The sequence below is a fragment of the Podarcis erhardii genome (assembly GCF_964252035.2).
Source record: "Podarcis erhardii genome assembly, chromosome: 5".
NCBI classification, from domain to species: domain Eukaryota; kingdom Metazoa; phylum Chordata; class Lepidosauria; order Squamata; family Lacertidae; genus Podarcis; species Podarcis erhardii.
In genome coordinates this window covers 63,296,762-63,440,940 of record NC_138509.1, presented here as the reverse complement: position 1 = coordinate 63,440,940, position 144,179 = coordinate 63,296,762, and the positions used below count along the sequence as shown (strand labels likewise).

Sequence of the window (144,179 nt, the reverse complement as noted above, 5' to 3'; positions counted from 1 at the left end):
CATCTGGCACCTTCATGCAGGTAACTGCTACCATCAGTATAATATACAACATCTGGATTTTTCAATGGCTCATCTTTCAGATCAGGTCTACTGGAATAAACTTCATCCATTACTTGGAGACAATCATGTGATTCCTCATCATCTACCTCTGGTAGGGGCAGCAAAGTCGCTGGATTGAGCATATTCACTACTCGTAGATGAATCCTGGGATTTTCACACAATAGGCCTTGGTATCTAGCCATCCTCGGGTTCGTTAGCCAATAACTACCCTTATATTCCATGAGTGTCAGAACAGCATGAGGTACATTCACATACATCGTCTGGCCGAAGGTAAATTTATCAGCTTCTTTGACAAGGCTCGCAGTGGCCGCTACTGCCCTTAGGCATGGAGGCCATCCTTTTGCTACTGAGTCCAATTGTTTAGACAAATAAGCTACTGGACGGTTCCAACTTCCTAATCTCTGGGTCAGGACTGCCGCTGCAATCCCATTCTGTTCATGTACATACAGCTGAAAGGGTTTTTCCGAATTAGGCAATCCAAGGGCTGGTGCCTCCATAAGTCGTTGTTTGATAACTAAAAAGGCTTGTTTCTGCTCAGGTCCCCATACGAATGGGTCCTTTTCTGCACCTCGAGTGCTTTCATGTAAGGGCTTGGCCAGACTACTGAAATCAGGTATCCATAGTCTACAAAACCCTGCTGTTCCCAGGAATCCCCTAAGTTGTTTTCTTGTGGTAGGTTCCTTGATAAGGCAAATAGCTTCTTTCCTCTCTGGTCTCAATGCTCGTTGTTGGTGTGAGATGTCAAAGCCCAAATATTTGACCTTTTCTAAACATAACTGTGCCTTTTTCTGGGAAACTCGGTAGCCAGCTTCCCAGAGCAAGTGGAGCAGTTCCTCTGTCCCTTCTTTACAGGTATCAAAATCCTTTGCAGCTAGTATAAGATCATCCACATATTGCAGAACCACCTTTTCTCCCGGTATTGAGGGGTAACTTGTTAGATCCCTCGCCAAGGCAGTGCCAAATAAAGTTGGGGAATTTTTGAATCCTTGGGGCAATCTTGTCCAGGTTAGCTGGCCTTTTGTTCCTGTCAAAGGGTCTTCCCACTGGAAGGCAAATATAGGTTGGCTCTGTGGTGCCAGCCGGCAACAGAAGAATGCATCTTTCAAGTCCAATACAGTAAAAAATGTTGCTTCTGGTGGGATCAAACTCAGCAAGGTATATGGGTTTGGTACATTTGGGTGCAAGGTCTCGATAGCCTGGTTTACGAGCCTCAAGTCCTGCACTGGCCTGTATTCATCTGTCCCAGGTTTTCGAACAGGCAAAAGGGGTGTGTTCCATTCTGATTGGCAAGGTTTAAGCAGACCATATTTTAATAGGCGGTCCAAATGTTTCTGGATGCCCTCCGCTGCTCGCCGGGGTAAGGGATATTGCTTTACAGATACAGGGGTAGCCATAGGTTTTAGGGTTACTACAATTGGAGCTATATTCTTAGCCATTCCTGGTGGGCTATTTTCGGCCCATACTCCTGGTGGCACCTGTAGAGTTCGGAGGAGCTTGTTTAATTCTGTATCCAATGTGGGTTGGACTTGCAAGGCTGACATTAGGCGCCATGATTGTTCCTTAGGTACTGAGAGGGTAATTATTCCTGCTGCTTTTGATGGCAGTTTCATTTCTGGACCTCGAGGAGTGAAAGTGATTTGGGCCTGCAATTTGGACAGCATATCTCTGCCTAAGAGAGGTATTGGACACTCAGGTATATACAAAAACTGATGGGTTAAACGATGTCCCCCAATCTGGCATTCCAAAGGTTGGAGGAAAGACCTCTTAGCTGACTGTCCAGTGGCACTTTTAATGATTACACTTTTGGATGCCTTTTTCTGCAATAGTTCTGGGAGTACTGAGTATTCAGCCCCAGTATCAATCATAAAGTCTATTAAATGGCTCCCTAATTGAATCGTGACCGTGGGCTCCTGGAAGCCTAACTTTATGGAGTCCGGTCTTTCCTAGTCTTGAGTAAAATCCTCTTCTGCCAGTCCAATGAAATTGTCTCTACTCCGTCCCTGTCCTGGTCTCTGATATCTTCCATCTCGGATCATTCCCCGTCCCCGTCCCTGGTTTCTTGGGCCGGAGCCTGGGCCTGGGCCTGGGCCTGGGCCTGGGCCTGGGCCTGGGCCTGGGCGTACTTCTTCCAACCTCAGGGGTTCAGGACACTCCCGCTTCCAGTGACCCTCCTTCTTGCAATTTGCACATTGATTCCTTCCCAGTGGTGGATTCCTTCCTCGCCCTCGCCCTCCATTTAAGGGGCGGTGGTCTTGCTTCACTGCTGTGGCTAGCATTACCATCTTTTCCTTCTGCCACTTCTTCTTCTCTTGCTTCTCAGCCTCATCCCTATTCCGATAAACTCGGCGTGCAATGGCCATAATTTGGCTCATCAGCATCCCTTCCCATCCTTCTGATTTCTGAATTTTCTTACGAATGTCAGAAGCGCACTGGGCCACAAATGTAGCAGTAATCATTCTACTGTTTTCAGGGGCTTCAGGGTCAAAAGGAGTCCATATACGATAGGCTTCTTGCAGCCTCTCTAAAAAGTCTCCCGGACTCTCATTTGGTTTCTGTTCTACTTCTGAGACTTTAGACATATTAGTGGGCTTCTGGCATGCCCTGCGGATACCTTGCACAAGTGTCTGGCGGTAGGTGGTAAGTCTGGCCAGGTGAATTGCATTGTTTGGATCCCAATTAGGATCTTCCAAGGGAAAGTTATCTTGGAGATGACGGTCAATATTATAAATATTTCCCACTCTGGCCTGCTCACGCAAATATATCTGTGCCTTTTCAATTATGTCTCTCCTTTCCTCAGTGGTGAACAGAGTATTCAGGAGCTGGCGGCAATCTGTCCAAGTAGGACTATGAGTATTTACTATTGAAGTCACCAAGTCCATCATAGCCTGAGGTTTTTCTGCAAAAGATGGGGTGTGTGTTTTCCAATTCATCAGATCTGTAGTTGTGAATGGAATATATTGCAGGGTCGAAGTTCGAGGTGGCCGTGGTCCGGGTTGCCCATTAACCAGCGCAGGCTCCTCAAGTGCATCAAATACTCTTCTAAGAGGGGCTACTACGTGACCTTTCTCTTCACTTTGCTCTAGGGGCCTCAAATCATAGGGGATGGTATCTGTCGCAAGGCGTTCTTTTAGCAGCTTTATACGCCTGGCTGTATTGCTTGCTGACCGAGCAAGGTCTCCCTGTAACTTCTGTAATATTTCTCTGGGACTTGGATGTACAGGGGTTTGGGGTGGGCAATCAGTTGTTCCACTAAAGGAGACTGTAGATGGAGGTCTATTAGGAGTCACAGGTGGAATAACCACTTCTGCTTGGGCTTTATTATAGGACTCCAATGCCTCCTGAAGATATTTATCATAATCTATCAAGGAATCAAACTCTGTGACTCCACTCCCATTATTCATTCCAGTTTCTTGCCTTGGGGTTACAACTGGTGGAGTGTTTGGATTAAGCTCCCTTCGATGTGGAGCATAGGGTGGAGGTGGAAGCACCTCTTCCTCTGGCCCCTCAAAAATGGGTTTGAGTTTATTTGGCAAGATTCCTTTCCTAGCTTCGGCTTTTACAGCCAATAATTTGCATCGTTTGACTTTGCATTCCCTTATCCATGGAGGATTTTTATTTAATGTGCTCAGCCAGGAATCTATATATGGAAATTGTTCTGGGCACCCTCCAGTTTCTTTGGCGATATCAGTCCAAAGTTTGCTCACTAAATTTATATCAAAAGTTCCCTGAGATGGCCATCCAGTATTTTGTTTTGGCCATTCTAGTTCACATAACGTTCTCAAGCGCTCTGGCGTCATTTTGACTCCATATGCCCCTGAGAAGGCTTTCTTAAAATTATTTAACATACACTCAAGAGGTGTATTTTCCCCCTTTGAACCCCCAACTCCCATTGTATGGCCCTGTGAAGTATCCACTCAGTCACTCACAGACGCGCTTTGTGGGTTTCCTTGCCTAGTGAAGTCGCCTTACTAGGAACCGAAGTACTGCCCACTCCACACTCAGGTCAGCTACAGATTGCTCTGTACTTTCTCACACATACAATGCGCTGGATACTTCACCACACTCTACCTCCCAATCCTTCCCTTTCCCTACACCAGATCACCATCTGATGTACCCAACCACCTAGTGTACTCAGTTTCCCCTTACTGAGACGCAGAAGTTTGATCAAGACTTCTCTTCCTCCTAATTAATTGGAGGGCCAAAAATCCCTTTGTGCACTTACCCTTGGTTGGTTCCCTGTTTCCCCCGGTCCGTCGCCGCCAGTGAGCAGGGTATCAGACAGACGAGTCTTCTGCGTTCCCCTGGAAAAATTTACCAGTGCGCGCTTTGGGTAAGCAGTTGTCCTCTCTCTTGTACCCTGCCCAGTAGGGCGAAGGGGCTGCGTTCCAGCAGACCACTTATCCGAGTCACGGCACCATAAAATGTAGCACCCTGCTTGTGGTTAACGCTTAGCTGGAATGAAATATTCAACGCAGCAATAGAGAAATTAAAATAGTAATTTATTTGTCAGACAAATAAATAAGAGGCACAGTGGTACATGGTTACCAAGCTCTGGCCTGGCCTCCTGCCATTCTGGCCAGCACTTATATTCCCTTAATCCAGCCCCCTTTGCTCCTCCTGTGGCTGCCTCTGTCCAATCAGCCTGGTTGAAATTCCTATTGGCTGTTTGCTAGAACCAATCACAAAAAATACACCCACAAAAGATACACCCATTTCCTTGCCCTTATAAGGGAGACAAAGAGCTATATATATGACATATAAGTAATAATATATCTTACATGGAATCTTAATTACCAGCTCACCTCTTGCCCTTCTTGCCCTATTGCCTTCTAAAACAAATGTTTAATCTTACATTTTTATGTTCAACAGATGTCAAGGATCTTGAGTTTCACATCAACATTGAAAGATTTCCTTCATTTAATGTTTCTAAACAAATGCCTGACAACTATATATCAAGACTGCTTGGATGGCGTCTTCTGTCTGGCAGGGGGGGGGGGCTAGGCTCATTTGCCCCTCTGGTCTCCTATTGCAATATGACTCTATGAAATAAGAATCTAGCATTCCTTAAATCCTTTGCATAATTACATTTAAGCCAATATATTTAAGCTAATATATTTCATACATTTATCATAGGTAGCCTCTTAAAAGAATAAAGCTTTTCAAAGTAAAAAGGAAGAAACTCAGTAAAACAGCTTTTAAAAGAAGCCTCTTCAGTTTAAGAAAGAATGGCTTTAGAAAAAGACTTCCCCAAAAATGCTCTCTTTCTTCTAGCTAAATGTTTTTTTTTCCATTTGCTCCTGGCCTTTGAACCTTAGAAAGAAGATCTGGCTCATTTTACTGGGAGGCACATTAGTATTATCTTACCCAGTGTTTTTTCAGCCTTGGGGCAGCATATGTAATTCTCCCTTTTTATGACTTTGAGAATTGTTTTTCTACTATAAATCAATGGGGCCCTCTTGTCTTAGGAGAATGGCCAAGGTTTTCTCTGCCTGGCATGAAACATTTGAAAATCCTTTTTTAAGCTCATTTTTAAATACAAGCCTTGATTGAAATATATAGAAGCTTTGATAAAAATGCAGGCTTATGGTTAGGTGCCTCACTTTGAAGTACCAGTCTACCCCCCTTCGTTGTTGTTTCCACATCATCTTCCAGTGATGAGGAAGACTGAGAGCCACCATTGCCACCATTCATGCGAGTCTGGCAAGTGCTGCTGGTTTTCTAAAGGGATTTTCAATATAATAACAATAATAATAATATATTTATACCCCGCCCATCTGGCTGGGTTTCCCCAGCCACTCTGGGCGGCTTCCAACCGAATATTAAAAACAGTACAGCCTCAAACATGAAAAACTTCCCTAAAAACTTTTGAGGGTTCCCAGCGATTTAGAGGGTGCTTACAGGCTTCTTAGATGGTGTTCCCCACTACATGTGATTTCATGTATACGCATGGTATCCAAGCGCATAACCCCTGCATGTGGGGAGACGCCTGTATGGGTTGGTTTCAAGATTTACTTCTGTAGGCCAGAATATAACCTCCAGACTAGGTCCTTATAATGCTCTGCGATGCATACATGTTTTGTTGCCAGAACACCCTGTGGTATGTTCTAAAGCATAAACCCCACATATCTGAGCATGTCTTATTAAACACTTACACCAGAGTAAATAAATTTCATAGTTTGATAATATAGATTCAATTTGTGGCCTTGAATTTTGACATTTAGAATTTCAGGATTTCATGAGTTATAAATTCAAATTTGAGTGGGTTTTGCCCCACCCCCCAAAATATTTTGGTGTATCTTTCAGTTTCTCAGATGTCTTTTCTCTACCTCCTCTCTTGCTTGGTCAATGCTCAACTGCAATTTAAGAGCCCAAAATAATGTCCAACCCTATGTGTATCTACTGAATTGCTGTTCAAGCGACCTCATGCAGAATTGTGTTTTCTGCCATTTGAGTCCCCGTATGCAGGTATCTCTCATATTCATCATGCCACTTTAGCTTGACAAAAAGGGATCCTTTGTGGCATCCATATGAACAAGCTTAGGTTTCTGTCTCAGCATTGAGAAGTTTATCTCAGAGCATCTTTTGACTGATAACACTCTCCCCTTTCTGACGCGCTCTTTTGTCTGTTTTGAAATTTGCTTCCACAGTAATGTAAACAAAAGTGTTGTAGTAGCAATATTACTGTGTAAAGATATTAAGCAACTCAACAAAGAGCCCTTATTTATGCATCAGCCTCACCACCAGCAGCAACAGCCTTGTCTGTTGTGTCACTACAAGGATGGCCTATTTTGCTTTTGTATTCACACAGTTTGTGCTGAGAGTGGCACTTCCATGCAAAAAAAATGACTCATTTTATTCAAAACACGACACCATATGCTTTGCCCTGGGCTCTCCTGAACTTAGTTGTGCCCAAACTCTTTCATTTAGATTTACTTGGATTATTATTAACTATTTTCCCCTTCTTTTAAACACTTTTATGCATGCCAGTGATGCATTGGAGGCTCTTGCACTAGGGCTACTGGGGCAAAGACCTGCCAAGGAAAAGGTCAAGCAATTTTTAAAAACATGACCGCCCCCCAAAAAATACCAAAGCCCACAGTATTTCTTGTCTCACACACATTTTATACTTCCATTTGAACTTAGAGATGCTCCTAGAGACATTTCTATTAATCTCCTATATTCTGGCCAATCATCTGTATGCTATGGTTACCAGACGTCCCCGTTTCCCAGGGACAGTTCCTGGATTTACAAATCTGTCCCCGGACAAAATCCGTCCCCAGAATGTTCCTGGGTTTCATTTAATGTCCCCGGATTTATATTTTAAGTGTTGTAGAATTATTAGTAGGGAATGAATGTTGTGTGATTGGTTCAACGGCACAAGACCCATCATATGGGGACTTCCGGCGAGGCAACATGCAGGACGCCACAGCAGTGAGCAGCTCCTGAAGCTATCAGGCTGGCTTCCGGCTACTGAGTCTGCCGCTGCCACCTCCACTACCGAAGGGGAACTGGGGACACCTGGGGCATCAACAGGAGGAACTGCTGACGCACACACCCTGCGACCCAAACTGAGCCAGGAGCGAGAGCACCCAGCCACCCAACCGACTGCCCAGTGGTGCTCTGGGGCCAGGAAAACCGCCGGAGCTAACACAGGGAGAAGGAGGACAGGAGAAGGAGAAGGAAGAGAGAGAAAGAGGAAGGAGGAAAAAGAAGAGAACCCTAAGCTTGCCGCGCTGCCACCACCACCGCTGAGGAGGAAAGGTAGGAGAGCACCAGGAGGGCAAGGACACATGGCCAAGCCCAGGCCTGACCAGAGCCTACTCCACAGCAGCTAGCGCTCCAAGAGAGCAGGCTGGGGCACAGAAGAAGACAGCACAACAGAGGAGACCACAGAAGAGAAGATATTACTTCTTAATTTTTGAAAAAATATTTTTTAAATAACTTTTTTTCTCTTTTCAAAAAGAAGAAGAAGATGCCTTACTGTATGCACCACTAGCCAATCCCAACCCAAAAATATTGCTATGGCAAAGTGTTCCCACTTATGTTTCTCTGGACAGGAAAAAAAACCCTGAGAATGTTACTAGGACTGCCAGCTACTTAGCTCCAGTTCCCATTCCTTCAACCTGTGGCAGCCCCACAGACTTCTGATAGATAGCCAGTCAGGCTCATAAACTGTTTTGAGCATGCTCAGAGCTGTCTCCTTGAAGCCCACATCTCCTCACAACTTTTAGGTTATTCTAGGAAGTTTTTGAGTAGCTTCACCATTTTTGGTTTGCTTAGTATATGTTTCCTGGCAGACAGAGAGAGCGAGAGAGCACACAACAATGCGTGTGTGATCCTCTTTCTGCAATAAAGGTATCTTTTTTTAAAAAAGTAACCATTTTGGTTTGCTTAGTGGATTGGGGTATATAGTGAACAATGGCTCGTGTATGTGTTGCAGTAAACTTTGTATTAACTATGCCCCTGCAGTCACTCATTAAAAGCTGCAATACCTGCTGGGTAGGGCAGGACAGGTCGATTTGAGCCATGCGCCATTCTGCAGTACTGTACTTTATGTTATTTATTTAATTTTTATACCCTACTCTTGCTCCCAAAGGGCCCAAGTGCAGCAGAGTATTCTCCAGAGTGTTTCCAGAAAAGATGTGTGGATCTGCTTCCAGCCAACCCCTCCTCTAGCTTCCAATCAGAATATCTTGAACGCTGAAAAGAGGGAGATGTTGCCGCTATTGTTTCTTACTTGCTTTCTTGTGAGTTTGTCATTGAATTTCTAAAACGATAAGTCTGGGCTCTGTGCCTGTCTGGATGTCACACTGACTGACACTGCATCCTTCCCCAAACTTGGAAGATACTCTTCCTAATCTCAGACATAACAGGCTGATTATGATTACTCACTGGTGTGATGCACTCTGCGCATGAGTTAGAAGACAAAGTCCATCAAATGGAGGAACGTGTAGCTACGCTCCAAAGAATTAGAGAGCTGGAGTTCTTCTTGGAAGCAACAGAGCACACCGTCTCCACCAAGGAGGAGACAGGGGACTCCCCTGAGAAGGAGGCTAGTTCACCAACACATGAGCCAGATATATGGAGAAACGTGACTCAAAGAAGTAGGAGGCCCAGGGTTCACCCAGATTGTTTAGAAATACACAATCGCTTTGAGGTCCTCTCCCCTAGCATGGAAGACGAAGAGCAGAATCCATTAGAGGATCTCTCCCTCATTACAGTCGATCAGGTATATGAAGACGAGCAGCAAAGTCAGTCCTCAGGGAATGTGCAGGCAACCTTGGAACGGACAGATCACGGAAGAACCCCAACCAAACCTAAGAGGAGGCGTGTAGTGGTGATAGGGGATTCCCTACTGAGGGGAACAGAAGCAGTGATCTGTGGGCCTGACAAGATGTCTCGGGAAGTGTGCTGTCTCCCCGAGGCTAAGATCCAAGATGTAACTGAACGACTGCAAGGAATCATAAAACCCACTGACAAATACCCCTTCCTCTTGGTTCATGTAGGAACCAATGACACTGCAAGCAATAGCCTCCAGAAGATCAAAAGAGACTACGAGGCTCTGGGCAGGAAATTGAAGCAATTAAATGCACAAATTGTCATCTCATCTGTCCTCCCAGTTGAACGACGTGGCCCAGGGAGAGAGGGAAAAATAATGGAAGTGAACAGCTGGCTTCGCAAATAGTGTAAACAGGAACGGTTTGGATTCTTAGATCACGGACTGCAGTTTCTTGAAGATGGAGTTCTGGCAAGCGATGGGCTGCACCTCACAACGGTTGGGAGGAATGTTTTTGCCAAAAATCTCAGAAACCTCATCAGGAGGGCTTTAAACTGACTAATGTGGGGGAGGGAGACAGTGCTCCTGAAGGTAGGAGTCTATCAACTGATGAAGATGATCATCCAAATGTCATTGTGATGGCCTGGGATTCCGATTCAGAGGCTGAACCAGAGGAATCCCAGCCTGCACAGGAGTCCCCGCCTCCAGGGCCGGCTGAACTGGGGCAAGGCCTAGATTCTGAGGAGCCTGCACTTGTGTCAGATCCTCAGGAGCAGGCACCAGGTGAAACCATTCTGGCCCCAGAGGTGCTTGAGGACTCAGTGTCTACAGGTGAGCCTCCTCCGGGGCCCAGTAACCCTTCGGCCTCTCCTGAACTGCAGAGGCTTAGGGCAGAGAGGCGAAGGGAACTGGTTGCTCCCAGGAGGAGTGCTCGCCTTAAGGCCAGAGGAGGCGGGGCTCCTGGGGGCCGGGACCGCCCCTGGCCTTAGAAGAAGATAAAGGTCAGTCAGCCCGGTCCCAGGTTGCGGGAGCAACGTCGTTGTTGGCTTCATATCTTCCGGTGTTCCTGTTCCCTGCCCGGCCTCCTGCTCCTGACCTTCCAGCATTCCTGTTCCCTGCCCGGCCTCCTGCTTCTGACCTTCCAGCGTTCCTGTTCCCGCCCAGCTCCCAGTTTCGGACCTCGCCTCTCATCTTGTGAACTCTGACTACGATCACGGTACCTTCCCCCTGGGACCAGCACAGTCATAGACCAAATGGAGCAAACAGCACGCAGACCTAGTGGTGGGAGGAAAAAATCCTTAAATAAGAGACACGGGGGAATGATTAATGGACTTCAATGTCTGTACACTAATGCGCAAAGCATGGGTAATAAACAAGATGAGCTTGAGCTCTTGGTACAGCAAACTAAATATGACATAATAGGCATCACTGAAACCTGGTGGGATAAGTCCCACGACTGGAATGTAATAATGGAGGGATACAATCTATTTCAGAGAAACAGACCAGACAAGAAAGGAGGAGGAGTGGCGTTATATGTCAGGGATGTGTATACCTGTGAAGAGATCTAAGATTTAGAACCTCAAAGCCAAAGTGAGAGCATTTGGGTCAAAATTAAGGGAGAGAAGAATAACAGGGACCTCATTGTGGGAGTTTACTATAGATCCCCAAGCCAAACGGAGGACATAGATGATGCCTTCCTGGAACAGATGGCCAAGCATGCAAAAGGAAGGGAGATAGTAGTAATGGGGGACTTCAATTACCCGGATATTTGTTGGATGTCAAACTCAGCCAAGAGCATAAGGTCAAACAGATTCCTCACTGGCCTTGCAGACAACTTCATTGTCCAGAAAGTGGGAGAAGCAACAAGAGGAACAGCCATTTTAGATCTGGTCCTAACCAATGTTGATGACCTGGTTAGTGGGGTAGAAGTGGAAGGATCATTAGGCGCGAGTGATCATGCTCTTCTGAAGTTTACTATACAGCGGAAAGGAGCAGCCAAGCATACTAGGACTCAATTTCTTGACTTTAAGAAAGCCGACTTAATAAAACTTAGGGAAGTGTTGAGTGAGATCCCATGGACAGTAATACTAAAAGGAAAGGGAGTTCATGATGGCTGGGAATTTGTTAAGAGGGAGATAGTAAAAGCACAACTTCAGGCAATACCAATGAGACGGAAACATGGAAGGTGCCTAAAGAAGCCAGGGTGGCTATCTAAAGAACTTTTAACTGAGTTAAGATTTAAAAAGGATGTGTACAAAAAATGGAAAAGGGGGGAAACCACCAAAGAGGAATTCAAACAAATAGCCAGCACGTGTAGACACAAAGTCAGAAAAGCTAAAGCACAGAATGAACTCAGGCTTGCTAGAGAGGTTAAAAGCAACAAAAAAGGCTTTTATGGGTATGTTCGTAGCAAAAGGAAGAACAAAGAAACAGTGGGGTCACTCAGAGGAGAAGATGGTGAAATGCAAACAGAAATGGGACACAGAAAGGGCTGAACTCCTCAATGCCTTCTTTGCCTCAGTCTTCTCCGATAAAGAAAACAATGCCCAACCTGAAGAATTTGGAGCAAATGATTCAGCAGAGGAAACACAGCCCAGAATAACAAAGGAGATAGTACAAGAATACTTGGCTAGTTTAGATGTATTCAAGTCTCCAGGGCCAGATGAACTGCATCCAAGAGTATTAAAAGAACTGGCAGATGTGATCTCAGAACCACTGGCAGTCATCTTTGAGAATTCCTGGAGAACAGGCGAAGTCCCGGCAGACTGGAGGAGGGCAAATGTTGTCCATATTTTCAAAAAGGGGGAAAGAGAGGACCCAAATAATTACCGCCCAGTCAGTCTGACATCAATACCAGGGAAGATTCTGGAGCAGATCATTAAGCAAACAGTCTGTGAGCACCTAGAAAGGAATGCTGTGATCACCAATAGTCAGCATGGATTTCTGAAAAATAAGTCATGTCAGACTAACCTGATCTCGTTTTTTGACAGAATTACAAGCCTGGTAGATGAAGGGAACGCAATGGATGTAGCCTACCTTGATTTCAGCAAGGCATTTGACAAGGTGCCCCATGATATTCTTGTAAAGAAGCTGGTAAAGTGCGTTCTTGACTATGCTACCACTCAGTGGATTTGTAACCGGCTGACTGACCGAACCCAAAAGGTCTCATCAATGGTTCCTCTTCATCCTGGAGAAGAGTGACTAGTGGGGTGCCACAGGGTTCTGTCTTGGGCCCGGTCTTATTCAGCATCTTTATCAGCAACTTGGATGATGGACTCAATGGCATCCTGATCAAATTTGCAGATGACACCAAACTGGGAGGGGTGGCTAACACCCCAGAGGACAGGATCACACTTCAAAACGACCTTGACAGATTAGAGAACTGGGCCAAAACAAACAAGATGAATTTTAACAGGGAGAAATGTAAAGTATTGCACTTGGGCAAAAAAAAATGAGAGGCACGAATACAAGATGGGTGACACCTGGCTTGAGAGCAGTACATGTGAAAAGGATCTAGGAGTCTTGGTTGACCACAAACTTGACATGAGCCAACAGTGTGACGCGGCAGCTAAAAAAGCCAATGCAATTCTGGGCTGCATCAATAGGAGTATAGCATCTAGATCAAGGGAAGTAATAGTGCCACTGTATTCTGCTCTGGTCAGACCTCACCTGGAGTACTGTGTCCAGTTCTGGGCACCACAGTTCAAGAAGGACACTGACAAACTGGAACGTGTCCAGAGGAGGGCAACCAAAATGGTCAAAGGCCTGGAAATGATGCCTTATGAGGAACAGCTAAGGGAGCTGGGCATGTTTAGCCTGGAGAAGAGGAGGTTAAGGGGTGATATGATAGCCATGTTCAAATATATAAAAGGATGACACATAAAGGAGGGAGAAAGGTTGTTTTCTGCTGCTCCAGAGAAGCGGACACGGAGCAATGGTTCCAAACTACAAGAAAAAAGATTCCACCTAAACATTAGGAAGAACTTCCTGACAGTGAGAGCTGTTCGACAGTGGAATTTGCTGCCAAGGAGTGTGGTGGAGTCTCCTTCTTTGGAGGTCTTTAAGCAGAGGCTTGACAACCATATGTCAGGAGTGCTCTGATGGTGTTTCCTGCTTGGCAGGGGGTTGGACTCGGCCCTTGTGGTCTCTTCCAACTCTATGATTCTATGAGCAGAAATCATTTGTTCAGATTTTTCAGGACTGAGCCATGCATTGCAAATGTGTTCTGCTGCGCTCTGATGTGCCCTGGCTCAAATTAAGCAATCATTTTTGTCTGTTGGTTGGAATACTTTGTTCTTTCAATTTAGAGAAAAGGTGTTTTGAATAATGAAAAGTTAAACTGATTTTTTGAGAGAGCTGCATACAACAGGAAGCAAGCGTTTCTCACATTTAAAAAGTTGTGTATTTGTTTAGTTTCTTTGGCAATGGATGTGTAAGTCTAATCAATGCATGAATTAAAAAACTTAAGTCATGTGATATGACTTAATTTCTAAGTAGCAGGTATGGAGTTAATCTCATCCGCTACAGGAGAGGGACTGTGAACAATATCATGGGACAGGTATTTCTAGGAACAAAGTGGGATGCTCCATGTTGTTTATGTACAGTAATCTTGTTATATTTAGAGTACCAAAATGTGGTTTTTGGTATGTTAATATGTTTGCTATTGTTTTGCTGTGTTATAATGAAATTGTTATGATATTATAGTTCTGCTATGTTATTATGAAATTGTTATTATGCTATTGCTCTGTTGTGTTATTATGGAGTTGTTTTTGTCGTGTTTGTTTGAAATGCCTTCCTGTTTCCTAGTGTAAGCGACTTTGAGCATGATTTTTGTGTGTGGAAAAGTGGCATACAAATTGAATACATGAATGAATGAATGACTGAATGAAGTTCTCCCCCTGTTCATAGATATGCAGAGAATAATTGGGTTTGTAGTGAGCAGTCAATGGCACTCTGCACATCTGTAATGGCAGACTTTCCTAAAGAAGTGCTGTACAAGTCCTATTGTAGTGGTGTCCAAACTTTTTTCAGAGAGGGCCAGATTTAATGAAGTGAAGGGCTGTGAGGGCCAACCAAAGTTGTTAACCTTTTTTTAAGATTGTAGAAGTTGTAAGTTGTTGAGCTTTTTTATGATTTTACCCCAGGAAATGAACTGCCACAGGAGCCAGATTAAAAAGACGGACAGGCCCCTGAAACGGACTGGACATTCCTGTCCTATTGTGATGAAAAGGGCAAGATTTAAATTGTAGATCCAAATTGCAGACCCAAAATGTTATCAGCCATCACTGCTGTGTGGTGCCAGTGTGGTGTAGTGGTTAAGAGCGGTAGTCTCGTAATCTGGGGAACCGGGTTCGCGTCTCCGCTCCTCCACATGCAGCTGCTGGGTGACCTTGGGCCAGTCACACTTCTGTGAAGTCTCTCAGCCCCACTCACCTCACAGAGTGTTTGTGGTGGGGGAGGAAGGGAAAGGAGAATGTTAGCCGCTTTGAGACTCCTGAAGGGGAGTGAAAGGCGGGATGTCAAATCCAAACTCTTCTTCTTCTTCTTCTGTGAGGTCCCCCACCCCAGAACTACACAAATCCAATCCCATTTTTTAAAACGTGGGGTCTTTGAACCCCTTTTGGCTTCCTCAGGTATTCTTTAGACGTTTTTGGCTGATGAGGAAACCTGTACTTTAGATGAAATCTGGCATTTAAGAACCCCTTCCCACCACAAGCTTAATTAGATTGAAGTCCTTTTACAGCTGGTAGGATAAGCTGTGATAAAATATTATTACAATTGTTGTTTTTGAGTGCAGGGCAGGTCCCATAATGCGCTTGCTGCTCTTGCGTACAAGGGGAGATGAAAAAGAAATATCTTCCTGCTCTGTCCTATATGGCTACCCTCAAAGCCTTGTCAGCCACTCACTGCATTGTTTCCAGAGCTCTGTGCTGCTGTATTGGAGTTGTTCAAGATCAACAACCTACTATTTGGCAACTTTTTAAAGGCATGGACAATAATGGTGGAGAGTAGTAACAAGGGCAAGCTTTTCTGCTTCCCAAGGTAGGTAAAAGCAGCGCAAGAACCAAAGTGTGCCCTCTCCTCCTATCAACAGCTGCTGTTTCCCCCTCAGAATTACCTTGTTATTCTCACAACAATATTGTGCTACTGCAGTTTAGGTGGAGCGATTGTAACAGGTCCAAGGGTCATCCAATGAGCTTCAAACACCAAGTGGGGATTTCAACCTGGTTTTCCCCAGCTCTGTGACCCTCCGGGTGCGGTTGGACTACAACTCCCATCAGTCCCAGCCAGCATGGCCAGTGGCTGAAAATGAGGGGGAAAGCAGTTGAGCAACATCAGTGGGGCCAATGGTTTCCCACCCTTGTCCCAACTACTACAGCACAATGTCTCTCCAATTAATTTTGGATGTTCCTTTAGCAGTTGATTCATGGGGATGTTTTCAGTCAGGAAACACGGCCATGCAGATGCTGCACCTTCCAATTATTGCAGAAAAGATGGATTGCGGGGTTTTTGTCAGTTTTATGCAGTCCTGAATAATTTAGTTGCCCCTCATCATTGTGTACAAAGTGCAAGATCATTCCCTGCCCCTCATTTCTTTAGAAGATGGGATGCATTTTTTAAAAAAACAAGTCTTCCCAAAGCTATTGCACCAATCACCTGAAATATTGGTAGTAAAAACAGTTCCGGAAACATGAATCCTTCTCACTAAGGGTTATGCTCTCTATCAGCCATTTATTTCAGTCCAGAGCTTCTAGTAATTTGTCCCATTCCGCCCCCCAAAAATAAAAAAGTACTATTGTCCTTTGCTTGCTTTTTATTACAAGGGAGATTTTGCTTTCTCCAGTTCTCTAAACCTTCCTAGGCTTTCTCTCACCCGCCTGCCTCCACCCCTCTCTCTGTGTGTCTCTTCTTTCTCTCCCCTCCACACACTCCTTTCTAAGACTGAAAGCAAGGACAGGTCACTTGCCTTTTTAAACATGCATTTGGAAGAAATGTTCTGATACACACACGCGTACGCACGCACGGACAAAAGACAAAAACACAAAGGGACATTTTTAATTAGAAGCATTTTGTTGTGGTGAGGGTTTTCCCCCGCCATTATTATTATTATTCTCCTAGGTTTTTAACTTTAGAGAGAGGCTCACAAATACCTCCTCTGGATTCATGCTGCCGGGCTGCTTTATTCTGCAGCAGGAAGATTTTCAACATGCCACACAATAGCTTTTGTTTCAGAAGTATAGGGCAACAAGAACCTTGTATGTCAGAGGTCTGTATTATATCCATAACGATAGATTCGGATGGTGGAACGGAGGTTGGGAGAAAAGTGTGAATGAGCGATTTCTCTATTGTACAGTTGGAGGCCTACCAGCAAACACCGGCACAAAAGAAAGCACATCCTTAAGAGCTGAAGCAGACTCAGGATAAATACCCATTTTGCACATAATGGTCCCTATGATTTAACCTTGCACAGCTGCTATGACACCTGCTTTTCAGAACCATTGTTGAAGAACAAGCTGTGCATTGTCTGCTGTATACATACCGAGCCATGCAAGTTAACATTTCTCTCTTTTTAGTTACTTTTGTTCCTACTCTCTCTCTTTTTTAAAGGCAGAAGCTTTATATGAATGAATAGATTCAAACAAACCTGCAGCCTTGATTGCTACTGTGTTGGCTCCTCTTTTAGCTGTTCTGACACACCGTTGCTGGTGGCACAGGAGACACAGAAGACATGTGCGAAGGGTGAAGGGAAATGGACTGCTCCGTGGGCTGTTGTCAGGAGAGGTTGTGGAGGCAGGGGGTCAAAGTCAGCTGTAGGCCACTCACAAAGGTAAGCAGTGTAAGGTGAGTTACTTCTACAAAGTGAGGCACTTCCACAGCTGTTGTTCAGGGCAGTGTCCTGTGGACTGTTCACATGCCTTTGCTAACAATAAAACACGCTGCTCTTTCGCCCCACAAAAATGGCAAGATATTTTACTGAAGTCCTGGGATGGGATTCCAGAGTTCTCAGTTGCTCAGTTTCCTAGAGAGGAATTTGAGGTGCCGGTAATCAAGGCTTTTGATCCCTGTCATTCATTTTAAGTCTACTAAGTCTACAAGTCTATGACATCAGCAGCCCACACTGGAGGCTTCTAAACAATTGCCAACTGCCTGTTTGCATGCAACTGAGTGTGATGCCCTCTCCCCCCACTACCTCCAGTCCCCCACTTCTGGGGGAAAGTACAAAAATACACCTCCTTAGTAAACTTGGTTCTAAACCTGGGAACGTTGTTGTTGTTGTTTAGTCGTTTAGTCGTGTCTGACTCTTTGTGACCCCATGGACCAGAGCAAGCCAGGCACTCCTGTCTTCCTGGGAACATTAGATTGCTTTTAAAGAGTGCATTTTAGGAGAGATGCGTGCTAAAATGCTGATTAATTTTCACAATGACTTTTCTTTTTAAAAAATCACAAACTGATGTGGAAAACCGAATTTAACACTGGAAAACTGAGAAATCGAAGCTGGCATGTTGTCCGTCTTTGGCCAGTCAGCCAGAGGCAGATTTAGGGCAGCACAACCAGTTCCTCTGCACTGTGTGCAGCCTAGGAGGTGCCTCAACTATGACATAGTGAAATAATAATAATAATAATAATAATAATAATAATAATAATAATAATAATAATTTATTATTTGTACCCCGCCCATCTGGCTGGGTTTCCCCAGCCACTCTGGGTGGCTTCCAACAGAGATAAAAAATACACTAAAATGTCACATATTAAAAACTTCCCTGAACAGGGCTGCCTTCAGGTGTCTTCTGAATGTCAGGTAGTTGTCCATCGCCTTGACATCCGATGGGAGGGCATTCCACAGGGCGGGCGCCACCACCGAGAAGGCCCTCTGCCTGGTTCCCTGCAACTTGGCCTCTCGCAGTGAGGGAACCGCCAGAAGGCCCTCGGAGCTGGACCTCAGTGTCCGGGCAGAACGATAGGGGAGGAGACGCTCCTTCAGATATACTGGACCGAGGCCATTTAGGGCTTTAAAGGTCAGCACCAACACTTTGAATTGTGCTCGGAAACGTACTGGGAGCCAATGACGGGTGTTTCAAGACCGGTGTTATATGGTCTCGGCGGCCGCTCCCAGTCACCAGTCTAGCTGCCGCATTCTGTATTAGTTGTAGTTTCCGGGTCACCTTCAAAGGTAGCCCCACGTAGAGCGCATTGCAGTAGTCCAAGCGGGAGATAACCAGAGCATGTACCACTCTGGCGAGACAGTCCGCAGGCAGATAGGGTCTCAGCCTACGTACCAGATGGAGCTGGTAAACAGCTGCCCTGGATACAGATTTGACCTGTGCCTCCATGGACAGCTGTGAGTCCAAAATGACTCCCAGGCTGCGCACCTGGTCCTTCAGGGGCACAGTTACCCCATTCAGGACCAGGGAATCCTCCACACCTGCCCGCCTCCTGTCCCCCAAAAACAGTACTTCTGTCTTGTCAGGATTCAACCTCAATCTGTTAGCCGCCATCCATCCTCCAACCGCTTCCAGACACTCACACAGGACCTTTACCGCCTTCACTGGTTCTGATTTAAAAGAGAGGTAGAGCTGGGTATCATCTGCATACTGATGAACACCCAGCCCAAACCTCCTGATGATCCCTCCCAGCGGCTGCATGTAGATGTTGAAAAGCATGGGGGAGAGGACAGAACCCTGAGGCACCCCACAAGTGAGCGGCCAGGGGTCTGAACACTCATCCCCCACCACCACTTTCTGAACACGGCCCAGGAGGAAGGAGCGGAACCACTGTAAGACAGTGCCCCCAGCTCCCAGCCCCTCAAGACGGTCCAGAAGGATGTCATGGTCGATGGTATCAAACGCCGCTGAGAGATCCAGCAGAGAGATCCAGCAAATGAGCAGCACAAAATGTGAGAGGCGGATGGGGGCTCTTCCCCATAATCTCCACTGTCCCCTTCTAGTTCTTTCCCCCCAAATCAATTTGTTCTTTCTGTGCTCCTTCCCCTAAATTTCTTTTTCTGGTGCCACCGCTGCATGTTCACTATGTTCTCTCTATGAACACGTCTTCAGATTAAGCTCCAGTGACTTCTAGGATCTCACAGGACCATAAGAAGCCACCTTCTTCCAATGTATTGTCTACATTGACTGGCATTGGTTCTGTCCCAGCCCTACCCAGAGGGGCCATGGGCTGAACATCCAAAGCATGTCCTCTACCATTGGGCTACGGCCCTTCCTTCCTACTCTCAAAACCCCAAATGTTTTTTCATTCGTATCTATCCTGTGAAACAGTAATTGTTTATTCCTTCAGTAATGTCAGCAGTAAAGTACTTCACTTTTGCATTATCTCTGTACTGCCAATTCAGTTTTCTTCCCCGCTGGGTTAGAAATGAAGACCGAACACACAAGTACAGTACTTTATTGTTATTTGAAATGATTGCTGTTATAAGACAAAGGTGCATAAGAAGAAAGATTCTGGGTTTTTGTCCCATATGGTATTTTGAAAGGCGGTCAAGGAAAGAGTAGCTTATATTCTGGAGGCTGTAAGTAGGTGTATCAAGGAGCTAGCCTCTTGCATATGACCTTGGGGCTTTTGGAAGGCATTGTTAAGAGCCAGAATGCTGGGGTGCAGCTGAAGTTAGAGGTAGGTTTGCCATACATCAGAAAATTTCTGACATGTTCTGGTTTTCAGGTGCAAAACCGGTGTCAGGGTGGGGGGAATCGGCAAAATGTCAGGCAACGTGATGGAAAAAGCAGTGGAAACAGCTCCAAAAGCTTAAAATCACTATTTGGGAGCTCAACAATTTTGGGGTCTTCCTAAAAAAAAACTCAACAACTTTGTGAGTGTCAGGAATTTCAATTTTTTAAAATACTATATGGCAACCCTAGTTAGAGGTGGTGAGGTTATTGAGGTTAGAGATCATAACGTTAAAGCAATTGAGTCTGTGATGCAAACACCATAATGGAGAATGGCATGAGAAGAACATCCCAGTACACCAACCCTAGTCTAGCTACTTGCTAATTTCCACTTTGATGGGTTGAAGTGTCCTACCCACCGGGGGTGGGGGGATCATGCAATTTTGTTCATTTCATGATAATTTTGCAGTTTTCATTGACAAACTCCTAGATGTTATCAAATGTCTCTGGCAGTTAAAACTATGATGGTTTTAATAATCAATGGCTGCAGAGCATTAAAAAAAATCCAAGGGCTTAAGACTTATTGCTTCCATTTTCTCAGCTTTCTTAAGAAAGAAGGGGTGTTGCAGAAAATGGTCAAATTTATCATTTATAGCAAAATATTAATGTAGCAGCAGGAGAGTTGATGTGGCCATCTATCTATAAGCATTCAGGCTTCAAAGAAAGCATAAACATGAAATTAATGGTTTGTCTACTGTAAGGGACAAATAAATGCAAATTCAGCCTCATTAATATCAAGTGGGTGACTTCTTGGTTTATGGGGTTTGGATTGATTTTGTCAAAGACCAATAGATTTATTAAAAAATGTCTTTTAAATTTAGCATCCATATACCCATTAGTTGAAAGAAATAAAATTCTCAGCAATTGCTCCCACTTCTCCTCCTCTGCTCCCCCCCTTCCTTAGATGTTGTTTTACTTAAATAAAGTTCATGCATTAGAGCTCACTTTCATGCTGAAATATGTCTCTTATAGGAGCTGCTATAAACGTCAGCATTTTCCACAGCATTAGTTTATGGGCCAAGTGAATTTTAATGGCATCGTAATCTCACTGCAATCAATTGTGGTGCAAGGGGGGAGAGCACTGGGAGTGTCCATTAAACAGAGCTTTGCATCACTTTTAATGTTCAGAGTTCTCACCAGTTTGGGAGGCAGTGAGATGGCAGGAAGGTCTCTCTCTCTCTCTCTCTCTCTCTCCTTTCAGATCCATTGCCCTGATTTGCAATTGGCTAAACAACCCAGTTTAAGTTTATCCTCCCAACTTTTAAAAAAGGGTTTTAAACAAATTTGTAAATGAAATAGCCTTGCCAAGTTATCACGTTTCAGAAGAAGAGCGGCGATGGATTCCTTACTACTGTGTTTTCAGCCAGGTGCCATAATCATTCCACAGGTTTTCAGCCTGGAGGTTGGACCAATCAAGATTGTAGGGTGGCTACTGGCCAGATGAAGAAAGAAGGACATGGTTTCTGCACCTAAATAGTTGTGTAGAAAAGGGGATTTCAGTAGATGTAGCTTGCATGACCAACTACACCTGCTGAAAGTTCCTCTTGTACATAACTGTTAAAAGTGTTTTCCTTTTTTCCTGAGCACCCTAATCAAAGAACTGTTACCAGAAAAGCTAGTCACTATGGCAAGGTGCAATACTACTGCTTGGTTTTCTAACTTGCTTAAGGCTATTTGTTATGCTGTTATCTTCTAAAACTTGTTCCAGCCAGGCAGTATTAGAGTGCTGTTAGCTGGCTGTTCCTCTCATCTATGGTAACACTAAATAGAAAGTGGTGGGAATACTCTCCTTGAAAAGCTGGATAGGGTTTGAAACTGGCCACGCTAAGTGTGCACTTGTACTAGCATGAAATGCTCAGAAGACGTCAAGAATTAATGCCCATCACTTGCAAGCTTCAAAATGCAGATATTTGTTACTGATGGACCTTTGCATTTGGGCTGATTGTCATTTGGGTTTCAACCACCCTTTCTGCAACAAATCTGAGGGAGGTGCCAAAGGGTCTAGCCATGCTGGACATGGAATATCTACCTGATATTATGGTCCTGCTGGAAAGAGAGGAAGATGATGGAGAAGAATAGGGAGCCATTCCCAATACCACCTGGGAAACTCACAGAAGATCAAGCAAAGCCCAGAAACACTAGATGGGTGCTAATAAACCTGATATTTCCTTGGCTCCTGGTTGCTCTCTGTTTAACTTTGCATTGCTAAAATTATTTTGTATCTTACTTTATGTTTGTTTATTACTGAAAATATAATAAAAAGAAATTACAAAAAAGAGAATTATCATATTTTAAAGTTCAAGCATTCTATATAAAAAAAAAATTGAACATTTGCTTGATCTTCATTTTGTAATAAATTCTACTTTGTGAGTACCCTCCAAGCTCTACAGTCTCATTATCAAATAGCAAAGGGGAAAACTGCTAGTATTTCAGCGTTAAGTCTGTGACCTTGGAAAGCTTAGATTTTCCTTCTAAAAGAAGTTCAGCATTGCTGACAAAGGATCTACCTTTGTCCCTATTCTACCTCATGTAGCCTGAAAACCCATTTTTCACCAGGAAGAAAGACCACAGATAAAACACAATAAAAGTTATTGTGATGAATTTATACATCTGTTGAGAGTTCCCCACAATACAGCAATGTGAAAAATCTATCCCCTCATATTTCTTATTACCTAAATGTTCAAACTACTAAAATGCCTTTTTATCCATGGAATCATAGAATTGTAGAGTTGGGTCACCCAGTCCTGCAATGCAAGAATCCCTACACATTGTCCAACCCTCAGGAATTTCTCTCCATACAACCTCAACCACATCAAAAAGACAGCAGGGCCACACATACAACCTGTACACACCATCATGCCCTGCACCAGTCCCACGCCCAGCACTGCCCATATGTCATCATCTGAATGGAAGAGGCCTACTGAAAACAAGAAGGCCATCTCCATAAACCTGAACTCTATTTCAACTCCCCTGGGCAACCTATATGCATGTCCCCGCTACAGTTCTTTTCCCAACAGGTTGACAGCCTTGGAGAAGGAGCTGTGTTGTGTGGGGCAGTGGGGCAGGGTGAGTGTCTGTGGCCCCACTGTCTCTCTCCACATGACTGGAGAGAAATCCCTCAATAGGGCTTTTATTACTAGCTATTCTGTCAGAACTAGAGAGAGCTGTGGACACTTAATCCAGCCTACATAGACTTCAGGTCTTCAGCCTGTTCATAACAAGACAAACCTCAAATAAATAACAAAAGAACTATGAGAAGAGTGTTACCACCCAGATTGTTAATTTGACACCGGTGCTTTTGATCTGCTCTTTGAATGACAAACAAGGGGTAAATGTGCTTCCTTTTCATCTTCACTCCTACATTTTAAAGGCCCTCAATAATGTTCCCACCAACCAGATAATTTTCATTTGCAACTCTAATTAATCTGTGAATAAATATGCTTTGAGAGGAGGATAGATTTAAATGAGGGCTGTCTTTCCACCTTTAATCTACACACTCTATTCCTCTTGAGAGAAAATAGCTCTCTGCTTGTTCTGTCTTTCCTGAAGTTCACACATTTCTCTCTCTCTCTCTCTCTCTCTCTCTCTCTCTCTCTCTCTCGCTCTTGTCTCTGTCTCCCTCCCTCCCTCTCCCTTTCTTATTATCATAAAATAATGGCTTTAGTAGGTGAATAAAAGGTTAGGCAAGTTTTACAAAAATGGGCGCCTATTCACCCTTGCTACCTTTAATCTACTGCATTCTCCTTCTAATGAGTGCAAATTACCTCAGCTATTTGACAGAGTCTTTATACTGTACAATACTGCCTAGCAAGCCATTCCCAGAAGAGCGTTTTTATATTATTAGTATGAGTATTATCTTTAATCTTTTGTCGTGTGAAAAATGAGGACAACATGAAGCTCGACACAAAGCAGAAAGCAGCAGAGATGAACCATGTTGGCCTCAGGATATATATATAATGGAATGATTTGCCCTCAAGGACCAATCCAGCAGAAAGTTTGACATGTAAGCCCAGCACATGCAAGTGAGGTAAACTTGAATAAATTATAAAATGGCAAGAGGGGTCAAGTTGGAAATCTGCCCTGGTTCAAAACCAGGCTATTCCTGAAGCAGTGGATTTGGGTAAACTGAAGATGAATAGAATATATATAATATAAAAGTGACCCAGTTCTGTATTTGGTAATAGTGCTCTGCTTCCATGGGCTTTTTTTGTGTAAAATTTGTGTTTTGTGATGGTACTTACTGGTACAGAGTACAATCACCTTTGTTTGGTTGCTCATGAGATCCATTTTGTGCTGCCACCCACATCAGCATCAAGATATCAGAACCAGCACCTCACTTTTTTAACCGCAACAACAAAACAACAACAACAACAACAACAAAGCAATGTGGAAGAGTCAAGGCAAAGCAGATTCACACATGCATGTTCATCACTTGAGGATGTGGGACAGCCTTTGAAGACGGTTCGGAAACATCAGCTGGTACAGAATTTGGCAGCCAGGTTGCTCACCAGGGCAAGCCAGTTTAAGCAGATAGCCCCAATCCTGGCCCATCTGCACTGGCTGCCAATTAGTTTCCAGACCTAATCCAAGGTGCTGGTTTTGACCTATAAAGCCTTAAACAGCTTAGGAACACAATACCACCTCTCCCCATATGAACTGACCCGGACCTTGTCATCATCATCTGAGGTCCTTCTTCATATGCCTCCTCTGTGAGAGGTCGGAAGCGCAGCAACACCAGAACAGGCCTTTTTCAGTGGCTGCCCATTTGTGGAATGCTCTTCCCAGAGAGGCTAGCCTAGAGCCTTTGTTGCATATCTAGGGCTTAAACTGGTGTGTGTGTGTGTGTGTGTGGGTGTGTGTGTGTGTGTGTGATTATTGTATGCATTTTTGCATTTTTATATTGTAAACCACCCTGCGATCTTTGAAGGAAGGGTGGTATAGAAATTTTTATTAATGAATTAATAATTTCTCACAAAGTCCCAATCTGTGGAAGATTTAAAATGGCATCTTAAAGCCTCCTGCAGGTAAATTTGTGAGTAGTGCGGCCCACTGAGACACTGCTCAATGCTCACTTTGCTGAGGGCTCCAGAAAACCTGGAGCTTGCCCTTTGTCTGAATATAAAAATAAGAGAGAGAGTTGTGACAGTTATGCCCTCACACTGTGTCCATGGGGAACCTCTGGCCTGCAGGTTTAACTAGGCCTGCCAGACCTCTTGATTTGGCCCACATGGCCATTTTGGACAAGCTATGATCACCCAGCACATCTTAAACATCAGGCACAGGAAGTTTAAGCTGTGACTGCAAGGGAAGAATTAGGGATGGACTCCAAGGTTTAGATTCTTCCTTTGCAGCCACACCTTGAATTTGGCAGTTTTGGTACTTTTTCTGTTATCCGGCCTTTGACTGGAATTGGATCCACTTGGGAATGATCAGGAGCTCGCAAGTGGATCTGATCCATGTCAAAGGCAGGGCAACAGAAAAGGTGCCAAATTCACAAAGCGGTGAATTCAGGACGCAGTTCCAAAGGCAAAATCAGGAATGGACTCAAATACTTAAGTGTGCACTCCTCATTCTTCCTTTGCAACCATGGCTTGAGGTTTCTCATGCCTAGTGTCATATGACATTAGGTGAGCGACAGGTGAGCAGCCCTGCCTCCCTGTCAATGTGGCCGGCAGAAGGTTGGACACCTTTGGGTGCAGCCCCAACCCTCAGCTGGAAAACATTCCCTGTCCCTGTCATATACTTTATGAGCAACAAACCCAGGTACAATGGTGTCTAGGTGATACATTTATTTATCACTGCCCATATGCAACTTGTGTTCGTATTTGCATATGACACAATCCAACTTTCTCCTTTTGGCTAAATGAGGCTATATGCCAAGCCACTCCGATCATTCTTCTCTAATAACAAGTTGCTTCGGGCCCTTGCTTTATCCATTATATTATACACCTTCCATTTTCAAAATTTGCCACTTATTATTCTTTGCTCCAAGAATGTCTCATATTCAGAGCTGGCTTTGTTTCATTCTTATTATACACAACATCTATGTTCAAGGTTCCCAGTTATTTCATTATTCAGGCAGGCACTTCCCCCCCCCCCCCATCCTTTTATCTTTTCAAAATAGCCTCAGTTCAAGGTCTTATATTCTTTGTTTCCCCCCCCCCCCAAGTTTTGCCATTTCTTTTTCTTAGAAAAACATTTTCCCTTGCTTCACATTCATGTAGAATTGCCATTCAATTCTCTTCCTCAGAGCACCTATCCACAAGGAATGCAGGTCAGCCTCAACGTCCATCCTTTGCTTCTGGTATTTGAAAAGAAACAAAGCTCTTTTTTTTCACCCTTTTTGGAGTTGTTAGCAATTTACTGAGTTACAAAACAGATGACAAAACAGTCTTCCAATTAGTGAATTCTTTGTGAAGAATTTAGTCGATGTTAAGAGCAAAGCTCTGCCCGACAGCATGGAAGGTAACAAAAGGAACTGAGAATTTGGACCCCGTATATAGCACTGAAAAGTCCCAATGAATGCAACAATCTTGTTGGGTGGGCAGAATATGCCACTCTAGCTTCTCAACAGGCAGGTTACTGTTGCATACTGGAAGCTAGAGGGTGAGGCACCAGGGAGGTCAGTGCAGTGCAAATGTAGAAGCCTTCCTGCCAGTGTGTTTGCACTGTGCTGACTTCCCCACAGCCTTACCCCTCCTAGTAAGCAAAGGAATCCCACCTGCTAGGGAGGCAAGGGAGTGGCTCTGCCCCACCCAGTGAGCCTCATCTGGCAACATGGCTTACTCCTAGGTAAGTGGGAATTTCATCCTGATTGGATTTTTATATATCAATTTCTTTGCTCATGCGACCCTAACTGACATTTAAGATTTGCATGATCAGAGACCCTGCTCCTGCACAGAGAATGATAATAGTTATAGAATACTTTCCCCAGAGATATTCAGCTGGTACCTTCCTAACTACCTTTGGGAAGCCAGGCTAAGATAATTTTATTCTCTTAAACTTCTAATGGATAACTGACTAATCTGACTGTTTTTGTGTTCTGTGATTTTTAATATATATATTTTATAGTTGCAATGTAAATATTAATTTTTGAATTTTCTCTTCTATGTGTTAACCATCTTCCAAGCATTAAATCTTGTGTGAAGCTGTATTAATTATAGATGTAAAAAGAAGTAGTAGAGGAAATAATCTATTATGTATCTTCTCAAACAAGGCAAAACCTTTAAAATCTTGTATGGCAAATTAGATGAGTATATGCAGACACATCCCTTCCTAATTTCAAATCAGTTGAATACAGGCATAGGCAAACTCGGCCCTCTAGATGCTTTAGGACTACAACTCCCATGATCCCCAGCTAACAGGACCAGCAGTCAGGGATGATGGGAATTGTAGTCCCAAAACATCTGGAGGGCTGAGTTTGCCTATGCCTGGTCTAATATCTGCCTAACATTTCTATATTTTGTTTATTTAGCTTTATGTTATTGGAGACATGCAGTATTTGGATCACAATAAATTTGGATAAATAGAATTTTCTATTGACAAGAGTTTACTGACATAGAACTACACAAGTGTCACTTTAAACTCGGGTGACTAAGGGCTTCACTCTCCCCAACAGCAAAGGACTTGAATTTTGTTTGTGTGCCTCCACCTCCCTAGGAGATGGAAGACTTGGAGTGGAAAGTATAGGACACTGCAAGTCCCACCAGCTCCATCCTTGTCACCTGTATGTTCAGGAGAACATCTGCAAAGAGATTGAGCTAGCAGACCACACAACAATAGAAGTGGAGACAATGTGTGTGATACCAGCCTCCCATTGATAAGTTGGTTTTATTCATGAAAAGCACCCTGGGAAACATACTTATTCTGGCTCTGGAAGGGAGCCATATTCAACTAAGTTAGGCTCAGAGTAGACCCACTGAAATTAATTGCACCTAAGCTAATCACGCCCATTAATTTCATTGGGTTGTATCCCATGCTGCACCAGTGGGGTTCTGCTGACACAAGGGGACTTCCATTTCTTCTCCTCTAAATATGCCCCTCCAAATCTTCTCTGGAGGATCCCACAACCTCCCACACCTGATTTTGAGGGTGTGCAAGGGGCTGGGGAGGACAGGAAAGGAAGTTCTGTTGCACACATGGATGTCTATTGTGCCAGCGGAGCTGCAGTGTTGGTTATGGCCCAAGGGATCTGCTCTGAGTAGGACTAGTGTTGTGTTTGAATGCTCCACTTTTTAACTTACTGTTAAAACATCCCTGCATGTAGAATATTAGATGTGAGGGAGAAGGGCTCTAGGCTTCTGCCTCTGACAGGTTAGTTTTCTATGTTCAGGGATCTTTTGGGAGAGGGCAGCGTGCTGCCTTTGCATTGTGGGGGCCTCATCTACAAGTGGTGCATATGGTTCTCTACTGCTTGTGAGAACTTTGGCCTTTGGGTATCAAATAGGTGAAGCAGCTAATGAGGATTCTGTTGCATATGGTGAAATCTTGTTGAAACATCACAGAAAATCATACCAATTTTCAGCGTAAGCCTAGCATAAGCCCTATGGTAGTAAGGGCAAAAAATGACACAAAATTCACAATTGTGCTCTGTATATATCTCTACCCATACATTGTTTTATATGACCAAGAAGAGAATATAGCCAATAACTCTTTCAGGCTGAGACGGCATGTTAGAACCTTGTTCTTTGTTTGAATTTAAGTCCAATATTGTGGAGATTATGCTTCATCCACTTGTTTATGATGGCCCTCATTGCTCTTGCACCCGAATTGGAGTGGTGCCACAGGGAATGTGGCTTGTTTTATTTTTAATCTTTTCTTCCTTTCTCCACCCACCCCCACCCCTTTTAATTTCTGTTTGCCAGGTTTGGTCGTAGCACAAGGACATAGGGAAAGACATTCTTTCAATTCTTTGGGCATTGTGGCCGACTGAAATGGAAAGCAAGACAAAGCCGCAGAAGAAAAGCTTATTATGGGCAGCCTAGTTGGAAGAAAATGAATCACCTAAGCAGATAGATTTCAATGATCTCGGGCAAGCTATGTTCTTTCTTCTGCATCTAATTGTTCAAGAAAATGTTTAGCTACTGCATAATGTGATCCATAATGGAAGTTATATGAAATAACTAAAAAACGTTTATTCAAGGGTCTGCTTCTGAAAGTATAGCCATAATGCACTTCTTCCAGGGGTTTAATAGAATTTCCTCTGATGGAAATTGGATGGATAATAAATTCTCCTAACATGCATTTAAAAAAATGAAATGTATGTTACCTAGAAGGGTTCCATACTCATTCAGCAGAGGCACAGCTGTAGAGTAAGCAGAAATAGGAAGAAGCTAGCAATTTTTAAGCTAGGCTCATGGTTAGATTTCTTTCCATAATTTTCAATGTATTATTCGTTATACTAGTTTTTCTAAAATGCAAATCATGTCCCTGGGATCCAGAAATAATACACTGTGGTCTAGACTCAACTAACAGATACTGTCCATGACTTAACTGCACCACTGTCAATCCTATCAATGGTGTAATGGCAAATTCTATGCATGGAATAAGCAGATTATCACTGATGATATCAAAGTCATCCTTGTGTCAAACTTTTAACCATCTATAAAAGATCAAAACATAAGCATTATGCTCTGCTATTACAAATGCTTTAAGTAGTGAGAACTAGAGTACTTAAGCATCGTAATCTACATAATAGTCAACAGAAATCAACAATAACACTCGTTTTGATATGCAGGTTTGCTTGCATTTTGTGTGTGTGTGAAAAACTATTCATAGTAAAATAAAGGCTGGTTGTGAAAATATATTTTAATGACAAAAGGAAAGAAAGAATATAAAGCAAGTGAACTCTGCACTGCTTTTCTGTCCTATTACCTCTAGGTTATGTGCTCTCCATTCATAAATGCAGTATCAATGGAGCCAAGCAAGGAAGGAGTGTGATTGTGGAGGTAGAGAAGGCAAATCAGTAGCCCTGTTCAGTTCACAATTTAATCCTCTCTTATAGGTGTTTTGCAAAGTAGAAGGCTTCATTGAAAGAATGTTACACATCACTGCATGGTGTGTCATTGGACCTAACATGGATGCTCCAGGGACACCATCCCTGACTGCTGCATCACAATAAGAATGCCTATGTAGACATCTGTGATTTTTGTTATCTCGTGTTACACTGAAAGAACAAGGAACCTGTGACACTCCAGATGGACTCCAACTCCTATTAGCTCCCACCAGTGTGGTCCAACAACATATGGAGGGCCACAGGTTCCACACCCAACTGAGTTTAGGAATGGATGGATTCCTATCTCTGGGGCACATACATGTTTCCTAAGCACCACTTTATGGAGCGTTTCTGCTCTGACTATTTTTCAGTTCAGTTCTCCCTACAAGTTTTATGGGGTAATTGCTATGCACGCTATCAAGGGCAGATGATTAAACTTGCCCTTTAGAAGCACTTTAGAATAAAGTCCTATTGACCTAGTCACATAAGACGAATGGTTGGCTTGATGTCTGAGGGGCATAGAGACCCCACCAGTGCTGACTTGCATATACATAGTTAATTAAATAAGTGCAAATTTGAAGCCAGATGGGGCGAGCTGATAGAAAGCAAGGGGGAAAGACAAAGAGAGAAACAATAAAAATGTCAATTTAAGGTCTGCCATGTAGAATCTGCACAGCTCCTTAGTTGATCAATCTCCATTAATTTTCAATAACCAGGTACTTGCACATTTGTTCCCACTTGTAGCATTGATCAATGTTTCTCCATCCCTGGGTGCTGTTTACATGTGCCTTTTTTCTTTTTTCTTTTTTTGCATTGTGAACATACGCAACGCACGCTCACCAAAGCAGGTCTCTGCTTGCCATTCAATGGTGCTCTTTTTGTAAGAACTATAGAAACCATTTGAAGGCAAAGTGGTGATTATGGCCTTTGTTTCCCCCCATCTTGTTTCCCTGGAACCTTGGCTTGGCCATTCACTGTCAGCTTCTCCTCAGGTTGCTTCCTCCATTATCTCTTCCCCCGCCTCCCTTCAGAAGGTCAGTTAGAAATGAAGCTTCTATTATCTGCAATCTGCCACCAGCTCTAAGCTGGATCCCCTTCTATGCACTGAGGCCTAGTCAAGCATGAAGGAAAATAATTTTGCCCAATCTCTTTGCTCTAACGCACACCGTCCTTCTTGCTATCTTCCCCACAACTCCCCACCAATCTAAAGGGGGAAAGGCCCATTCCACAATGAAAGCACAACAAGATAAAAATCTGTTAGGTGCTGCTCTAAATGTGATTCCAGCTTTCAATACACCTCCTTTCAAATATCACCATAACCACTGTTTATCCTATTTCTGGGTGTGTGTGTTTTTAAGACTCAAACCTGTTAGTTGATGATTACCCATGTTCAATATAATTGCAATGGGTATAGGAAAGAGGACTTGATTAATTTCTCCCCATGCATTATGCATTGCTTTACTACTCCCCCTTTCTCTGAAGCTTTATTATGTATATTTCTTGAATATTGTCACCTGTCCTCTCATTTCTGGGAAAGCTTTCTCCAATAAGTATCCGTTTTTTAAAAAAAAAACACAACTTGATCCTTAATCCGCTGTGAGCACATGAGGGCTTGTTTGTACCAGGAAATAAATGTTCAGAAGATGGGAGAACAAGTATCTATATATTATGAAATGAATATAGTGGTGGCAGCATTTTTTGAACTAGACCAAACTAAGTTGCATTGCTTGCACACTGGGGGGAAAAAGCAGAAACAGAGCTTAGGAAGTTCATTTTTAAAAGGAAGTGGTTTCAATTTCAACATGTCCCAAAAAAGGGGATCTAATTCCAGTTCATGTTTTGTCCCTTTACAAAATGAGCTAGTTTGGTTCACCTTCCATTCCCAGTTCAAGTTAATCTAAATGAGCCTCAGTAGAAAACAAAAAAAACCTGTAAGCATTCAGAATGCTACAATTTTCAATGTTAAAGTATAAAACACACTGAAGAAAACATAAAAATCCACACAGCTGAATGTGAGGTGTTTGATTCATTTACTCCAACAATTATGATCTTTAAGCTTAAAGGCCCAAGGGTCTAAAGAACAAAAAAAAAAAATGGGGGGAAATGAACTAGAAATCATTAAAACTTCTACCCAAAATCAAACTTGATTCATCTTCAAGGCACCTGGCAATTATAGGAAGCATACCTCAGATATTTCTGAACTACTTCAGTGAATTTAGTTAAACCAAACAAGTTCACTCCAAGCACTGAACAGAAGTGACAAAAAGAATCGCTGTTTAAGTGAAGAGTTGTAATGCAATATGATACCCTTTGGGCTTTTAAACACTCCAGAATTAATACAGAACTACTGTTGATGGGGTGCTCAACAGTGAATGAACTATCTCAGAAGGTGGTGGAGGTTTTTAAACAGAGTTGGGGTGGCCATCTTTAGCTGTAACTCCTGCATTGCAGGGAGTAGGACTAGATAACCCTCAAGATCCCTTCCAGCTCTACAATTCTTTGATTCTATGGGATGAAATGCCAAAGCTGGAAGGCAAAAGCGGTGATCTACTCCGCACTCTTTCCAGCAGAGCTTCCAAACTGAAGAAGCAACTGAGTCTTCATTTTTAGAATGATACACTGTTTCAGGACCTCTTTTGAACAGTTGTAGCACAACAAATATATATATATATATATATATATATATATATATATATATATATATATGGGGGGAGCAGAGATGGAGCAAATGATTTTCTACATGGTTAAGTTGTGCCCCTCATGTTAAGATCTCAAGGGGGGGCGAGGATAACAGCATATGTCAGGCATGTCCAAAATCCAGTATATGTATATGAACATGCCCAGAAGATACGCATAAAATCTGTATTGAATGAGTTGCATCTTCAGCATTTATTAACAGAATTAGAACAGATATCATTTAATCTATGTAGGGTAAGATGCCACTGATTCTCGGGGGGGTTGAATTCTATTCTAAAGTGGTACCGATCAGTCTAATTGGCACTTTATTAATCACACATGACCATGCCTTCTCTGAAATATGTTGGCTAAGATCTATGCCACATTTCTTTTTAAAAGCAAAGGGTGGATTATTTTGCTTATTTAGTCAGGCAGTTTCATACTGCCTAATCAGCCATGCCCTCTGCGTGGTTTACAATACAAATCAAGAAAATACAAATACGATCAACAGTACTAAAACAATTGATGTATACGAACAATGCCAGCATAAAATTCTCCAATAAAACATCTTAAAACCATTAAGCAGCATTTTCAAAGCAAGACAAAATCATTCTGAGAACTAAATGCAGGAGAAGCCAACATGATGCCCTCCAGATGTTGAACTACAACTGCCATCATCTCTGACCACCCATTTTGGCTGGGGCTGATGGGATTTGGAGTCCAGTAACATATGGAGGGCATCAACATGTTAGCTATCTGTAACTTAAAACCATGGAATTTAAGAAGCCCAGAAGAGGAGAAAAAAATCTTCACCTGGGCTATTTTGCATTGGTGCCAGGGAGAACGTTCCATAACTGGTGGTGTGTGACCATAAAAAAGGCTCTCTTCTAAGTAATCAACCATCTCACCTCCTTACATGGGGGAACCTGGAGAATTGCTTCTGGTGGAGATCTCAAAATCCAGGAACGATTCAACAGGAGGATGTACACTTTACTAACACATATGGTAGTTTGTATTTTGATAATTATTGTGTATGTACTGCCTTTATTTTAGTCTGTAAACTGCAGGACGGCTACCTTCATGTGCCACTTGGCCACAAAGCTCACTGGATCACTTTGCGCCAGTTACTGTCTCTCAGCATTGCCTTCCTCACTGGGCTGTTGTAAGGAAAGAGTATGAGGGGGTCATGTGCACTGTCTGAACCACTCTAAGGAAGATCAGGATTAAAATGGAGTAAATAAAGTAAAATATTTAACCCCTAACTAAAGAAGGCTGGGGACACTTTGTCCATTGTGTTCTCCACACTATCTCTGCATAGGATACTTTATATATATTGTAATGTAAAAAGAGATGGTGTAACCAATGGTATCAAATAGTATGGGAAACAGTCTTATTAGAAAAACTAACCAAGAAACTGAAACTGACACGGGGACAAATAGAAGAAGACGCCTTCACCCTGGTATATTTACCCTTTATCACATACACAACCCAACAAGACAACAAGAACTCGCCAACAGCATATAAATCAATCTGGCTACCGTGATCCAAAAACACACACCCACACACCCCACTCACACATAAAAACAAATTTCACTACAGTCAATCAAAGACAACCAGCCACACCCTAGGCCACCCCAACCACTCTCACCACCAAAGAAAAACAACAAACAAATAGTAAAGAGAACCCACACAAGTGACGCTGACACAAAACCCCACACATACACTAAGTAGAAGAATAGAAGCATTGCCACCCAACCCCACTCACCATTCCCCCCTCCACCTCGTTGCCCTGTTTTTTCCTAAACTAGCATTGTGTGTAACACTAATGTCTCACAACAAATGACACTGAACTGTAGAAAACGCAACTTGAAAAAAGAGACAATGCATGTATTTTTGTAAACTAAGAAATATTTAATAAAGAATATACACTGGGAAAAATAAAAAAAGAGATGATGTACGTGCTTCTTAAAAGAAGGTATGATGGTGGTAGTGGTGATGTGAGGTAGTGGGCAGAAAGAAAGTTGTTGTTGTTGTTGTTACTCCCATCAACTTATATACAGTGGTACCTCGGGTTACATACGCTTCAGGTTACAGACTCCGCTAACCCAGAAATAGTGCTTCAAGTTAAGAAATTTGCTTCAGGATGAGAACAAAAATCGTGCTCCAGAGGCACGGCGGCAGCAGGAGGTCCCATTAGCTAAAGTGGTGCTTCAGGTTAAGAACAGTTTCAGGTTAAGAACAGACCTCCGGAACAAATTAAGTACTTAACCCGATGTACCACTGTACCACTTAACTTCATGGTCTCTAAGTTGGACTTGGACCAGTGAGTCCTGGGTTCAGATTCCTGCTCACCTATGGAGTTCATAGTATTTTCCTGGGCAAAGCACCATCTCTTAGCCTGCAGCTCTCTTCTAACACCGCAGTCCTTACGCCAGCCCATTTATTGCCAAGTGTTCAAGGGAGCCTGTTGACCTTGCATCACAGCCAGGTATTATTTAAGCTCTTCTGAAGGAGGAGAGCTCTATAAAGCTAGAAGGAGATTATAATATTCCAGAGGGAGTTTCTGTGCATAAAATGAAAATAAACCTAACGGAAGGATTACAAAACCAAACATGGAACATTACATGAAGCAATAATTACCTCCTATTATTTCTCCGCACTCACCAAAACAGCTATTTAGGCAAACAAAGGCGCAAAGAAAGGAAGAAACCAGCATTGAAAGTTGTTTTATCTCAATTAATCCAGGCTTCTTTGATAAGTCTGTAATAGGATCAAAAATTTGGCATCAAAAAAGGGCAGAATGTCTGTGGAAAAACCTTTTTGCATAAAGGGTTGGGGTGTTTTGCTTTTTTGCATAGGTCTCCAAGATGATGGCTTGGCTACCTATCAAGTGATATCCTAACTTGGTTACAAATATGGGGGGGGGGGAGAGAAGAAGAAGAAGAAGAAGAAGAAGAAGAAGAAGAAGAAGAAGAAGGTGGTGGTGATACAGTGCTTTTTGCAGAGAGCTAATTTAATGGATATTCAAAATACTCATGGTGTTATGGCTACAAAATTTGGACACACAAGCCTTTTTGCAGGTCTGAGGGCACAGACTGACTGCTTACTGCCATTTAAGCCATTCCAGGAGCCATTTTCGGCTAAAAAGCAGAGTGCAAATACTAAAGAAATAAATAAACATTATCAAAAGAAAGAAATATTAGTGGGATTATCTTTCATATGAACCTTTCTGAGCATTGAGGTCTGCAGCCATTGGTGTGGCATGCTCAAAATTATTTCTTTTTTACAATAGGGTGGTGGTACCTCACTCTGCCTCATCTTAGGGCTGGCCCTGTGAGATTTTGACCAGCTTCGGCCCATTTGAAGCTGAAGCTGATACGGGCTCGTCTTATCTTGAGCCCAAGCAGAGCGTCGCCACACAGCAGAAGGATAAGCAGTATGTGCTACATTCTTAATTTTTATTTACACTCTATGCTGAGAGAATACAAACATGCATCTTGCCTCTGTGAGAGCAGAGAAGCAACCCCTCTCGGAAACAAAGAACACCGAGAGAACAGTAAAAAACAGGAAACCAGTGAACGTCACATCCAGTCTCCCATTCCCGTGGGAACCCAACAGTAACTCTGACTGTGGAATGCAAAACAATGTCCCGTGACTGCAGCTGCTGCTCAGTGAGGGAAATAGAAACCAACAGTTAAGGGTACTGAGAGTTGTTAGGAGACCCATATTCTCCTCACAGTTACAATCTGCAGAGATCACAGAGAAAAGGGGTGGATTGTTAAACTGAGCATTAGGGGTATAGGGGTCTTTGGGTCTTCTAACAACTCCCAGCTCCTAACAACTCAAGCACTGTGAACCTGGCTGTTAGAAAATAGGCAACCAGGTGGGACCGATTCGGATGGTCCGCCCCTGCCACTTAATGGATCCAATTGGCTTCCAGAGAGTGGTAGGGGATGCTCTATCCCAAGTTGATGGCCTTTCAGCTGATTCCCTGGTGGCCCGCTGGAATGCGGAGTTAACCAGGGCTATTGACTGTCTGGCTCCGAAGCGCCCTCTCCGATTGCATGGAGCCCGGACAGCCCCGTGGTTTTCCCCGGAGCTGAGGGTGATGAAACAATCGTTGAGACGGCTAGAGCGCCGGTGGCGGAAAACTCATTCTGAATCAGACCGGACACGGGTTAGAGCTCAACGTCGAGCCTACCAAGTGGCAATGGCGACGGCGAAGAGGGCCTTCTTCACCGCCTCCATTGCATCTGCAGAAAACAGCAGCAGGAGACTTTTTCAGGTGGTTCGCAATCTATCAGAACCACCTGTACCAATGGGGCCTGGTAGGGACCCCAAGATCTCCTGCAATGCTTTTGCAAAGTTTTTTGCAGATAAAATCGCTCAGATTCAGAAGGAGGTAGACTCCACCGTGGGAGCAGGGCCAGGGCGGGAGAGTGCTAGAGTTCTGTCTGGTCCTGTTACATGGGATCAATTCCAATCTGTTACCTCCGAGGATGTGGACAGGCTGCTTAGACGAGTGAAACCGACCACCTGTCTCCTTGATCCTTGCCCATCCTGGCTGATAAAAGCGAGCCGGGAAGGGCTGGGCGATGGGCTTTGCGGGGTGGTGAACGCTTCCCTCCATGAGGGAGCCTTCCCAGACCCGCTGAAAGAGGCGGTCATTAAACCGCTTCTTAAAAAAACATCTTTAGACCCGGCCAATTTGGCCAACTATCGCCCAGTCTCAAATCTGCCATTCTTGGGCAAGGTGATTGAGCGGGTGGTTGCTGAACAACTCCAAGCACGCCTGGAGGAAACGGACCATTTGGATCCCTTCCAATCGGGATTCAGGCCTCACCATGGGACTGAAACTGCCTTGGTCGCGCTGGTTGATGATCTCCGGCGGGCTAGGGACAAAGGTGAGAGCTGTTTCCTAGTTCTGCTGGATCTCTCAGCGGCCTTTGACACCATCGACCATAACATCCTTCTGGACCGTCTAGAGGGGCTGGGAGCTGGGGGCACTGTTATACAGTGGTTCCGCTCCTTCCTCCTGGGCCGTGTCCAGAAGGTGGTGGTGGGGGATGAATGTTCAGACCCCTGGGCTCTCACTTGTGGGGTGCCTCAGGGTTCTGTCCTCTCCCCCATGCTTTTTAATATCTATATGAAGCCGCTGGGAGAGATCATCAGGGGGTTTGGACTGGGTGTTCATCAGTATGCAGATGACACCCAGCTCTACCTCTCCTTTAAATCAGAACCAGTGAAGGCGGTGAAGGTCCTGTGTGAGTGCCTGGAGGCGGTTGGAGGTTGGATGGCGGCTAACAGATTGAGGTTGAATCCTGACAAGACAGAAGTACTGTTTTTGGGGGACAGGAGGCGGGCAGGTGTGGAGGATTCCCTGGTCCTGAATGGGGTAACTGTGCCCCTGAAGGACCAGGTGCGCAGCCTGGGAGTCATTTTGGACTCACAGCTGTCCATGGAGGCGCAGATTAACTCTGTGTCCAGGGCAGCTGTCTACCAGCTCCACCTGGTACGCAGGCTAAGACCCTACCTCCCCGCGGACTGTCTCGCCAGAGTGGTGCATGCTCTAGTTATCTCACGCTTGGACTACTGCAATGCGCTCTACGTGGGGCTACCTTTGAAGGTGACCCGGAAACTGCAATTAATCCAGAATGCGGCAGCTAGACTGGTGACTGGGAGTGGCCGCCAGGACCACATAACACCGGTTCTGAGAGATCTGCATTGGCTCCCAGTACGTTTCCGAGCACAATTCAAAGTGTTGGTGCTGACCTTTAAAGCCCTAAACGGCCTCGGTCCTGTATACCTGAAGGAGCGTCTCCACCCCCATCGTTCAGCCCGGACACTGAGATCCAGCGCCGAGGGCCTTCTGGCGGTTCCCTCATTGCGAGAAGTGAGGTTACAGGGAACCAGACAGAGGGCCTTCTCGGTAGTGGCGCCCGCCCTGTGGAATGCCCTCCCATCAGATGTCAAAGAGATAAAGAATTACCTGACGTTCAGAAGACATCTTAAGGCAGCCCTGTTCAGGGATGTTTTTAATATGTAATGCTGTATTGTTTTTAATACTGATTGGGAGCCGCCCAGAGTGGCTGGGGAAACTCAGCCAGATGGGCGGGGTATAAATAATAAATTATTATTATTATTATTATTATTATTTCGCTCAGCAGTGGAGTAACATGCTGCCAATAATCTGCACCTGTGAGCTGAGCTGTCTGGCTGCTGTGTGTTGCAATAGTTGAAGCTTCCACACCAGACACAAGGGCAGCCCCACATTACAGTACTAAAATATTGAGGTTATGGGCCACAGTGGTCAGGCTGTTGCTGTCCAGTAACAGTCACAGCTTGCATACCAGCCAGAGATGGTAAAAAAAATACTCCTGGCCACAGTGGTCACTTGGGCCTCTAGTGACATAGATGGAGCTAGGAGCACCCCCAAATTGCTTGCATGCTCCTTCATTCTGGGATTGAATCAGGAGCTGGGATGGCTTTTGTAATTCTGGGACTGTCTCTGGAAAACTGGGACACTTGGGAGGGTGTGAGGCCTGTATAGAGGAGGGGGTGGCAGGCAGCCACACTTGACCTGGGCCTCGGAGGGCTAAGCCAGCCAGGGGACCTTGCCAGGAACTGGCTGCTTTTTTGTTTGAGTTTATAACTTTATTGGGTGCCAAATGCAGAGGCAGGAAGGGTCATGACCAGCCCATGTGACCCTGCAGACTCCCTCACATGTATGGGGAGGGTCATCTGAATCCTCTGTTGTACTGCAGAGTGTTTTCTGCAGTATTTGCTTCTATACAGTGTACACTAATCAAGTGTCCCTGTTGCTCTCAATATAGCACAGTAACTGTAGTGCAGTAGTGTTATTGTATGTTTATAGCTGGCGGGTGGTCGAACCTCTCTTTCTTTTTCCAGTAGCTGGCTGAGTTGTTCCCAAGAATGTATTCCCTGTGGAGATCTCACAGTTATATGCCAGTGACTCTTCCTATTCTTAGCAATAATATGAATTGAAATGAAATATCGGCAGCCCATCTTATCCGGCGTATCTGTATTTCAGATCTGTATTTTTGAAAAGAATATTGAAAAACATAATACCAAGCCTTCGGTAACCTGCTCCACTTTATTATACAGACTGCACGAGTTTTCCATTTTTTATTGAATTGGCCACTCAGTCATACTAAACATGGCAGGAAAATAAAGAAAATAAAATGAACCAATAAATAAAGTCAGAGTGCCCAGGGCTTTCGTACACTGAAGCTCAGTGGAGTGATCTTCAAAGTTTATCAGAGAGCAGATTAAAATAACACTGTGCAATGAGACAGAAAATAAGATGTTAAAGCAAGCACACTATGGACATTCAGAGCAAAGCCCAGCCTGTCCTCGTGCGAGGAGACTAGGGTCCACCCAACAGCACAACTTTTCCCTAAGAGAGTAATAGCCTATCTACAAGTGATTTGTTATGTTCCCCTAAATGGTCAGCTGGGTCCTGTGGCCAGGTATAAATACAAACTAAATAATGAAATCACCTCAGAGAGGTAGATGAGTCTGTTGCCTTCAGCTCTCACCAGAAGGCTGTTTAGTATGTTGCAAAAGTGGAAGAGTTTAGCTTGCCGTGACATCTTATTTTCTGTTCTACTGCACAGTGTTATTTTAACAAGGACACTGTGCTCTCTGATAAACCTAAAGGGACCTAATACTTACTAATATCTTGCATTTAAACGTGTGTGTGGGTTGAAGAGAAGCAGAGAGGGGAAGGTGCAGTTGCTTATTACTAAACTAACTTTGACTCCTAAGGACTTTCATTTGCAGTTTGTGCTGTTCTTCGACGTTTCAGAACCAGGGACAGCTCCAGGATTAGGGAATGGAAAGGGAGAAAGAGAAAGCCTTGGCAAAGGGCCATTCTGTGTGTCCCTCCTGTACCGTTGGTTCATGGGGGGTTGACCAGGAGGGACTTACTTTGTCAAGACTGTTGAGCATGCTACCTGACACCAAGTGACTTCCGCTGCCATCTTTGTTTCCCACATGAATCAATTCCAATTCCAATTAAACTTTTTATTGCACTAGCCATAGGCTATGGCATCATTCAGAAGGAGAATAAAAGAAAAAAAAGAAACCAACAATAACCATAAAAATTATCTGGCACAGACATACAATAAAACCACGGTAAAGGTAAAGCTAAAGGGACCCCTGACATTTAGGTCCAGTCGTGGCCAACTCTGGGGTTGCAGCGCTCATCTCACTTTATTGGCTGAGGGAGCCGGTGTACAGCTTCCAGGTCATGTGGCCAGCATGACTAAGCCGCTTCTGGCAAACCAGAGCAGCGCACGGAAACACTGTTTACCTTCCCGCCGAAGTGGTACCTATTTATCTACTTGCACTTTGATGTGCTTTCAAACTGCTAGGTGGGCAGGAGCAGGGACCGAGCAACAGGAGCTCACCTCGTCGCAGGGATTCGAACCGCCTACCTTCTGATTGGCAAGTCCTAGGCTCTGTGTTTTAACCCACAGTGCCACCCGCGTCCCTCAAAACCATGGTCACAGCTACTAAAATTATTTGTTGCATTAAATAAAATACCATAGTAGACCTCATTGGTGACCACCATGTTTTTTTGTGGCAGCAGTCATTTTACTTACCTATTGATTGATTTAGCCACAATCTCTACAGAACAACTTGACTTGCAGTGCATTGGGGAGCAATGAAGGTTTTGGTCAGAAACTGCTTGGTGCCAGAGTACTGAAAAAAATGTGTTTTGGGTTTTTTTAAAGATCCCAATCCAAAAGATCGTTTGTGGCTTATAGGCGAGGCAGAGCCTGTAGAAGAGTGGGCAAGCATAGGGTTGCTCCTAAAAGTGATGGCTGGCATATGTGGCCAAGGGCCAGTCGGGGAGCAGATTCTATATTGTATTTGTTTTGGCCTTTAGATCAGGCATATCCAACGTGGTGCCCTCTATATGCTGTTGGGCTACATCTCCCATCAACTCTGACCATTGGACATGCTGGCTGGGGCTGGTGGGAACTGAATTCCAACAGCATCTGAAGGGCACCAGATTTGCTACCCCTATCTTAAGCAATAACTGGTAAGATCTAATGGATAGCCTGAGTGAAGAAAAAGAAGGGGGGAAGCACCCACCCTCTTTCATAATATTTTTATTTAATTTCATGGTACAGGAGATAAATTTGAGAAAACAATTATTACAACAGTAAACAACAAATAACTTGTCCTGATAAAATTGCAGACTATTATCATGCCATGGACCTCTTTCATGATGCTTGGATTTCTGTCATGTGAAGCAAAGGTGTGTCGTTCACTGGGTCATACAGAGATGTGACAAGAAGATTTCACACCAGTCTACAGTCATCTCATCCTGCAGTTCTGTCTGACCACACATTCTGCCAAGAATGTTTGCTTCCCATTTTCCAGCTCATTCTGGAATAACTTCCATTTTCCACTTTGAAATGCTTATGCAAAGGAGTATGTTGAAATGTTGGTGGTAATTTGGAAGCTGAATGCAACAGTTTGGCATGTCAAAATGCAAGAGGGTTTGTCTGTCAGTAAAAATACCTTCAACCCTCTGTTGTAGATGGTTTACAAAGGACAGGTAGATTATCAGAAGCATAACTGAGGGGGTCTATGCTGTGTCACATGGTTTCACTCTGTGCCTCTGTAAGATGAATCTATCCGTAAGAGAAAGGAAGGAGTAGGTCTCCCCAGGTTCACTCCAATACAGCATGCCTGTGGAACTTCTTCACCCATCACCTTAGTGAGGAATACGGGATGCTATTGCATTTATTATAATAACCCTACAGGAAACATGTTTGTGTGTTTTTCCCTCAAAAGCTAAATGCTAGCCAGTCACAGACTGATAGTATATGGCAATCTCTTTAAGTGTCCATCAAAGAAAAAAAATTAATATTAATGACAAATCAAATACCATCAGTGAGAATCACTCTGGTGTGACAAGCTCAATTTCTAGCCTATGGTGTCTTCCAGTTCAACATATTAAAATTGGGCTGACCTTCCTAACCCTATCTGTGAGATCTGCCTGGTAGGATGAATAATAGAAAAGCATTAGGGTCACCCAGATTTTAGGGGTCACCAATCCAGTGTGACTAGCAGCTTTTAAGAGGGGCATTGGTTCCTGTATGCACTGTGCTGACTCACTGGATCCCATCACAAATCTTGAGCTATTTCTAAACCTCAATTTCCCCAATGGATAACCCAAAGGATAGCCAAGGTGCAGGCCTTCTTTGACTTGTCCAAGGAGAACTGCCCTATTTACCTCTCCCATGAGCAGTCCTTCACATGATCAAAAATCCCATGGTCATTCTACACTTTTGTGATACACACGCAAGTTACACAACACCTTTGAGCAAGACAAAATGTTGGCTTTCCCTATCACAAATTCCTAGGTGATAAGATGCTTCTGTGTGACACTTTTCTCACTCATTCCTAATTCCCTAATCATATGATTCTTAATGGCACCCAGTCCATAATAATAATAATAATAATAATAATAATAATAATAATAATAGTAATAATATAATAATAGGTTGAATAATAATAATAATAATAATAATAATAATAATTTACTTTGGAGAAGTTACAGATAGGTAGCCGTGTTGGTCTGCCATAGTCAAAACAAAACAAATTCCTTCCAGTAGCACCTTAAAGACCAACTAAGTCAGTTCTTGGTATGAGCTTTCGTGTGCATGCACACTTCTTCAGATACACTGAAACAGAAGTTTCCAGACTCTTCTATATAGTGAGAAGGTGGGGAGGGGTATTACTCAGAAGGGTGGTGGGAATGGGTGATTGGCAGATAGCTGTGATGAGCCTGTTGACGACTCTTAACGACTGCAATAGGTCTTACAGGAAAAAGCAAGGGGTGAAAAGGTGAAAAATGGCTTTGTCATGTATAATGAGATAAGAATCTTAACCTCTTAAGAATCTTAACATCTTAAGATTCTTATCTCATTATACATGACAAAGCCATTTTTCACCTTTTCACCTCTTGCTTTTTCCTGTAAGACCTATTGCAGTCGTTAAGAGTCGTCAACAGGCTCATCACAGCTATCTGCCAATCACCCATTCCCACCACCCTTCTGAGTAATACCCCTCCCCACCTTCTCACTATATAGAAGGGTCTGGAAACTTCTGTTTCAGTGTATCTGAAGAAGTGTGCATGCACACGAAAGCTCATACCAAGAACTGACTTAGTTGGTCTTTAAGGTGCTACTGGAAGGAATTTGTTTTGTTTTTACTTTGGAGAAGTCACATAGAGCATCTCTGTAACAGCTTCAGGGTAGCTAATTTATGGATGACAGCCATGATTTTGCATTAATATCCTGTTCACTTTTATTCAGGAGCAGAGCCATCTTTCCCATAGGGTTTACTGGTACATTGTGCCAGGGCACCGGTCTCTCAGGGGCACCCCAGTGAGTGGGGGAGCTGCACGGCTTTGCCGGACACCTCCCCTTTCCCTCCTGCATGCCTGCCAGCTGCACCAACCATATGGCTGGCAGGCGTGCAGCTTGCCTCCCAAGCCTCTGCAGGAGGAAAGCAATCTCCACAGAGGCTTAGGAAAAGGTTGACAACTCTGGGAAACATACTAGAGGAGTCACCAATGCTTACCAATTCTCTAATGACTAGTGAACCAGTTTGCAAACACCGTATCTTAAAGGTTATAGTCCCTTGGTGCTTTGGGTATAAAAATTATTGAACATAATTTTTCTGCGGCTTTTCTACGTGATTCACATCTGAAGTCTATTCCTTTGAATAAAATCTTCTCAGGGTTCCCTTATCCCTTATTTGAAGCTCCATTTCAAAGCAACAAGAGTTTTGCTGGCGCCCATATCTAGTGGGATGAAAAGCAGTTCAAAGTCATTTCCCCGTCTTTCCTCTGCCACCCCCCTTACGCAACTGGCAGAATCATGTATCATAATAGCACAGCACTAGATTTAAACTGGCCTCTGAGCTATAGCAAAGTCAGGGCACAATCCACCCAACGTTAAGCACTTTTCAGTTTCATGGGTTTCCTTGGGACTTAAAAGCTCTTCAACTTTGGCTCTGTATTTCTTGTTGTAGGCAAAGCCCTAGGCTGTGGCACTTATTTTATTGAGAGCATGTACTGCTAGTGAAAGGCAGCAGTATCTTCATTATGCTGAGGGACCTTACAGAGCATGTTAGGCAAGGAATCCAAATTGCTATTGTGTGTTAAACAGGTAACGTATGTTCCCCTTGTTGCAAATAATGGTCTAAAATGTGGTTATATTCCTGTTTTGAGCAGCTGAAAGGCCTAGATACCCATGTTTCATTCCTTTAGTAAATCTTATGTTCTGTTTTTAAATATAGTTATCAGGATGCATTGTTTCTTCCTATAACTAATGCATTCTTTGTTTCATTAGATGGAGCAACACTTTGTTACTCCATCCTACATTGTACCTCAAACATATGTACATACCCACTGAGTTCAGACCCTCCAAGTGCCCCTATTTTCCAGGGACAGTCCCAGATTTACGGAAGCAGTTTCGGTTTCTGATTTGATCCCAGAATGGCCCACTTTTCCTTAGGACATCCTTATTTTCATCAGAGAACTATTGAAGGGTTATGCAACCCCTGAGCCAAGGAGGTAAGTAACTATACAACCTTTAGAAGACATCTGGAGGCAGCCCTGTATAGGGAAGTTTTTTAATGTTTAATGTTTTATTATGTTTTTATTTATGTTGGAAGCCACCCAGAGTGGCTGGGGAAACCCGGTCAAATGGGTTGAATAATAATAATAATAATAATAATAATAATAATAATAATAATAATAGAAGAAGAAGAACAGGACTCCCAGTTTTCATTGGAGAAATGTTGGAGGGTATGTGAGTCTGTTGCATGCATTTGATGAAGCAGTGTATTGCCGAAGAAAGCTCAACCCACAGTAATCTTTATTTGTCTATTTCAGGGCATGTTTTCTCCAGACCTGGCATTAGCTCCCAACATACTGGGGTGTTTGATACTGGCCCACACACCCTGGCAAGGCCCTACAAGATTCAGGCTATGACTGGCCAACCAGTCTCTGTTATGACATATGCCCCCTGGCTTCTGCCACTGCTCAGTCTCATGAGCAAGTCTCATGAGCAAGCCAGCTTTCCTAGCAGTAGGACTCTGATGGACCAGGAGCTGCTCAGTGCCTCAGTTACCCAGGTGACACTCTAGTCCCTGTCAAGGGACAGGGAAGGGCTGGCCGTCACCCCACTCCTTCACACTCACCAGTGACAGGGCTCCTCAGCCCATTGTAGCCCTAGCACCACCACACCAGGGTAAGTCTGTTTGTACATGTGGGGAGAGGGAGGCTGGTGGTTGTAGTAGTGTCATCACCAATGGGAGACCTAAATGGTTGGTGGGGGGGCTATAGGGTCAGCCTGCTTAGGAGCCTTTTCTCACCCTCTCCTCCTCACCCCATCCACTGACTGAAGATATAGCAAGACTCAGTCAGACCAAAATCTGACTATCTAGACTAGTATCCCCAAGTACATGCCTCCAGGCACCCCACAATCACCGACATCATCAAGCCACAATGGGCAACCTGACAGATCAGGGCCAATTCAGTGAGTCTGGTGCCCTCCCAAAAACAGTTTGTAAGGCCCATTCTGTCTTGAGTGTCAGAAAAAAAATGGTGAAACATCAGCATCATGGTTGTTGTTGTATATTGGCAATAACCGAGCCCTTCAGCTGTAATTTTGACCTCAATTGTAACTTTGCTTGTTTTTTTAAACTATTCATCTCTGTTGATCAATGTCACTCTGTGTTCCCTTTTTAGTGTTTTGTGCCATTTAATAATAATCGAAGGAAATAATGACAACAGTTTTTAATGACTTCAGGCTCTCCAGAGAAGGGTTTTGTTCAGCCATGTAACAGGGTTAAAGTTTCCAAATTAAACAAATAAATACAGCTTTTCAAGTCTGACGATTTGCTCTTAATGCAGGACTTCTGGGGCTCACAATGAACAACAGGGCTCAAAGAAGACGTGTTTGAGAGTTAAGGTCAGCACAGTACTCAGCTCAGTGATAGATGTGGCAGGGTTTTGTTTTGTTTTTTCCCTTCTGGACTTCCACAATTCCTTATTAACACTGGTATGTTCCTGCCAGATTTCACCACCAGCTCCCATGTTTACAAAGAGGACACAAGTAAAATGCATACAGTTCTATACATCTCTTTGTGTGGGGAACAGGGACTCATTTAAAAATTATGATTTCACTATATGATTGGAATCTGCAAGAAAATGTTGTAGCATGGAATGATGGTGTTCAGTATTCCTGCCAGCTAGACAACCATGCCCTTTTCCAGGATACACCATTCCATTCTCCCCAACTCATCCCAACCCATTCCAGGAGTCATTCAGTATTCATAGAGCAGAGGGACCATCAGAAATAGAGGGAATGTTTGTGTTCCCTGGATTTTAGCAATGTTACAAGGCTGTAATTGAGCTAATCTTCTCCCTGTATGCCTGTACACCCAGTGAATGAGCTAATCTTCTATTCTGTTTCTGCACACCTTGCACTGGAGGTAAACTGAAACCTGTAAAGCAAGAGCCAGGATGCAGCATGTCATCCATTTTAGCACAATCTGGGCTGGGCTGAAAGTGAAAAAGCTCTTGTGATGTCATGATTACATTTGCCAGCCTTTCATGCCCATCAGGAAGAAGGCAAAAGCATTGAGGCTGGAACCAGCCCAAATTAACATGGGTATCTTGAGATGAACTAAAAGCCCCTCATCTTTCAATTACAAGGGGCTGTTTATCCTCACTGAATGAAGCAAATAGGATGTAGGTACACTTAGGGCAATGGGTAGTGCAAGCACATACGTCCTTAGGACAATGGACCTCCTTGGCAACAAAGGGGAAGCAGTTGCTAGGGGCACTAAAACATTATAAGTTGATCTCCACTTTCTCTCTTCTCTGTAGTGGTCTCCTCCCAGAGTGTCCCCCTCCTGAGCAACAGTGCATGAGCTACGACTTCCCCCCCAACCCACTGCAAACAGAAGAAACAGAAGACAGATAATGCTCGATAAACCACTAGGAGGGAGTGAGGAGGGAACTTAATGTGAAACGGCCTCCCAAGAGCTGCTTTCCCTGCGTAGGGAAGCACCAGGTGGATTAACCTTTCGTATATGCAGAAATAAGGGATGAATAATTGAGCAGCTCTTCAGAAGCGTCAAGTCCCCCATGCCACCATCCTGTATCATCCCAGTGCATGCAGCTCAGTTTATGAAACCCCTTCAGCGACACCTTTTCATTGGAGCGCATGCAGGGTGGGGAAGGAGTAGGGCAAGCACTGCTCCCTTGACCTGTCGTACCTATCAGTATGCACGACCCGATACTTCGGTTTCACATTGCCATTTTTTAAAAACAGACCAGCACTCTGGGTTAGGCGTGCCACAGCTCATTTCACTACAGCCAGCTATAGAACTGTGGGATTTTTGATCACTCAGCTTTCCTGTAGCTGAGCGATCACATCAAAACTGAGGTAGGGAACTTTTTTTATCCCAACCCAAGGTCCACTTTCTCTCGTAGGGAACATCCCAGGAGCCACATGTCTGTGCTAAAAAAAAAAGGTGGCAAAACTGAATGGAGTAATAGATGTGATTCTTACAGTATAAACTTATATGTTTGTGCACGGCCCTCTCTCCATCTAGGCATGCTAGAGGCATCATCACAGTTCAAGAACACATCTGAGAGGCCAGGCAAAAGCACTCAATAATGGTGTGTAGCAGAGTTGTCCTGGAAAGGGGCATGGCCTAGCAAGAGTTCTGGGGGCCACAGAGAGACTTGGAGGGCCACATTTAACCACTAGACCTGAGGTTCCCCACCCCTGCATTGTGTCATGTGAGGTCTGTATTTGGTATCTTAGAGATCTGCTGGTTTAATCACCGCATGATCTTTCATAGGTAACAGGCTCCTTCATCAAGCCACCTTGGAGTGACATAAATACACATGCATGGATGTTTATGGAAGTATATCTTTATTTATCAAGGTGAAATAAAGAAGATACAGTGGTACCTCGGGTTAAGTACTTAATTCGTTCCGGAGTTCCGTACTTAACCTGAAACTGTTCTTAACCTGAAGCACCACTTTAGCTAATGGGGCCTGCTGCTGCTGCCGCGCCACCGGAGCACAAGTTCTGTTCTCATCCTGAAGCAAAGTTCTTAACTTGAAGCACTATTTCTGGGTTAGCGGAGTCTGTAACCTGAAGCGTATGTAACCTGAAGTGTATGTAACCCGAGGTACCACTGTATATGAAAAGAGTACACATCTAAATGGGAGACAACTGGCTTTTGCTGTGACCATGACCAGTAGTCCTCATTTGAGTGAGCATATTTGTTAAATAATTTCAGAGTTGAAGCCTCTTGCAGCAATTTATTTATTTACTTATATTAAATTCCTATACCTCTTTATGATGAAGTTTGCCATCTGCCGTTTCTAAAACTTTGATTATTATTATTTAAAAAACCTGCTAGCCAATTAACTGGGTGCCCCCTTTTAGTTGATCAAAAGTTTAAAATTTAACCAGTTAAACATTGCAGCTGCTATTGTCCAACTAGACTATTTGGCAGGGGTGGAATTGGGAGGAAGAGTTTTGCTACACTTCTGGTCCTTCCTTGAAGATTGGTTCCACAAGGTTGTGTTGGGGAACTTGTGCTCAAGCACCTTGGCCGTTAGCTTTCTGCTGGTCCGTAGCAATAACTTGTCCCCCATGTTATTAAACATCTGCATGGAACCACTGAAATTGATCATCCAAGGATTTAAAGTGCATTTTCACTAACATGCAAATGGCACACAACTCTCTCTCTTGGTTTTTCTAATACCAAGGAAGGTGCTGATGTTCTGGATCAATGCTTGGAGGTAGTAGTGGGCTAACAAATGAAGGCTTCATCCAGATAAGAAAGAGATGCTCCTGATAAGGAAGGGGGGACTGTAGAACAACATTATTTTAGAAGGGATATTACTCCCCTTACAGAAGGAGGTTCACACTGTGGGATCGCTTCTGGACTTGACTTGGCATGTCTGCAGTGGCCACTGTGTCCAGGAATGCCTTTGTCAACTGTGCCCATTCCGGAGGAGGTTAGATATGGCCATTGTAACACATACCTTCATTACATCCATGTTGGATTATTGCAGCACACACACTTTTGAAAACTCTCCAGACGTTCCAGCCAGTCCAGAATAGATGTTAGTGCATGGGGCCATGTTACACTACTCCTGCAATAGCCACACAATTCAGAGCATTAAAGCCTTGCATGTCTTAAATCCAGAATATTGCCTCCTTTATATAATTTGTCCACTCCCTGAGATAAGAAGTCCCACTTAGAGCAGAAGCACATTTAGAATGGGTTGAGGGCAGGGGTGCTAACTTGCATTAAAAAATTGGGGGGCCCAGCTAAGCCACACCCCGCATAATTGAATAGCAATCACCTTCCACTTTGCAGATCCTTGGCTCCCTGAAATATCTTATTGGGGGGCAAAGGAACCTTGGCCCATAGGAGTTGGCTCCTATGGTTGAGGGGGGGAGCCTTCTTAGTGGCTGCCCCCAGATTATGGAACGCTTAGCCCCATAAAGTATGGTTGACTCCCTGCCTCATTGTTTTTCATTGGATGTCCACTTTATTCTATTAGGCTTTTATGGTAATTGGAGGTATTCAACTAGCTTTATTTAGAACAGACCCACTGAAACTAATGAACATGTTTAAGACTATATATTTCTGTGGGTCTGAGTAAAACCTAATTGAATTCCAGTTTTATGCTGGCTTTTAACCACTGATCCTGTCTCCTTGGTTGACTGTTAAGTAATGCTTTAATTCAATTGTATTTGTAAAATTAAATTTTGAAAGGTGCCTTGAGTGGTACTTTTGAACCATAAGTGGGGTGGGGAATCAAATAAATGTGTTTTTTAAAAAAAAAACAAAAAACACCATTGTATTCTTGTTGTAGTGGTGGTGATGTATATTGGTATAATAATGGGAAGTCATAAAACATCCGAGGCCATTTCCCACCAGCCACAGCACGTTCCATTATGACTCTCACTGCAGACACAGATATGCAAACATGGGCAGCTCCTGTCTGGAAGGCAGGATGGCCTGTTTATAAGGAGTGGGTACATAATGTGATATTTGCTGCTTGACTGAACTCTGCATAACCACATGCCTTTTCATTCAGATTTGAATAAAGCTGCAGCCATTTTTTCAATCCAAAACTTTTTTTAAAAAAATCTCAAAGCTAAAATTTGCCTTGCCTCTATAATCCCAAATCCGCACGAGACTGACTATCCCCACAGTAGTAGGAATTCTCAGAGATAAGGGCAGAGAAAAGCTGTCCCAAGCATGGTGTGGCGCTGGAGAGCTATATTTCATTAACCAGCCCAGAGTTCTGAAACTGATGTCCTGCACTATACTGTATTTGTTTTATTTGCTTCTGGGCAAATAGATGATTGAAAATGTAAAGCGCCATGTGATTTAATGTAGTGTAATCCCCCTTCAGCAACCCCATGGCATGAAGAAAAAAAAACAACAGAAGGCAACAGAAGGTGTGTGGGAGTTCAGAACTCCCACAGTAATGAGGTAGAGGCTTCTAAAGTGCAAACATCCCACCTCTCTATTGGAATATGCATCCATCTTTTCATTTCAAAATCTGTGCATACAAATATTAAAGCAACAGGACATCAATTAATCAGGCAGATGACAAGGTCGCCGGGCTATTGACATCACCTTTGCAAAAACATTAAACTTGTTCATTGTCATGAACATTTCACCAATTGTTCCCCAGCAGATCTTGTTGCTCTTTTGTCAGATTTGGTTTCTCTTCATCAGTCAGAAGTGTGTCCTTTGTGATGCAGCTGCCACATGTTTCAGGCGGACACGTCCAATGTTATGGAAGACAGTTTTAATGTGACTCTCTCAAGCGGCATTGCTGTTAAATGCCCCTACTTGCTATGGCCACGAGATGGCACCATAATACTGTTGTGTCTCCTCCAGTGGAGTAGGGGTTAGGAGCAATAGAGCTTCCCCACCAAGTCAAGCAGAGAGGGAGGGTGTTCCTGTAACAAGAAACATGGTGTTACTGAGGCATAAGGGGCAAAGGAACTAGCCTGTTGTCCTGGTGCAGTACACACTGGTGCAGCCGCACATTTCACATGAGCACCTTGCCATGCGGAGCAATCCCCAGTTGGTAGCATGCAATCCTGTCCACCATTCATTCATCCACATCAGGGGAAGTGTCTCCAATTGGGATAGCCAGATGCAGAAGTCCCTACATTTTCAATATTGTGTAGAAGAGAGAATTGCAGCAAGTGCAGCCTGCAAGTGATACCTACTGGAGTAGGTCTCAAATTTCAGTGGCGTCCCTGTGGGGTGCCAGAATCTGATGCCCACCCTGCCTCTTGTCTTCCATTCTACATCATAGTTGTGGCATCCCCAAAGCTCCACGCCCAGTACAATCAAACTGGTTGTATTACCCCTAAATCCACCTCTGGCTACTGCAAGGAGCTGAGTATGTTTAGTCTGGAAAAGAGGAGACTAAGAGGAGATGTGATAGCCATCTTTAAATATCTAAGGGGCTGTCACATGGAAGAGGTAACAAGCTTGTTTTCTCCTGCTCTGGAGGGTAGGACTCGAACCAATGGCTTCAAGTTACAAGAAAGGAGATTCTGACTGAACATCAGGAAAATCTTTTGAAGAGCTGTTCAACAGTTGAACAGACTCCCACAAGGGGTGGTCGTCTCTCCTTCCTTGGAGGTTTCTAAGCAGAGGTTGGATGGCCACCTGTCATGGATGCTTTAGCTGAGATTCCTGCATTGCAGGGGGTTGGACTAGATGGCCCCTGGAGCTCATTCTATGGTTCTATGACTCCCATCCTCCCTGACCATTGGGCTGTACTGGCTGGGACTGATGGGAGTTGGATCAGCAACAACAGGAGGGCAGCACATTGGGTGCCCTGCCCCTTCATCTGGAGGGCGCCATGTTGGTGAAAGCTGCATCAGGACCTAAGGTTGTGCTGGGTCAAACAATGACCAGCCTTGCCTTTGCAACAGCAGCCAGACATTGCCCACTGGTAAGAATGGTCTTCCATTCTAGTTTGTCCTCACAATCAAGGCTTATTCATAGGTAGCCCACCTCTGAATTTCCATTTAGCTACCATGGCTAATAAGAGGGCCTTCCATGAAAGTGGCTGAGATGCAGCAGATAGGAGGAGCTCATGATGGGTGGAAGCAAGTGAAGATGTGGGAGAAACAGCTTGACAGGGTGGGTGGGACTTGCAGCATCTACACCTTTTGGAACAGCAGTCGGACTAGGGATAGAAACACCTGGCAGTTTTGTTTCTCTCAGTTTCTCATTTCTTCCAGCCTTAAATTCAGTTCTCCACATTTCTGCAGCAATTTATGGATTATTATTTTTATTGTCATGAAAATTATTCAGCATTTAAATGTGAATTTCTCCTAATAAACACAGTTTATTACTGTGTTTTGACTGGTGTGAAGGTTTTTACAAGCAATTTCTCCCAATGCTATGCATACTTCTATGTTAATTTCATACAACCATATCATACATCAATAATACATCAATTTCTATGCTTATTTTCCCAAAAAATACGCAACTTTGTACATGTTGTTTGCATGGAGAACATTGCACTGCACAATTTGGATATACGTACGAATTTGGACGGATGCCTGAAATACGTCTTTCAGAAGGCAATGTGATCCTTGGGCTGAAACAGGCTCCCCACTGCTGCTCTACAGAAATAAAGAAAAGTATTAGCCCATCTCGTGCATACATCCAACCTGAAGAGGATGGATCTGCTCCTTGCATTCACACACGTGCCAGTTGCCAAATTACAGCTTGATAGTGGCTCTCTCCATGCTTGGTGTGGTCATGTTCCTGTGCCTTGTAAATAATGATGTGCAGAAGCAAGAGACTGGAATTACATTCCTCCAGACACCCATTCAACAAGGGAAAGAATAAGGCACACTCGCTGTAATGCTATGCATTAAAAAGCACTTAGGCTGCTCAAACCAGAATTAGAATAGCACATAAACACTGTTGCCAGAGTCTCAATGGGACTCTGGAGTTCAAATGGGAGCTCTAGCATATCCACAGGGACTACATCAGGTGACAAGCGGAGTGGGGAATAGAGACCTTGGTGTGTAATGATGTATTTGATACATGCAGAATCACCCTTCTGCTGTCATAATGGTTACAGGGAGACATGCTCAACTGTCATGGCCGGATGCCAAGAAGCAGTGGGAGGTGCCAGCTGGGGAACACCCCCCCAAGGGAATCCCCAGGGAAGAAGGCTCCAAGTTAGGGGATTGGTGGTGGGATGACTGGTTGGGGGAGAAGAGGGGGCAGACTGGAAGGAGGAGGTGTCGGAAGCTGAAGACGCAACAGGGTATAGTGAGCAGGAAGAGTATGTGCTAGACAGCAGTCCAGAATCAGAGGCAGAAGCGGAGGCTGCAAAGGGGGACCAAGAGGCAGAGATGAGTCAGGCTGATGAAGAAGCCAGAGGGTTCTCCCCCTCCTGCTGTGACCAGCTCCCCTCTCCCCTGGTCTCCCAGAACCAGAAGAGGTATGAAGAGATAGGAGCAGGGACAGGCACAGCGGTGGAGTCTCTGATTACTTGGGAAGAACCTGGGAGAGGAGGAGACTTAAGCAACTGTTGGGAAGGCAGAGATCTTCAGTCTCCACAACTTCCTGATTGGGGCAAGATCTACCAGGACAAATTGCTGTGCTCTCTAGGCTTAGCCTCCTGAGCTGACCATGTTTCCTTCTTTAAAGACACTGACTCTGTGTGATTTATTGCCAGCCTGCTCCTGACTCCCACTCCTGACATCAACTGTATATGTTCTCCATAAACCAGACTCTTTCCCACTGGCCCTGCTCACCCAGGTAAATAGAAGCAGGCATGCAGACGCCCAGAGAGATGGAAAAGGGCTATAGCTCAGCAGCAGAGCATTTCCCTCTCTCCCATTTCACTCCCCAGCCATTGCAGGTAGTACTGGGAATGAAGCTTCTGTCTGAAACTCTCCAGAGAGCCACTGCTAACTGGGGTTGCTAGCCTCTGACCCTCCACATGTTGCTGACCATTGGTCATACTACCTGGGGCTAGAGGGGGCTGTATTCCAACAATGCCTGGAGGGCCACAGGCTGGCAACTTCCGGTATTGATGGTATTGAACTGGATGAACGAGGGGACTGATTCCGCTCACCTTTCCTTTCATCCGATAATCCCACCCCGAGAGTCAACTACAGCATAGGCAGACTGCTAACAAAGCTGCTTGAGTTGAGCAGGTTACTGAGTAGAGCTGCTCCACCTCTTTTGGACAGCAGCCAGTTCTCCTGCAGAATGAACTCTTTCTATGTACATTTATTCTAAGCTGAAGACAAAAACAGAAAAAAACAAACCAAAAGCAGAAAATACTGGAAAATGTACAGGAAAAAATGGAATATGCATTTCTAAACTTGAAGAATCATAGAACTGCAGAGTTGGAAGGGATTCTGAGGGTCATCTTGTCCAACCCCCTGCAATGCAGGAATCTCAGCTAAAGCATCCATGACCAACCAACCTCTGCTTAAAAACCTCCAAGGAAGGCAAGTCCACAACCTCCCAAGGGAGACCATTCCACGGTCCAACAGTTCTTACTAAGAAGAAACTGGAAAGCAGTTGAAAATCCTCCATCACCCTGTTCATTCCTCAGCACCTACATTTTCTGAGATGGTTAGACATTTGTCAGTAAATTTGAAGAATATCGCTTTCAAAAATAGACACTTCTATACTTGGTCCCTACTTTTGCAAGCCCACTCACATGGAGATTCATTTAAAGAGACTGGAGACAAGACTCCATGCAGATGAACAGGACAATGATGGGCATTGATTTGTTTCTCCATGATGACACTGGGTCCTGGCAGTATGGTCGACAAGGTGAAATGTTGCACAAGTTCAAATTTAGGGGAGAGAATCAGGATTCAACTTTGAAATTTTAGAATGCTCCAGTTTTGTTTTTGAAATGCAGATCTTAAGGAAAACCTGAAGGCTTTGTTGATAAGTTTTAAGACCGCAACATTAAATGTCAGCTCCCCAAATTCAGGGCTTGTACTCCAGCCGTCAACTATGATTTCAGAGAATATCAGACATTCGTTGCTGGATGACATGCACAGTGTGTGGTGGGCTATGAACATGCTGCTTGTATCACTAATGAAGTAAGAATCCAGCATGCTAATGCAAAAAAACAACAACAGAGGGCCATCAAAATGTCTGCATCACACACAGGCCTGTAAGAGAGGTGATGAAAAAGCAGGACATGCAGAGTTCTTGAACAAATGCAGCTGGCTGGATGAACACTGCTTTAAACTGGCTGCTGCAAAGCCAAATCCTAAGGATTTGCATACAGAAAATGGATCTAAATAAAGCCATTAAATGAGAGCATTACCCAACAACTAAGGCAGTCATAGCTAGATTCAGCACACTTGGTTTTATTTTTAGAGGAAAAGGAAAAGCTGTGGGGGTCCACCTGGCCACAGAAAGTTAAACTGCAGAAACCATCAATATTAATAAGGCATCTGTTAATGAGATGTTACTACAGGATGTCTTTAGCTCATGAGATGTATGGAAGCAAAAAGGCAGATAATATTACTGATTGCATGTGTACGGTTGAAGTATCCTACAAACTGGGGTACATAAAACTGTTTTCCCCAAAAGTACAGGACAAAAGGGGACTAAATCATGGGCTGATTTTCAAGATCCCCTATTTGACTGATATTACTGCTTTGTTGTCATTGTATTCTACCACATCCCTCACACAAAAAGTTTAACCCTGCTGCACCTTTATATATTGTTTGAAGACTGCTTACACATATAATTTGGTCCATTGGGAATACATAGTGGGTGTAACAACATATGCTCAATGAACAGCTCTTAGCAAGGGGCTCCGTAAGACCCAATGACCAGTGGTTTGTATGCTTGAGTGGTCTGGACTTCCATTAAAAATAAACACAGTAACTGCACTGATCTCTGGTGCTTGGGGAAGGCCTCCCAGGCTTCCAACAAAGCTTGGGGGAAGACATCATTAAGTAACTTCTCCCATGGGGCTTATTCAGATTAGGAAGCCCTGGCAGCCAGGGAGGCTGCAGAGGGCTCGGAAAAATGTTCCATGAATAGAAAAACTCCCATGTGAACCTGCCCTGTGAACATAACTCTGGCCAACAAGATGGTGCCAACACCTTATTAGAGGGAGGAATCCTACTGAATTAAGTCTCCATTCAGCCCTACCTGCCAATCAGATGATGACAGCAGATATGCACATGTACAGATGGATTGGGGTCAACTGATCTTTTCAACTGAACTGTATAGATGCCACAAAATGTTGTATGTCTCAGTAAAGCCCAGATAGGATCAATCCATGGGGTGTGGGTGGGGGGAGAAAAACAGACACACAACCCACAGTCACTTCACAAGAATAAAATAGGCCCAACCCAACACTCACCAAAATCCTAAAAGAATTCTAAAGTGCCCTGTGAAAGAGGCAGGGAAATGGAAGTTTGTTTTTTGCAGTGGAATTTTAAAAACTGAGAAATCGGAGGACAGATTTCAGCACGGCGCTGCTAGTATTCTTGTCTATGAACATCTCTTTAACTTCCCTCCATTTAAGACTGAAAACGTTTTCTAGCAGTTTCCGCAGAAAGTTCCAGCTCCCTGAGGATTTGCATTTGATTCCTGCTTTGTATAAATTTTGATGACACAGAGATGAAAAGACTGCTTAAGCTCTGGGGTTAAGAGAGTGGATGAAGCAGGGTTATGTTATCTGGGGTCAATTTATTAATCTACAGTTAACATGCTCTGATGTCCCAATGCTAAGCGCAGTTAGTTTGAAAGCCTTCCTCATTTTAATTAAACACACTTGAAAAATAAGCATTGGACGAAGCATTATAAACAGTGCCATTTTTCTAGAAAAAGAGGTGCTGGAAATCACCATGAACGTCTCCCTTGTTCTCTTATAATGGCAATGGGGCCCACCTGAGAGGGGTCAGAACTGAGTTCCAGTCAGTTCTGGCTGGGGGGGGGGGAGCCCTGATTATAAATGATCCACAAAGCAATCAGGTGGCCTTCAGCAGTATTGGAATCAGAAGACATTGTAGCTCTTCAGAAGTTGTTAGATTCCAATTCCCATCATCTCTTGACCATTGGCCCTGCTGTCTGAGGCTCATGTGAGCCCCTGCCTCCTTTCTCACACACACGCACATGCGTGTGCGCGCACACACACACACACATATACACACACTTCCCAAACTGCATCCTATCAAGTTCTTATTCTGGAAAGGGAGATGATTCCTTCTATCATCAAGTTAGCACTTGCATCTTTCAGGTATGTGATGGAATGATGTGGAAAGAAGAAATGTGAGACTAAGACAGCTGCCAGTAACATGAAGCAACTGAAGAAAAGGAGATAAAATTATAGAACCATTGCCTAGCTATGCCAATCATTTGCCACCAGGCATTTGGAGTATGGACCAAATATTGTGCCCATTATGATCTGCAGCTGTGAAGCCTATTGGCAACAGGGTTGTGTAGTGGTAAGTGTCAGAATAGGACCTGGGAGACCAGGGTTCAAATTCCCACTTGGCCATGAAGTTCACTGGGTGACCTTGGGCCAGTCGCTGCCTCTCAGCCTAACCCACCTCACAGCCAAGATGCACTGACCACTTAGACCTTCTCATGAGCATGGGCTGCCCCAGTATTTTCTGTGCTGCAGCAGGCTCCACTTGTGCACTGAGGTTGTGTGACTGGAGCATTCCCCAGCAGTGAAGGGAGCAAGGCAGCCTGTACAATTCTTTGTTTGCCCTGAAATAAAATGACTGGGGGAGAATATCTGCTACAACCAATTCAATGAAAGAATATGCTTGCAATTATTTCCAAATTGTGGAAGAGGGAGAGAGGATACATTCCACCCGCTTGGCAAGAAAAAGAGCATTATTACCATCTCCTACCCTGATCCTTTATAACAGAAGAAACAGGCTGAATTGTTATCACTGAAGAAGTCCACATATGTTCACACAAGGGACCAAAAGCCATCCTGAAGATAGATCATGTAGCAAAAAATGAAGGTCAGCAAAATTAGAAATGTCCTCAGCTTGAGGCCATGGTTGTCCTCACTGCTCTCTCAGAATCTGCATCTGATCACTGAGGAAGTTAAAAAGTGAAAGAAATGGGACTCAGTTGTCACAGCCATTTGTCTAGGTTAGGGTCTCTCAGACTGATGAGCCTGCTTTTCAAACTTCCCCAAGGACTTGTCGTATTCCATTTTACATTCATGCAGTTTTGACTCCCAAAGTTAGTTAGTTTATTATTTAATTATTTAATTATTTATTTATATACCGCCCTATACCCAGAGGTCTCAGGGCAGTTCACAGAATAAAATCAATAAATAAAACCACAAAATACATTATCAAAATAAAAACAACAACCCAATAACCATCCCTCTCAGGCAATGGTCTTTCCATCTCTGTGAAATACCACATCTAGGGGGCAGCACACTCCAGTCTACTCCTCCAGCTTTAAGAAGAGCACTTCTGCATCAGACCAAAGGCCTATCTAGCTCAGCAGGCAGTCCAAAGTGGGCCAACCAGATGCCTATGAGAAGCCAGCAGGCAGGACATCAGCTCTCAACTCCCATAACGTGACCAATGGTCAGGGATGCTGGGAGACATAGTCCACCCACATCTGGAGAGCCAAAGGTTCCCCATCTCTGAGATAGAGTTGTGACCAACATTGGGTGAAATCCCATTTAGGCATTCTATTTATTTGGTGGGCTTGGACTTTAATTCATCCACATTCGTAGTTCTGTAAGGGGAGAACATCCAGGCCCTGCAGTGATATCATCTTGAGAGGTTCCCAAAATGTCACAGCTCCCAAACTCTCTGCAAAAGTATTAACAAACCAGGAAATTATCCCCAGCTCTGCAATTAAACTGTATCTCTCCTAATCTGTCCCACCCCAAGAAATCTCAGTTCCCATTTGGTATTCAGAGTGAGAAAAGGAGAGTAACATTGCCTTTCGTTCCCCTCAGAAAGGGTAAATTGGACAAACTAAAGTGTGCTTCCTGACAACCTGTTTGTTGAGCGTTCATCCTGAAAGGACATTATTAGATGACATTGGCAGTTTAGTGAGTATTCCTCCTGATTAGATTGTGAGGAGGTTAGACAATGTTGTGTCGAGCCAGTCTCATCCCACACTTCACAGCAGTTTACTATGGGGGGGGGGGGAGGTTTCTTGGATAAGACCACCAGATCAAGTCTAATTGTGTATCTTGAATTTGCCAGTATGTGACGGAATCCCACAGCAAAACTGCTCTTTTAAAGAGGATTATACAAATTTAATAAATAATAATAAAAGAGAGGTTTGTGGAGGAGAGAGCTGGTAGATGATTGTAGAATGTGACAGCTATGCTGTGCCTTCACAGCTGCAGACAGCATTGTTTCTGAATACCAGTTCCTGGAAACCACAGGAGGAGAGTCCTCTTATGCTCAAATCCTGCTTGCAGGGTTTCCACAGGCATCTGGTGGGCCACTGTGAGAACAGGATAATGATGAAGAAGAAGAAGAGTTTGGATTTGATATCCCGCTTTATCACTACCCAAAGGAGTCTCAAAGCGGCTAACATTCTCCTTTCCCTTCCTCCCCCCCAACAAACACTCTGTGAGGTGAGTGGGGCTGAGAGACTTCAGAGAAGTGTGACTAGCCCAAGGTCACCCAGCAGCTGCATGTGGAGGAGCGGGGAAGCGAACCCGGTTCACCAGATTACGAGTCTACTGCTTTTAAGCACTACACCACACTGGCTCTCAACCTGTTTGTTGAGATGCTGGACTAGATGGGCCATTGGCCTGATCCAGCAGGCTTTTCTGTCCTTGGCAGTGGAAATGTCCTAAATCAATGGTGAATTCCCAGATCAAATCAGTCCAAAGATTTGTAGGGAACAGATGACCATTTCGCCTGGAATGGAAGTACAGAGTAGGTGCTATAAACTGCTGAGGAGGCTGGCCAACTCAAGCCTCTCGCTTTCTTTTCCTCCTTCTTGTTCCTTGTAATTACTTTCCATAATAAAATCATCCTTTGATGTAATATAATTGCCTTAAAGTGTTGCTAGTTAATGGAGTGAGGAATTGAGGGAGACTGGTCAACTGGGGGGGGGGAATTCTCACTCTCTGTAAAAATGGCATTTGTTTGCTTTCTGATTCTTCTTGTGCACCTCAGGTTGGGGGGCAGAACAGCTGTGGAAAGACCAAGCCAGCGAAGGTTCCTGTGTGGGGAGCCACTGTGCCAATATGGGAACAATCAAGTTCAGAGATTGCTTCACAAAACTGCTGCAAGGAAATTGAATTATAAATGTGGGGACTTCTATATATTAAGGCTGGTGTGTAACTGTTGTTTTTTGTTTCGCTTTTTAAGAGAGGGGAAATCATGTAAAGGGGTGGTTAAGATGGTGATAATTTCTTCCTACGCTAGTATTGCTGCTGCTCATGGTGGGGGCGATGGGCAGGATCCAGAGCTGTCCTTCTGCAAATGTCCTTTCTTCCATTCATGGAAGGGACTGGGATCCAGTGAAGGCTGCCACTGGTGGGAGGAGCAGGTGGCCATTTTCATTTGATTTGCTTCCCTCCTGCGCAACCACCTCCACAACTCCTCCCACACGGTTTTTGGAGAATTCTCCAGTTCTCCAGAGGAGATTTTGAGGGAGCTCCAGGGGCTGCAGGAAGAAGGCAGAAGCAGCAAATATTGCTTCTCCCTCCCACAGCAGAGTTCCACACATGGGAAGTTTGGATCCGCCATCACAACAATAGCAGCAACAGAGAGCCATTAACGGGTTCACACTTTACAGATGTGTCTTACAAAAAGACACATCACTGCCCTGAGGAGTTTACACTCTTAAAAAAAATTGCCAGTTCATTTTTATTTGCAATCTAAAATTCAACACAAGTGAGGGAACAGAAGAAGAGGTTGGGGAAACAGGGAAAAAGTGCACGAGCACTTCAGTTACATAAACTTGGGCATTTGCCCCACAGAGATGGTTCTGGGCATTGTGAAAGGGCAGAAATTTGTTAGCAATGTTAGTTATTATCTGTGTAGATTTATTCCCAAGAGGGCAATAAAACCATTAACATCTCAGTGATTTGGAATAGTACATCAAATATCACTCCTTTTTTCTTCCTCTTTGCTAGCGAACCTCAGAGCCAGACATCCCTGACACTGTATTGATTGCTATCAACAAACAAAGAGTCTCTCTAATACATATGAAGTCCAAGGTAATAATCTTCTTTTGATACTTGACAGCATACCTACTCACTGGAAAAGGCACACACACACTGAGGTATGCCATAAGTTTCATTCAAAATTCCCCTTTGGGATTCTCTGCCTTAGTTGCCAGAATAACTTGGAGAACTGCTGCTCCAGTTTCAGCCAGTTTTGATAACCACCAAGTCCCAGTGACAATTTTAACAATCATGGAACTTCAAAATGATTTGCTTAATTTTACCCTCCCTGGCCTTCTCCTCGCCCATCTCTCTTTCACAATCTGACTTAAACATTGAGAGATGCATTAAATGAACAGAAACTACAGAAGAGGAAAGCAGAAAACATATTGTCCTAGTGTATGGTCTGAAGGTACATGAGGCTACCACTGAACCACTCAGTGCCTGTATGGGCAGCCACCCAGGAACCCCCTGAACACTGTCTCAGGTCAGACAGGTCCCATGTTGAAAGAAAGTAGGGGTATAAATAAAATTTAGCTGCCTTAGACTGAGTCAAACCATTGGTTCATTGAGCGCAGTGCAGTCTAATCTGAGTGCAGTAGCTGTCTGGGTCTCAGTAACTCAGTAACTGGGTCTCAGTAACTCAGTCCTGCTACCTGAGATCCAATCTCAAAATACTAGGGATTGAACCTGGAGCTTCCTAATTGCAAGGCACATATTATACCACTAAGTTTTGGCTCCTTCCCTGCAAATGCATGCTTTGACATCCTCAAAGGAAGAATACACCAACAGGCTCTGCCAAAAAACACCACTCCATTGTTCCCTATCTCCATCAGTCAATACAAGTAGAAGGGCAGACATCATCTCCAGTTATATTGATTGGGCTACAGGTAAGAAAAGTCCCTCTCTACTCCATGTTCTAGAGCAGGCGTCACCAACATGGTGCCTGTGAGTACAGATGTTCCCCCAAGAGACCTTCCCTGGTGCTCACAGGGTCCCCTCCCCCTTCCTTCGCCTTGTAGCCAATCAAATAGGTTTGGGGAAATGATTGGTTGTTGAGGATGCCTGTCAACAACAGTTTCTCTGGTTTGCAAATGGGTCCAAGAGCCCAAAAAGGTTGGTGATTTCAGTTCTGGAATAATCAAAGCCTTAGTTAAGAAGGAGATAATTATTATACCTCCTCTAGCAACTACTCACGGGTCTACAGGGAGAGCTGCCTTGCCATTTCAGCGCCCTGACAAAAAGAGGAAAAATATAGCCTACAATTTGTCATGTTTCCCTGTCTAGGCAACCCACAAAAAGGAGATCAAGTATACGTTGGCTGTCGCTGAGCACATCTAGAGAACAAAAACTATCTGACATTCCACACAAAGGCCCCTACTGCTCACTTTGCCAATGTGACCATGCAAATTCAGCTGAGCAAATGGCCATTTATCAAACAAAGCAAAATCTATACCATTGGAAACAGGTTTGTTCAAGAAGCCAGCCCAGAAAATGCACCACTAAAATGTTCCCATTCTACAGGACGTTTGCTCAAAAACATTTGCCTCCTCGCATGTGCCCAATTAATGCTTCAAATTCTCTCCCTGATTTTGAATCTTGTTTCTGTAATTATTTTTGGCTAATTTAGATGTTATTACTGACGATCAGATTAGCTTGGCCAGAGGCTGTTGGATTTAATTGTGGTGAGGTTATTACCAGTTTGGATTATTTTGGAAACCAAATCTGAATAAGAAAAACTTGAATAGCTTCGGGGATAGGCAGGTGCAAAGACAGACACAGTAACATAAATCATGTATTCTTCTGAAGTTGTTCTTCTGCGCTAACACTGCGTTCATTACAATACTTGAAATCTCATTTTTTTTAAAAAAATTAGTTAAAGCTGCAGAAAAAACCTGCCATCAAAACTTCAATAATATTTTAACAATTAATTCCATAATTCTGCTGTAACCCATATAAGTGTCTTAAAGAAACAAGTCTGACTGGATGCAAAGGGGTTTACTTCTGACTAGATACATATAATGATTTCACTGTTAATGAAGCTTTTGTCCAAATGATTGGTCAGTCAGAAGAATAATCCAGTTCCCTCTCACATACTCCCCTCCCTTGCCCATTTGTGGGTGCCCTTCATCACCAACGCATGCTCCCCATCAATGGCCATCCTACATGCAGAGAACTGCACTCAAGGGAAGATTGCATGTACCCGATAGCACAAGTACACAGGGCTAGCCCTAACTATTAGGCAAAGTGAAGCAGCTGCAAATGCTGCATGGTGAGGGGAGTTGAAATCTGTAGAAAGGGTCCCCCTGTTCGATAAAACGTTGACTTAGCACATCTTGTGTTCCCACCACCACCACTCTCCGAGGATGCAAAAATGAGGAATGAGAAAACATTGGCATGGTGAGGCTCTCTATTCATAGTAGACTCCCCTGATGAATAAAAGCAGAGGACAGATTGACCCCCACTGCCCCCCACACCAGTTGCTGTGGAACCAGGCTTGTACTCGTGAGCTATCATTTCAAAATCCCTGTCAACAGAGAGCAGCAATCAGGCACCATCCTCAGTCACCAGAAGTTAAAGATGATATGGCTGAATGGAAGCAAGAGGCCTGTCAAGCACCATAGGATGGATTCTGAAGGCTCAAAAGCTCATCAACATTGTCATGGAGAGGTGTCTTGGATTCAGGGGCTGAATGTTGTTTGCCTTCCACTGTCCCAAGACAAACCCCTGCAATGGCATTGGGACTGGAGAGAAGAGAGTAGAAGCTCGCACCACACCCTCCAGTCCTGAACTTCTCATGGAAGATGAGGGAACACTGAGGAGGCCTTGACACTATACTCCAAGGATCAGGTAAAGGAACTGTATCCTGGCGCCAGATCCTGAGAGCTCTCAGAAGCAGGACCGGCCTCTGCAGGGTCCCCTCGCTCATTGGATGAGGAACTCAGAGGTCGGGAGCTCTGTCCTCTGTTTTCCTTCCTCTTCTCATCCACACACATGTACAAGTTTACTTCATGGGCTAATAACAACTGCTACTGCTGCTATAACCAGGGTGCAAAAATCCAGGTTCTCCATTGCCACTAGTACCTCCTTTATTTAAAATAGTTTTATGCAAGGTCCTTTCAACGTGGCTTACAGTCAAAACCATAACAAAATACAGCAAAACAGCATTATCAATGAAACCAGATTAAAAAGAAAAGAAACAAAACAAAACAAATCAACCTGGCAACTGACAACTGGGATGCTGTAGTGTTTAGGAAGCAAGTTACTCCCCCCTCCCTGGCTCCATGGCAAACAGTCACTAGCTCTTACATTTTGCAAAATAAAAAATTCATTCCTGATATTAAAAACAAACAAGCATCTTGACAGTAAAACCTTCTTATGATCACAAAGTGCTGCCTTCCTTTGCCTCCTATGTATTTTTTGAAACCATTTCAACCTATTCTATCCCTTGTTTGTGAAATGCATACATCTAAGATTTCCCTTAAGAAGTACTTGAATCAATAAGGATACCAATACTGTTTTGATTTTCTGGATGAAACCTCTACTGGTGGGGCAGCCTCAGACTTCATGCCTTTCCCAAATGTCCACCGTTCATGAGAATTTCAGAAGTGGTGGGAGTGATCACAGCAAAGGGTACAGTATGAATTCTGAACAAATACAAAGGGTTGTGATGTGTCATTTGCTCTCCAAAGGTCAATCTTCCCTTGCTGGGTTGGCTCAGGAGAGAAAAGCGATTGTCATTGTCATTCATTTTTGTTCGCTGACCATTTGATGGGCATGTCGCAGACAATCTCTGCCAGATTAGGAATAGTTCTTTGCTCTCTAATATTTTCTATGCCCCTGTGAACTAATTCCTCATTAATCATAGGAGGTATCGGGGTACCAGTCAGACTGCAGGGACACATTTATTTGGGCATGTGTGATGCTATATTATACATTCCTGAATAAATAATGCTTTGTTTGTCCTTGAACAGATCAAAATTCTGGCCAAGCCAAATGCCTTGCCAGGGTGTTCAGTATAACACTGAAGAGAAGAGGTAATGATGAACTGTCCTAAAGTGACCTTTAATAGCAAGAAGGGTGTGCACAGGTCCACATCATATAACCTTCGGGAGGACCCCAAGAAACCCCAGTCACCAAATGATAAAGTTAGGCCCCAGAAGAGCAGCAGGTTGGCCTAGTTTTACTCATGAGTGCTAAAAGGGCAGGGCAGGATGATCTGGAGAGTGAAAAGTAACAGGAAGTCACCCAAAGCACTCTTTAATCTAAAGAGGATGGAAGAGTCAGGGGTGGGAGGGAGAAAGAGAGAGAGAGAGAGCATGAGGAGGGGAAGTTTTTCTCCATTCCACACAATTTCCCTCCTCCAGCTGTTCAGGAAACAGCTGAGCAGTGGTTTCAAATGAGAGCTAGTAGGAAATGCACCAGGGGCCAAATTTGGCCTGCAAACCATCACTTCTGCACCCCTGCTTAGGCAGTGATCTTCTACTGCACAATGTTTCCCCTCACAATAGTGAGAACGAAGACATGAGACTTTAAGGTTTTCTTATCTTGCAAGTATCATTTCCTTGCTCTAAGCCAGCAAGGCATATCAAGACTTTTCAAGGAAGAAGACTAAAAATCAGGATCATTTTCAGATTCTGGAGTGATATACAAGACGAGACAAGGTGTCAAACTGGCCATAATGGGAACAGTCCATAACAACTTACTAAATTAATGATTTCTAGTGCTTACCTTTCCTGGTAAAATTCCAGAGTTCAAGATGGGTTCCCTGGGTTGAAGCTTTAGAGGCTTCAGGACAAGACAAGGAGACGTAAGAAGGTTCTCCAGAAAGGAGGGTCCCAGAGGTTAGTTCCCACGCAGCTAAGACAAGCAGGAATTGACAAGGGATGAGATGCAGAGCTGAGACAGAAAGCAAGGGAACAACAACACAGGTTAATAAGAAAGCATGAACATATGTGTATAACCAGTGAGATGCATGATTCCTACATCCAGCAGACACTTATGACCCATAGCAGCTCACCAGAGAAGGCAACTTGAACTAGCCAGTAAGGAATGTGGTCAAACCCAACAAGAATCAATTGCCATAAACTAGGTCACTAGCATAAAGCAACTGTAAGGGACCAGTAACCTGACAAACAATATGTAGATGGCTTCAAGAACACCCAGTTTATACTAAATTGAAAGAACCCACAAACATTGTGACTGGGATCTTCAACCCACAGAGTCTGCATTTGTAATGTTGAATTTACTTGGATGTCTAAGGCTGCAACTTATGGGAAGAATCTCATGTGTGAAGCATGTGTGCATGTGTGATACAAACACTCTGATTTAAGTATTCATTTGTTTTGTGCTGCCCTCACTTGGATCCTTCAAGTATACAGTATCCATGTACGGGTCTCAATAAGCTGACAGGGCCCTTCTCACATTACCCAGTGGTTGCCACTGGATGTGCATAAAGCTTTGAGCTGTGGCCAAAGCTTTGAGCTGTGGTCTCACTGGTGTGCCTACATACATATTTCTGCATGTTCCCATTTAACTTTCTCGGGAGGAAACAAACATTTCACATGCACATCTGAAGTGTAGGGCTCAATCCAGCCAAATTTAGGTCCCTCTGATTTCAAGGAGAGAGAGATTTAAGCAGGTGCTTAACTCTCTCATCAAACACCATGTACACTCAATACATATAAAGCACATGGCTTCCCCCAAAAGAACCCTGGGAACTTTAGTTTGTTAAGAGTGCTGGGAATTGTAGCTCTGCAAGGGGCATGCAGGTGGCACCACAGAGCCTAGGACTTGCCGATCAGAAGGTCGGCAGTTCAAATCCCCGCGACAGGGTGAGCTCCTGTTTCTTGGTCCCTGCTCCTGCCAACCTAGCAGTTCGAAAGCACATCAAAGTACAAGTAGATAAATAGGTACCGCTCCGGTGGGAAGGTAAACGGCGTTTCCGTGCACTGCTCTGGTTTGCCAGAAGTGGCTTAGTCATACTGGCCACATGACCTGGAAGCTGTCTGCCGGTTCCCTCGGCCAATAAAGCGAGATGAGCGCCACAACCCCAGAATCGGCCACGACTGGACCTAATGTTCAGGGCTCCCTTTACCTTTACCTTTAAGGAGTAAACTACAGTTTCTGGGATTCTTTGGGGGTGCTTTAAGTGTACAGTGTGAACACGGTCTCAGTGTATTATAAAAGTGCTTAATTTGGGCAGGATTGTATCTGTGATGTGTTAAGCAGCTCTGTTACAATACCTTCAGGTGGATTCCCAAGCAAAATTCAGGACAGGCAATCCGATGAAGCTGGTTTTGCAGTGTTTTGTGTGGTTCTGCAAATGGAATAAATGAAGTTATTACATGACCAGTCCAAAGCATTTTGCTGCCTGCACCAAGTTACCAAATGGCTGGCGCACACACGCACATACACCTCATGCTCGGACAAACACTTTGAAAAATCTTGCTGCCCTGTTCAGTTATCGATTCCTGCTTTCAGCTGTGCCCAGTGGCGTAGCGTGGGGGGTGCAGGGGGGGCCGGCCGCACCGGGCGCAACATCTGGGGTTAGGGCAAATCCACGGGTTAGGGGGCGCAAATCCATGGGTTAGGGGGCGCAAATTACTTGCCTTGCTGACAACCCACGCTACGCCACTGGCTGTGCCCCCTCAATTTCACCCCCAAAGCAGCCTGCTTCACCTTGCCACACTGCAAGGCCAGCTCTGTGTGATCATAACGAAAGGGAACACATCAAATAAAGAAGCATATACCCTGCACTGGAGCAACTTCTAGATATTCTGGGACAAATGCAGCAGAGAAACAGCCAGAGGGAAAGCATTTGAAAGATGCTAGAGTGATTTACTCACCAGTCCTGGGAGCGGGCACAGTTCTGCGTGACCAAAGCTTCTTGTGGCAAGGCAGAGAATTCCAAAAGCGTCGGGGGGGGGGGGGAGAACTCAAGACAGAGAGAGGCCGGACTCAGTTTCAGCAAATTGAGCACTTCCACGCAACCCAAGATAATAATAATAATAATAATTAAGAATCAACTCAAATGCGACTGAAACGTGTAATTATGCAAAACTGCTTTAAATGGGCATTTGTTCAAAAGCGGTGGGCTTTAAAAGATTAATAAAATTAAACACTCTGCAGCAGCGTTTCAGTTCCCAACCCAAATGGGTCTCTGGAGCCCCTCTGGGAGCTCATGGAAATGGATGGGCAAACTCCCACTGATTGAAATGAGGCTGGTTAGGAAGGGCAAGGCTTTTGTGTGGCTCATGTGCTTGCTTTAGAAACCCTCTGCCAAAGTCAAGCACAAAACCCACATTTTGATAATACCATTTAAGAAAAAGAACTATAGTTTGCTGGTGCCAATCTTTCTGATTTCTACTATTGCTTGCATTCCAAATGCATTAACTTCCAGCATTTTGGGGTTTCTTCTTTTGCTAACCTTACTATTGTATGAAATGATCGTGCGCAGGGGAGGAGCATGGATGGGCTCAAACCACAACATGCAGCTTCCATTCAGACCCTGATCTCTTTCTGGGTATAAATTTCAACAAGAACAATCTCTGTCACGTTGCTCATGTCATGGTTTTAAGAATATATGGAGCATTTTACAAGTATGTTATTTAGATGTATATTTCTGAAAGACTGAAAAGGAAACATAAGTTGTGAAATAGGCACTCTTGCTGGAAGTAAAAAAAAAATATGGAGACACAAGCTAGGCACAATCACTTAAAATTAATTAAACCTAAAGATTCAATCCTGGGCCTACTTACCTGGGAGTAAGTCACAGTGGATACAGTGGAACTTATTTCTGAGTGTACATCCAAACAGTGGGACTTATTTACAAGTAAAATGGAACTTTGTGTAAATGGGTTTTTAAAAAGTATTTTGTAAACCACCTAGAAGCCTATCCTGGCAGGAAGTCATATATGCATTAATAATGATGGGAGTATTTAGTCTTGTGCCACAATTCTATAAGTGCTTACCTGGGAGTAAGAGTCTCTGATTTTGATAGGGCTTACTTCTGACATATATAGGATTGCACTGTAAATTTCCTTAATTCCATTGAGACACAGAGTCCAAGTCTATACAGGTTGACTCGGAAGTAAATCCAGCTGAGTTGAATGGGACTTAGTCATACTTAAGGGTACACAGGATTGTACACTTAATTATCGCTAGCTTTTTTCTGGGTTTTACCCTGTTTGTTTTTGTCCAATTTAAAACATCTAGTTTTCCTACTCCCCATTCCCCCCCCCAGCTTTTAAAATATATTTATACACATACAAGAACAACCCATTAATTACAAGCAGCCTGAATCTGTAACTCCCCCCATCCCCACCCCTGCTGGTGAATAATCCCACTTCCTTTCCTGAAACCTCTCACCTGAGTAAGCCTTCCAGAGTCAAACACTGGAGAAAAGCCCTTTAAAGCACTCCATATCTTGACCAAATGTGCAGACGCTAAAGATAAGAATGAGCTTTTCTATAATGGTCTTGCTTGACTTTAATGTTAGGGTGTTCCGCTGATGGGAAGAAAGGGGTTGGCCTTGCATTCTTTAATACTGTTTACAAAGAGCAAAGTGTCTCTCTCTTTCTCAATTCCTCCCACCCCAACCCAGCTAAAATCTCTTACCAATTTTAAAACCAGATGGGACTATTCTTATGAGACTCTAATCTGATCTTTTCTTTCTAAATGGAAAAAAGAATACTTTCGTTTCTTTCATTAACGATTAAATGCACACATTTACATTGTGTTGACTGCAGTATAGATGCTTAATGTGTTTAATGATGAAAATAAATACAATATAAATATACTGGGTGATTATTCAGAGTTAGTCACACTCAGAGAGTTGACTCACTGGCATGAATGGACACTCAAGTTCACTGATTTTAATAAGTCAGGATATGCATATCACCCAATGTATATGCGTATCAAATGGGTGTGCAAATATAAACAACACGATCCCATTGTTTGTGTGTATAATACTGTACTGTACTATATATTTGAATACTAATGTTACATTTACAATATAAATGTATGATGCATATTAATCATGTCTATTATCAGCAAAATGAATGTTATGAGGAGGGGTGCTTATACCATACATATTTCTATATTGAGAATGAGTATTGGTAAAGGTGAATCAGTTTCATAAACAGTATATGAATGAATGCAACTGATTCAACTTCAGCCCTGCTCATTCTCTCTAGAGGGGGGAATGTGTGTTTGTGTGTGTTAGCTTCCCCTAGGGTGGAAATGGTCTCATCTTTACCTACTTCAGCCCATGATTTTTATTTTTATTTTAGTGGGAACTTCATTGTATATTCTGGAAAAGTATATTGGTTGGGAAGCTTTAACAGAGCTAAGGAGTATGTGCAAGGAGTGAGAAACTAAATTGATGGATGGATGGTTAAATGAATATAAATGAACTGATACCTTTACAGGAAAATAACATTTCTTTTCTTTTTTTTATTCTATAGATCAGTGGGTTTTGTATCTGTAATTCTTTCATATCAGCAAAGAGGAAATAAACTCCCATGTAAATCATTTCCCCCCACCTGGAAGCATATTAAAACCGTGCCATTTTTTTTTCTTTTAAGCAGTGCCCCCCTCCCCCACCATTTGCTTATCAGTTCATCCACCATTACATTTTAAATGAAATTGCAAGGAACCCCCCTTCCTTTCCCTCCCCTAAATTCTAGGCTGATGTAGGAAAGTCAGAAGCATACTTTTCTTGCTTTAGAATACTGACCTAGATTCAATTACAGATAGACCAGGAAGGGAGGGTGACACCTTACAGTTCCTCTTTTAAAAATTAGAGGTGGGGGTGGGGGAAGGGAAATGCCTCTTCCGCCTATACCACATACGACAATTCCCCACCCCGCAAAACACACCCCAAATGGAGAAGCAATCTGTTTATTTCGTGACAGGGGCTTGGTCCAAACCGGGGTGAAACACACCGCGGTGTTCCTATGCGGGAATCCTGAGGAAGAAGCGATTCTATCATCCTATCGTGCGCTTCGCTCTCCGATTCTCGCGGTGGGTCCTGCCGGAGCGTCGTGGGGAGGGAGAGGCAAGCGGTGCCTACAAGAAAAGAGCCACACTGGCTTGACAGCTACCGCCAAACAAATACCAGCCTCATTACACTAAAAAAAAACACCTCCTTTTTTGAGCAGCCAGAAGGACGCTTTGAAGCCCAGGATTTGGAAACTGCTTTTCCTCTCACTGTCTCCCCACCCGCGCTCCGCCCGAGCCTCGCTTCCTCTGAAATACTTACAAGGAGGGGACAACGCTGTGATCCTTGCTTATTGACTTTTATCACTAAATTAGGCATATAAATGACCTGAAAGCGGTGGCTGCCGTATTAAATTAAAAGGGGAGGGGGGAATAAAGAACAATTACCCCCCTCTCTCTTCTTTTTTTCTTTCCCCCCCCCTCCCCTCCCCACCCCCTCCATCCTCCCTGCTCTGATCTCAGCCTGAAAGGAGGCCTGGGCGAGATAAGGAGAGATTGGATTCCTCTTCCAGAGCAGCTCTGCTGCTTAAATAAAATAGACTAGAGAGAGAGAGAGAGAGGGAGAGGTTTTGCATCTCCGGTCCATCCGGATGAGATACAGCGGCGCGGGGGGTGGGGGGCGGATCTGAATGAAATGTCTGGCGGTTTGTTAGAACGCTTTTTAAACTTCTTTTAAAAATTAATAAAAATAAAAGCAATGAAGTGGGGGGAAGCATTTTGGGCGGTGAAGCCAACGCTTCTCCCGTCGAAATATATCCGCCTTTTTGCACGTTTTTTAAAGAAGCGCATCTCCGTTTGAAGACACACAAATGATCCAGAGCTTCTCAGCATCAGGAGCCGCTCCAGGCAGCCGGGACTTCCTCTTCCACCTTCTCTCCATGGCCAAAGAGAGGTGATGGGAGTCTGTCTGCCATGGGGTACCCCCTGGCTGCTAAGCAAGGTAGGATTGCTGGAAGGGGGATTGAGAGAGAGAGAGAGAATGAGAGAGGCAGGCTTGGTTATTTCAAAGAGCCAGAGATCTGGCCAGCTTTAGGAAGCGATGTTCAGGGGCGCGGGAATTGGGGGTGAGAGAGAATATAATCTTAATATTCAGCTCAATGGAGTATCCTTATAATTTATAGCCACCAAGATAAGGCTGGAGGATATAATAATAATAATAAATCGGAAGGCGTCTCTTCTCTTTCTCCTCCGCTCTCCCCCTCCCCACCAGCCCCACAACCCCACTCCCAACCCTCGGTATTGAATTGCACCTTGGGCAACAGTGCAGAGTCCAGAATCTTAACTTCGCTCAACATATGTTTCCAGCAGATAAGTAAACAATCTGGACGTGAAATGAAAATTTTAATTAATGCAGTAATGCTATTACACCTCAAGTGTGCCAAACCCATTGCATTGCAGTGTGACAATGGGCTGGGCGGGGGGGAGGGGGCGGACCACAAAGCCCAGACAAGGGAGCGCACGCGAGCCCCATCCGGAGACGAGCGCTCGACGCTTTTGCGCCGGAGTGCCAGTTGGGTGCAGACGACGACGCTGGAATCCGGCGTGCACGTTCGCTTCTCTTTCCCTCTCCTTGGCTCCGCCTGATCCCTTCGTTTCTCTCTCTCTCTCTCTCTCTCTCTCTCTCTCTCTCCTTCCACGCCCGTTAGGAGCTCTTCTCTTTCCGTGCGCGGGTTTAAAATTTGGCAGCAGCAGCAGTCTTTCATTCCCGGCCCCTTTTAGTCCCTCAAACTTTTTGGAATGTGATCTTCCCCTCCTCGGAATTTGCACGTTATTTCTTGCTTAGCTGGTTCAAAGGAGGCGTGCTCGGCCCTAATGAAGTATATTGGGTGATTTGTCCTAATAAAAAAAATTAAGAAAAATAAAAAGAAGAAAGCAGGATTGGCTCTTGCCTTTGATGTGCTTATAAAACAGACCGAACCGAAGCCGAGGCGTGTGAAAGAAGAAAGAGAGGAAGATGCTATTAAAACACAAACGTTTTAAAAGGCAGATGAAGACCTAGCAGGGGAAACCGTAAACTCCAGAGAGATCAAACGCCTCTGCAGCTTGCGTGGGGACCGCATCGCTCCCGAATTGAAAAGCAAACGACTGGCCGGCAAGGCTTAACCGATTCCCACGGGATCTGCGGAGAAAGGCCTCCACTCACCCACCCCAGGGCCCCAGTCTGAGAATCTCCTCCATCCCGGCTACGGGGTCGCCTCTGCGTCCCTTTCCCTCATTTTCGCCCCCATCCCCTTCGAAGACTGGAAGCGGTGCCACTAAAACTTTGCTTCTCCATCCTCCACCCGCTTCTCAACCCATCTGTCTCCCTTGCTGTTATTTTTCTCCTCCTCAACCATCTCCTCCGTCCCGACAATCTCCCCTCTCGAGTGGTAGGAAGGCCACGAGTCTGGCCTTCTTGAAACCGACGGCCAGGGACTTAAACCCATTTCAATCTCCTGACCTTTGCGATTAACTAGCCCACTTCCGCTGGTCTAGTCAATTTCACAAACCCAGAATTTCACACCCACACACACACCAACTTTTCCTGCATTTCTTTTTTAAGCAAATCCCAAAGGGAGCCTAACGAAGCCAGCTTGGCGCATCGCCTCGCCAAGGAAAGGCCTTGGAGGAGTTGTGGGCCAGAGTTCCTCCTTGGGCTGAAGGGCCCCTGGTGCGCCTGGGAGGTTGCGTTGCTTTGGCGCAGCTCGTCCACGTCGCCAGGCGTCGCTTTCCACCCCACACATCCTCCTCCACCCCAGCCCTCCCCACGAGACTCCTGCAGGCAGCATGCGAGTTCCCACCTAGCTCGGAGGCAGCAGCTGCCCGGGATCTGCGTCGATCGCGGTCTGGCGATGCGGCGGAGAACGTGTTCTTACCTGCGCAACTTTCCTCCGCCGCTTTGAAGCTCCTCCGCCAGATGTTCCGTACAAGATGCAGCTCGATAAGCGACGGCTCGCTGCGTCTGCCGAGCTGACAGCTCCAAATCGAGAACCCCTTTCGGCAAGGAGGGGCGGCGGCGCGGGTGCATTCGTTTTGGGGTTATTTCTCGGAGTCTCGTTTCCAGAAGAGTCTCCATCTTCTTCTTCCTCCCCCCCCCCACCTTTTTTGTGTTCTAGACATTGACGTTGCTTAAAAAATACTTTCATGGGCTAGAGAATGAAGATGATGTTACTGATTTCCCGGTTCCCTTTTTTAAGAAAAACAACAACAAGCAAAAACCCAGTACAATGAAGGAAATTTAGCCAGAAGGAGACGGAGGGAGAGAGGCAGGGATTAAAAAATGTATTTTAAAAACCGCACTGTCAAATCACAACCTGGGATCTGTTTGATCTCCCAGAGCCCCTTTGAATGGCTTTGATAGTCCTCGGCGGCGAATTTCCGCCCTTATTATCACCAATCAGCAGAAATCAGTAATAGCTCTCCGAGACTTCTTAATGTGTCCTTTCAAAGGAAAGTTTCCAGCACGTCCGTGGCCTCGCTCGTTTAATCCCCTCCGCAGCAAAGTTGGCCAAGAATCCAGCGTTTCCATCTGCAACTAAATGAGGGGGCGCTTCTTTTGCGCGCGCGCACCCCCCACTTTCCCCCTGGCTGGAGTTTGAGAGGGGTGGCCTTTGGAGAGGATTAGGAAAAAGTATAAATAGTGGGAGTCAGTGAAGTTTACAGCTAGCTAGGAATAGCTTCTTTCCTTCCTGAAAGGAGGGAAATGGATTAAGAACTTCCAGCCCCGCCCGCCTTCAAAGGGGAGTTTATTTGAAATCAATGATTTGTGGACGAAGAAGATCAGATCCTCAGTCCACTTCATCAAGGTTGCTTGAATATATAGCGCGATCTTATAACACCGCAATCTATAATCGTTGAGACCTAGAGAGGATTTTGCTGCCGGTTAGAATGGGCTGCGCATTGGACCCTGGCGGTGTAACCCTAAACGTGTTTACTAGGGAGTAAATCCCGCTGCGTTCAAGCAGATTTGCTCCCAGGTTCGCGTCCATTGGCAGCCTATTTCCGCTCAGCCAGATTGCTCTCAAGCAAACAGGTTTGAGGATCGGGTGCCACTCCCCCTGCTGTCAGTCGGGCTGGCCTTTCACTCCTCAACTCTCTTACTGGGAAGGAAGGGCCCGTTTGTTTCAGTGGGACTGCCTTCCAAAGAATCACACTGAGATTTCTTTTGGAAGACAGGGGAGGGTGTACCAATCGTGTCCACTTGTTGAGCGACCGCATTGTTCCCAAACCCCAGAGTTGAGTAGCGGTTCAAAACTCCAGCACCAGCGAGGTGTGCGCACGTTCGCCCAGCAGAATCCTAGGCCGATCATTAAAAATGAAATAAAATCTCTCCGCCTGATTCCCCAATCTCCCTCCTCTCCAGCTGTGTGGGTCCATGTCCATCATCTCTCCAGCTGACCAGTAGGGGCTGGGCACGCTGAGCACCCCAGACAACCCAAACTCAGAGAGGGGGGGGGACTGAGGGCTAAATGGGATCCTCTTGCCTTCCCCTGCTCTTTGGGAAGCGCACGGAAGGCGTGGTGTCTCCTAACCCCCGCAGCCTTTTGTTTAATGATTTTATTGAAAGAAGGAGACAGTTGTGGCGAAACAGGTTTGACAAGGAGTTCGTTCTCTCCCTTTAGGGAATAGTTCTCGCGCGCTCTCTCGCCTTCTTTTGCAATTCTTTTGACATCAAAGTCGGTAATCGGTTCATTTCGGTGTCATGGCGATTATTTAATATTTTTATCTCTGCACGCATAAAAATAGCTACACGCACCTGCAAACGAAGGAGATAGAGGTGGTAATTTGGCGGAGGAATGAGGAAATGTTGTAAGGGGCGGGGCGAGGGGAACAAGCGATGAAGTTTCAAGACAGTCCTAAAGTTTTGCCCTGTTGGCATTCGTCTGGATTTCTGTTGAGAGGAAAGTCATCACACAAACTTCCGCGAGTCAATTTCTGTGGCGTCTAGAACACAAATAAGGATAACAATGCGCAAACTTTTGAATCACACAGGACTCTTCGTAGAGCAGAGTGGAAACTATCCAGCATCAACTCGGCAAAATCGTTAGATTGTAGTAAATATGGGCAGGAGCTGTATATTCCGTGGAGCTCCTGGTGCTGGGTTAACGTTAAAAATACATAATAAAATAGAAGAGGGGTGACCTGGGGTGCTGAAGTATTTAGAAGCTCTAGCTCCTTGTGGACATGACATCCTCACATCTATCGTTGAAATCAAAACAGAATTTCGCAAAATGAATATGTTTAAATGGCGAGTTTGAGCAGTGGAATATGTAACCTTGCTCAATCGGCACCCTTTTCCATTCCCCTTGACGAAGAGTCCTGTGTGACCCAAAAGTTCCAGGAGAAAGATCCTGCGAAAAGAAAAATCAGCCCCTCCCCTCTCCTGCTTTGCATTCCCTTGAGGCGACGTGGCAACAACTAGGTAAATCTCAGCTTCACATATCGACTACACGATGACCACAGTAACTACAGCATTTTACAAAGCTAACCAACCTATTTATTTGAGAGGCCGCGTTGGTGGTGATGGTGCAATATAACCTTTCTTTCTTTCTTTCTTTCTTTCTTTCTTTCTTTCTTTCTTTCTTTCTTTCTTTCTTTCTTTCTTTTCTAGAGAAGCACAAATCCACACACACGCAACTCCATTTTGCCCAACAGCCAAGTTGCCCCTGGGACCATCACCTCCTAATGTCCTCTCCATCTCGCACTTTCAAATCAACGCTGTAACCAAACGGAGGAGTCCAGCCAGCCCGTTGCGTTAGCGCCCAGGAAGGGTACCCAGGAGACCAAGTCTCCAGCGCACCCCCACCCCCCGCCCAGGCCTTTCTCCGTGGGGCTTCTGGCGCTCCTGTCCCAGCCCTCCGGACTCTCTTCCCCAAATCTCCAGAGGAGGAGACAGCTGACGGCAGCCCTCCCGCCTGTACCTGTGAGGGCAGCGTTAAGACTAATCTAGCTAGATGTTAAAGGACGCTGAGCTATGAGTGTTATCACAGGGCCTGACAGCAACTGTCAACTGGGGTTAAATCAGCCCGGGCGCGCAGCTCCTCCGCCTCCGCTGTGGGGTCCATTCATTGCGGCTTGCCTCGGAGTGTCCCCTCGCAACTGTGCCTCTGATTGTCGCCTCCGAGTCAAGCCAGGTCTTAATTGTGCCCATTTGTAAGTGGGCTCTCTCTCTCTCTCTCTTTTTGTCATGCTAAACAAGCGTGGTTCAGCCATTCTAACCTCGCCTTTCAAAGCTTTTCTCCTCGGCTCTTTTGTTTACCTTCGCCTGATCTCTCATTTATTTATCTATCTATTCTTCCTCTGCTTACCCTGCCATTCAGGTCCCGTGTATGTTAATTGTGTTATGCCATTTAATTCTAACAGCGGTCTCCAAAGAGCACTTAATGAGAAAAACATCTACAACATGGATCACGTTGGCTATTCAGCTTAGCCAGATGGACAACTGCTACTTCTTCTCTCTCTCTCTCGCCCTCCCCACCTCACGCCCCCCCCCCATCTTTTCTTTCTATCCTCCCGTCCTTCCCCCTTTAATGAAAAATCCTTTCCTGGACAAAAGGAGAGACCTGATGAATAGGGGCGCCAAACACTGTTAATTGTTTGGGACAAGATGCTAATCTGCCCTGCTCCAGCCTCCCTTCCGAGATGTTTCTTCCTCTTTCCAGGCCTGCGCCCTCTGATTTGGGATATTGGGGAGGGGGAGTGAAATGTGGAAACGTGGGCAAGGAAGGTGGTGGAAATTGGGAGTGGGGGCGCTTTTGAGGCACTCCTGGACCCCCACTCAGCAGAGGGACCAAGAGGGACCCGAGGGCAAGAGAGCTGTCTCGCCACATTTGGAAAGAAGTGAAGTCCTACATTTTGCCATCGAAAGAGCGGAGGTCATTAAATCATCAGGTCTGGAGTCTACATTAAATGATCCTGGGACCTGGGAAACGAGGGCGAAGTGGGCGGTGATTGCAATACGTGCAGAGGGACGAGGAAACGGAATTTCTAGAGGTCGAGAAGCCCCACAAACTGCCGTTAGTTCAGCCGGAAGGGATTCTGCACATTCTCAGAAGCGCTCTTCTCTTCCTACATTTTACTGGGCAGGGAGACGGGGCTAAGGTGAATTTCTTCGGGCTATCCCAGCCCTTCGGAGCTTTTTTTGTGCCGCCTCGCTTTTGGAAATCTAGAGCTCCGCCAAGACATAATCGCTTAGCTGCTTAAGTTTGGGGTCAATATTTGGGTACCTCCAACTGTACCGGAAACATTTCGAGAACTTGATCAGTTCTTTTCAGCCCTGAAGCAAAATATGGACCAGTCCGTCTAACTGAGTTTCACTGTTCCTTTTCCTTCCTGCACCTCCCTTTAAATCTCTTTCCTTCCTAATCCTAAACAAGGTGAGACTTATTCCTTTGCCACTCAACCAGACTGCAAATCCTATGCCTGAGAATGGTCCCCACCGAACACAACGGGACTTAACTGCTGAGTAAACGGTAAACCTGTAACCAATTACCCTGTTTTAAACCGGTTCAGTCTCTTAAAACACTGCTGCAAGGCAGGCTGTGGTTCGACGCGCACTTAATTAGGAGTAAGCCCACTGAATGCACGAGAGATCATTCGCAGTAAATATGCAAACAGAGTGTTATTAAAGACTCCTCTTAGCACAAGCATTTACGAGTTTGCTCAAAAGTCGCCCCCACTCTGTGTTCCATGGAGCTTACACTAGGGTTGCGGCCTCAGAGAGGCCCAGAGGACAGATCGCTAGCTGGGGACCTCGCTGAGTGGCCGAGAGCCAGTCATTGTCTCTGACTCAACCTCAGTTTCCCAATCTGTAAAATAGGAAGAGTTGGTTTTGAGAGAGAAAGAGAGAGAGAGAGAGAGAGAGAGAGAGAGAGAGAGAGAGAGAGAATGTAGCACCATACACGCCCCTGGGCCTTAGAAGCAAAGGAACTCAGAAATCGAAATAAATAAATGGATGGGATGGATGGGTGGGTGGGTGGGTGGGTGGGTGGGTCGAAAGAAAGGAGTTTGACAAGCTATGGGCACGATCTCCCTGGAAGTTCGTCCACGGCAAGAAAGATTGAGCAACTGCTTTCGCTACACACAAAAACCCAGTTCATTTTAATAGAGCGTAAGCAGGATAATTTCCCGGAAGATTGTGCCCAGATCTTTAAAAATCTTCGAGCTTTCAGGACGATATTAGAAATTATTTGTATCCTGACCCTACTTTCTGCAGTATTTGCAGGCCCTACCACACCGCCAAGACGCAGGTAGACTTGGCCAGCTTCCTCGCTGTCTAGAAGGTTTTGTTTTGTGTGGATCGAGACTGGATTCACAAGCACATAACTGACGTGTTCGACGACAGATTGTCTTTATTCAAAATGTCTTTGTTCAGCAAATGAACAGAATTAACGAGGTAAAATCCTTCTGGATACAATTCTTTCCCCAATACATTGTTAAAACATATTTAAATTACCACCGTGTTATTCATTTTTTAAAATTTTATTTTCCATTAAAAAAAACAATTCTACTGCCTGACTTCATATCTGACATTCTGTCTAAAAGTAAACTTAGGTCTACTTGCACTGATTCACACAAATTGAAGGACTATCTGTTTTAAATTAAGCAAACACTATCATACCATGTTTGAAATATAAACGTTTTTCACCCTTTTTTAATATCTCTGAAGAGCTTCTTTTTTAATCTTTTTGACATGAAAAGCAATTTTAGCTATTAGTGCTGGATGGTAAAATATAGATATATAGATATATATAACACAGCTAACTCTTGTTTTTTAATGTGCAAAAAAGGGAAATCGTTAAGTCAGAATACTTCCGGGATTTTAGGAATTCAAGTCCGATTCACATCCGATCATATAAACTCATAGACATTGAGATAATAAATAAAAAAGAAAATCATCATCATCAAAGATGTTTTGGCCTTTCGGCCAAAAAGGGCAATTAAAAGTTTGACACATTTACAATTCTTACAAGTTTCGGGGCCCCTCGGAGCCCCAAGTGCAGAAAGAAAAATACCTTTTGTGTGTTTGTTTTTGGATTCGACTACAAAGTCTCGGAGTCTCCCCATCCCCGCCCTCCCACCCTCGGAAAAAGTCGAGTCTTAAAAGTCTTTCCCCAGGTGAAATCAGGTCTCCGGGACATCTCTCCCGCGCTCAGGTGGCTTTCGCTTAGGCTCTTAAAATATCTTTGTTTCTGAAGTCTCGTCAAATATCACATGCACCACGGAGGGGTTCCGATTCCACCGGCAAGCCAAGGCTATGGCGACGTGGGGGTTTCCAGGCCGCCTGCCCTATGTGGGGCTGTCAATGATGGGAGCTTGCCGGGGGGGGTTACATGGCTGCGGCGTGCGCTGACGAGTAGGGGTCTATTCCAGTCTTGGTCATGCCTGGGAATAATATGTAGGCCACGGGAGGCTGCAAACTGGACGCCGACCAAGCCGTACAGTTACAGGGCACCACGTAGCCGGGGTTGGTGGGCGACGGGTGGGTGTGGGTGTGCTGGCTGGGGCAACTCAAGGTGCCAAAGGCCCCGTTCTGGTATCCCAAGGTGGAGGCGTAGGGCAGGGTGCTGGTGGCCAAGGTGTGGGGCACCTCGGTCATCTTCTGGATGGCGCTGGAGCTGAACTGGCTGGGGTCAAGTAAGGAGTAGGGCGCGGAGGTGGGGGGCAGGAAAGCCCTCGCCTTCTCCGGGGAGCCGAGCAGAGAGTCCGTGGCTGCCACGGGGAGCCCGGCCGCCTTGAGGGGGTCAGTGTCTCCGAGGTAAGGCAAAGGGAAGACATACCTGTCTTTCTTGAGGAGGTTCTTGGGCTTGCGACGGGGCCGGTACTTGTAGTCGGGGTGCTCCTTCATGTGCTGGGCGCGCAGCCTCTTGGCTTCGTCGATGTAAGGGCGCTTCTCGGCTTCCGACAGCAGCTTCCACTCGGCGCCCAGGCGCTTGCTAATCTCCGAGTTGTGCATTTTAGGGTTTTCCTGGGCCATCTTCCGACGCTGGCCCCGGGACCACACCATGAAGGCGTTCATGGGGCGCTTGATGTGGTCGGAAGGTTTGGACATGGTGGTGTGCCGGACGGACGCCTCGTCGAGCAGCCCAACCGCCGCCAGCTGTCCCCAGCCCCGCGCACCTGGCTCCGCTTCGCCTCCTCCTCCTGCCTTCCAGCCAAGGCGACCCCCCACCACGCTCAGCTGATCATACCAGTTCTCCGGGCGATCCAGTCCCTGCCGAGGTACCCCGATGGATGGCTGGGGAGCGGGGAGGGGAGGAGAGGAGAGAAGCGGGGCGAGCGAGCAAGCAGCAGGAAGAGGAGGAGGCAGCCGCAGGGCGAAGGAGCCCGAGGAGCGAGGCCAAAGGCAATCCAGGGGCGCCTAGTCCGCCGGCGAGCGAGCGCTCTCTCTCCCTCTCTCCAGAGGATTGCCAGGGGGGTCCCCTCGACGGCCCTGGAACCGGGGATCGGTGGCGACGCGGAGGGTGTCTGGCTCGGCTGGCAAGGGACTGAGGACAAGGAGCGGACTCGGAGCCAAAAGCGGGGAAGTTCAAAGGCGAGGCTGTTCGGGACGGCGCGCAAGCTTGACGGAGCGGCGAGTAGGGCGTTCACTCCCTTCACCTGATCGCCCAATCAGCGGCCAGAGAAAGAGCGAGCGAGAGAGAACGAATACCTTCGGAAGAGAGAGAGCGGGAGAAAGAGGAAAAAAGAGGAGGGGGAGAGGGAGGGGAGAGGGCAGAAATCACTAAAGACACAGGATTAAAGGGGCCGCTTTTGTTAGACGGCGCGCTAATAGCAGCAGCCAATAAAACTCCGCCCATCCCCTCCTTTTAGGGAGGAGTGGGTGAAAAGAGCTCTTTTGAGCGGGGGGGGGGGAATGGCAGAGTGGTGGCAATCCTCCCCCTAATTTGGGGAGTGGGGTCCAAAAAAACGGAGTAAATTTGTCAATGGGGCAAGAGCACGAGCCAAGGGCAAGGGCGTCCTTGTTAATGTTTTCGACCCACCAGAAAAGCACCAGGTCTGGCTGGAGAGAGAGATGTGGAGGGGGCGCGCGGAGGGAGTGAGAAATGACAGGCGACTGGGGGGCGTCCGATTGTTTGAAAAGCAAAAGTGAGCAGAGCCGCGCGAAGGTCGCCACGCGTCTTTCTCCAGCTTCCTCTCTTGCCCCGCAAGGAGTTGGGCCGAGCCGGGGAGAGCCTGGCAAATGCCAACCTGGAGAAACGGGGCTGAGCTATGAGGCGGGGGGAGTGGAAGGACGAAGCTGGATCCATATGCATTAAGGGGGTCTGGCACTTCGATGGGGTGAACGGGAGTGGAACAGGATAGACCTAAACTTCCAGCGCTATTTGGAGTTCATTTTTATACTAAAAGTCAATACGTACTTTATGGAGGCGAAAATCTACAGAGCCTCAAAGAGCACGAGTTCTGCCCGACTTAAGTGAACTGGGCTAAGAGGGGACGCTGGACGGGGCGCGCGCGGCGAGGAAGACATTTGTCCCCTGCGCTTTGGTGACGATGCCCTTTTGTGATGCGCTCTCTTATTCTTCTCCTCTGCTTTAAATCTAAGCCTTTCTCTGTCCTGGGGTTTTTGTTGTTGCATGGGGGGGGGGTAACTATTAAAAGATTGGCTTCTAAAGAGAACAAAATACCCACAGGAGCTGTCCCTCCCTCCCTCCCTCCCTCCCTCCTCTCTCCCCTCCACGCCTGTTTTCTTTGAATAATTGCTGCCTAACGCAAAATGCCCTTGGGGAAAATATTTATTAAATGGAAACCATTTCCCTTGAATCCCCAAAGAGCCCGGGTTCTTGAAGGGCCTATTGGCTCTGTGCACCTGCCGAGTTTAAAACTGGTCCAACATCAGCCTTCCCTCTCTTCCTCCACACACCCCGCCCCGCCCCTCGACCCTCTTCCATACTTTCCCATCGCCTCCTTTAGCTCTGTAGCTGCTCTCTTTCGAAAGGCTCGTCAGAGTTAACAGGAGTTGGGTTACCTTCCCTTCTTTTGTAGATCCGAATCTTTGATGATGCCTTTTCCGCGTCTCGGGGTGGGGGGTGAGGAGAGAGGGTGTTTTAAAATATAGGAATTCTGGGGCTCATTTAGCCAACTGCATGGTTCATATTTGATTTTGATTTTTACAAAAAAATGGAAAAAGAGCACGCCAGGTAATTTTACACCAGTTATTTTAAAGCTGTCAGGATGTAAATATAGGCGCCTCATCCATTTGTTTTATTCCAATCAAGTAAATAATAATAATAATAATAATAATAATAATAATAATAATAATAATAATAATACTATCCACTATGCCCCGTGGTGTTAAACATTCTTACCAATATAAAACCATATGATCTGCAGCACTGTCTAAGGGGCGGGACGGGAACCTGTCATTTTCTTTCCTCTCCGTTGTTAGGGGGGGCCCTGCAGAATAATGCTTACCAATTAGCCCCCCTTCTCCCAACCTCCACTGACGATCTGATTTTACTCAACTTCCTATTTAAAGCAATGGAAGGCCAGTTTCAGTCCTTACACCTGTACAGAGAGGCGTCTTAAACCGCTCTCCGCAGGCAACACCTGCTGCCGACCTCATCCTGGTTCATTTCAAAAGATCTCGGAAGTACACACACACACACACGGGACACAGAAGCGCGCACACAAATATTCCCCGTGCCGCCGGCTTTCTCTCTCTCGAAATCAGTGCCGTTGCCTGCCGAGAGTCCAAACCATAGTTTTGTTTTGTTGTTGTTGTTGTTTTTCAAGCTTGGGAAGAAACAGCAGCGACCAGCTCTCCCCGCGCTTGGCAACGGCGTAGGTAATATATCGCAAATATTTTCAGAACACCAATCATTTTTCAGCCAGAGACATTCTCCCCCCTCCCTCTGCGCCCGGGGCCCTTTGCGTTTTGCTCCCCAAGGTATATTTAGAGGTTACATGCCCCATACGAGCGGCTGGTTCATGCATATGTAACGCATCGGTGCTGTGCTGCGTGTGTATTGGTATGTCTTTTTCGAACGGAATCCTCCATCCGACCGCCCCCGCTTCTCAGTTCTGCCACACATTTATCCAAAGGAAGGTTTCTAATATATCAGTGTCTAGAGCAAAAAAACCACAACACCCACTGTTGGTGTGTTGTTGTTTTTTAATGCAAGGCAAAGAGTGGCCTTTGATTCCTGAATTGCATGTGCATGTGCGTAATATATATGAAGTGATCTCCTGAATAGAAAACTACACTAACAGTAGAGAGAGAGAAAACGCATGCCATTTCAAATGCTCAGGAGGATATACATGGATTTCGTTAGCTGCCACGATTTAAATAGCTGAAGTCTGGGACTTTGGCTTCTGCCTGTGGCGATGCACGTCCATACGTCCCTTTTTGAGACAACATCAGACATCTTCTCCCACCCTCCCCAACTCCCACCACCGTAAATTGATGGCGCCTGCGAATATGGCTGTATAAAGCTTATTCCTCCCGCACTCGCCGGCGTGCTCCGGTCCTGTGGGCTCAGCTCAAGTAATGGCCGCGCGCGCCTGCTATTTCAGAGCCCGGCGCGGTGCTCAGCAAGCAAACCCTGGCGCAGGCCGGCTCCGCTCGACATGCGCTTTTACGCGGCAAGAATGGCATCATTGCAAGGGTCCGCGTAGACGGCTTGAACGCAATATGTAACTTAAGTAAACGGGCGTGATTAAAGAGGCGTTTTCCTCCGCTGTCGATTTTTATACTTCCAGATTTAAGATGACCAATAGTGATAATCTATGAGCTCGCTCCCCTCCCTCCCTGGCAGAAGTTGAAGGCGGCGGTGGCACCAAAACACCGACGAGAGAGCTGATGGCGCGCGGCACGGCGCTAAACGTACACATAAGCAGTGCTTTTGTGGGGGTACGCGGGGGTACGCACAAAGAAACATTTTGTGAATCAAAGTTTGGCCTCATTGAGGGCAGTATTTCAGTATGAGTCGGAAAATGAGAGTACCCCTAAACATTTTTTTTTAATAAGAAAAAAGTCACTGCACATAAGATACATAATTCACCAGGTCGGAGGAAAGAGCCGCAGTCCCTTGCCCTCACATCCTATCCCCGGGGGAATTGGAATATGATTCAAAGGCGGCAACAGACGTTCCTTAGTAAATTTCGTTGGCTATTTGGAGGCGAGGACCCTGGGAACAGGTGAGCGCTCCCTCTCTCCCATCATGCACCCGCAGTGGCAAGGGCGCGCGCGCAAGTGCGCGCACACTACTTTTTCCTCGGTCAGAAAACTCCTGGAGAAATCACTTGACACCGTTTGCCTGCTTGTATTAGGGCGTTGGGAAGTGGGGACTGGGAAAGAAACTATGGTGCCTATCAGGCCAGGAGGAGACCCCAACCAGGCGGGCAAAGAGAAGCGGGGTGGGGAAGCGCTCGACGTGTTGTTGCTTAGTCAGGGCTACAGATGCTGTTTGTCTCCGGGTGAACAAAAGTCCTCTCCAAAATACTTGTAAAGCGCTCTCTTGAACTGAATTTGCGCCCTGTTTTAGAACATAGCTCACGATCCTGACTGATTTTTTTTCTCGCAACTTCCACATTCTCTCCTCAACTGCGAAAATAATCCCAGGTCTAAATCGGGTCTCTGTAAGGGGCTACCCAAAGCAGCTCCCCTCTTGCCCGTTCGCCCCCTCCGACGTCTTGGGAAAGCTCCGAAACAACTCAGGCGCAGCGCAGTGCGAGGGATCCTCCTGCTTAGCCTAAATGGACAGGGGTCATTCATCAGCTGGGACTTCAAGTCTCAAACTGAAATGATTGTTTAGCCTCGGGGCAGGTTCCCTCTCTGCCTCAATTCCCCACCAGCAACTAAAAAAAAGCTGGGGAGGGTAGAATCGGAGGACCAATAGGAGAGAAACTGCTACCCAGAGCCCTTTGCCAAGGCAAACGTCTCTCCCGCGGCTCATGGCCGTAGTCTGGGATTAGTCAGCAGCCAGATGCGCCTTGCGCGGGGCAGCCAGTTTCCTAATACGATCCCTTCTTCGGGCGCGCGGATTCCTCCCATTCCCAAAGAGCACTGGGATCTTTTTAGCCGGGGTTGCTGCGAGGGTCTGGATGGGAAGCGCTGATTCCCGATTGTAGCTCAAGGTCGGGAGTTCACATGGACCAAGGTGCGCAGAGCCACGAGGCAAAGACCCGCGCTTGATAAAAGGCAGGAAAATCACATTACAGACCTGAACTTGGGTGTGCGGTCCCTTTGACTCAGGCTCGATGACATATCGGTTCTTTCCTCCTCCTTTCCTGCCAAATTATATTTTATCCATTTATTTATTTTATCAAAAACATTGTTATTGGGGATGGGTGGGAGGAGAAGTATGTATTTATTTGAGGCGGGGGGGGGCATGCTATCATTTCCCCCGCTTAGAAACAAGTGAAATTGGGTCTCTGGGTTTACAAAATAATCCAGATAGCAAGACCAATCGTTTGGGAGTTGAAGGCTGCCCTTTGTTGGCTGTCGAAGACCCTTTCAAAAAACACTCCATAATTGTTGGGACTATTGATGGAGCGAGATTGCTCTGCCAATAAACTCCGCGACGCTCGTCTAGGCGCGTTTAAGCAGCCGGGGAGGGAAATGGAAAGCGCGCGCACGCACACTTTCTCTTGCATTGTGTCCACATCGTTCCTTCCCATGGGAGGAACACCCAAATGGGGGATTCTATTGAATAGCCCACTAAGTTCCTCATGGAATTCCAGCGACCTCGTCTTCAGGAAAAGAGAACTCCCACCTGCTGCAAAGACAAATCGCTCGACTTCAGCAAGCTTGCGACGAAGTTTGTGGGGCTGGTTTCCCCTCCCCTCGCTTCTTTCCACCAAAAGGTATACAGGAGAGAAGGGTGGGGACAGGGTTATAATTGCGCGCGGGGGGGGGGTTATCTCCAGCAAAGCAAAAGATATGAGTAAATGCTGCGCCCGAAGGCAGTTCAGCTTCCTTTGGGAATCGCGTTCAAGCCCAATTAGGAGGCGCCCTCTGCACAGGCGAATGCCATCCCGGTTTAGAACTGGGCGCGCTTGCTATTTCGGGGGCAGGAGAAAATAGTAGCGAAGCAACAGGACAAGGACCGACCAGGTTTAAGTATTATTCTCTTCGGCACCCATCTAACTGGACGCGCAGGAGAAGTCATGATTTCTGAGTTAAATTGGAGACGGGGCGGGGGGGGGGCGGGGAGCAAGTTAACCACTTCGTTTCAATGCTAAGAATGAATCAACTTTAAAGTGCGTTGCTTTTCACGCACAAAAGAGCAAAGTCAACGGGGGAGTATAAGGGTCTCAGAGGGTGCGTAAGAAGTTTTCGAGAGACTGTCAGGAACTTCAGCATCTCAAACCATTCCCTGCCCTCACATACTCTACGCATGCAGTTAATTCCCTTGGCGATGTGGTTTTCTGGAGTGGCATTTTGATGAAAATATGTAGACCCGAAGTATTGTGCGATATATATGCAATACATACCCAGACATTTACATGCCACGAGCTCCACTAAAATAAGTGCGGGCGCTCAATCCCTTTCTTCTTCTTTCGGAGAGTCCCCAGAGTAGTTACAAGTAACAGCATTTAAGATTGCGATCCTAAATATGTATTGGCAACTATGGGACTTACACTGATTAAAATTATTAGGATATGGCTAATAGTTTCAGCAGAAAGCAATACAAAACTATTAAAGCAATGGAGAGATCCGACCACTCTTCTTGCTTCTGCTGCTATCATTATCACCATCATCACCAATAACCACGATGACGATGACCACTACCATCTCTTTGGTCCATCTATTCCTGTATCTTTAAGGATGGTTGTAGGTGGCATTGGTATAGCAGTGATGCTCAAAGGATCACTTTGAGCATCACTGCTGATTAGCCTGAATTAGCCTGAGAAAAGATAAGTGAAGTTAATAGCCCTTAGTCATGGATCAAAGCCCTCTTCCTTGTTCAAGAGGCCACCGTCCTAAACATATTAACATGAAGAAAGTCCAGTTGATTCTAGAGGGGGCAACTTGTTAATAACATGCTCAGGCTAAGTTCAAGTCTCTGTTCTTATTTTCCATATAAATTCCAGTGTTATTTTTGGAATTGCAAGCAAACACATTGGCATCTGCTGGCATTTCAGTTTCTTTCACAAACAACCACTTCATTATTGTTATTTATTAAATTTCTATGCTGCCCTTCATCCAAAGACCACAGGATGGTTTGCAACATAAAAAATACAAAATACAAAATGAGAACACAATATACACATGAAAACAAAAGAAAACCACCAACTCCCTTCACCAAACACATTATTATTATTATTATTATTATTATTATTATTATTATTCATTGAATTTGTACATAAATTTATTAAATTTCTAGAGTCACACCTGAATGCTGGCCTGCAGCTTTTAAACATCTTTTAGAATTGTCAGATTTTGTTATCTCTTACTTATTCCCTCATTCAAGGACCACTGCAAGTCAAATGAACACCTGTCTTTCAACTGCCACATGAATGGTGTTAGAATAAAATCTGAGGCGAGGCTAACACAGTCTTCAATTTGGCCCTCCTGTGTCACAGAAAAGCCATTTTCCTGTCACTCATATGTAACGCATGACTGTCTGTGGCTGCAGTCATATAGGAAAGTATCTGGAACTAAAACACCGAATGGGGCTTACTTCTGAGTAAAGACACATTGTATGTACACATACCTGGGAGCAAGCCCCAACAAACACAGTAGAATTTGCTTCTGAAACATTATTATAACTCTCATATATTTGGATATTTTTTCCTAAATTACATGGAAATCTGTATATGCCATCATTTATGTAGCATCACTGCAGAAAGTCTATTTATGTAGCATTACTGCAGTAAAACTTCTCTGGACAATAGTCAAGGGGGAAAGGAGCAGAAAGTACCTTGGAGTAAGTTTCAGCCAGTTGATTTAGTTAACCTTTTAGCACAGTAATCTGAGGATTGTTCTATTGAAATATATGTGCACATATACTAGAATATCCATGAAAATGTGTTTGTGATGATTCTGAAGGAAAGGGATAGTTTTCCTTAAGTGCAAGGCAGCACATTTTATTAAACTGAATAACAGAACAAAACCACCCCTTATTGCGAGAAGGAAGAGTCACCTTCATTTTCTTCTCTATCAAACAAATATGTGATATTTCCTATTATGATAACATCCCCAAATAGCTTCACAAAAAAAGCTCAAGTTCCATCAGTATTGTGGAAAATTCAGATATTTTTCTTGCCGGTGTGTGTGTGATATCGGCAGTGATTTCAGCCAAGCGCTGCCTGCTCCTGTTGCCATAGGTTCTTTTTACTAGAATTAACAGCATAACCATTTCTCCCTAAAATGCAAATATTTGCTACTTTTGGATACAAACTTGAAGGAAAAGGCATTGCTTTTGTCTTTTTCATCAGACCTAATATACAGTGGATAGAGTTGGCTATTTGCACTGCGCACTGGCAGGCCCTTCAGCAGTTCAAATATGTTTGATTTTATCTGTAATTTAAAACAGAAGTTGATTAACTGGGGTACTTAACTGATTAAGTTTAGTTGCATGACAACTAAGGAATCAACCTAACACTAGAAATTCAGGGTTACTTTCAGGCAATAAAACATAAAGAACACAATTTGGAGAAAACTAACAGCATTTATTAAATCAGTAAAACTTACTGGGCTCTTAAATCTTGTTGGCTTCAGAGGATCTCTTAATTCACATTTAACTTTCTAACATTTACACTGAGAATGGGAAGTGCTGGAAATGTGTTAGATGCCAAGAAAAGTTAACTTAAGGAAGTCCCCTCCTCCCCACTGCAGCTCACTACACATGCTCTAGAAAGCCTCTCTGGTGGACCATTATGAACAATGTGGGGTGGGACACAGTAATCTGTTGGGGGAGAGTGGCCCCCTTCTCTTCTGAAAACTCTTATAACTTTTTTCAATAGAACATTTGGCTCTCCAGCATTCAAAATCAAATCAGCCACCATTAAATTGTTTAACTAGGAAGGATTAGACTGCAACAAAAAATGGCCTTCAAGATGTCAACAAAATGACCTAATTTGTCATGTTAAGGGAAAGTTATAATCACGAACTAGGTTGGTTACTCCTTCTTTAATGGGAATAGACCAAAAAAACTGCCTAGAGCCTTGGAGGATATGTCTTAGCTATCCGACTATGTCTATAACTATGTCTTTCCATACTGAAGGCACGCCTCAGCCTTATTGGGGGGGGGGGTGAGTTTGATTAGGAATTGGTCACTTCCCAGTCAACAACCATAAAATAATCCAATCATGGAACTGCTGCGCAGGAAGGAAGCATGTAAATAACGCTCCCCCCTTATGAAGATAGAAAAATATACCGTATTTTTTGCACCATAACACTCACTTTTTTCCTCCTAGAAAGTAAGGGGAAATGCCTGTGCGTGTTATGGAGCGAATGCCTACGGATGGCAGGGGGATCTGCTGCAGTCATGAGCAGAGGATCCATGGTTCCCCTTCCTTCCCTCCTCCATGGCTCGCTTTGAAACAGCAAAGCGGGAGAAGAGCCCCTGCAGTGGTGCAAAAACATGCTTACAAAGCATGGATCCACATGGATCCTCAGGATTTTTGCATTGGGCTACCCCAAACTCACCTTCAGATCACATGTCTGTGGCCACGGCATGAACCACAAAAATCATACATCCACTGTTTCGTTTAGAATATTTTTTTTCCTCCTCTAAAAACCATGTGAGTGTTATGGTCGGGCGCGTGTTATAGAGCGAAAAATACGGTAATGACATTTGCAGTCTCTACCTCCTCTTCCTCAACAAGTGATCAGCTGATGTTTAATTAACAGTTTATAATTGTGTCCCATTCTGGTATTAAAGCCACCAGCAATTATTATATGAGGGCCTGATGTCATGACAGATATAACACATTGTTTAGATTTTCCCATATGCATTTCCTACAGTTCTTAGATTCTGCAGACTATATCTATCTATATCTACCTATTATCTATCTATCTATATCTATCTATCTATCTATCTATCTATCTATCTATCTATCTATATCTATCTATCTATCTATCTATCTATATCTATCATCTATCTATCTATCTATCTATCTATCTATCTATCTATCTAACTATCTATCATCTATCTATCTATCATCTATCTATATCCCTGCACTAAACCTTGGAGCCAGGTAAACCTAAAAAAAAACCATGGAAGGTGGAAGAGATGGGAAAATACAGGGATTAGATAGTGGCTCTCAGTTCGCTAGATGCTAAAATGATCAGCTCACTCTGAGCCTTCCCCTTATTTGTAAATGTAGGCAAAGCTAATATGAGCCTTGTAACAAGGCAACTCATGCAAATAGGGGTTCAATGTGCCATGGGTCATCTATGCTAAAATAGCTCTCTCAGTCTGATAGTTTGTAGTTACAGATAGGTAGCCGTGTTGGTCTGCCATAGTCAAAACAAAACAAATTCCTTCCAGTAGCACCTTAAAGACCAACTAAGTCAGTTCTTGGTATGAGCTTTCGTGTGCATGCACACGAAAGCTCATACCAAGAACTGACTTAGTTGGTCTTTAAGGTGCTACTGGAAGGAATTTGTTTTGTTTTGATAGTTTGTAGTTTTTAGTCAATAAGTTTGACTGACTGACATTACTAAGAAATCCCAGCAGCAGTGATAATTAGCTAGAAGTGAAATATCAGGAAGGGATGGTCCAATTCAGAATACGACCGAATGAAATTAATTATTTGGAAGAATGTGGATTTGATACTTTAAACCAATTATGTTCAATGATTCCATTTGTTTTTGAATTTCGCTAAAGTTTGAAAACAATTATTGTTAATTGGTTTGGTGAATTGTGCCCCTGCCATAGGCGTAGCCAAGATTTATGTTAGGCGGGGCAGGCTTTATGTTGTGGGGGGCAGAACCTCAGTTAGTTAAGTATTTTTATTGATTTACTTGATAGGGGGGCAGCTGCCCCACCTTGGCTATGCCAATGGCCCCTGCTACACTTCCAGAGGTGTCACCAGGATCTTGAAGCACCCTAGAACTCTTACCCTCCATTCAAACCCTTCAAACCCTTCTTGTTGCTGCCTCTCTCAAGGAAACTGGTGTGCTGTGGTGGGGCGTATTGCCTATACATTGCCATGAGCATCCAATCATGGGGACTTCATTTCCCTGTTGTTGATTGTGTCCATGCATGTGCAGCAGTGTCTATGCATAGCAGGAGTCATGGGAACTTACATTCCCCAAACTTCCATGCCTAAATGCTGCTGTGTGCATGCTTACCGGGGGGGGGGGGGGTGTCCAGGCACACAGTTTCAGTGAGCCATCCCCACCAGTCACCTCACAGCAGTAAGTATTGTGGAAAGAAAACAGTGGCGAGGATTTGTGGTACAGAATGGGAAGCAGCAGGACGTTTTAAGTAGGAGGCCAACATGTGAAAATTGGGTGCATGACTTCTGTCTGGCCCCCTGCTATTCTCCTAAAATATACAGTAACTGGTGATATTAGAGAGAGTAGATTACAAATAATTCTATTATTTTGTCATGGGTTGTCTGAGCTTGAAGCTAAGAATACTGGAATATAAGGAATCTCCATTTCATGTTTCAGATAAGTCCATTTCTATCTCTTTTGGGTGAGGCTGCCATTTGTATTCTTAAAGGTGGAGAAACTTGAAGTGTTCTTAAAAACAGTATTATTTTAAAAAAAAACACACACACATGCAGATACTATTTGTGGAGGGTCTATTTATTATATGGAACATTGTGGCAGTACATAAAATGTGGTTATCTGAACTATGTCAGCATATATCCTTCCAGTAGCACCTTAAAGACCAACTAAGTTAGTTCTTGGTATGAGCTTTCGTGTGCATGCACACTTCTTCAGATATCTTCTTCAGATATCTTCAGGGTATCTGAAGAAGTGTGCATGCACACGAAAGCTCATACCAAGAACTAACTTAGTTGGTCTTTAAGGTGCTACTGGAAGGAATTTTTTATTTTGTTTTGACTATGGCAGACCAACACGGCTACCTATCTGTAACAGCATATATCCTAAAATACTTAAAAGTCAGATAAACTTAGTCCAATATTCATCCAGCATTTATTGCTTCACATTTCTAGGCAGCTGTATTATATTTAAATATTATTTATACCAGGCATTAGTATTTTCTATATATGATAAAGATTATATGGCACACAGAACACAACTTAGCATAAATTTGTGTTAACTACCTTTCTCAATTTTAAAAACATCTTTCTGGATTTTTAACCTGTTCCTGGTTAGTAAAATGGAGCCACTTCCAATTACTGGTACCACTAGCTTTTCTGGGGAGGGTGTTTAAATATAATAAAGTTGTCTTGATGTTGTTTCCTAGATTTACTACAGCCCATTGTGATCCTCTTCTTTATGCAGAAGTTCTGTTGTGGTATTTTCAGGAACACTGGATTTTCTGGGTCTCTGTCATTTTGGCTTTTGAGCTGGGTATGACACAGATTACACTTGTGTCCTTGGTTAGTGATCTTTATGTAAAGTATCATAATGAAAATTAGAGCTGGAAGCTTTGACCGGTTTGACAGTTAGATTAATCAGTCAAAGCCTGACTTGATTCATCAGGAGATGACCATTTTAATCAGTAACAGCGAATTCTAAGTGGTGGAGCTGCAAGTTAAGGTCACACTTGTTTGTTTGCTTATTTATTTAGCTAATAGGAGTCTTGTATGTTACTGTGATGGAGAATGAAGGAGAAAATGGTAACATTTATTCAGGATTTAATTGGATGATTATGAAGAGGAAATTGTATTAGATCTCTTACATGTCGTTGCATGCAATGGTTTCAGGCATGTAGATTTTGGTCCCTCAGAGGTGGACCTCAGTGTCCAAGCTGAATGATGGGGCTGGAGATGCTCCTTCAGGTATACTGGTATGAACCTCTTGGGTACCCTTCCAGGGTAGTAGGTACATCTGGGGCTGGTTCAGAGGGCAATCCTTTTTTCTACTCCAAATATCTGAAAACGAGGAATCAGCCCCCGAGGTCATGCCAAAGAGATCACAAAGAGTTGGACTCACAACTAAGAAACACACAATCATTTGCAGGGTACAATGGGAGAATAGTTGTCACTCGTTTCCTGTGGGTGATGCAAACACTGTCACCCAAAATTGCGCTTCCACTGCTCGGGCATTGTCCCCAGCTTTCCAGGCACAATACATTGTTGTTTGAAAACTATATAGATATCTTCTTTCTTGTAAACATGGTCAGGTCACAGCTCCTTTGTCATACAATGTATTTATCTCTATTGTATCATTAAGAAGACAGGGAGAGTAAATGAATACCTCAAAACTATGTAAAACCTATTGCCAATTTCCTTTACCCACTCCAACCCAGTTAGCACTCATCAACTAGGTTCTGAGGATTACACTTGCAGTCTCTACTCTGGCCCTCAACTATTTATCTCTGAAGTCTCTCAGGTTTCTGTTAGGACTTCTGATATAGTTTTCACCTTGGTCCAGCAATCTCTCCTGCCTCAGGAGCTTCACAACTCCACTGACTCTTGAAGGTGGCCTCTCTGGACATTTTCACTCCCTCATATACCTCCTCAGATCCAACCAATGATTTCAGTTCTTGAGTTTTCTCAGTTTTTCCAAGCCATGTTGTTCATTAGAACGTAAGAAATTCTGTCTTCTTCCCATGATGGCCACGGTCTTCCTCTTATCAACAACCAACCCACAGTGACTCTCCTTGAAGATTGACCCCACTCTGGTTCAAGTTTGCCCTATAATTTCCAGCTAGGGCCTCTCTCCAGCCAATCGCTTCAGAGATGCCCCTTTCATCAAGCCACCACTCTGGTCCAATGGAATGAGGCAGAATATCAACTGTCTTTGACCAATCAAAATTTCAATCATTTATCTCTGTGTATAAACAGGACCTCACTCTCAAAACTATTTTGTTTTTCTTGGTGATGTGACAGGCACCTGCAGCTCTCAGCCACTACAGTGGTACCTCGGGTTAAGAACTTAATTCATTCTGGAGGTCCGTTCTTAACCTGAAACTGTTCTTAACCTGAGGTACCAGTTTAGCTAATGGGGCCTCCCACTGCCGCTGCGCTGCCACCGCACAATTTCTGTTCTCATCCTGAAGCAAAGTTCTTAACCTGAGGTACTATTTCTGGGTTAGTGGACTCTGTAACCTGAAGCATCTGTAACCCGAGGTACCACTGTACCAGGCATACACAGCTCATAATCGAAAGCCTGGAGCCCTAGACAGCTCATATACAATTCTTCAAAACAAAACTTTACCTCAGAAGTAATCTTAAATAATGATTTCTACATACGCACACACGTCAAATTTGCATAAATACTAAGGATAGCTTCTAGTTTTCACTTCAGATTTCTTTTTCTGATGAGTCACTCAGTATAATTGCACAGATTTGAGTTCTATCTGCGAAAACAAATATCATAATTCCCCCCAGTCAGATAAGTGCTTTATGAATATTAATTTGGGTTTTTAATCCCATCCTTTCTCATGTTACAACAATTAAAAAACCAACTATATAAAAATAAGTTCTCAACACATAGCATATAAAACATCAAGATATCCTCTCTAATTCTAATAAGATCAAAATCCAAATTCCTCCTACCCTGTGGTACCAGTTTGAGCCTATCAGTGTGGTACCAGTGCAGAAAGGTGAAGGACTTTAAAAGCAAACAAACTCTTAAACCAATGCAGCTGTGTTTTTGAGATAGTTTACAATGATATAATACTAATGAAGCTGGTGAGGTCTTCCACAAGTTTTCCCAGGTGTCAGGGCTGACTGGTGGCGTTCTTGACTCCAACAGCATGTTCAAAGCTCTATGCTTCAAAAGATCTAGTAGCTTAGCATTCCATATTAATGCCCTTTGTTGGGAAGAATCACTACCAATTGGGCAATTTCTCCTGCCACAGTATCAGCAATTAACCAACCATATTCCTAAGAGCGAATTAACAACATGTTAGCAGTTAGGATGATCTTTGATTATCATTGCTTTTAAGTTACTGTTCTCAGTCAGGTTAATAGAAACACATTCCTGTGCTGTTGCATCCTGAATTCATAGCCCCTTTGATAAGATAACTCCTTCTACAATGGCTGTAACCTGGTTCAGAAACCTGCAGCCAGACTAATGATGATATCTACTAACTTTCCCAGTAAATATTCAGGCACTATCCACTATGGGGGATGGAATACCAACTAAGAAGCAGCCAATGAAAACATCACTCATATAATTTGATCATTTTCAGTGGAACTGTTTGGGCCTTATAGTTTTCAGAGAGAAATCTAGTTATATTACTAACAAATTCATAACTGTGCAAGATTATTTGTAGCAGAATGTTCCATTTGGAAACACATCTCAACTTAAGCAAGATGTAAGTGTGGATCTTGCTAGGTCCCAAGTGATCGCATGTTATGGGTCCAGTATACCTGAAGGAGCGTCTCCACCCCCATCGTTCAGCCAGCACTGAGGTCCAGCGCCGAGGGCCTTCTGGCGGTTCCCTCACTGCAAGAAGCCAAGTTACAGGGAACCAGGCAGAGGGCCTTCTCGGTAGTGGTGCCCGCCCTGTGGAACGCCCTCCCACCAGATGTCAAAAAGAAAAACAACTACCAGACTTTTAGAAGACATCTGAAAGCAGCCCTGTTTAGGGAAGCTTTTAATGTTTGACACATTATTGTATTTTAATATTTTGTTGGAAGCCACCCAGAGTGGCTGGGGAAACCCAGCCAGATGGGCGGGGTATAAATAATAAATTATTATTATTATTATTATTATTATTATTATTATTATTATTAGTTATTCATCCATGTTCAGTTCTGACTAAATAGTTTCCACTTGGCTTTCATACCAGTCTAAGGAAGAAGAAGAAGAATAAGAAGAAGCAGCAGCAGCAGCAGCAGCAGCAGCAGCAGCAGCGGCAACGGCAGCAGCTGGATCTTAGTGTCCAGGTTGAACAATGGGGGTGGAGATGCTCCTTCAGTTAACTGGTGTTTCCAGACTGAGAAGAATTCCCGAGGCAACAGCAGATAAACAAAATAAAATTCTGAGAAGTATAGGTCTTAATGTGAAGGAAGGGCCATAGCTCAGTGGAAGAGCATTTGCTTTTTATGCAGAAGGTCCCTGAGATCTCCAGGCTGTGCTGGGAGAGGACTCTGTCTGAAATCCTGGAGAGCCATGGCCAGTCATAGGCTGAGAGCCATAGACAATACTGAGCTAGATGGATTAATCGTCTGACTCAGTGTAAGGCAGCTCCCTATGAGTGTTTATTTCTTAATTAATCATTCAGGAACGAGATCTACAGTCTCACAAAACTTATGACCTGCCAAGCTGAATGAAACCCACAGGCTGTGTTTGGGATGCTATAATTTTTTTTATGTGCTACTTGTCTAGCACCGCAAAAACAGAGACTGCAAATTAGTAGCAGTCAAGCACCAGACAGGCCAAAAATATATGAGCAGTAGACTGACTTCATCTTGGTGGGTCACAAGTCATGCAGGTCACTGAACACAACCTGCAGTATCACCGTAGAGAAGGCAAACAGAATGTTAAAATAACAAATTGTGAAAAGTAAAAAAATATACTGCCAAAATATCATGACCTGAATACAGCGTCACATTTTGGCTGCCCATATTGACCCAAAGGCACTGGAAAATATACCATGAATTACAAATGACGTTGGGAGTGGGATTACAGAATAACCTTTAAAAGGCCTTAAACCCTTAACCTGGGGCTTAATAACCGGGCAAAGGAGTGGGGGGGAGGACAGGAAGGGAGAGAGATAATAAACATGCAGCATCATTCAAGGAATGGGGAAAGTGATTGTGCACAAACGAAGCCACTGTCAGGATGGTTAAATAGTGGATCTTCCCCCCTTTTTGCCCTATCAATGCATGCTAATGGGGGAAAATAACCACACTCTGATTGGTAGCAGCTCAAGATCTAGGTGTTTGCTTTTGCTTATAAGACATTTAGTGCAACGGGAAACAGATGGGTAAACCAGCTCTTTATGGGAACTACTGAATTAATGCTGTGAGTATGGAACAGAAAGATGGGAAGCAGAGACCACAGGCTGCAGAGCTGAGTGGATGCCAAAGTAAAACACAGCCGGCATGATCTTTTTGATGATCTCTTGATCATCAAATTATCAAAACACAGTTGCTACAGTTACAACTGGAGGGGACGTAGGTTTGAAATCACAGTTTGAAATTAGCTTCTTTGACTCCCAGTTGGTTTCTTGGCCCAGTTCAAAGTTTTAATATTGACCTTTAAAATCCTAAGCCCAGTATGAAGAATCTGTAACCCTCCAAACAATGTTGGACTCAAATTCCCATTAGTCTCAGTCAGCCTAGCCAATGGACAGGCATGATGAAAAGTATAGGACAATAACACCTGGAGGACCACAGATTGTCTATTCTTGATCTAAAAGATCTGGGCCCAGGGCATCTAAGGACTGCCTGCTCTCATATGAACCTACCCTTAGCAGGAGATCTTCCTAACAGGTCCTGTTTCAGGTTTTTTTTTGCTGTTCACAGTTTGGCTACTTAAGTCAGGAGCTTTTTGACAAGAGCACTAAAATCATGGAACTCCCTCCCTGAGGAAGTTCACGCCAGTTTGAAGGAATGCTCTGTTCTATTTTTGTTCTAATTCTATTTTGCAATGGCATTCTGCTTTATAAATTTCACAATTTGTGAGCAATAATGGGGAAAGCTTTTGCAGTTTTAAAATAAGTTTATAAATACTGCTAATATAATAACAATAATTGGCCCCAGAGTGTAGATCTACTGAAAGAAAGGATATTGGGTTTAGGTTAGATATAAAACACAGATTCCTATTTACACAGCACAAAACTTACAAGGTTTTAGGGTTTGAAAAGTCCACATGGGAAAGGAATGTACAGTAAGTACTCCTCCTATGACACACTTTTCATTGTGGTTGGGCTATATAGAATCGTCTTAAAATCTTGGCTATATGTAGAAGTGCATCTCTATAATTTGTTTTTTATGTGTACTGAATATCTTTCATGTATGCTCCTGTCATTCTTTGTATGATTATGTGGTTAGTTTGTACATATGTTTATGATAAGCCAAGAAAAATATATTTGTAAATGGAAGAAAGGCAACTTCTCCTCATTGCTGAGTCCAGGGAATCAGAAGGCTTGAGCATCCCACAACATGAAATGGTTTTGAAAAGCCATAGGCTCACTTACATTTACTCCAAGACACAGCAGCCTCACTACTAAATCAGGCATGTGAAAATCCCCACCAGAAAGGCTTTGATTAGCCTCACCCTTCTGAGTAATAAAGATGCTGCTTTCAAAATATCAAGGCGATAGACTTGCCAATGTGATGTCTGTAGGAAATGCAATGCACCTTTATGGATAAATGTGCAGTGGCCCCGGCTGTCTATGTATCCTAGAGCTAAAAAGAAAAAAGGAGACTGAAGCATCATAAATGAGTCAAGTCTTCATTTATTCAATGCACACTATTTGCATGTAGAAGCAATTATAGCCTAGGCAAACAAAGAACCAAATGTTATTAGAATGTTGTGCAAATAATATCACATTTCAAGGGGATGTGTAAAAAAACCACCCTTATTATCTTTGAACATCAATTTGCAAGCAAAAGTGGTCCCCTGCCATTGCACAGAGGAGGGGAGGAGGATGAGATGATAAGAGTTCAGTTTGTCAGACAGAAGCTTTGTGGTGATGGCATTAATAAAATGTCCACATCTGCTTAGGAATTCCTGGTTCCACCAAACAGAAAAGCATCCCAGCAATCCCAGCAAACCTTACCAGCTGCCCATAAAGAAGAAAGAAGAGTGAGCAACAATGATTTTTTAGATCAAAGACAGAAGGACAAAAACATCAAAAGGTGCTAAGGAACATTATTTTATTTGTGCAATGGGGTGGACATTTGTGAAACAGACTAGACAGAGCCTGCAGAGGTCTCAGAAGACCAATGGTCAGGGGATGAGATTTTAATATGGATGGACAACACTGCCTAATTTTTATCTCTGTCATTTCTGCATTATTTTTACCCATAATCCCATTCCATTTCTGCATTAATCTGTGGATTTTGTTCTTTTTAAAGTCCTCTAAAAATAAATATTTAAATGTTGTTTTTGTTATTTATTGATCACCTTTGACATATACTGGTATATATCTCAAGGTGATGTACAGAATACAATAAAAACTACTTTTAAAAAAGAAAACCAGTTAAAAGTAACACACACGAAAAGCCAGATGATTATAAACGATACAAAGTGGACACCCGTGGCAGAGATCTAATCATCTAGCAAGAAAAGCTGCAATTTAACATGTGTCAATATATTTTTAATGTGCTTTTTCTTTTAAATGCATTTAAACTTCTGAGAACTGTATCATAACATTTAAAGAACTGTGAGGTCTGGTAGATATAGCTAAGGGCTCTGGATCTGACCATTTCATGGAGGAAATTTCAAAGTTCAAATTACTCAAAGATCCCTAGGTTTCATTGCTCTGGATAACTTCCTGTTCCTCTCTTCCAGCAGAATTCATTGAAACAACAACAACAACAACAACAACACCTGCCCTCCATTTATTCCCTGGGAACAAAATGCCAGGGAATGGGCTTTGTTAAACTGAGGAATCTGGCACTTGATCCATAAGGTAAATTCCTGTGTAACTCCACAGTTGACTGAGTAAAACCCAGGGAATACACTGAGATGCAAGTAAGTTTTAAAAACAACAAACTATAACTTCCTGTTGCTAGGTTAATCGTGGGGGTACTTGGGGCCAGCGCTGATCATTCGGGAGGATGGAGAGCGTGGCAAAGATATGCTGCAGGTTTCCTTAACTCCAACACAAATATTCCTTTAATTCTCCTTTTAGATCTAATAAAACAGAAGCTTGCTGTCCCTTTCAGTCTCCTAAGGAGAAATGTTCAAAGTGGTGCGTGGGGATTTAGCTGTTTTACTAATACATAAGTCAATGGGAGTTGCATGGCTGAATCTCGGTGCAATGCTTTGAAAAATTTTCCTGTGAGTTTATGACAGCGTGGAACCACAGTTCTGAGCCCCTGGCTTCCTCTGCTTACATGTCAATGATGCTAATACTGCCTCTGCCTACCAATGTGACAAGGCAAGGATGTGCTTCTATTGGCATCTTTTCTTTGAAGTGAAGGGAAATCCTAAAGCTTTCATTCAGATAGTGAAAATCCTTGCTAACAGCTCTCCCCTCTCTGACCTCCACATAGGACTCTGTAATCCAGACTTGATGCTGGAGGCACCACAAGTTCTCTGCCTGTATAGACCTCCTCAGCAAAGGTAAGGCTCAATAGGATGCAACCCCAGTCTTAAGGGGGGTGGGAATGAAGCTCCCTCCCAGTTCTAAATACACAGGAGCATTCTCAGGAATGGTGTCTGTTTCATTTTCACATGCATGGCAGCACCTCTCTAGGTAGCTTTTCCTTGGGACATCCCTATGTGGAAATCAAGAAACCAGCTGAGGACACTGTGTAGACTACACTGGTGCTACAACCACCCTCAGCAACCGCCAGGTTGGTTAATGCCCCTGACCCCTGTTGACTGCACTCTGTGGGCACAGTTGGTACACAGAATAAGCAGCATATGCCCTCTGTGTTACTGGTACTTATGTCCTGCTTCATCAGGGGTTGCCAAACATTTGGGGGGGGGCAGTGGGCACATTTGGGGTTCTGTGGAAGTGTAATGGGTGCCAGTCACAAAATGGCTGCTGTGGGGTGTGCGGTATAGCACAAAATGGCTGCCATATCTAAAATTGCAGAATAAGATACAGGACCACAATGCCCCCCAGACTCCCCACCCCTCATCAACAAGGGGAAAATGCTACTGTCACACTGAATCACAGCACAATGATCTTTGCATCTCTCCTGTGTCCAGAATGGAAGAGAGGGTGTGTGACCAATCCTGGCATCCAATAAAAGGTGGGCATGTGATTCGTACATGAAATAAATAATAATCATGTTTAAAGGGTAGGGACTGGCCCACCCATGAGGTAAGGTGAGGCAACCTGCCTCAGGTGGCAGGATATAAGGGGCGGCAAATCCAGCCTTCAAGGAGAGCATCACCTCTTTGGAAGCCAGATCTATTACCTCCTTGGCAGCCTCCACAGCTGCATCTCAGTAAATAGGGGGCACTGCTGGTCTCCCACCTTGTACCTGATTTGGTCCCCCCTTGTTCCTGTTGTAGAACTTCTCTCCTCACTTCTTTTTTGGAGTGTGTGTCTGCCATTTTGTGGTTTGCCTCAAGTGCCAACCCTGAAGTATGGCTTTCAGTGTAGGAGAGGAACTGAGGTAGGAATAACAAGCAGCCTCTTGTGTGCTGTGGGTTTTTGAGGGGATGTTTATTGAGACCTTTTGCAGATGCCATAAGGGTTTCTCAAACACACACTGGAACCTGAGAGCACCACATCGGTGACCCCTGCACTACATTATTACTCTGCTACCTGCCAAACATGGAACCAACCATTGATCAACAACAGTCACCACCTGTTCTGGACGGAGCATTAATTTCCTAGCTGATGTGTCTTGGCTAAGATGACACTGAAGTGTTTTAAGTAGACAATCACCACAAAACCTGCCGTAAGCTGGAGGGTAGCAAGAAACATGCCCAGTGTGCTGCTTGGAATTCCTGAGTTTTCCATATTTCCTGGGCAGCTGCCAAAGTCCTATGAGCTGCCAAGTCATGGATTTCCCTGCTGTAATCAGGGACTGGAGAGATTATTGCTCAGCTGTCTTTGGGCCTGAGAGAGATAGAAAGAGGCAGTCAAGCACCACTGCACTGATCAGGGCCCCAGTGTTTTCGTCTCCCGCCTTCCAGGCTGGCACTAAATGTGTTATCTCTGCCCATAAGCAGGCCCCCTTAAAGAGAGAGATGCATCACTCAAACCTTGGAAAAGACAGTCTGTACTGCTTCCTGTGCTGCTCCATTGAGTTCCAAGGTAGGAAGCCAAGCATAGGTTACTAAGAAAGGTTCTAGGCAGGCAGTAGTTTCAATGAGAAGGAGGAGAGGCGAAATTTCTTAGAAAGCAATGTAACAGCTTGTTCTTTCATTCATAAGGTTATGAGTTCTGCACATTCTAAGCTATTATTCTTCCCTTCCATCATCACTCCTTAGCGGTTATGCGTCATTGTTGCTTCCCAAAACAATTCACTCTCAAAAACCATAGGAAGGAAGGAAGGAAGGAAGGAAGGAAGGAAGGATCAAGACACTTTAGAAATTGCCCCAAGACCTATTTCATAGAAGTGAACTTAACACAGGGAAAACACACCAGAGAATTACAGTCACAAATAGGACCATCCCTACAATTAGGCAGAGTAAGATGGCTTCCCAAGGTAGCCAGTGTAGAAGGGTTGGCAGCAGGATGGGGAGGATGGAGCTGTGTGTGCCACATGGCCTGCCCTGCACCACCCAAGCTACTCTCCTGCTCTCAGGTGCAATGGAGGATGCTCTCCCATGGCTAGCTTTGAAGCAAGATTTAACTGCCAATCAGGTTTGTTTATGGAATGGGGGTGGGTTGCCATCTTGTCCTTCAACTCAGGCAGCAAAATATATTCAACTGCCCCGGCAGAAGTCCCACTATGTCTGCTGACATTTTTGCCCAAGGTATCATTTGATTCTATTTGCAAATCACTGAACTTTCTACCAATATCACATGACCCCAGAACTTATCTCTCCCCCACTCCCCAATTTGGGAATTTGGGAAACCAAATTCAGTCTGAGATGTAATGCTTCACTGTTGCTATTTGGTTGGAACGGGGGGGAAAGAGCATAAGGATAAGGCAAGGGGGGAAAGGTGGAGATGTTTGAAGGAGCAGGACTTCCTCAGATGGCTGAGGATGGTTGAGGTGGTGAGAAGGTCACAGAAAGGATATCTACTGGGAGGGAGGGAAACCATGGATTACTTCTAAGGCCAGGACAAGCAGTTTGTGCTAGATTTTGAGACTAGGCAGGATGTCAGAAATTAAGGAGTGACATCACATGATCTGGACAATGAGAGAGATTAATTGCTTATACACCTGTGAACTGTGGAGAGGATCAGCCTCTACTTCACAAATATGGCAGTTGCTTCTGTCCTTAGTTCACGCACAAACCAAGACTGCAGGAATCAATCAGTGAAAAAGAAGGGTGATCACCACACCGGTGTCTGCAAATCCTATGGAGTGCATTAGTCCCATGAGAATGCTCCAAAATGTAATTGCATAGGCTGAGACCTTCATGACTCTGGACCATGGAGCCTGGACATGCAATGGATATATAACTGACATGTTGCTAGTAAAACTCTGGCATCCTCTACCCCAACTCAAAAATATGCAGCCCACATAGTTTAGCCATTTGTAAAAGATCATGTGCACTTACTCTTCACATATATCCCATGGTTCTTTGGGGGAGAACAGTGGCTCAGTGGTAGAACATCTGATTTGCATGGAGAAGGTCCCAGGTTCAGTCCCTGACATATCCTGGAATGGCTGGAGGAGAATTCTTGCCTGAAACCCTGGAGAGCCACTACCATAGACAATACAGAACTAGACAGAGCAATGTTCTTAATTGGTGTAAGGCACCTTCCCATAAGAGTCCCATGGACTGCAAGAATTGGTGTAAGGCACCTTCTCTTGAGAGTCCCATGGACTGCAAGAAGATCAAACCTATCCATTCTTAAGGAAATCAGCCCTGAGTGCTCACTGGAAGGACAGATCGTGAAGCTGAGGCTCCAATACTTTGGCCACCTCATGAGAAGAGAAGACTCCTTGGAAAAGACCCTGATGTTGGGAAAGATGGAGGGCACAAGGAGAAGGGGACGACAGAGGACGAGATGGTTGGATAGTGTCTTCGAAGCTACCAGCATGAGTTTGACCAAACTGCGGGAGGCACTGGAAGACAGAGGTGCCTGGCGTTCTCTGGTCCATGGGGTCACAAAGAGTCGGACACGACTAAACGACTAAACAACAACAACAAAACCTTCCCATGTTCTTAGCATTATTATACATAACTAGTATGATCACAGGCCAGGCTATCACATGGCCTCCAAGTGTCTTCCAGCAGCGCTGATAGCATGTAAAAAAGAATACAGTCATACCTTGGGTTACAGACGCTTCAGGTTGCGTTTTTTCAGGTTACGGACACGCCAAAACCCAGAAGTACTGGAACGGGTTACTTCCAGGTTTCGGCAGTTGAGAATGCATAGAAGCGTTAAATCGAGTTTTGCGCATACGCAGAAGCACCGAATCACAACCCACGCATGCACAGACATGCCGCTGCGGGTTGCAAATGCTGCGGGTTGCAAACGTGCATCCCACACAGATCACGTTCGCAACCCGAGCATCCACTGCAGTCAAATTATAGGGCTGGCATGGGTTCTCCATGCTATCAGACACTTTAAAACATATCACAAAAGTAAGTTCCAGAGCACCATCTGCTCCATTGCATCTTTTCTGCATAGACTCAGGGTTCTTCTCAAGAGTACCATGTCTGTAGGACAAGGAGACAAGACAGCTTTCTGAAACAATTAGCCTAGACATGAATAGGGTTGTACTTTTAGTTATGTGAATGAGAATTTCTAATAACCAGCAGGTGAGAAAACAGGCCTATAAACAACAATACATTCAAAACAGACCATAAACCAAGCCTCACATTCTTTAACTTTCATCTGAGTTTCTGTCTGTTTAGCATTTTAGCCAGTTTTCTTTCAAGAATTTTTTTACTGGCTCTTCTAATACTGTGTATTGTTCATGTTTCATTGTATCTCCTTATTTGTGTCCCTCTAATGCCATCCTTCTTTCATCTCTCTAAGGCCTTTTTTCCTCCTCTCCTGATTCTGACTCTTTCTTTAGCTTCTTATGTTTCCCTTTAAGTACTCTTTTGCTTATTTTGTATTGTAGCAAATCAGTGTAGGACTTCATGGTTGTCACTCTGCTGCACACATACAATGGCTGTGAAAAAGAAAGCAACCACAAAGACATAACTTGGTTCTTCCTGCTAAGACCCATCCCTTTCACCAAACAGGAAACTCTCCCTTGCTGCTTCCTGCCCAGAGACCTACATAGTTTGACTCCACCCACCAGAGGGCAGTGTTGCATCTACACATTGGTCTCTTCATTGCAGCTATTGTTTTATAATTTTATATATTGTTTTATCATTTTATCATTTTAAATCATTTTACATCCAGCTTCTTGAAAACTTTAAAAGCTTTTTAAAAAATCATTTTATTGCTCTTTTTTTTAACCTCAGAAATAATAATGGGTCTTTTGAAATGTGCATTCATTCAAATGCATGCACTCTTGCAAATCTGGATTAAATGAATATGCAGCTTGGATCTTCTGACATAGAATGTATCATGTTGCGGTTACATTGAATCTTATCTCCCACACTCAGTTCTGTGAAAACGACTGTCCCCCAAACTCAAGGTGGCAGCATAGGAGCAGAGGTGGAGCTAGCTGTTCTGGCACCCGGAGCGGCGCACATGCTGTGCACTCGGGGGGGGGCAGACATCCTGTGTGGGCGGGGCAAGCATCCCAGGGGGGGTGCCGCCCGTGGTGATTGGTGAGCATCTCAGGGGGGCAATTGGCACAGTGATCAGTGTCCAGGGGGGCGATTGGTGTCCAAGGGGTGGCGCGGTGATCCGCCCAGGGGGGATTTTGTCACACACCCCCTCAGGGATGACACCCGGGGTGGACCGCCCCCCCCCTTCCTATGCCACTGCATAGGAGTGAGGTCAGATCACTTCCCCCATATTCCTGCTGACTCCAGCACTGCTTCTGATCTAAACACATCTATGGCTTATGGCAGCCCCATCCTATTGCTTGCTCCAGACATCATATGTGGGACATGTTACTCCTGAATAATTTAGATCCAGGTTCCCCAGTGTAGCTCCCATGAGCATCATGGTGCCATCAGACAAGCCCCATGCTACCCATTGGGGGGTTGGGGGGATAACCTGTGGGGTTTTTCTGGTCTATGTTTTATTTGTCTGGGGTGTGTGCAGGTGTTTTTCCTTTTGTTTGAGGCAGGGGTTCTGAACATCATGAGTTTCCCCCTGAAATGGGCATTTTGTGGTGTCCACGACAGTGTCTTAGATTTCCAAAGGCACCTCTGGACCCTCCAAATTCACTGGAATCAATGAGCTTCGTAGGTACAGCTAACTTTGCACAAGACTGGGCTACCCATCTAGACTATGTGCCAGGTCTGGAAATGCTGCACAGTGATTGCTGCTGGAGCAGACATAGCCTGAAAGGCAGACCTGGACTCTTCCCATCTCAGTCAACATCATCAGCAGGAATACACACTTTCTAAGACCAAATTAAGCTGTCAGTTACACCTTTGCAGCCATGGTGTTTCCCAATTAAGACCCTTCAGTAAATTTGCACAGGGATTAGAATTTAATAAAGGTTTCCCTCAGGGCCAGAGAAAAAATAGAATCTGCATTTCTCCAAGTCCCAGCTGTCTCGGCTGTGTAAGCACTGCATGAGTAACAGCAGCAACAGCCAATATTTACTTTTTGTCAAGATGGGCTGCACACAGTGTGACGAGATGTCTATTTTCCAGCCACTAGATGACTCTCTGAGCTGCAGCTACTTTTAGACAACCTGCATCTGTGGTGAACAAAAGGTAGACATGGTGGGGCATTAAGCAGAAGTCTGTCTCTGTATTTTGAAACACTTTTGCAATAAAATGCCTTCTTTCTGAAGGCTAGAAATCCACACAATGGACTTTAATAGGGTAAATCACAGTATCAGTGGTGGATACTGAAATTTGCAGTGGAATAGCACTCTGGTTGTTTTGTCATGTGACCAAAGAGTAAATAACTTGCCACTTCTCAAGCCATATTTGTAAACCGAATTTCAAAGTTGCCAGCACAGGAATTAAAATTTTAGATGTAACTTGTGAATTTCTAGCAAATGCTCATTTAACAAATTTAACAAATGCAACTTTTGTTCTTCCCTCTCCATTATCCCCATGGACCTCACCTGGAACATAATATAAATGCCTTTGCACAAGGCGTCCTTTGTACTGGATGGCCAAAGGTTAGAGCTGGTGGGAGTTGAAATCTGGAAGACTACTCCTGGATTAGATGTTTGAAGTGGCACTTCAGTGTTGCTTGTAACATCTAGTGCCTCGCTAAATGCAAACCAAATAGTAACTAGTCACTGTTCTGGTGGTCCTGAAAGAATTCACACAGTTCTGCACTAGTGTGCTTGACTGTAACACTGCAGGATCATTTTGAAATGGAGGTAATACAAGTTTGGATGCACGTTGAGTTAACAGGATCTCAGGAAGCAGATCTGGGCAAGACATCTGTCTAAAACCTTGGAGACCTCCAGACAGCTGCAGTACACACTACTGGGCTGGATAGACCAATGGTCAGATTCAATATAAAGTTAACTGCAGATGTCTCTGTTTAAAGTGTAATTATTATTAAACCTGCAATCCCTTTCCGCAATTTGTAGGAAGCAACCCTTGCTGAACACAGAAGATGTTTATGTGTAGGATTCCTCTGAAGGGTCAGCATCCTACAGGAATGTGGTTAATCTAACACCAGGTGTTTAAAAGTTAGCTGGAAAAGATTCAAAGAGTCAAAGGTCTAACTGCATAACGGGACCCCAAGAGATTATGTAAGGAAACTTCAAACAGTGGTGCTCTTACGAATTGGAAACTGGTTAAAAGGCAAAAAGTAAAGGGTGGGAATAAATACTCACAACACTTTTCATAATGGTAAACAGTGTGACTCCACAAGGGCATTATTGGCTGGTATTGCTGCTGTTGAATTATCTATAGACAAATTGTAAGAATTTTAAGGTAGCCATACTGTATGTCCCAGGCTGACACATATCTAGTCTGCATCTAGGTTAGAATTGCTAGGTTGGGCTGGCAATCTGTTGCTGCAAAAACAAGAAAGTGTCTTGTGGCCAGTGGCGTAGCAGGGGTTGCCAGCGCTTGGGGCTACACAGAGGAGGATGGGTGGGAGAGAGGGAAATGGATGGAGTATACATGCACATTCAGCTGCCTAATGGTGTCATGTCACCCAGGAGATTGAAGCCGCAGAGATACGAAAAGAAGAGCCATTCCATTGTCTGGAGAGGTCACTTCCTGGTTTGCATGGAGAAGCCATTTTCAACAGAGCCCAGCAATGGAAGCATGCAGCTGTATTGAGGCAGCACCAGGTGTTGAAATTTTGCACCCCTTACAATTTTGTGCCTGGGGCAATGTTATTCCTATGTCGGTTCCACAAAATGATAGATTCTGGATAGGTCAAAAGGATAGGAATGGGGGCTTCATCAGAACACCACAGTGCATGCTCATAAGCAGCTCTTGTTCATTCCAAATTCCCATTCATTTCAATTTTCTGATGGATTGTGACTAATGTTTGTTTTGTGTTTTGAAACCACTATGGCCAGCTTTTTAAAAGTAAGATGTTTCCAACTAGATTACTCTTTTAGGGAATGCTGCACCACACACACATTTCTTTCTGCCTTGCCTAAGAGTGCTCCTCCTGGGAATCTAGACCAACCAGGACTTCTAAAAGTGGCATAACCAGAGGCCTTGAACAGAATGTACACCTTCTGAGCTCCGGCTGTTTGCAGCTCTGCTTCCTTTTCTTTGCCTGACATTGTTTAATGATTTGATGCCGAAGCCAAACAGAATAGCTGAACCAAACAAGAGAAATGAAAGTGCGCCTTGATTGATACTGACAGATTTCCAGGTCATGCAATGTCATACTCAACGAGGAGAAAATGTGAAGTTATGCCAGGGCATTTCAGCTACATTGGATAAGAGAAAAGCTAAAACAGGAGTATTCCTTCTATTTCTTAGACTTTAAAGTGGTTTAGCTAAAATGCAGCACATCATAAAAGAGACTAAGATGAATAGAAACTGACATATCCCATTGAATTAAATGGGACTTACTCCTAGGTAAATGTGCATTGATGACTGCAGCCTCAAGCTCTGGGGGAATCCAGTGTAGCGCTATGAAAAGCAGTTCAGCTTGCCAGACAGAATGATCCCCTCTCTCCTCACCTTGCCTGCTGTTCTGGGGGTTCTCCCAACAGCACCCCAGAGCCAAATTTGAGGGGCATGGCAGTTTATGAGGGGAGGAGAGGGAGTTAAGCCCTACTGCATTAGCCCAAGTCCTTGCATGGGCTTCTGCTAGCAGGACTCATTAGTTGAGCCTGGCTCTCTGTTTCAAGAAATTAAGAAAAGGAATCTATTTTTGTGCAGAACACAGTCAAAGTATGAGCTCTTTCTCAGCCCTCACTATATCTGACCAAACGGGTCAGTTTTATCATACTGCTATATGGTACTAATCCAATCACTGTTCTGTTAGGAATGTTAAAATATGTCGGAGGTATGCAACCAGATTTTGGAGGGGAAGAAGGCACCGGAATCGTGGAAAGAAGCTTTCATCACATTGATTCCTAAAGTGGAAACTGAAAAGACTCAGCTAAAGAACTACCGTCCCATCTCACTCCTAAATGTGGATTACAAAATCTTTGCAGACATTTTGGCGAGTAGACTTAAAAAAGTATTAAATGAAGTAATTCATAAAGACCAGGCAGGCTTTCTCCCAGGAAGACATTTGTCTGATAATACTAGGAACATTGTTGACATTTTGGAACTTTTGCAAACCAATATTAATACAAAATCAGTGTTAATTTTTGTCGATGCGGAGAAGGCCTTTGACAACATTTCTTGGAGATTTATGAAGAAAAATTTGGAAGGGATGGGAGTGGGACGGGGGTTTGAAAATGGAATAGAAGCAATTTATTCAGAGCAGAAAGCGAAACTGATTGTAAACAATGTGGTGACAGAAGAATTTAAAATTGAAAAAGGAACACGACAAGGGTGCCCCCTATCCCCTCTGTTATTTATTTCTGTTCTGGAGGTGCTCTTGAACATGATTAGGGAAGACCGGTTGGTACAAGGAATACAGGTCGGAGTGAAACAATTTAAACTGAAAGCTTTTGCAGATGATTTGGTTTTAACATTACAGGAGCCAGAATCTAGTACGAAGAGAGTGTTAGAATTAATTCATGAATTTGGTCGGGTAGCAGGGTTTAAATTGAACAAGCAAAAAACTAAGGTTTTGGAGAAAAACTTGACACCTTTGGAAATAGATGGGTTTCAGAAAGAGACAGAATTAAATGTTGTTAAAAAGGTAAAATACCTAGGGGTAAATTTGTCTGCCAAAAATTTGAATTTGTTTAAAGATAATTATGAAAAATGTTGGTCAGAAATTAAGAAAGATTTAGAGATTTGGTCAAGATTGAAACTTTCCTTGATGGGCCGAATTGCAGCTATAAAGATGAATGTATTGCCGAAGATGTTATTTTTGTTTCAGACCCTACAGATCGTGGACAGAGTGGAGTGTTTTGGGAAGTGGCAGAAAGATATTTCTAGGTTTGTCTGGCAGGGCAAAAAGCCCCGAATAAAATTTAAAATACTAACTGATGCCAAAGAGAGAGGGGGGTTTGCCCTGCCAGACTTAAGGTTATATTATGAAGCTGCGGCTTTCTGCTGGATGAAAGATTGGTTACTTCTTGAGAACACTGATGTTCTAGATCTGGAAGGGTACGACAATGCTTTTGGATGGCATGCATATTTGTGGTATGACAAGGTAAAGGTTCATAAAATGTTCAAAAACCATATTGTCAGGAAAGCTATATTCATGGTCTGGACAAAATACAAAGATTTATTAGAAGGTAAGACCCCGAGGTGGTTATCACCAGTGGAGGCCAAGGCCAGAAAAAGACTCAATATGGAGGTCAGATGGCCAAAATATTGGGAAATGATAGAAAAAACAGGAGACAATTGGAGACTGCTGAGCTTTGAAAAATTAAAGAATAGGGTGCAAGATTGGTTTCATTATGCTCAAATTCAAGAAGTTTTTAAGTCGGACAAAAAAATAGGATTCCAGGTGGAAAAATCGAAACTAGAGACAGAACTGTTAGAACCTAAGACCAAGGTACTTTCGAGAATGTATAACTTGCTGCTTAAATGGAATACTCAGGATGAGACAGTCAAATCAGCCATGATAAAATGGGCTCAGGATATTGGGTACAACATTATGTTTGAAGACTGGGAAAGGTTATGGACCACTGGAATGAGATTTACGGCATGTAATGCCTTGAAAGAGAATATTATGAAAATGATATATAGGTGGTACATGACCCCAGTCAAACTTGCAAAAATTTACCATCGATCCGATAATAAATGTTGGAAATGTAAGGAGGCTGAAGGGACATTTTTTCACCTTTGGTGGACTTGTCCAAAAGTGAAGGCCTTCTGGGAAATGATCTATAATGAATTAAAAAAGGTGTTTAGGTACACCTTTCCCAAGAAACCAGAGGCCTTCCTCCTGGGCATTGCGGACCAAAGGGTGATAAAGAAGGATAAGACATTTTTTATGTATGCATCTACAGCAGCAAGAATACTTATAGCAAAATATTGGAAGACACAAGATCTTCCCACGCTGGAAGAGTGGCAGACGCAGTTGATGGACTATATGGAATTGGCCGAAATGACTGGCAGAATCCGGGATTTGGATGAAGAGACAACGGAAGAAGATTGGAAAAAATTTAAGGACTATTTGCAAAAACAATTCAAGCTATATGAATGTTAAGAATCTGCATGTTTTGGAACTTAGCTCCTGCAACTAGATCGAGAAAATAGGAAGATAAGTTACACTTAAGAAAAAGTTGAAATTTAAGGTTATTATATTTTTTATTTTAAGGCATAAATATTAGATAGAAGGTACCTTAAAATTAGAAGCAAAATATTTTGAAAGATATAAATAAGATACAAAACAAGGTAATAATTTGCTGATATGTTTTATTGCAAAGAATGCAGGGGGAGGGAGGTGTGGGGAAGTCCAGCTAACAATTTAAAAATGTATTTTGAAAGCTGGAGTATTATTTATTTTTCTTCTTTTTTCTTCTGTAAACTGAAAATGCAATAAAAACGTTTAAAAAAAAAAAGGAATGTTAAAATATGTCTAGTTGTTTCAAATTTGCATCTGGAAGTCAAACTCCTCCCACTGTGATCTCATATCTTCTCAATAACCAAATCCCAAGCCTTACAATATCCCTTCTGTTGCTAAAACCTGTGTGTCAAGTCTTTACCCAATTCCTATGCCTCCTTGGTCCAGAGGCAGATTTAGGAGACCATAACTGGTTTGTCTGCACTGGGCACCACAGGGGACGCTGCAATCATGATGAATGGAAAGCAGGAGGAGGGACAAATTTTGGCATCGCACAGGACGCCACTGAATTTTTAAAGCCCAAAGTCTACCATTGCTTGGTTTGTGTGTGTGTGTGGAAAGAGAGAGAGAGTATGAGAGTGAGGGCAAGGGAGAGAGTCAGATTTAGAATAAATAATTAGCAATATACCAAGATATTCTGTTTAAATATCCAGTTTAAGAGCTGATTCTCACATTATTATTTTTTGCACAGGGTCACAAGTCTCAGGATAAAATAGGCAAGTGTCCTGTTAAAGTTGAAGGGCCTGAACACTGAGTGTTAGGAGCATGCCATTACAAAAGTCAGATATGGCAGCTAGGAAGGAATGAGGCAATCCTTCTGTGTTTTTGATAAATTCATACACAATTAGTCCCAGATGATGATCTGAAGGCATCTGATGCATGAGCCGTGCTGCAGATAAGCAGATCTGAGTCTGATCGGTGCCTGGATGGGAGGTCCTGTGTATGCCACCTCCATTGAAGAAAGAAGACAGGATATAAAGAAACAATAAATAAATAATTCTTTTTGCGTGTGCCCTTCACATTGGATGAAAGCATCCTATACTTTATACACTGGCATAACTGCCATCAAGTCAGCTGTCTGAGGGAAGAACTGTGTGGTAGAAGCTGCTCTGTGCTCCTGGCCTGGACATGAACATCACAACTTCTAATTCTATATTCCTGACTTGTCTGAGGCTGCTGAACCCCTGACACCCAGTCCTGACACAAGGAAAGGATCCAGCCTTTCTTTCCCTGCATTTCCTAAGGGTCCTCTGCAATAAAAAAGCGGGTATCAAACTAACATTGCACATGGCTGTAGTGTAGCTTGCCATTTGGCCCGCAGAGACGAAGGATGCTAAGAAATTGTAAGAGACATTGCTTAAAAGGCCTTTCTTCAGACCTTAGAGTTCATTTGGCCCCTTCATTTCCACAGTCTCTTATAAAAGGGCTCAGAACTTGAGAGGGTTCCCAACATCAAACAGAGAATTCTGTCACAGAAGTGCAGGGTACCAGAGGTCATCATGGCAGCCCAGTTTTCAAGGCAAATTACACATTACATTGCATTTTAATTTCCCAAGTCCCTTGAAAATATTTGTGCATTGTGGGGGGATGTTTAGCTGGTATTTGAACTTGAAATGTAGAACCGTGTCCTGAGCAAAAATTACCAAAAATTTCATACTCATCTCTCAATGTCCAGTGGAATCATTTGGTTCCAAACAATCAGGATGCTAAATATGTGAGTTAAACCAAAGCTTCACGTCATTTGGACAAGGACTTACCTAGAAGAAACAGTAGCAGATACACAAGTTTTTTTGATATGTCCACCCCGCTAAAGTAAAGGATGAGAAGCATGCGGAAGAAGGATGCTGAACCCTCACTCGCACCTTACCTCTCTGCAGCCTGTTGTTGTGTGAGCACTTTTCACCATTCTTATCTCACTTCCACTGTGAATGCCAAGAAGGGAAAAGCTCTTGGAGCAACTGACTAAGGGAAGGAAATGCACTAGAAATGGTTCTTTCCTTCTCCTGTATACTCCTGTGTACAGCAGGATGGCCACCTGATACTTTATTTGTGAATGAGGGACCAACACATAAACAGTGGTCAATAGACACTCATGGGAGATGCACTGGCAGTTCTTTGGTTGGCAAATACACTGAGAGATGCCAAATTCAGACCATTGGTTCATCTAACTCAGCACTGTCTATGGCGAAAAACAGCAGTGGTTCCCCAGAGTTTCAGATGGGACAGGGGTCCAGCGCTATCTGGAGATGTGAGAGAGATCTGAAGCGGGATCTTTGTCTATCCAAACTTTCCTACACACCTGAACACCCCCTGGAGAATGTTGTGTAGGGCGAAAAGTAACATGAAAGCAGCACTGGCAGTTTTGAAGACAAATGAAGACATTTGAATTGCAATGGGAGGTCGACCCTGAACTATCTTTCAAGGCTTGGGAAATAATTCACATAGAAATTTATATCATGTATCAAGTAGAGAAAAATAAGCTGAAGGAGTAAGTCTGCCGGTGGAAGGAGAGAGTTATGGTAGTGACCGTTTATTCACTTGCGTCCCACTCCCTGCCTTCCTAAGATGAGCTTAGAGCAGCATTTTAGCCCCACAAGAAGCCTTGGCCACAGGTAGCCTGAGAAAGCAGAGGTATGAGCAGCCACTGTCCATGTCGTGGGGCAATGCTGTCCTCCTGACACCTGCATCACTGCAGCTTATCTGAACAGGGTTGAGGTGGAACAGGCAGGGCGGTGGGGAGGTCTGGCATGTGCAGCTTCACCAGTGTAGCAAATCTGGCACACATGCTGGTGCATCTGTGCAGCCTAGGGATGAGAGAGGCATATGATTCAGTTTGTATTTAAAGGTGAGCTTACCAAATTTGCACTTTTCAGAAACAATACACAAACTGAAACACAGTTATCCTTTGAAATTCACACTTATCCAAATTTTGCAATGGAGTTCTCCAGACAAATGATGTGTCCAGAAAGGGTATCTGCTAGGGTAGAGTATGCATAAAATATTAGCGAGAATGGCGTGCAAAAATGCATTATATTAGGGGAAATTGCTTTGCAAAAATGTGAATGTTATGTAAAATTGCACATAAAACGGAATATAGCAGGAGAAACATTCCCAAATATGTTAATGAATTTTCATAGACTTTTTAAAAAAATAAAATAAAATTGCAAACAGATATAGAAATGTGGAGAACTGAACTTAGGATTTGAAAAATGAGAACTTGACTATGAGAGAACCTGAAAATGACCCATTTGAACAGCACTAGTCTAGCCCCACCCTCACTGTCCCATACAGGTAAGCTGTGGCAATGCCAGCGTCATAAAGGCAGCTCTGCTCTACCACACCAGCTGCTACTAGCCAAGCAAAGATGCTTCACAGCTGTGTGGGGGTCTGAAGATTGCTTCCCCGCATCTAAAACAAACCCTAGGTACTGCACCACACAATGCAGTTCATGTGGCTTTTGGGGGCTATAGCAGCTCCAGTTTCCGGTCAGCTTATAACAACTTCCAAGCAGACTGCTAAGGGCTGATCCAGTCAAACGCATGTCAGTTTCTGCCAGCATCAGCCTGTGGCATCAGCCTGAACAATAAACTCGGACTGTCTGGAAATTCAGCTGGGAATAATCATAGGCTGACGGAAAACATGGCGGTCGTGGTCCAAAACCATTATCATGCGAATAGGGCCCACCTTGGTGCTTCTGTGCATTCATATCCACTCCTTTGACATAAATTATGCTTTCAAGATAAAGGTTCCTGCTTTTCCTCCCTCTGTGGTTAATAACAGCTTCAGGAGGAGAGGCATCCATAGACGAACTTATGCAAAGGAAAGGGTTAATTCCACTCCACTTTGATTCAATTCCCCATTTCAATTAGGCAAGGAAAACAACAACAACAACAACAACAACAACAACAACAACAACAACAACAACAACAACAGGAGATATCACTGCACACCCCAAATCAGAATACAGACTATTTAACTGTGGACCCATATGCAGCTTTTATCTGGTACCAATTTCATGGCTGGCATTGTCTGTTACCTAGAATGCGAATGGCATTCACCTGAAGGACTTGCAGTTGACATTGGACAGTTGAGAGGAAGGTGCAAGGAGAAAGAAGGTGCTGGCATGTAAGGAGTTGAGAGCAGGGTAGGATGTACCAGTTGGCAGTGGAGGTGCACAGTTAAAATGAGGCACAGCTTAGACTTTGCTTAAGGCGTGTGTTTTGAGATGGGACGTGAGGGGGGGAGGACAAGGAAGACAAGGGGGTGGAGGAATCTCTTACATGAATAGGGAACAGAAACAAATATCCAAGATTCAAAGGGGACCCTCCTTCATCTCCCCCCGCTTTCTCTGGCCCATATTAGCATTGTTCTGTTGGAAAACCCTCTGTTTGTGAAAACGCTCTCAGCCTTCAGGACAGAAGCCAAAATCAAAGCGCAGTCTTTTATTTGGAGTTTATCAGTGGCTATTGTCCTTATCAAACAAAGCCCTTTCATCAGGGCTTCTTTAACACACTTTATTTCTCTTTTATTTTGCTTTGAAATAAGCTGGGCAACAATTAATTTCAGAGAGAGAGAGAGAAAGAGAATTCAACAAGGATCTATTACTACTCTCGGCTTCTATTGCTGTAATGAAAATCTATTTCCTTTCCCTTTTGTGTCCCATATAATTTAATGCCCATTTTATTAATGGTCTGAAATAATTACGGAACCTTTTGTGATTCTCAAGTATGTTTCATTTAATTGTGCAATAAACGCCTAATCTCTTCCTCCATCTGAAGCTATTATGGCATTAAAATTAACAATTATGCAGCAGCGCGCCCGGGTCCATAGAAATCACTCCAGATAACTAGACATATATAAATCATTCATGAGAACAATTTCTGAAAAGAGACGAAGGGAGGGGAAAAAATTGTGTAGAGAATGACATTGGGAAGCCAAGGGCCTGCTCTGTAAGAAGATAGCAACACCTTACAAAAATCTTTTTCCGCTTTCATTTTTTTTTTGGGGGGGGTTATTATTATTTTACTGATTGTGTATTGTGGCACGTGCTTTCCTTTTGCCTCCCTGCCCCCCACCTTCTATTAGCCTGACAGATATTTTCAGAATTAATTAACCGTTAGCTCAGAGGATAAATTTTCATTATCAATTTTCTCCCCTTCTTCTCTTTCGTTCCTTTTATAGTTTGTCTTTCTCTTTCAGGCCAGCAATTACACTCTCTGCCGTTCTCTGGCAGGTCCTGTTTCTGTAGGAGGTAATCCAAATGAGGAAAGTGCTTCTTTCTTCCCCTCCTTCCTTTTAGACCCATTCACTTCCCTTCTTCTACCTTTTGTGGGATTTAATAACCGCGGCTGATAGGTGCGCCGTGGACAGAGAGGTTAAGTTTGTTGTCTCAGCACTTTGCTGACAGGAGACAGTGCAGAAATCCAGGAAACGTGTGGGCAGGCCTCTCCGGGCAGGAAAGTATTCCAGCAGCAAGTTCCCACAGCCAGGCTCCACATCATAGCTTGTGTTTTAGATTGTGTTTCTTTACTCCCAGTAAAACAAACTTTTATAAACTTCTGGGAACTTGGATCCATCGAGATCTCTAGATCTTCCTCAGCCTCGACGTAACCTCCCCTCATTCAACCTCCCCTCAAATGTTACATCTCCTTGAAGTTTCCCATTCCTCCATTGTGACTGGTGTCAACTATAGTGTTTAGCAGGAAATAGTAGTAGAGATAATAGTAGTAGTAGTAGTAATAATAATAATAATAATAATAATAATAATAATAATAATATTTATTAGACTTCTTAGTCACTTGTTACCTGAAGGTCTCCAAGCAACTGACAGAACATTTAATACATAAATATAAATACATTACACCATAAAACAGAAAAAATAACCCCCACAACAGACACACTAGTAACAAAATAGCATCCGCTTAGTCTGTCAAAAGCTTGGGGGGGGGGGAATATGAGTCTTTACTATAATGACCATTATGAAGCAAATGGGTTCAAAACTATTTCTCAAGGCTCATCCACTCTTACCTTTTGCCCCACACTTTCTAGGCACAGGCCTGTGCTTTCCTGGTCTGTTTCTGAGAGCACCCCGCTCCCCACCGCTTTCCCCAAGAAAACCCAGTTTTTACTGCTGAATTGGAGCAAATTGCCATTTGCTCCGATTCAGTAGTAAACAGTGGGCTTTCGCCGGGGCAACCCCTCCCCCTCTAAAAAAAAAGCGTGAGAGAGAGAGAGAGAGAGAGAGGAGGGAGAGATTGTCAGACCTGGAAACCCCAGATCTTTGCCTAGAAAGCATGGGGCAAAAGATAAGTGTGGATAAGCTTTCACTTTGTGTATCTTACTCTACCTTTCAAAGCTATGTTCACCCACAGTTTAAAAGGAGGGGGAAGCTTGTATCCAATGCTCTTGATTTGATTTTGAGGGTGCACATGGGTCTGGAAGGGACAGGAGAGGGAGAGGAAGCCCCATGCCTAAGCAGAGTTGCAGGTTTGGATACAGCCCAATTTCCTTCTTTATTAACCTTCCTTTCTTGTAAAGAGCTGCTTTCACTGAAGAAGGATGTTCTATGTAGCTGTTTTGCATTCCGACACAAGTGAGACAGAAAGGAATCTGCTCCTCACCTTCTCCCCAGTTCTGCCTGCTTTGCATTCAGGCACAATGGGCCAGCTGTGAGCTGCAACCCTTGAGCTTCCACTGACCATCCCTGACGATCCCATGCAGAACCCTGGGATGAAACCAATAAGTTATGCCAAAAGGTATTAGGTGTAAGGGCTGTGCAATCACTTTGGATCAAATTCAGGTGTGAAATAAATCGGGGTAGTTCGTAGCCAGGTAAAATGAAGTGGAAGGCAACAGAAGCTGGGACAAGGCAGCTAGAACCAAAGTGCTTAATGAAGTTTCAGTTGTATTTTGGGTACTGATTTTCTGCCTTGCCTATATCCAGGAAGGGGTAAAGAAGGGTGACTGAGTGCTAGTCAGCACTGTAATTGAGAAGTCTATCTATCAATGGAATAATGCCTTACATTGCCTGTATGATGCAAATATCCATATCAAATTTTGCAGAGATTTTAGAAGAGAAGAAGAGTTTGGATTTGATATCCCGCTTTATCACTACCCGAAGGAGCGGCTAACATTCTCCTTTCCCTTCCTCCCCCACAACAAACACTCTGTGAGGTGAGTGAGGCTGAGAGACTTCAGAGAAGTGTGACTAGCCCAAGGTCACCCAGTAGCTGCATGTGGAGGAGCGGAGACGCGAACCCGGTTCCCCAGATTACAAGACTACCGCTCTTAACCACTATGCCACGCTGCCAAAGGGCACCTCTGTATTCCCTGTGAGGTTTTCTCTCTCTCTGTGTGTGTGTGTGTGTGCATCTTTGTAAAGGTTTTTTTTAAAAATTAAGGTATTTCCCCCCTTAATATAAAATTAAAACTGCAGCCAACAAAAAAGAAAACATAATCAAAATTACAAAACAGAAGAGCAGTACATTTATTTTCCAAATAAATAGAGAGCAGATAATGTGGAAAAATAAAAGCAGCAAAGCACACAATGAAAGCTAAATTGTGTGATTTGGTGAGAGAAGAGAGTTTTCTATATCTGAATTTGACACATAAGAAATTAAATTCCACCCAAAGGCATAGAAATGTTCTGGATCTTCCTTACCATTAGAAGCATGCAATTTGTGAGTTATTTTCTCTACAATAGCCAGAATCCACATGTTCTTACACCACAATGAAAGGGTTAAGCCCTGTACAATGGTACCTCGGGTTACATATGCTTCAGGTTACATACGATTCAGGTTACAAACTCCGCTAACCCAGAAATAATACCTCAGGTTAAGAACTTTGCCTCAGGATGAGAACAGAAATTGTGCTTCGGCGGCGCGGCAGCAGCAGGAGTCCCCATTAGCTAAAGTGGTGCTTCAGGTTAAGAACAGTTTCAGGTTAAGAACGGACCTCCGGAACGAATTAAGTACTTAACCCGAGGTACCATTGTACTGTCTTCCATTTCTGGGCCAAAGGAGTTCCATGCAAATGCTTAGTTTCAAAAGCCAGGTGGCAGAGCAGCAGGAACTTTTTTTAAATGTTACCTTTGGAACATAAACAGCCGCTGGACCTATTTGTCTGAAATGTCAGTATTTTAGCCGAAAGAAAGAATGCAATTCTGTGGAAGAAAAAGGTGAAATTTATAGATGTGTTGTGTTTCCCCCATTACAATTGGTTGGAAATGCAAAAAAAAAAAAAATTCATTTATGAAACAAAGCAGCTCTACAAAGTGGGAGTGGAATGAAGCAATACATGCCCCCCAACCAACAAAATGTAGTGGTTTCTGAAAATAAAACAATGAATCTGAACTGATTTGGAGATGCCAGGAATTGAACCTGGGAACTTTTGCACTTGAAGTAGATGCTCTACCACTGACCTTTATTTTGATGTGTTAGTTGTCCATGGAAAAATGGGGCAACGTTTAAAACGCTTCCTCTCCACCACCCCTGAAGTGACCAAGTCCTAGGAGGACCGTATCATGTATCTTTGCTAAATGTGCCATCCGGTTCTAAGCTGCCTATATAGCTTGTTGTAAGGCTTTCTGCCTATTGTTCATCCCAGCTCTCCCCTTATCAGGTCTGCTGCTGCAGATTTGGAGAAATAGCGCATTTGTCACAGCAGAGAGAGTGGCTGTACAGTCATAAACTCACAATGCCTGGCTCTCTGCCACTGTACACACAGCCCACTGGAATGCATGTGATGGCATCTGGCGGTATAGACTGATGGCAAGGACACAACATTCGCTTTGGCACAATGCTGCAGTGACAGAGCGCTGGCAGGGCAGCAAAGGGTGGCACTTGCCAGGGATGGCAGCCTTCTCAGAAAGAAGGGCAGAAACACGGCTGCCCTTCCACAGAAACACAAAGAGGATTCTGACATGGGATTTCTCTTGTCACATGCTCACATTCACCGGCAGCTGGTGATAATTCTGCCCATCTCAGAGGGGAAACTACAGTTGTTAAGAGAAATGGTTTTCACTTTTCAGATCTGCATTCTGCAACCCTTTGGTTTGCTTGTTTCCCCGGGTTTCTGTCCCATCTTTCCTCCACCATAGAGCCCAAGGTAGCGTAGATGTCGCTCCCAGGTGCTCCTACAGGCACTGACCAGACCCAAACCTGCTGAGCTTCAGCCAAATTGTGGCCTCACGTGCCCTTCAATCCATACCCTGGCCACGGTTTTCAATTATTATTAGTACCGAACACAGGGAAAGTGCAGGAAGTGAGGCATCCAAGAAATGAGATGCGATGGTGGATACAATTGCTTGAAATGTACTTCTGGACAGGGGAGATTTTCTTTGGGGTGAGGGTGTCATGTCAAATTTTTCTCCCTCTCTCATATTACTAGAAAGCAGGGCCATCTGACTGAAATATACTCGGAGTCGAGAGTGGATTTCATGCTCTTTATTCAGCTCATGTGGGGAGGAGGAATGGAAGCTCCCCCAGAATGTCTGCTTTATATACATTATTTACACAATGGGCCCCACGTGATTGGCTAATTCTGGGATTCTCCTGTAGGCCTATCAGGTTGCGGATTCACTTCCACCTGGAGCTGGATTGGGTGGCTCCTGTGGACCAATCAGACTGCTGCATTCTGAATCCTATTGTTCTAGGACCAATCAGACTGCTGCATTTTGGATCCTATTCAACTCAGTACATAACACTGATGAAGCTGAATTGGGAGGTGGGAGACATCCAGAGGAGACAAAGGGAAGGACTCCTTCATACAGCACATAGTTAAACTATGAAATTTGCTCCCACAACACCATGGGTTGTACCCAACGTTCTGAAAGCAGCCACAGAACTTCCCATTCCATGCTGTCCCCACCCACCTGACATACTCCCAAATTTGACCCCCTGGAGCTGATTTTGCAGATGCCAGGGACACTGCAAAGGAGAGCAGAGGGAAGTTCCATTCTGCAGCCACAAGTCTTTTCTGCTAGTAGGACAGGGACATTGGAGACCAGTGGCCTGTTGTCAGTGGCTTGGGGGACTAGGCTAATCTGCTAAATGTCCCCCTGGCGCTTCCTTTGCAAATCCTGGGAAGCTTCTGCCCGGCTTAGGTAGGGAGGCGCAATGCTCACACATGCAACATTGAGATGTCAGCCCCCGCCAATCACCCTCACAAGCTGGCACCTCTGGCCCCAACTGTTCCCCTATGAAAAAAATTCACCACATGCCACTCTTGGGGACCAAGAGACAGGGATTCTTTAGCTGTTATGATTAGCAGGTCCAGAACAAGTGGCACAGTCCAAAGGATGTATGTCCTAGGTATAGATTTGTTTTTGACATTTCAGGAAAAGTCCTCCCCCTTTATTTCAGTTCGGCAATATATATAAAATACTTTGTAGTGTGGCTCACACCACTAAGCACAGAGACTGTGAAAGGTGTCAGATAAGAATTTTCAATCTGTATATAAAGAGTTACAGAGGGATAACACGATAAAAATCTGACCAAAGACTTCAATTAGGCATCTTCAGTAATCCCAACCACATCAGAAATAAAAAATATCATCTAGGAGAAATATATAATTAGCAGAGACCAGGAGAGAAATAGCCTTCATCAAACACCACAATGAGCACAGTTCAAAAGCTGAATATTCAAATTAAAATCCCAAATTCGTTCAGTGACCTCCCTCTTTGCAGATCAATGGAAAGAGGGGCACACATTTCCTTTGATACATCTCTGCTATGTAAAGTGTCCTTTAACTAAACAGGGTCAAAAACCATAAATGATTACTGGAAATGATTTGACAACTGCACAGCTACATTCATATTAAATAGGCATTAATTCATTTAATAGAGTTGGAAGGGAGAACTGTTCGGATCACTGTAAAGTGGGACAGAGAAAGGAAGGAAGCAGATGGCATTTTACAGCTAACATTCACAGGAAAGTGGGTGTTCTTGGGGAGAGTCATTATTATCGCTGTCCTTACCCTGGCACCCCCAGGAATTACTTGGCATATGAAATTCCATGGCTGTTTGGTTGCTTCAGGTTTACCAGTAAGACTAACCTCACCCAAAAAACACACCCAGTGAATCAATAGCTGTCACTGCCTACTGGGTTCAAGAGCATTAGGAGAGAATGTGTGTTTGTAGAGAGAGTGGGGGGAGGAGAAGAGAAATGATTTCTAATTTTGCACCTATTCATATACATTGGCACATGCACATTTTATGCATGTCCACTATTGTGCTCTTTTTGGGGATTGGGGTGAATGTTTTTCCTCTTTTTTGGCAATGCATTGGACACCTTAACCTAACTCAATCAGTTTCCAGTTTCTTACATGCAAAGATGCCTAGAGTGAAGAAGATTACCTTTTTCAGTCTGTGGACTGCAGTCGCTTCTGGAAAGCTGTATGAGGGCTTGCCAGTGGTGGGCACGTCCAAAGGCAAAAGTGTGCACAAACAGATACAAAAGTGAGCAGAACTTTTTATCTGGATTTTGCCTTGGTACAGAAGGCTACTTTCTACCCAAACTTACACGCCCTCAAGTGCGCCAACTGCTAGGGGGCAGAGGTATCTTCAGCCCCCACAAAATATTCTGGCACAGGGCCAGACCCCCTTACTATTGAAGGGGCAGAGGAAGCCAATCATCAAGGTGAGTGCCACACAGTCCGGAGGCTGGCTCCTCCTGAGCATAAGAGAGGGAGCTGTGCCACACTGAACTCTGTGCTTGACCACCTCCCGACAATGCGATGTCATGCACGACAGCCCTCCCAATCTTGGGCACAAGATGGCCCCTCTGCACATGCTTCTATACCCTCTATTCAGGCAAGCAAGAGGCATTATCCAAGTTCAAGGGCACATTCCATGAAAAGAGGGTGCAAAGCAAAATTAGTGAGAGTTGTGGGGCCAAATTTTGCCCATGGAACCGAGGTTCTCATTCATGATCTAGAGCAGATATTTGCAGACCCAGGGCTCCCTTTTAACCCAAACATGTGTTTGTGGACCCACTTCTATTATATATATATATATATATGTATATATATGTACACACACACACACACACACACACACACACACAGTGGTACCTTGGGTTAAGAACTTAATTCGTTCTGGAGGTCCGTTCTTAACCTGAAACTGTTCTTAACCTGAGGTACCAGTTTAGCTAATGGGGCCTCCTGCTGCCGCCGTGCCACCGCTGCACGATTTCTGTTCTCAGGTACTACTTCTGGATTAGCGGAGTCTGTAACCTGAAGCGTCTGTAACCTGAAGCGTCGGTAACCCGAGGTACCACTGTATATGTATTGCTTATTTTATGTATATTTGCTCTGTGGTAATGCTCCTGCTGTGACCCACATTTGATCAGGACATGACCCACTAGTGAGTCCTGATTCACCTTTTGAACATCAGCAGCTTAGAGGGTTAGCATTAGGGTTGTGCAGCAGATTTCAACCAAATCAGGCGGATTCGGAGATCTGGGTCTCAGCTGAGTGGGGCTGAGACAGCCTCAGATTGCTGCAGCTCAGGTTGGGCAGCCCAGAGTGATCAGAGGCTGTCAAGGGAGGTGGCGTCAGGCAGAAAGAAGGAGCAACCATGAAAATGAGGGACCTACCAAGTGGCTACAACTTTGTGGAAGATGGTTGTGGTGGATGTGGATAGATGCCTTCTCAACCCAACCTCTCCTCCTTCCCACCTTCTTCCCACCATGCAGGATCGGACCCTACCACTTACCAGCTGGTAGAAGATCCAATCCTGCTTGGTGCTACTCACGCAGAAGCAGCTTCCCAGCATGCAGTGAAGCTGCTTGTAAAGGAGCCGTATCTTGTAGGATTGAAACTGCCTGTTCTCGTTGGGGAAGGGAAGGGGAGAAGGCGACACAGTGTCTCTGCCATCCCACTTTTGACCATATGTTGGTCCCTGAGGCAGAACAGGACAGATCAGCCCAAACTGGGTCATCATAGATCTGGGCCACAGGGTGGATTGAGGGCCCAGGTTAGCATATAAACATTTCCAATAAATGGGCCAAAAGAACAAATGTATTAATATGCAGTGAGATAAATTTAGTTAGAATCCCCACCCCCGATGGAAACACAGCATTTGAGAGAACCAGAAAGTCATGTTTGTTAACAAATACAATTAAAATTGCTGTGGTGAAAATATATAGAGCAAGCAGCTGATCTTATTTTCCCTAAATGATATAATACCCTTTTGTGAGTCTAAAGGAGATCCATGGGACAGTGCAGTCATTGTGAGTTAAAAGTCAAGTGTCTCTTTCTTCCCATTCCCACCACCAGTTGAAGCCGTAGTGTCAAATCCAGGGAGTTTAGCACCTGCTGATCTCAGACTGAGAATACTTCACACTTGTCTGCATAGTTATATGAAATTTGGCTAAGAAATTGATGCAAGGGCATAACCTTTTATAGGAATGATTCCCTGGATTAAGAAACAGGACAGGGCATGTCTGACCTTGTCCTAGCCATTCAGTGCCAGTACCCTGGGGAGGGAAATAAATAGTACCTACATGCAGACTTGCTCCTTAGAATGGAAAGCAGCACAGCCCACTCAGACAGACTAATAGAATATTATTTTTAATTTCCATAATTTAACATTTTTACTTTCCTAACTCATGACTTACTTGCTCGAGTTTAAGCATGTCGGGCTGGGTCCCTCCAGCAGACTTTCAGTATGAATAACTCGCAGAGCTAAGGAAGACATTTCATGGTCAAACTATGCATGACTTCTTGCCAGTGTCGTGACCCAACCAGCAGCAACCAAGACTTGGAGCCAGAGACTGAACTGTCTCCAGCTAAGAGTTCTGATCTGAGCTGGCAGCTGGAAAGCAGGAGACCACTGAGCCTGATGGACACCAGCCCCCCAAAGAACCTTCCTTAGACACTCATGAGACAGAATCCAGACCCCCCTGAGTCTGAGGAACCAAATGCCTCCCACAGGACCACACCAGTCCAGTAGCGCATGGGGTGCACCAGGCAGGAGGCTATAGAATGGACCAGAGGATTGGTCCTTTAAGAATTTAAACTTAGCTACAAGCTGGCAGAGGCTTTGAAAGGCTCAGTCTGATATCAACCCTTGTTGAAGCAATCTACTTGCTCGGAGCTATCCATGGTCCTGCGGCTTTTGACCCTGTCTTGCCCTGCAGATTCTGGTTTCAGACCTGAACACAACAGTCATGTAGTTTTGCATTGCAAAGCTGGTAGGGTGTGTGTGTGTTAAGCTCAACTGGGTTATGGAGGTCCCTTTGGCCCCACCATGGTCATGATTGGAATCAGTCCCCCTTCCTTGTGCCTGCTGTTCACACTGGAGGAAAGTTCCCCATTGACACCAGCAGGAAATTCAATTCCATTGAGAAGAGGAAGCACTGATGTGGGCCACTCCTGGACCACAGGGGGCCTTCTATGCCACAGTCCCAATTCAGCCCAGCCTCCACAGCCTGTGGCCAGTTATGTAACAAAAATCAACTATACAACAGGGATGTCCAACTCCCAAGAGACTGCGATCTACTCCCAGATAAAAGAAAAACTAGCAGTGATCTACCCATGGGGGGGGGGGAGAGCCAAAGTTATTGAGCTTTTTCTAGGGGAGACAGCTAAAGCTTCAGCCACTTTTTCGGAGGGGGGGAAATGAGCCTGTGATCAACTGTGATTGACTTATATCAACTGGGGGTCAACCTGTTGATTGTGGTCGACCGGTTGGACATCCCTGCTATACAACATCAAATTACACGACAAACATCTTTGATTCTTTGTCACCTGTTCCCTTCCCAGAACTACAATTCCCAGAGTGGTTTAACAATCAATTCCGCTTCACAGGGAGCTCTAGAAATTGTAGCTCAGTGTGTGGAATAGGGGTCTCCTAAGAACTACAACACCCAGAATTCTTTGGGAGAAGCCATGATTGTTAAATGTGGTATCATGGTGCTTTAAATATATGGTGTGAATGCATCCTATGACAGGTTTAGACTGAAATCACTACTCTCTAGTGTGTGTAGGTAGGACCATTGCATCTTTATTGAGTTGTGTGGCATCACTTGTAAAGCCCATTTCACTCAAATGCCTGCTTTCTTATCACTGACAGGTACTTATTTACTTTCTATTGCATGTTGGAGCTTGTTGTGAAAAACGACCCAGCCTCACCACGGAGACTGCCCCGTATGTAAGACTATTAAGATAAAGTCCTGCATAAGTGGCCTTAATAAAAGGAATTTATCATCAGACATGGAGAGGAAGGCGTCTTTTATTCATAAAGTGAATAACACCACGGATTGTCATTGCAGATTTTCAGTGCTAGAAATTATTATCATTCATTCTCCAAATTACCGGCTGCACAAAAATTACTAAATGGTGCGTTATCACTTCTCCTCAGCATGGGAATATCTCTGTTATATGTTCGATTACAAATGTCTGCCCACGTGACTATCGGCAATAAATCAGAGCTAATCACTTACCATGAGAAGGGCTGGCTGGGAAAAGATCGGATGTAATTGAGAAACCAAAAGCCTTCTATGGCACAGAGATCTGGCATTTCCAATCTCCCTCCTCACTCTCGTAATTGGGTCAGAACTTATGGTGCCAATCATGGATCCAAAGGGATACTAGATAAATCTAAATAGGACTGCAACTACATTTTCAATGCAGCTCATCATCTCTGTGGTGTTTGCGTATCTACTTAGGATCCCATAATGATCTCCCTGGCAACAAACCTCTAGCAGGAAATAAGAATGATCAAGAAACAATGTTGTCTTGGGTCTGCTTCAGACAAATTTCTGGGTGGGCAAGACTTTTGACATAGTGAAACAGTTGTTACCTGTGATATGGGCATTCCCTGCAGGGTCCAAATTTGCATAAATGGTGTCAATGTCCTCCGAAATGATGTGGTCATATAAGCTGGGCACCTGCACAATCAGGCACCTGTGTGGGGTACCCTCATCATGCATGACATCATCATGTGGAGAGGAGAGAGGTGCATCATTCCTCTGATGGTGTTTGGAGTCAGCATGAAACTTGGAAGGTTAGTTGAACACTGGAGAGCAATTTACCCGGGACATAATCACACAAAGACTCCTGGGTTTAGAAAATAAGAAAGGTCATTTTGTTAAAGGAGACATTAAATACATAAAGGTAAAAGGACCCCTGACCATTAGGTCCAGTCGTAAACGACTCTGGGGTTGCAGCACTCATCTCGCTTTATTGGCCAAGGGAGCCGGCGTACAACTTCCAGGTCATGCGGCCAGCATGACTAAGCCGCTTCTAGTGAACCAGAGCAGCACACAGAAATGCCGTTTACCTTCCCACCGGAGCGGTACCTATTTATCTGCTTGCACATTTGACGTGCTTTCGAACTGCTAGGTTGGCAGGGGCAGGGACCAAGTAACGGGAGCTCACCCCGTCGCGGGGATTCGAACTGCCAACCTTCTGATCGGCAAGTCCTAGGCTCTGTGGTTTAGACCACAACGCCACCTGTGTCCCACGATTAAATACATACTTGATAGGAAATATCCTAGTTCTAGCTAACTAAGGTGGAGATATGAAGAACTCAGTAGGAGAGATGCTAAAAAGATGTCTCTTCTTCCAAGGTGAAGATGAAGAAAAAGAGAAAGTAGGAAACCCTAAAATTATCAATCTAACATGGAAGGAAGAACAATAGGTTCAGTGCCTCCTTCTTACATGTTGCCTATTGACCATCTGCAGTCCAAAGGGCTGTGCAGAATACTATTGTGCCAGCAAGTTTCCCGGCAAAAACCAGCCAGGTTTGAATCAGAGATCCACACTGCGTGGTAATAAATATAAGTGGCAAATTCTGCTACCTTAACTTTTTGTTCTTGGTTTGTTGAGTCTGTCCTTCCCACCTTCTGGAATTCTGCCCATTCTGGAGATATAGGATTTTGTTCAAGAAACTGCCTGAAGTCTTGGTCTTCTCTTAATTTGTCTTGGGTTCTGGGACACTGGTCTGCAAGTTTTGCTGGGCATGTTGTGGATTTGTGATTACTTGAGGCTCTCATGCAAGGCTTAGAGGATTGGCCAATCAGGAAGCCAGAACTTTATTATCTCACTCCCCTAAGAAGAAAAGATCAGCAACAGGAAATGACTCCACCCAAATACACCCAAACCCTATCCAGAGAGGGGCTTTGCTGCTGAAATTAGATCTAGTCCATGGATCTGGACCTGAGGTCCACCGGCATGCTCCTGACAAAGTTATATCTTTTGATTGTGCCATTGACTTTAAAATGCTATTCATACACATGTCGAACACTAAAATGTAAAAAGGTATATTGCTCTTTTCAGGCTTAAAGCCTGAAATTTTCAGATTCTGAAAATCTGGTCCTTTAAATATTGTTCCTGAGTGGGGCACATAGATGTGACAGGTACACACACCTGAGTAAAGCGTATGCCCCACCTGCTGCAGATGACTCCTACCCCTTCTTCATTCATACCATCTTCCCTGATGACACCGCCATTTCTGCATCTTACAATAAAAGGCATGGCTCTTTTAAAAAATGAAACAAACAAACTCCTTTAGTCCCAAAGGAAGGCTGTGCGCATGTATGAGCCTGGGGAAGGAAGAAAAGCTTGCTGTTATGTGAAAGGGACACAGCAGGGAGATTAAGATCTCTATCGGAGCTTGTGGCAGCGATGATTAGAGTGCATTAGGGCTCTCTCGGTGTTGACAAACACTGCCCCAATTAGGAATTAGTTCAGCATGGCATCTGATAGCTCTGCCACTGTTGACCTGCTTAATAGGCTGGCCTTTTCCTCCCCTTCATTTGCTTGTCTGTCTGTGGCCCAGGACAAAAGCTCTGGAAAAAAAACACTCCTCTCTCTCTCTCTCTCTCTCTCTCTCTCTTATTCCCCAGGAATGACATACACATATGAAAATAAAGAATCAAAGCTGGAGATAGTTTTGTCAGAAGAAAACATGGGAAGAATCCATTTAAAAAAGAAAGATGTTTTTTGAAAGATATATTTTTTAAAAAGATAAACATAATAAACCGAAGATAAAGAACACAGAGGAATACTGTTACAGCATGTTGAAAGCAACATAAGGTAGAACATCATCATTGAACTTGTTCCAAAACGTTGACCAAAATACCAATTTCCCCATAAATTTCCCCATATATGTATTCTTTTATAATAATAGTGTTCAACTTTATAACTTCTCTAAGATTATAAGAAGTAAAAACTGGGGGGGGGGAGGGAACATATAACCTACTGCATCTGAATCATAGGAGTCAACTCCTAGGGGCCGAGGTCCCATCGCCCCCCCCTCCCAATAAAATATTTGAGAGTGTCAGCCCCCTCCCAAGTTGATGGGCATTGCCATTCAAATGGGGGGTGTACACTGCGTCATGTGATCAATTATGTGGGGCAGGGCTTACCTGCCCTCCAGTATTTTATTCAGATTTGCACCCCAGATTTGAATAGATTGAGAAGATTTCATCAATAGTAACTATGATTAAGGTAACATACTATAATTTATTCATTTTTAAAGAGAAAACTAGATAGCCTAGGAGTGTATGCTGGGGTAGATCAGAAGGATTTATTCCTTGAACATGGACAAGCAATCTGGGACTTCCGGGTTAGCGCCATCGGCAATGGCAGAATTCCTCTGATCCAGAGGAACCCGCTCTGCGAAAATTGGGTCTTGCCGCCACGGCGAAGGCGGAGACCCTTTAAAAATCCCAGGTGGAGGAAGCCTGGGAACGTGGGATTCGGCTGACACCAGGAGCCTACACGCAAGGAAACACCTTTTTCGGGGACCTGAAGCAACGTGGGGTGAGCAGCGCAGTGTTTTGAATCGACCGCTATTTTTACGGAGTGAAGCCGCACAGCCGTTGCCGGAGAGTGCTGACTTTTTCCTGGGGACAATTGGACTCTAAACAAGTACCCGTGAGTAGAATGTAAAATTGGGCTAAGAAACACTTTAATTTGGCACTCAGCGGGAAGGTCCTAAACAGGAAGTCCGCCTTCTGCTTTTGTAAATAGTCTGAAGCAAAAATCGTGCAAGCCAAAGTCTGGAAAGTTGTACATAAAGGTTTTAAATTCCTCCTGTTTTGATCATCTAAACCCCTCTTGGAAGCAGGAGTAAAGAGGGGAAATTTGACTGTTCAAGCCTGCAGGAGAGAGAGTAAAGAAAGATAAATTTCCACCGTCTCAAACCTGGGAACGGGGTGTCAGAGACAGAGATTTTTGGTGAAGTTCATTGACTGAATGGAACATCTTTTGACAGTTAGTTGAAGAAGAGAAACAAATTGATTCCAATGTTGCCTTTTGCATTTAAAAGAAACAAAAAATCCGAAAAATGAAAGTAAATTTTCTTTGTTGGATCTGCTTTTAAAAGATGGATACAAATAGAAATTGCCTCCTCTAGAGGGAGCTTGTTAAATTGTTGCTGGAGTCGTTCTGGGGATTTTACAGCTGTGGAGATTAGGATCGTGGGACCAGACTGTGACCTTGAACAAAAATGTGTTTGGAAGAAGTTTTGGTGCTTGCTTTTTGCAAGACAAGTGCTTTGTTGGAGCAGATGCATGAGAAGATGGATTTGATGACTGTTGCAGTCAGAAACTTTGGACAAACAGTGAATATATATACAGAAACCATCCAGGAGCCAACTAAGGAATCTGTTTTGATAGAGCAAGTGCAAACACAGAAGATAATAGAGGAGGCTGCTGTTGAACCTCAAGTAACACAAATGGAGAGGCCCGAGGCCCTACAGGAGCATAAGCTATTGTTGTTGAAGGCTGAATTTGAAGTGGAGTTGTGGGGCCCCTTAAGTTTGGAGGGACTTTGAAACATGCTTTTAAATATTTTCTGGACTACACTGTTGACTGTGGGGAATGGGACTGTGGGGAATGGGCCGATCTGCTGAGGAGAGATGGAGATATTTTTTAGTTGGAACATCCCCGAGACCTACTCCTCAATGAGAAAGGAAAAAAATTAAGAAAGAGATCTACAAAAGACAAGGTAAAGGGCAAGTACAAACAAGAAGAAGACCTGCAGAAGGGACATGGAAAAGACTTAAGAGCCTCGAATATAAGATTACCAGGTTGATGGACTAGATGGAATGGACAGTAAGGACTGACATAACCCGAGGCCAGGAAGAAGAGACGCTGGAGGAAGATTGGAAGAAAACTTTTAAAAATTTATTTTGGGAATTAGTGTAAAATTAATGAGTATTAGGAAACATGATGGAATGAAAATATTTGGCTTTAGCAGAAATGTTATAAGGAATTATGTATAAATAAATATTAAGTTTTAAGTCTTAAGGTATTTTTGGGATATAAGGTTAAAATAAACTAAGGTAAACTGAATGACAGAATATAGTGAAAGATGGAAAGGATTTGCTGAGTTAATTAATAGGTTAGACTGTTAAGACAAACTATTTAAAAAAAATTGAGAAGGATGGAAAGAATTTGCTGAAATAAATAACTAAACTAGAATACAAAAAGGGAGGTGTGAGGAGGTCGATGAAACAAGTTAATGAAAGATAAAGATATGGAATATTGTGTTTTTATTGTTATTGTTGTATTGATTTTTATTTTTTTTATTTTTTCCCTCTTTTAAGTATTGTTGAAAATTTTATTTTGCTGCTTTTTTCTTTTTTCTTTCTCTGTAATTTTTGAAACTTCTAATAAATATCATTTAAAAATATCATTTAAAAAATAAATATCATTTTAAAAAAAAAGAAGCAATCTGCTGATGTATTTGGAGATTTGTAGCCGCCCCCCCCCCCCCATTTTTCTGGTGCCACCACTGAGTTGCAGCATTACATAAGTTAATGGTTGAAACTTTGGCTCTTCAGAGTATGCAAAAACTAGGTCCAACTGCTTGCTTAGGGTGTTTCCATCCACAGCTTCTGCTACACAAAACAGGAAGTAAAACAGGAAATGATTTTTTTAAAAAAAGTCACTTCCTGTTGTTGGGTTTCAAAGACAACCTTGCTATTTTGGCTGATGGTAGCTTTGTTTCTCATGTCCACCCTCCTTGGCAGTTTGAACTTTCAGTGACTGCCATGGTGAGTTACAGATAGGTAGCCGTGTTGGTCTGCCATAGTCAAAACAAAACAAATTCCTTCCAGTAGCACCTTAAAGACCAACTAAGTCAGTTCTTGGTATGAGCTTTCGTGTGCATCTGAAGAAGTGTGCATGCACACGAAAGCTCATACCAAGAACTGACTTAGTTGGTCTTTAAGGTGCTACTGGAAGGAATTTGTTTTGTTTTGCCATGGTGACTGACTCCCTTTAATGTGTAGATTTGTGGGTGGGTGATGTTATGAATTAGTTGGAAAAAATGTGGCACATGGAAGTACTATGTCGAAGAATTCTGGGGCTGAGAAAGCCATAATGCCCTCTTCTCTGGCCTTGTCCTAAAGCACAAGGTGCCCAGCAAGCATTTATGCTTAGTCTTCTGTACCCCCATTCATTTCCATTAGAGGAGGAAGAGCCAGCTGCTGGGGGGGGGAGGTGCGCCCAGCTAGGTGCATCTTTCTGAGCCAGTGGAAATTGATACGGTTCATCTGCATACAAAAGGCTGAATGGAGAGGCAGTGGGGTGAAAGGGGTCAGACGCCCAGATGGATTTTTTAATTCCAAGAGGAAAATAACACCACGCTCTCAAGTGATAACTGAACCTTTCTTACCAGCTCGGACCCAAATATGATTTCCTCCCTGCCCCTCCCCCCTGCCCCCATTCGTGCAATGAAGGAGAAGCAAATTATACAGAACTTCATTCTGCAGAATAATAAGGTTTCATGCTGCATAAAGCTCCCATAAGCTAGTGTAATTACTGAAGAGCAGGAAATACAGTTTCGGTTTATATCTAATCACATTGCCATTTTGAGTACAATAAAAGAGGATCTTGGGGGCCAGGAGGCTCCTGGGATGCAGGCTGGCCTTTGCTGCCACAAGCCTCTTGTTTCCACAGGACTGCTAGCCTGTGCAGAAAGAGCTGGTGGTGCTGTCCCACAGTGACATGGATCTAGAAATCAACCTCCCAAATCCATCCATGTGTGTTTTCAACATCAGACTTCAGCCAGTGTGGTGTAGTGGTTAAGAGCGGTAGTCTCGTAATCTGGGGAACCGGGTTCGCGTCTCCGCTCCTCCACATGCAGCTGCTGGGTGACCTTGGGCCAGTCACACTTCTTTGAAGTCTCTCAGCCCCACTCACCTCACAGAGTGTTTGTTGTGGGGAGGAAGGGAAAGGAGAATGTTAGCCGCTTTGAGACTCCTGAAGGGGAGTGAAAGGCGGGATATCAAATCCAAACTCTTCTTCTTCTTCTTCTTGAAATGGGTCTCATCCTTGTCTTGGGGGTTTTTTTAGCCAGAAGACCTTTCCCTGGCTCATCTAAACTACCCTGATATTTTTGCTCCATCAGAAATGAAAGCCCAGCTTCAGCCCACTGGAACGAAACAAACCCGTTTGACAAGAACCAGCAAATAAGGATCAAAACAACCAGCAAGCCAGAAGGCTGTCCAGCTGCCTCTTGGACCCCTTTGACAGCCATTGGCAACCTTGTAGGGAAAGGGAGAGAAGCAGAAGAGAGTAGATTGAGCCAAAGTTCAGGGAGGGAAACCAGCAACCCCAGGAATGGGACGTCTTATGGACCAATGGATATCCCCTTGCACAAAAATGTGATGCATTTATCTCTCTGGCAAAGAGATTCCTTGCCACCAGTGAAATGCTCTAATAATAATAATAATAATAATAATAATAATAATAATAATAAATTTTATTTATATCCCACCCTCCCCAGCCAAAGCTGGGCTCAGGGTGGCTAACAACAATCAAAATAATCCAACAATTCTAAAAACATTTCATTATAAAAATTAATTAAAATCAAATTTATGGCAACCAATAAGCAAAATTCTATGCAGATTGCCAGAGGAGGGGGGTCAGGCTGCGCCCTGACCAAAGGCCTGGTGGAACAGCTCTGTTTTGCAGGCCCTGCGGAAAGATGTCAAGTCCCGCAGGGCCCTGGTCTCTTGTGACAGAGCGTTCCACCAGATTGGAGCTGCGGCCGAAAAGGCCCTGGCTCTAGTTGAGGCCAGCCTAACCTCTCTGTGGCCCGGGATCTTCAGGATGTTTTTATTTGCAGACCGTAAGTTCCTCTGTGGGACATACCAGGAGAGGCGGTCCCGTAGGTACGAGGGTCCTAGGCCGTATAGGGCTTTAAAGGTTAAAACCAGCACCTTAAACCTGATCCTGTACTCCACCGGGAGCCAGTGCAGCTGGTATAGTACTGGGTGAATGTGATCTCGCAGCGAAGACCCCATAAGGAGTCTCGCCGCGGCATTCTGCACCCGCTGGAGTTTCTGGGTCAGTCTCAAGGGCAGCCCCACGTAGAGTGAGTTACAATAATCCAGTCTGGAGGTGACCATCGCGTGGATCACAGTGGCTAGGTCAGGGCGAGAGAGATAAGGAGCCAACTGCTTAGCTTGGCGGAGATGAAAAAATGCTGCCTTTGTTATAGCTGTAATCTGCGCCTCCATAGAGAGGGAGGTATCGAAGATTACACCCAAACTCTTAACGGACGGTGCTGGCACTAATTGCACCCCCACAAGAGATGGGAGTTGCCCCCTCAGTCCCATGTCGTCCCGTCCCAGCCAGAGGACCTCTGTCTTCGAAGGATTTAACTTCATGCTCCCCAAGTAGTTATATGCAGAAGCAGCTTGCTGGTTGGGGAGGAAACACTACGCCAGTTTCCCAGCAGGTGGGTCACCATTGCTTACCAGGAGGGAGCTAGTGCGAGACAAGGCGGCGGAGAAGGGGGGATGGAGCCAATCTGACACTCCAGCCAGTGTGCTTGCACTGCGTCCTCTTTCCCTTCTAGAAGGCAACAGTGGTCTACCTGCTGAAAGCTAGTGCACCAGCTCTGCCATACCTGGCAAGCCACTTCTGGTTCTGCAGCAAGGATAACCAATGTGATGTTGTTTGTAGCCCCACCAGTCCCTACAAACTCTCTCTCTTGATGAGAGTTGTAATCTAACAGCATGTGGAGGGCACTACTTAAGCTATCCATGTTATTATAGAGCACCAGAATCACTAGGGAAGGCTATCTAAATTCAAAGGATGAATTAATATCAATAAATATAAGTTTTCCATAATCTACTTTCCTGTCAATGCCTATATGATTAATTTTGTCAACCGTGTCCTGTTTTTGCATAATGGATCAGTGACCACAATTATTCCTATATGGAAATGTGGACCAGTCCTGTTACTAAGCATTGCTGACCTTCCTTCTCCTCGAATGAAGACTCAGGAACACGGTTGGGTATTTAACGTCTTGCTTATATGGATGGGCCATTGTTGGAAGTTTCTGTAGGACCTGCTAAAAATCTAAACTTACCAATTAAGTATTAAAATATATTTAGATTCTCTAAAATTACATGTTGTGAACATAATAATATTTTAACAGTGTACAGTAGACTTTAGCAAATCTGTATTAATAAGTAATACTGCTATCCTATTAAAGCTGGAATGAAATATCAACGTTCATATGTATGCATGGTTGGATGGGGTGCAGGCAACATGTACAGAAAGCACAGACAGGAATGGTGAAGAGGACTTCCCAAAAGTTTCCTCCTTTTTTTGCTCTCTCTTATGAAAGGAACTGACTCCTTCCATCAAAGTTTAGAAGGCTTTAGTGAAAGATTACTCCACCACATTAGTGACATGACAATGATCTTAACCCCAACATTGTTATTCAAGTTCTACTTATTCATGCTAAATTACATTGATGGAGGGTTGGTTTTGAAATTCTATATTTTATGGTGGTTGGGTTTTTTTTTTAATCTTCCTTTTTACATTACAAAAAAGCCAGACTTCATTCCAGGAAATAATCAATACTGAAAGCTTATTTGGGGATATTATTTCCAAGGCTCAAAACAAATGACACATTTTTGACAGCAAATGCTTTGTTATTTATTATATTAAAAATATCCTAAGGTTATGACGGCTGCCAACATGGGTGGGGAAGCCAATTTGATCCATGCAACACTGTGCCTAAGTTAGCCTTTATACATCTCTACATAAATACAAACCTCATGCACTAGTGCCTCTGCCAATGGGCTTAGTCTCTGGGCAAATGCAGCTCCTGCATCCAGAAATAGAGGAGAAATGTGTTTGTTTTGCATTTCAGGGTAAATCTACCAAATTTGTATGCACACCCCCAAACCGATAAACAAACCAAAACACAGCACTCCTTTGAAATTTGCACTTCTCTGGATTTTGCAATGCACTAATATAAATGTGTATATTAGTGAAAAGTATGCCCCCAAAAACGTATGTTGGGGGGGGGGATGTACAAAATACATTCTATCACAGGAGAATTGCTTGCGAAGATGTACATAGGCAAAAATGCCTATATGAAGAGAATTTCCATACAGACTTCTTTTTTCTTTTCTTTCGTAATTCACTAACAAGGAGAAGCAGGGTGAGCCAAACTTAAGATGAGAGAAACTGAAAGGGACAGGAATGCCAATCCCTGAATCTTCCCCGGCCCCTTAGGAACAACTATTAGGTTTCCATCTTAAGCATACTTAACATTCTCTGGAGTATACATCCACTGGCTTTAAAAAACCTTGCAAACTCAATTAACCCTCCTGTCCATTTGGAGCAACGTTACCCATTTCTGCTGGGTACCAGGGGTGTGAGGGTAGGGGTAGGGGCAGGGAGAAGGGGGGGAGGGGGAGAAGCTCCTCAGGTTTGAAACATGTTACTTCCATGCTGCTGGTGTTAACGGGAACTTTAATTTAAACAAGAATTCTGATTGAAATGCTCCTGCTGGGCCTTTATAGTCACATGCTTCACGATAATGTGCAATTAACATGCTACCAAGGGAGCTATTCTGAATTTGGTTTATACCGGCTCCTGCTTGGGAAGAAGGCAAAATCTTTACACCAAGATGAGCAGAGAATGCCTCTTCCCTGTTTTACATGCAAATAAACTAATATGTAATTAGTGAAATGAGAAACATCTGGGAAGTGTCTGTGCCTTTCCCTTCACCGCCTCCTTTGTGACTGGAAAATCATCCATTCCAACGACTCCCATTTCTGGGCCATCCAGAGAACCACATTTGCCTTTGTTAAATCCGTCACTTGTGCTTGGTTTGCCGCCAGCTCTTATCCACTTTAAACTGAAGTGCAACTGTTTTGTACTAAGCAGTTAGCTGAGGGGATTCAGCCCGCCCAATCAGCACAACTAAAGCATGAAATGAGGACACAGAATGAGAGAGGGAAAGTGACAGCAGTCCCCGCCGCTCCCCGAAAGCTGCGGTGTTAATATGTGCTCAGTTAGGACCACAAACACTGTATCTGTATCTATCGCCACAACTCTCCCCACCCTCCGTTCCCCTCCTCCTCCTCCTCCTCCTCCTTCTCCAGACAAAGTTCTTGAATCAGCAGATTGTGAGCTCAGGAGAAGTAAAGAGCTATTGAGGGACAGACTCTGATAGCATTACAGCCATACATGGAGCCATTTTCTGTGGCGAATCGCTGAGTTCTACCTGGTTATCTCCTGCCTTGCACATCACTTCCAAATGACATGCTCTCAGTCTGGGCAAAAATGAGAGTTTTTTAAAAGAGCTGGGATTTCAATAATATGTGACGAAAGGATGAGATTACTTTCTGAGGTGGAAGTAGGAGAGAGAGAGAGAGAGAGAGAGAGAGAGAGAGAGAGAGAGAGAGAGGAAGAAGAGTAAGTTCTCTGTCCTTTATGGAGTTTCCTAGGCGAGGATTCTGTTATAGGCAGACTCTTCTAGCATTGTAATGAAAACAGATGGAAAGTTTGGTTATTTTTTCAAGTTGCCTTGTACACGAACTAGGAAAAGTGAACAAGGAAGCCTGCTCTTTACGAATTTCTCCAAAAGAAATTCAAGCAGGGTTAAGAGCGCTCCCTGCCACAGCGACATAATATCACCAACCATAAAACTTTCCTTCTTTTCTTAGTTTGAAATGCAAAAAATCTACACTCTGGAACTCCCTGCCCATTGACATTAGGAAGGTGCCTTCATTGTACTGTTTTCGGCACCTGCTAACATGCCTACCCAGACATGTTAATTTGAGATGTATTTTAGTATGTAATTTTATTTTACATGTGTGTATAATTTTTTTTCTGTTTTGCATTCTTTTTTAGCTTGTTTTAATACATGGTTTTTTGTCAGTAATTTTAATGGGCATTTTATATTTTATGTCAACTGCTTTGAGGTTTTGATTATTAAAGCCTGTTAAAGAAATAAAATGACTACACCATGTCACCGTGTGCTGTCACGTAAGTGCACCTGTTTATTAGCTGCGTATAATATTCAACCTTGCTCCTGTCATTTAACCAGATTGTATCTTCCTCCTATACAACTGGTGGAGGTAGAGCCCTCTGGGTGGTGATGCTAGCAAGTTAGGGTCCATGGGACACACCCTGCATTGTGGTCTTATCTTCAGTCACAGAAGACTCTGTCTATTATGGTAGACAGTATTATAACTCTGGAATAAATATTTAGAATCTGGCCTTCTGCTCCTGCCTGGTTTAAAAGAGCAGTAGCCTCTGCCACTTGCACCTCCAAGTTCAATGTGCAGGTTTGCAACTTCTGATCCTGACTTTGGGAACCCAACCCAGACCCTTAATCTTCTAGGTGAAGATTAGTATATGTCTGCCATGCCCCAGTATTGGCCATAGGACTGAGCTACAGTTTTCATGTCTAATTCTGTCTAGTTCACCTGCTGCCACAGGTTAGCTCAACAGCAGAGCATCTTCTTTGCATGCATAAAATCTGGGTTTGATCCCTTCCATCTCCAGGTAGGGCTGGGAATCTCCCATCTGAAATTGAGGAGAGCCACTGTCAGTCAGTGTAGGCAATACTGAGCAAGATGGAGAAATAGTCTAACTTGGTGGGCAAGTTCTGCTAACTCTGCACAAGAATTACTGTTACCTCAGTGGGACTTCCCCCATTCCCCCTGCGAGTGCCCTGCACCATTCCCAAATCTGTTTCAGAGGATTGGGGGAACCCCTAGAACACATACGGCAGGAGGAAAGAGGGGAAAGTCCCATTGTGCTGGCAGTAATCTTTGTACCAATGAGACCCTGTTCGAAGCAAGCCAATAGAAAGCATCCTCCTCGTTTCTTTGTTGTCCCACCTTTTACAGTGGTATTCTTAAACATCTATCAGCACCTGGCACGCGGGTGGCGCTGTGGGTTAAACCACAGAGCCTAGGACTTGCCAATCAGAAGGTCGGTGGTTCGAATCCCCACGACGGGGTGAGCTCCCGTTGCTCGGTCCCTGCTCCTGCCCACCTAGCAGTTCGAAAGCATGCAGTGCAAGTAGATAAATAGGTACTGCTCCAGCAGGAAGGTAAACGGTGTTTCCTTGCACTGCTCTGGTTTGCCAGAAGCGGCTTAGTCATGCTGGCCACAGATAAATAGGTACTGCTCCAGCAGGAAGGTAAACCGTGTTTCCTTGCACTGCTCTGGTTTGCCAGAAGCGGCTTAGTCATGCTGGCCACATGACCCAGAAGCTGTACGCCGGCTCCCTCGGCCAATAAAGTGAGATGAGCGCCGCAACCCCAGAGTCAGTCACGACTGGACCTAATGGTCGGGGGTCCCTTTACCCTTTACCTTTTATCACTTAGCACAGGCAGAGAAATGCGCCTGATTTGTCCAAAGCATAGAAAGGATTGCAGATGTAAAAGAACTAGGAAACAAACAGACAAAAATGGGATAATGTATTGAACCAGATAATGTATTGAACCAGAAGGCACATCAAGAGATATGAAAGCAAAAACAGCCATACAATGTTAGATCATATCAAATAAATAAATTCCCAAATTCTCTATGTGTCACAAGCCAATACAAATTATGAAATACTGCAACCTTTGACAGATAGGTAGCCGTGTTGGTCTGCCATAGTCAAAACAAAACAAATTCCTTCCAGTAGCACCTTAAAGACCAACTAAGTCAGTTCTTGGTATGAGCTTTCGTGTGCATGCACACTTCTTCAGATACACTGAAACAGAAGTTTCCAGACCATTCTATATAGTGAGAAGGTGGGGAGGGGTATTACTCAGAAGGGTGGTGGGAATGGGTGATTGGCAGATAGCTGTGATGAGCCTGTTGACGACTCTTAATGACTGCAATAGGTCTTACAGGAAAAAGCAAGGGGTGAAAAGGTGAAAGATGGCTTTGTCATGTATAATGAGATAAGAATCCAAGGTCTTTGTTCAGACCAGGTTTCTCCATTGTTTTGAGTTTGGTGATAAGTTGTAATTCAGCAGCTTCTCTTTCCAGTCTATTTCTGAAATTCCTTTGTAGTAAAACAGCTACTTTGAGATCTTGTATAGAATGTCCTGGGAGATTGAAATGTTCCCCTACTGGTTTCTCTGTCTTGTGATTCCTGATGTCCGATTTATGTCCGTTTATTCTTTGGCGTAAGGTCTGGCCTGTTTGTCCAATATAGAGAGCTGAAGGACACTGTTGGCATTTTATGGCATACACAATGTTAGACGATGAGCAATTAAATAGTCCCGAGATGGTATGTGTGATGTTGTTGGGGCCAGTAATGGTGTTGTCCGGGTGTATGTGGCAGCAAAGTTGGCATCTGGGTTTATTGCAGGCTCTGGTGCCAGTGTCCGTGTTAGGTCTGGTTGTAGTATTATTGTGGGTTAGGAGTTGTTTAAGACTGGGTGGCTGTCTGTAGGCAATGAAAGGTCTTCCTCCCAGAGCTTGAGAAAGAGAACTGTCATTGTCCAGGAGAGGTTGTAGATCTCTGATGATGCGTTGTACTGTTTTAACTTGGGAGCTGTATGTGATGACTAGAGGTGTTCTGTTATTTTCTTTTTTGGGTCTGTCTTGCAGCAAGTTCTCTCTGGGTATCAGTCTGGCTCTGTTGATCTGTTGTCTAACTTCATCTGTTGGGTATTTTAGTTCTAAAAAGGTTTGCTGTAGATCTCTTAGGTGAGAGTCTCTGTCTGTAAAATTGGAACAGATGCGGCTGTAACGTAGTGCCTGGCTATATACAATGGACTGTTTGGTATGTTTGGGATGGTAGCTAGAGGCATGTAGATATGTTTGTCGGTCAGTTGGTTTACGGTATAAGGTGGTGTCTATGTGCCCATCCTGTATTTTTATAGTAGTGTCCAAAAAATGTATTTCTTGCATAGATTGATTCATTGTTAGGTTGATTGTGGGGTGAAAATCATTGAATTTCTGGTGGAAGGTGTCCAGGGTCTGTTGACCATGTGTCCAGATGATAAAAATATCGTCAATGTATCGCAGGTACAAGAGAGGTTTGAGTGGGTAGGAGTTTAGGAAACGTTGTTCTAAATCTGCCATGAAGATGTTGGCATACTGTGGGGCCATGCGGGTGCCCATTGCTGTGCCGCTGATCTGAAGGAACAGGTCATCACCGAATTTGAAGTTGTTGTGGGTAAGGACAAATTGGCAGAGTTTGGTGGCAAAGTCCGCTGTGGTTTTATCTGAAATGGTGTTCCTTATAGCTTGTAAACCATCGTTGTGTG

The 144,179-nt window shown here is 44.1% G+C and overlaps 1 protein-coding gene and 2 long non-coding RNA genes across 4 annotated transcripts; all 3 read right to left on the bottom strand.

Moving 5' to 3' along the window:
• Positions 1-51,288: 51,288 nt before the first annotated feature.
• On the bottom strand, positions 51,289-70,244 carry LOC309343266. Of its 2 annotated transcripts, XR_014157221.1 has the most exons (5): positions 68,801-70,244; positions 68,198-68,271; positions 66,684-66,851; positions 53,370-55,088; positions 51,289-51,756 (listed from the first exon to the last, which is right to left on the bottom strand). It is a non-coding gene; the product is annotated as an uncharacterized lncRNA (long non-coding RNA). The 2 variants fall into 2 exon arrangements; XR_014157222.1 differs by lacking the exon at positions 68,801-70,244 and having other exon boundaries at positions 68,198-68,373.
• Positions 70,245-71,833: 1,589 nt separating this feature from the next.
• Positions 71,834-77,461, bottom strand: LOC309342892. Its single transcript, XR_014157033.1, has 2 exons — positions 74,810-77,461; positions 71,834-72,023 (listed from the first exon to the last, which is right to left on the bottom strand). It is a non-coding gene; the product is annotated as an uncharacterized lncRNA (long non-coding RNA).
• A 2,510-nt stretch (positions 77,462-79,971) lies between these two features.
• SOX14 (SRY-box transcription factor 14) lies at positions 79,972-82,731 on the bottom strand. The gene has a single exon (XM_081863834.1). The coding sequence runs from the start codon at positions 81,982-81,984 to the stop codon at positions 81,262-81,264; it is 723 nt and encodes a 240-aa protein (XP_081719960.1). The 5' UTR covers positions 81,985-82,731; the 3' UTR covers positions 79,972-81,261.
• Positions 82,732-144,179: the final 61,448 nt, after the last annotated feature.

What these genes read in the sequence shown, in the direction of transcription:
- SOX14 (XM_081863834.1), bottom strand. Translation starts at nt 81,984, where the DNA reads ATGTCCAAACCTTCCGACCACATCAAGCGCCCCATGAACGCCTTCATG.